We start from the raw sequence: 121896 nt of genomic DNA on the forward strand, positions 1-121896 counted from the left end.
GTCTCCCTGAGGAGTGGCCTGAGCGGGCCTCCCATCCGCAGCTCGGGTGTTGGGCTGTGGAACTTCTGGCCCCTACCAGCTTCTGGTGGCTCAGACTCAGCCCAGGGGACCCCTCCCGAGTCCAGCTGCATGCCCTCTGGCCTCCGTTCCCACCCCACCGCCGGGGAGGACTTGCCCCATCCTGGATGCAGCCCATCCTCACTTGCCACTCCTGAGCTGGAGCTTGGCCCGAGCACCGCCCGGGCCAGGCAGCAAAGGCACCGGTGAGGACAGGCTGTCCTGGGCTGGCCCTGGCTGGACCGAGGTCAATTGGGGGTTGTAAAGGAGACACGGCCGTGTGGGACATAAACTGGACTTCTTTCCAGAAATAGAGTCGCCAGGTTTATTGAGTGTAATTCTGAGGAAGAATTGGGAAAGAAACACCATCTGAGTCACCGTTTAGTGGCCCCAGAAAGGGTGTGGAAGGGCCACTCCCCACCCCTCCTGCAGCAGTCACCCCCCCACCCCACCCCACCCCCCCGCCACCCCCGGCCAGGCCAGCCAGGAGCAAAGGTCACTGTGGAGATGTGGGGCGAGGCGGGGGAGACAATATGGAAATTCAAGTTTTTCCTCCCCAGTTCAAATGTGCTTCCTTGAGCGGCTCCAGCCAAGCCCAGGGTGAATGCTGTCATCCCGAATGGGAGATGCCCAAATAGCCAGGCTGCCGGGAAATACCAGCGGCAGGGTTAGATTTCAGGAATAATATTTTCAAAAATCAATCCCCCCTGCTCCTGCATTTCAGCGTGTGAAAACAAGGGTGTTTTTCTTGGACGCTTGCTCGGGGTCCCCCCGCAGAGCAGCCAGGCTGGGCCCCCTCCCGGCTGGCTCGCCGGGCCGCAGTCGGCCGAAACCGACCGAAGAGCAAGAGGAAGGTGGATGCTTGCTCACCACTTCCCTCACGTGAAAATATTTTCTCAGTAATTCTGCAACTCTGACACCTTATCAAATGCATATCGTCTGCCCACAACCAGCTCACGGCGCAGACTGTGGTGGGGAATTCCTGAGTCTGTGGAGTTTTCCTTTGTGTTGGGGCCAAGGTGTCCTTTATTTAACACACCTTTGGCATTTAAGAAAAGGTACCAGGAAGAATCTGTGGCCTGCTCACACGTGTGCATGTCTGTGAGCCAGCCAGACGGCTCCCCGGCCACACTGCTGCCTGCCCCCTGGGCTCCTGGCTCAGGACACGGATGGGCCTTCGTGCTTGCCTGCAAATGAATATGCTCATCGTTCTGCCTCGGACTTCCCTATTTAGAGATCGGGAGTTACGTACACAGAGAAATAAAAGCAGCCGCTAAGCCCCACTGCGTGCCTGATCTCACTCGATACCCATGGGAACCCCATGCACAGTGAGCCCCATGAGCCCCGTCCACGCCTCCTAATCCCACCATAAAGCGAGGAAGCTGAAGGCTTTGGTGAACCACCACGCATCACGTGGCCCCGGAGCCAGGCCCCCAGAGCCTCCACGGCTGCCCTGGCCGTGGACGTTCTCCCTGAGGGGCAGCAGTGTGGAGGGTGGGCCTGCGCCGGCCCCAGGGCCTGGGGGAATCCTGCCCCTGCTCTGGCCGGCTGTATTGCCTTTGGGGAGTGACTTAATACCTCATCTGTCAGATGGGGTGATGGCACCAACGCCCAGCCCGAGGGCTCCACGTGAGGGTCCAGTGTCTGGGCTCAGTGAGTGAGAGGAGTGGGCGACTGTCCACCCGTGCAGGAGGAAGGGGCTCTCTGCAGGCACCCAAGGCCACTTGTGATGGTCCCAGTGAAGCCACTGCCTGGGCATGGGGCCGGCACAGAGCTTAGCCACAGTGAATGTGCCCCACTGAGCTGGGCTGGCTCGCCTGAAGGAGAGTGACGGTGACAACAGCAGCTGGTCTATGAACTTGCCCAGACGGCCCTGGGCAACAGGCACTCTGCTCACGGGCTGCCTGCCGCCGACTGTGGCAGTCGCCCCTCCCTGGTGCGCACCCACACACCTCGGCCTGAAGCCCCCCGCCGCTCACCTCCCAGCACCGTCGTCCCAGAGTCCACGGTGGGAGAAGCATGAGGGCTGAAGGGGAGGCCTGGCGGTGGGGAGCAGCTGGCCTGGGGTGACCGGGAACCCTGATGAGTCCCTGGCCAGCAGGTTTCAGGAGACATGCCGAGAACCTCGGCTGGACCGCCCCTCAGCCTTGTCCACCTGCGGACAGTGTGGCCGCGGCCGCCCCAGAGTGTGTCTGCACACGTGTGCTCGGGCAAGAGGACGGCTTCACCGGGGGAGACGGCGTCTCCAGCGGGCCGGCCAGGTGACCACCAGACATTTGCTGACCAACACAGCAGTGTTTTCATTGACACCACAAAGCCGCAGAGCGTGGACCTTGTGTCGCGTGCGTGATGGTCGCGGTGCAGGCGGCTAGGGGAGGTTGCACGCGCCCACAGGCTTTCTCGGGGGGGCCCAGCTCTGCCAGCCGTGGGCCTGGCCCCATCAGCTGGCGGAGGCGAGGCTGCCAGCACCGCAGCAGCATCCCGCGCCCGGCCCCATGGCGTCTCCCAGGCAGACACCCTCCACCTGCTGGCAGCACGGGAGACCAAGGGCGGGAAGGCTGTCCTCGACCAGGACCGGACGCCGACAGCAAAGCCGCGTGTGAGCGCGTGTGTCCTGAGACTGCGGATGGTGCTTCCTGTGAGTCCACACCTCTGAGCAGCTTGTGGGGGGCGCCTCCCAGCCATAGTCCACGGGAGCTCTTCTCTAACATGCACGGTGCCCCCCTTTCCTTCCCAGGTTTGCTCGTCTGAGAGGGGGCCGTGCCCAAGGGTGCCCATCACCCCAGGAAGGAGGGTGGCGGTGTGACCTGCACGCGGGGGCATTGAGCAGAGCCGGAGGTGCCCCAGAGGCCAGTACCCCGCCCTGGCAGAATCGTTCTGGGGAGCAGAAGGCACGGGCCCTTAGCCACCAGCCCTACTTCCGCTGGCAGCCGGGCCCATAAACAGGTGGCGCGAGGGCCCTGGGCTCGGGCTGGGTGGGACATGAGCCCAGTTTATGACGCACCACGTTCTTACTTTAACCCCAAGAGCTTGTGCTCTGCCCGACCTGCCACTGGAACCTGCCAGCAGGAAGGGAACTGCCTGTACGTGCGATGGGTGACCTTACAGCCACTCGCCCTGACCCTGCCTCTCAGGGTTGCTGTCTGTGAGCCAGGAGGGAAAAGCCCATGGAGATGGAAAGGCCGGGGCTCCCAGGGTGACCTGAGTGACCAGCCCTTCATCAAGGCTGTGGCCCGGCGTAGCCGTTAGCACAAAGTAGTGAGAACAGAATAACTCGGAACTTTCAGTATAGACCAGCGCTGAGCTGTCACCGCAAAGTCCCCCAAGGGCGCTGCGGACATCGGTGGAACACCAGGGGTCCCGGAGGTGCGGCCCCACCTGGGTGGTGGAGGGGCAGGTCTGTGCCCTCCCCCAGACCCCCTCCTGACCTTGGTGCGCCTCACAATGGGAGAAGGCTCTTATCAGGTGTTTTCCCTCCTTCTTCTCATTCAATCCTTATCAGACAATAGCCTGGTTCTGGCAAGATACCCACGGGCTGCAGAATTACATATTAACTCCTGCTAATTCACGCTGACGGCAGAGGGTGCCTCAGGACAGCGGCTTCCAAGGAGAGGTGGCCCCTGGTCCAGCCTCAGGCGAAAGAGCCTCCCCGAAGGCCCCATCAGAGCCCCCTCCCTGGATGCAGGGAGCTGTCCTGGCCACCCCCGGGCCTCTAGAGTGCGGGGAGGACGCCCGCTCTGAGCCCCCAGGCCTGTCTCTTCTGCCTGGTGGCTGGAGAAGCCGCCCCTGCCTCTCTCTGAGGCTCCCCTGGGCTCTGGCTCCTCCCTCGAGCCCCCGAGCCTTCTTTCCTGCCTCGGGCCCTCCCCTGTCGCCCCCAGGCCAGCTGCAGACCCCCTCCCTCGTGCCTCCTCACGGGGATCTCCAGAGGCCAGGCTCGACCTGCACACCGTCCATTTTCTCCTTGTCCTGAGCGGGCTCAGCCCGGGTTACCTCCCCCTGCCCCTCCCACTGCCTGTCGGGAAGCCAGTCCAGACAGGGCCCATCCACAGTGACCACGACGACGGTGTCCACGAGCGGCTCCGGCAAAGGCCTCAGGCCTGGAGACAGTCTGCCCAGAGGAGGGCTCTGGCCCCCAGCCTGAGAATGTGCCAACCGGCGGCAGGCACGAGTGGACCAGCCCCACCTGGGGGTCTGTCCTGCGGCCCCGGGGGGCGGGGGGGGGGGGGCGGGCCCCCTGGCAGTGGGGTCAGACGAGGAGGCGGGCTCCAGCCAGCCCAGCAGTGGAGGGAGGGCCAGCTGGGGTGGGGACAGTGGGAGCTGGGGGAGCGGAGGCGTGGAGGTGAGGCGTCCCCGCCTGAGAATCAGTGGGTCAGCGAGACCCCAGGGTCTGGGACTGGAGAAGGGGCAGCGGCGGCATCTGGACCAGCCCCGTCACAAGCAGGCCGTCCTCACAAGCAGGGTGAGTGTCAAGGCCAGGCACGGGGCTGCACGGTGCCCTCAATCTGCCCGCCGCGCTGCTGTGCAGGCCGTTTGACCCTCTGTGCCCTCGTCCTTCGGTCTGGCTGCTCTCAGCTCCCCTCCCCCTTAGAGCCGCAGGAGAGGGCGGGGCCGGGAAGGGCCTTGGGGGCGGGGCTTGGGGCGGGGGCCGGGCCGGGGCTGAGCCGAGCTGATACCGGGTCTCCCTGAAGGCCATCCCTCTGGCCTGTAGGCAGACTGAAATTGTGGGTGAGTTGCGGGGAATCATGGTGCGTTGTTACAATTTGACTGCATTGGTGGAGTCGCCGCCACGTCTTATTTGGGGTTCAAGCGAAAAAGCAGTGTGCCGGGCCCATCACACCGCCCTGGCTCCCCACGTCCCAGGAGAGGACCAGGCGCTAGCCCCGTTCCCCTCTTTTGCGTTGCAGGGGGTGCCAGCTGGCCGAGCCCCCTTCTAAGAGGAGGCAGTTGTTAGCTCAGGTGGCGCCTGGGAGCTCCAGATCTGCACACCCACTGTGGCCAGGCCAGGTGCTCAGGCCGTGTCTCCAAGGGAGGTCCCACCTGGCCATGCAGAGGGTAAGGCCGGCACCCACAATTCTGTGGCTTTCTCACCATGACCACGGAAGCTTTTCTTGAAATGCCCAGCACGAGTCTCACCAAGGACAGTTTGGGGCCCTGCCTCTTGGCCCTGCCCACCCGAGAGCAGGCTCCCCCGAGCGCTGCCGCAGGCGCTCTTGGGGGTGGTGGAATGCCCTGCGGGTGGACCGAGGCCAGTGTGGGTTCCAGCCCGGGGTCCCGCTGCAGTTTTGAGCTGCACCACGTCACCCACTTCGTCTTCCCTGGGGAGAATTTCAGCAAGGAAATGAGAAACTTTGCTGGACCCTCAGGCCTAAGGGTGGAGCATCCCCTAGAGCCCTGAAGTCACATTCGTCTCCTCAGACTGAGGCTCCAGGACCCAGAGCAGGAGGAGGGAGCAGCTAAGCCCCAAAGCGCGGCCTGCGATGCCGCTGCAGAGGTGCCTCCGTGGCGGCAGGCGCTGGTTCCAGGCAAGAGCCCCTCGGAGCAGGACCTGTGCCCTGTGGCCCTGGGCTCCAGTCCTGAGACCTGCTTCTACACTCGCCCAGCGACCCACCCTCGGGAAACGGGGCCTGGGGCAGCAGACAATCCAACAGTCATATTTGGCTTCAAAGCACAATTTGTATTCATTCCCTAAGAAATCCCTGCCAGTCACTGATGTGCTCAAGGAAATATTCAGATAGATTCGCTTTTTCCAGCTCGTACTCTGAGGGAGAGTGGCTCCGGGAGGTGGCAGCCTCAGGGGCATTATATCAGCCAGGGTGCAAATGGTGCTGGAAAAACGGATGTCCACAGAGGAGATGAATTGAGACACAGATCTCACACCCTTCACAAAAAGCACCTCAAAATGAATCAGGGATCTAAGTGGAAAACTCAAAACTCTGAAGCTCCCAGAAACAAGATGGGAGAGACCTAGATGACCTCAGGTTTGGAGATGAGTTTTAGATGCAACAGTGAGATATGACCCGTGAAAGAAATAATTGATAAGCTGGCCTTCATTAAAATTAAAAACTGCTGCTGTGCAAAAGATAGTTTCAAGAAAATGAGAAGATAAGCCACAGACTGGAGGAAATGCTTGCAAAAGACACATCTGATAGGGCTTCCCTGGTGGCACAGTGGTTAAGGATCCACCTGCCAATGCAGGGGACACGGGTTCGAGCCCTGGTCCCGGATGATCCCACATGCCACGGAGCCACTAAGCCCTTGCGCCACAACTATGAAGCCTGAGAGCCTGGAGCCCGTGCTTCGCAACAAGAGGAGCCGTTGCAACGAGAAGCCCGGGCACCACAACGAAGAGTGGCCCCCGCTCGCCAAAACTAGAGAAAAGCCTGCGTGCAGCGACGAAGACCCAACGCAGCCAAAAAAAAAAAAAAAAAAAAAAGACACATCTGATAAAGGCCTATTATCCAAATTATACAAAGAGTTCTTAAAAACTCAACATTTAGAAAACAAACAACCCAATTAGAAAATGGGCCAAAGACGTTAATAGACCTCTCACTAAAGAAGAGAAACACACTGCACGTAAGCCTATGTAAAGATGCTCCGCTCATATGTCATCAGGGAAGTGTAAATTAGAACCACGAGAGACCACTACACACCAATCAGAATAGCCACAATCTGGGACACAGGCGATGAGCAACAGGAATTCCCACTCGTTGCTGGTGGCAATGCAAACTGGTGCAGCCACTTTGGAAAACAGTTTGGTGGTTTCTTACAAAACTAAACATTCTCTCAGCATCTGATCCATTATCACGCCACTACTCGGGATTTATCCAGAGGAGTAGCAAACTTATGTCCACACAAAACCCTGCACACAGATGTTTATAGCAGCTGTATCCATCATTGCCAAAACCTGGACGCGACCAAGGTGTCCTTCAGACCCTGGAATATTTTTCAGCTCTTAAAATAAACGAGGCATCAGAGTCATGAAACGCCGTGGAGGAACCCTAGATGCATGTGACTGAGTGAGAGAAGCTGATCTGAAAAGGCTGCATCCTGTAGGATTCCAACTCTAGAACATTCTGGAAAAGGCAAGACTGTGGAGGCGTTAAAAGGATCAGTGGTTGCCAGGGGTTTGGTGGGAGGGCAGAACAGGGGGAGCACAGGCAGGTTTTAGGGCGGGGAAGCTACTCTGTGTGATGCCGTAAAGGCAGACACACGTACTGTACATAGAACGTACAGCACCCAGAGTGAGCCCCAGTGTAAGCTGGACTTCGGGTGAAGACGAGCAGCCGGTGTAGGTTCATCAGTCGGAACGAATGTCCCTTCTGGGGGGGACGTCGATGATGGGGGAGGCTGTGTGGGGGGCAGGGAGCGGGTATGTGGGAACTCTCTGTACCTTCCATTCCGTTTTGCTCTGAACCTAAAACTGCTCTAGGAAAATTAAGTCTTAAAAAGTAGGAAAAGAAAACAGAGTGTGTCTGCACAGGACAGTGCGTTCAGTCAGTTCCCCAGGCTGAGCAGAACGTGGCGATGGCCACAGGCCGTGCGGGGTCGTGACACCTGGCTGGTGACAGCTCCCTGGTCTGGTCCAGGCCCTTGACCTGTAGGAGGTGAGGCCGTCCTTTTAAAAGGTGGGCGGGCCGTCAGCCTCCTGCTGATGCCCCCTGGAGAAATCAAAGCCCGCCTGAGACCTGGCCCCTGCGCCCACACCTCTTCTTGACCTCTCCCCCGCCTCTGGCCTCCCCTCAAAGCCTGTGCTGCCCGGCCCCCTGCAGGCCCGTCCTCACACCGTGCTGAGCAGCACCGCCCCCTCCCCTGACCTCCAGCCTTGAAGACCGCGACCCCCAGCGCACCCCTTCTGATTCTGTATCGTCTGTCCCCCCTGACGCAGAGCTGGGTGCCGGGGTTTCTCTGCCCGAGTCAGTGCTGGTCCCCTGGTGCCCGCGTGTGCAGGATGAACCTGCGAATGAGGGATGAGGGCGGGGGTGGTCGGGAAAGGCCGCGCAGGGAAGACGCAGCCCCAGCCTGCAGCTGCAGCCCCGCCGGCAGCCCCCGTCTGTGCAATCTGTGTGAACAGCGTGTGTCAGAAGCAGGCTCTGAAGCAGAACCAGCAGAGCTGCTTCAGTCAGAAGCAGGTGTCTTTTACCTTAAAGTTGTGAAGAGAGATCATCTAGGGTTGTTTCACGTGTTGTTTACTAGGAAGGCACCGGTGCCCAAGTTCAGCCCGCCCAGGCGGTAATGCCTCTGGGGTTTCTGCACACGCACCCTGGATGGGGCACTGGACGGCAGTGGGGCGGCCGGGGCTTTAGGGAGCCGCAGCTGGACACCCACCGGCTCTGGGTCCCGGGAGGCTTTGCTCCGCAGGCCTCAAGGCCTCCTCTGGGGACACTCCCTGGGGCCACGTCACCACTGGATGAGAGAGCGAGTGTGGTCAGGGCCGCGCTCGTGGGGTGGAGGCTGTTCCCGAGGGCTGGGAGCCGGGCCGCACGCCCACTCGGGGCCCCCCCCCCCCCGGAGTCTCTGCCCTGCCCACGCCCAGCTGTTAGCCTCTCGTGGTGGTTTACGATGCCCTCAGCAGTAAAGGAGAAGGGAGCTCAGAGCAGAGGCCTGCCCCCACCGCCCCGAGGGCTCCCGATAGCGGGTGGGGCTCCTGCCTGGACGCTCGGGCTGAGGATCTGCCAATCGTTTTATGATCAAGTCACCTCTAGCCAAGCTCGCTCCGCCACGCGCAGGCTCGAGGCTCAGCGGCTGCGGCGGGGGGGGCCGGCGCCCGGGACGTCTTCACCCCGTGTGACTTCGATGCTTTATAACTGTGCGAGCAGCGGGAGGGTGGTGACGCCGGCAGCTCAGCCATCAGATACGGGGCTTCCAGGAGGCAGAGGCTGGCACGGCCTTGCCGGCCACGCCCCAAGGGTAAGCCGCTTATCTTAGCTGATGAAGAGCAGGCCTGGCCCTTCCTCGGGAAGGCGTGGCAGCCCCCGGACATGAGCGGGCCTCCTTCCTGCCCCCGGGCCCATGCGGCCCCCGACCGGTTGAAGGCCCGCCTCCCCACCCCCTCAAGGCCATGAGGGCCACCCACCACAGAGCCCAGAGAATCGGCCCTGGACCCCAAGGGGCGCAGGGTGGGGACGTCCCCGCAACCCCACGGTGGATTCCTGGGTTCCCGGCAGGCTCGGCCTCTGTGGCCTCTGGCAGCTTCGGGCAGGTACCGGGCAGGTGCCGGGAAGGCCGTGCAGGAAAGTGACTTTGTCCCTCCAGGTTCGCAGCGGCTGCCACGGGCTTATCGGGAAAGGCGGCCCTGCGGTCCTGCCCGCCACGACGTGACCGTGACCCTGACCCCGGGGAACCCACGCGCGGCTTTTCCACGACGGTGGCTGCCGGACCTCATGGCAGCGCCTGCCCAGGCTGAGACCCTGCCAGTGCCCTGCCCTGGAGCCGGCCTGCAGGTCTCTGGGGGGCCTTGGACCGTCCTCTGCCCTTCACCTCACTGTGGCCTTGCTCTGCGCTGGGGCACCACGTACCTGGTACTGTTAGAAGACAGGTGAGTGGGCCTGGGAGACGGCCCCTCCTGCCAGTAAAGTCCCCAGAGTTACAGGCGTGGACCTCGTGATACCCCATTATTCCTGCGCTAGGCCTGCTGCTAGGGAGCCAAGGCAGGAGCGCTGTCTCCACAGCTCACCCCGGGGGCCTGGAACCTCCAGATGGTCAGAAACGTGGGTCCCCCCCGCTGCTATCTCCTGCCCGCTCACACCCAGCAGGAAGGCACCCAGGACCCCCGGCAGAAGGGAGGCCCAGCCGGGGGCCCAGGAGGCAGAGGGTGTGCTCCGGGGGCTCTGAGGGACCAGGAGCGCCTCGTCAGACCGGGGTCTCCCTCCTGCCACCCTGACCCCGGCAGAGCGGACACCCTCGGGAGGGAGTGGGGTCAGGCCCTGGCCCCCCGCCTCCAGGGCCCGCCAGACCGGGGAGGGGAAGCCCTACCTTCAAGTGCTGTTATCAGCACCCCGGGGCTCAGCCCTCCCAGGCTCACCTCCGGGCCACGGGCACTGTCCAGCCACTTGCACAGCCCGGGGGTGTGGTCAGGGGCCCAGGGTCAAGGCTGTTCAAGCCTGGCACCAGCAAAGGGGGTGAGAGACATGGGCTGTTAGGCAGGCAGCCGGGGAGGGGCTGGCGAGGCAGGTGTGGGGCCGTGTTCCCAGGCACGGGGCAGGCTGGCCCCCGGGACCCGGCGGGGTGTGGCTTGTCTGGGCGGTGCTGCCCGGTGCTGTGCGGGCCTTGCTGACGTCCCTGTCTGCAGGCTGGTCGGCCCAGGGCAGCCAGGCCCACGGAGCAGTACGGTCAGGATGGGTTCCTGCCAGTGGCCTGCCCTGGGGACAGACCACCGTGGGCGGTGCTGCTGGCTCAGGTGAACCCAAGGGGCTCTTTGCTTCGCTCACCTGAGGCCCAGGCGCCAGGTGAGAGCCCCCGGCCCTGCCCACACCTGCACCAGGAGACGAGGCTGCTGGTCCCTCAGCCATTGTGCTGGGGCTGCTGTCCTGCCCCCCAGGAGACCAGAGCCACAGGGACACCCCCCCGCCCCAAATATCACGCTGGGCAGCTGCGAGGGACAAATGAGCCGGTACCTCTGTGGCTGTGCCCTGTGGGTCTCGCCGGCCTCCTGACCTGGTGGCCTTGCCCGTTTCTGCAGGTGCCACCTTCCCAGGGTCCTCTGGCAGCAAGTGCACAGTGAATGAGTGTCCATTCCGTGCCAGCTTGAGTACCGCCCCGGCAGAGTCTTGTCTCTGGACTGGGCAGTTTATAGAGTCCCTTTGTTACCAGAAAGGTGAGGAAACATGTGGGATCTGCACTTGGGGCTGGGTATGGGGGCGTTGGAGGGTCAGTGTTCGCACATGGACACACACTTGGGTCCATAAAATGCATTTCAGTAAGTAGCCTAAACAAGGGACTGATTACATAAATTACAGCGTATTCATCTGATGATGTTAAGCTTCCTTTAAAATTTCAAACAATTTTAATGACATGGGAAAATGTTCACTATGTGATGTTAGGAGAAAAAAAAAATCAGGACCCTCATATGTGCAACGTGATGCTGACAGCAGAGGAGAGAAGGTCACACACACGTGGACGCTGCCTGCACGGCCGTGCGTCGAGGTCCTGACAGGCTCCAGACCACACGACTTGGGAGCGGTTTTGTTTCGTCAATTTATACTTCTCTACAGCTCCCAGATTTTCTACAGTGAACACACATGGCTACAAGCAAATAGAAGAGTTATTTGGACAGTGTCTGCCCAGCATCTGCGCTGCAGACTGAACTGTGGGCACCGGCCAGGCCCGCTCAGAGAGAGCCAGGAATAAGCCGCACGAGGAGGGGCAGCCCCTGGTTCTCTTGTTTCCGGCGTTTCCTCCCCAGTTTGGAGTCTCCTACCAGCCGCCCAGCACGTGTCTACAAGAAGGTCCCGAAAGCAGCGAGGGCCTCGGCAGGCGCCCCGGCCGCCGAATTCGCTGCCCCGTTACCACGGCAGGTTTATGACGAGGGAAATAAACGCGTCTTTACCTTTCAACACATCCCTCCGGTTGTTTATTTAGGGTGCTCACCCCTATCTCCTTCTCAAAGGAATCTTGGGCCACTTGTATAACCATGCTCAACACGGCACAAGCCTCCTGTAAATACGAGCCCCAGAGGGGGTGACACCTGGGGCGGTGCCCTGGCGAGGCGCGCGCGGACTTCCCGCCCAGGGACCTCGCGAGGTTGCTTAACTCTTATGAACCTCCTGCGCGGCGTCCCTCGCATTGCTGTCCTGTGAATAACCTGCGTGAGCACCGAGCCCCAGCAGGCAGGGCAGCTGCCCAGGTGCCCCCGAAGGGCCACGGCTCCCAGCCCCGCAGGGGAAGGTTGGCGGCCCACCTCAAGCAGGGCAGCCAGCTGGGCTGGGCTGCAGGGACGCACCAGGGGCCCAGAGCTGCGGGTCCGAGAGCTCTCCCCATACACCTCTGCCCGGGGCCCCACCAGGGACCCTGCCACACACAGTAAGCCGTGTCCATCCCTCCCCGGGTGCCCACACCCAGCTCCTTTCAGAGAAGAGACCAGCGCGACCACCACAGGGCTAAGTGCTGGGCCCCAGAGCTTCTCTCGAGCACAAACAAAACCCAGACGTGCCTCCATTCTGGACCAAAGCAAGGGCGACACAGCTGTTTCGTGTTCATTGGATATTTACCATTCAAAACATCTGATGTAAAGATAAGACCATAGCCCCAGTATTTGTCGGGGAAGTTAGCCAGAAATGGAAATGAACGGCAGGGAGCTCACTGCCTGCCAGGAAGTCAGTGACTCTGGGGCCTCCGGGTGACCCTGGGATGCACCTTTACTCCCCAAGGTGCCTGGGCCACCAGGGGCTGCGGCCAAGATGTGGGGTCGGGCCGAGGGAAGCATGGACGCTCAGGGGTCTGACCGGTGGAAGCAGGCGGGGGGCCAGCACAGGTTTTGTGTCCAGATCTCGCGGGCCCACTTCCTGGCAGTGCCACGATGACAGTGCACCGCGCCCCGCTGCGCTGGTGGGTGAGGGAATAGGTAAAGACCCTCCGGCGTCTCTACCGTTTCTTACGGAGTCACACTTGTTAATCTGCCCCAAGCTGAGGACGTTGAAACATTAAGTGGCGTGTGGGGGGCTTTGATACTGAAAAAGAAGCTACAGTTACTTATCTGTCTTCATGTGGAGCTTGGGAGGATCTCTTCTCTCCGTGACTGACTGCAGAAGCCAGGGGAGGATTCGGGGTTCTGGAGACCAGTGCTGGCCCGGGAGCCGACTTCCGTGCTCCTGGATCGTCTCCGTGGTGGGGGCCAGCAGGAGGGGGGCAGAGTGCCAGCACGTGCCCAGGCCCCTCCTCCTGAGTCTGCCCCTTCTCCCCAACACCGGGATGGAAGAGCGGCCCCCACGCCACCTTTCAGGGACCCCGAGGGCTCCTGGAGCTCCTGGGAGGGTTCTCGGCTGTGCTCTCTGGATTCTGACCTCCTACCCTTAATTCTGATTAAGTATAAAAACCTTGTGAGAATAAACCAAAGGAGCACGTACATTCCCAAGAAACAGGAAAATGTCAGGACGACACCGTTCCTTCTGTGCGGTGGGTTGAGAAGAGAGAGAAGGAGCGAGCAGCGGGAGGGGACCTCGGGGCTGGCGGCCCCAGCGAGGAGGTGACGGGCCTGCCACCTGCTGGACAGCCACTGCTTCCCGGTGCAGAGGCTGAGGGCAAGGCCACCGGGGCAGCAGCAGTTTTCCAGACGACGCCCAGGGTTACGGCCTGGCTGTGATGCCGGAGCGGCGCCCAGACCAGCACTCAAGCCACACTTGAGGAAAGCCCACTGGGGAAAGGGGTACAGCCTGATGTCTCCATGGTTGTCTCTCCTCTGCCCGGACCCCACCCTGCCTGGACCACCCACCCTGCATGGATCACCCACCCTGCATGGACCACCCACCCTGCCCGGACCACCCACTCTGCACGGGTCACCCACCCTGCCCGGACCACCCACTCTGCCCGGACCACCCACTCTGCACGGGTCACCAACCCTGCCCGGACCACCCACTCTGCACAGACCACCCACCCTGCCCGGACCACCCACTCTGCCCGGACCACCCACTCTGCACAGACCACCCACCCTGCCCGGACCACCCACTCTGCCCGGACCACCCACTCTGCACGGATCACCCACCCTGCCCGGACCACCCACTCTGCCCGGACCACCCACTCTGCCCGGACCACCCACTCTGCACGGATCACCCACCCTGCCCGGACCACCCACTCTGCACGGATCACCCATGCTGCCCGGACCACCCACATTGTCTGGACCACCCACACTGCCTGGACCACCCACACTGTTCAGGGTCCCAGCGTATGTGCCCCTTAGGAAAAGAACAAGGAAGCTGACACAGTGGGGCACACAGTGTAAGCAGTTATATCAGCTCATCTTTATCACAGCCAGTGAGGTAGGAGCTATTACTGCGTTATTTCTGTGATACTGGGATGGCCTTTTATATTCCTGTTACGATTAAGGAGAGACAAGGCACCACTCTCTTGCTGTATGGACACCCCCTCCTCTGCGGCAGAGCTGGACCAGATACTTCTCAGGCAACAAGGTGACCTGCCTCAAGATGAGAATGTCATTTTCCACACTTTTGAGGTTACTTATTAGCTTATAGCGAACTGACTAAATACTTACAAGTTTGCTAGACCAAAGCTAAATAAGAACCATGTTGTCTTCCAGGTGGAGGGAAAATACCATAAGTGAAATAAAACACCTCAAAAGATAGGTTTATCGTTAAGTTAGTTTCAAATTTTAAAACTCCTCTTCAAGAAAATACACCTTAGAAATGAAAAAAAGAAAGAAAGAAAGAAAGAAAAAGCTATTGACTGTGAGAAGATATTTGCAATTCATAGAACAGATATTAGTATCCAGAAAACTAGAATTTCTGGGAATCAGTATGAAAAAGACAAGTAATCCAAATTTTTTGTTTGAAGTAAGAGTCTAATTTTCTTATTTGCATATTCCTGAGCCAATGTAATGTGCTCTTAATAAATGATTTTATTTATTTAAAAAGAAAATTGAATGACGTCTGAAAGGTGGCGGAAGAAAAGAAATCCTGCCAACCTATAATCTTGTACTCACTGAAAGTATCCTCCAAAATGAAGGCAAAATAAAGATATTTTCGGATAAGCAAAAGCATACCTGTGCTACAAACACAAGCAACACAGCAAGGAGAAGCCTTCAGCTGAAGGGGGACAGTCCACACGGCAGCACAGACTGCAGGACACAATGAGGGAAAGCAGATGGGGAGACACGGGGGCGGGATGCCGTGAAGAGCAGCCGCAGCAACTCGTGGGTGTGGAAGTGGCCTCGGCGCTGGTGGCGGGCGGGGGGCGGTGGGGACACCCACGGGCATGTGCAGGACTTGGAGGGACGCTGGCAGATTGCTGGGAGGGTTCATCCAGGGCCCCTCAACCTTAGCATTGTTGGCATTTCACGCCCAAGTCTTCCACGTGGTAAAGCACACATAACACGAAGTGTACCATCTTCACCATGTCTAAGTGCACAGCTCCGTGGCATCAAGTACATTCATGTTGTTGTGCAACCATCCCCACCATCCAACTCCAGAACTTTCTCATCTTCCCAAACTGAAACTCTGTCCCATTAGACACTAACTCCCCCTCGCCCAGTCCCTGGGAACCACCGTCCAGCTTTCTGTTTCTGTGAAGTTGACTGCTCTAGGGACGTCCTGTGAGTGGGATCCCAGGGTATTTGTTTTTTTGTGACTGTCTTCTTTTACGTAACATAAAGTCCTCAAGATTTTATCCATATTTTAGCAGGTGTCAGGAGTTCCTTCCTTTTTACGGCTGAATAATATTCCATTGTGTGAACATGAACATATCACATTTTGCTATCCTTTCATCCACCAATGGACACTTGGGTTGCTTCCACACTTTGGCTACTGTGACTAATACTGCTGTGAACGTGGGTGTACAGATATCTCTTCCAGAGCCTGCTTTCGATTCTTCTGAGTATATACCCAGAAGTGAAATTGCTGGATCATATGGTAATTTTATTTTTAATTTTTTGAGTAGGCTCCCTACTGTTTTCCGTAGAGGCTGCCCCAGTTTACCTTCCCACCAACTGTGCACACGGGTTTCAATTTCTTCACATCCTCGCCAATACTTACTATTTTCTGGCTTTTTTTATTTTGATAGAAACCATCCTAAGGAGTGTGGAGTGGTATGTCACTGTAGTTTTGATTTGCATTTCCCTAATGATTAGTATCTTTTCATGTGCTTATTGGCCATCTGTATATTTTCCTTGAAGAAATGTCTATTCAAGTCCTTTACCCATTTTTGAATTGTTGTTTTGCTGTTGTTGAGTTTCAGGAGTTCTCTATATATTCTGCATATTAAATCCTTATCAGATATATAACTTGCAAATATTTTCTCCCATTCTGTGGTTTGTCTTTTTATTCTGTTGATAGTGTCTTTTTTTTTTTTTTTTTTTTTGCGGTACGCGGGCCTCTCACTGTTGTGGCCTCTCCCATCGCGGAGCACAGGCTCCGGACGCGCAGGCTCAGCAGCCATGGCTCACGGGCCCACCCGCTCCGCGGCATGTGGGATCCTCCCGGACCGGGGCACGAACCCGTGTCCCCTTCATTGGCAGGCGGACTCTCAACCACTGCACCACCAGGGAAGCCCTTGTACATCTTGATGTACAAATTCTTGACGTACAAGAATTTAACATCTTCATGAAGTCCGATTTGTCTATTTTTCTTTTGCTGTCTGTGCCTTTAGTGTCATATCAAAGAACTCACTGCCAAATCCATTGTGAAATTTTGCCCTATGTTTTTTCTAAGGGTCATACTTTTAGGTTTTACATTTAGGTCATGTATCCATTTTGGTTATTTTTGTTTATAAGGTGTGAGGTAAGGGTCCAACTTCAATTGTTGACGTTTGGGGCCAGGTAATTCTTTGCTGATGGGAACAACCTGTGCATTGTAGGATGTTTAGCAATATCCCTGACTTCTCCCTGCTAGATGCAGGAGGTTCTATTCACCGGTGGGACAACCAAAAATATCTCCAGACAATGCAAATGTCTCCCTGGGCAGCAAATCTCATCCCTGGTTGGAAAACGTGACAAGGTGGTCTTTGGGATGGAGATGGAGCTGTGGATGGACCTCCTGGGACAAGCACAGAGCATTAAGATGTTGGGGTCCCTCCTGAATGCCCGCCAGGGGATGCCGACTGCAGAGGGTCCCTCCGTGAGCACGTTGACAAAGGACTGTGGCTCAGTGAGCCCAGGGGCAACGTGGTCAAGGCGGCAGAGATAGAGGCTCTGCAGGGGCTTAGCAACGCCCACATCCCCACACCAAGGCTGGGCATCCAGTCTGCCAACAGCAGAGGCCAGTGTGATACCGTTGCCTGGGGGAGAACAGAACGCTGCCTGGAAACAAGCTGACCCACTGAGAACCCTCCCTTTGTGGACGGGGCTGCACTTTGTCCTCCAAATTAGGAAATAAGGCATGTTCTTGTATCAGAAGACTCAATTTGCAAAATACTTTTATCTGTGGATTCAATATATTCCCAATAAAAATCCCAGTGAGGATTTTGCTGTACTTGACAAACTCATTCCAAACATTACACGGACGTGCGTGAAGCTCTGAATAGCCCAGAACACTCTTCAAGATGAATGAGCAGGTGTTATGGACAGAACTGCGCCCCCGCCGATATCTATGTTGAAGCCCTAACCCTCAATGAGGCTATATTTGGAGATGGGGTCTTTAAGGAAGTCATTAAGGTTAAATGAGGTCATAAGAGTTGCCTCTAATGCAAAGTGACTGTGGTCCTTATAAGAAGAGGACATCAGGACACAGATACACACAGAGGGACGACCATGTGAGGACAGGGGGAGGAGACGGCTGTCTACACACCCAGGAGAGAGGCCTCAGGAGGAACCCATCCTGTGACACCTGGATCTTGGACATACAGCTTCTGGAACTGAGAGACAATGTGTCTGTGTTTAAGTGGCCCACCCTGATCAGACCGTGCGTAGCGGAACAGGCTCTCCTGGGCGTCCCGACTAAGAAACCACAGTGGTTAGGAGAGGCCGGGTCTGGACAGAGCGTGGGAGGGAATAGGGAACCCAGATAGAGTACGATGGTCACTTGACTTGTGACAAAGGTGCTTCACAGGCTCATGGGTAAAGGATGGTCTTTGTGAGTCAAGGCCACTGGGATGAGTAAGTGTCTATTTGGAAGAAAACCTAGGTGTCCTTTTGGAAAGATGGCTTACATAGGACAAAAATACACTAACCATAAAACACAGATAAATCTTTACTTTTTACTTTAATAGAAAACTCCTCTGCACTCAGAAGACGTGGTTTTAAGGGAGGAAAGGTAAGCTGGAGCTGGGGAGCGTCTGTGACGATACGTGGGTTACAAAGCAGCAGTGTCGGGTCACACAGAGTCCTACAAACAAGAAGAAGGAAGGTGGAGCAAAGGCTCAAACAGTACGTCACCGCCGCGGAAATCCAAGCAGCCAATAAGTAAATATACAAAGAGCCTCAGCATCGATCAAGCAAATTCAAACAAAACCCAAACGAGATACCACGGAAAGCCTGAGACGCAACGATCTCGTCAGCCCCGAGCTGCGAGGATTGCGGGCGTGGGACTCTCTGAAGCCCTGGCGGGGCTGGTGGAACGGCTCCGGCGGGCACTCGCCACCCTAGTCAGCGTGTGCATGCGTTTCCCCAGCAGCGCTCTTGTCCCTGTACATCAGGGACAGGCCCGCCCAGACAAGCCCGCCCACTGGGGCAGGCGTGGCTGTGCCCCTCAGATCCACCCCCATGGCTGCAGGGGCCACCTTTGGCTGACAGGGGGGTGCTCCCCAGGGAAGCCTGGGGGGGTGATGTCTTTCTGGCCGTCACCGTGGGTCCGTGCGCAGTTCACCACTGAGGATGTTCCTATGAGAAGCAGCGGCACAGGTGGAAGGGCGTTCGTGTGAGCCCTCCTGAGTCCACGTCGTCCGAATAGCCATGCTTCTGCACAGACACACGGATGCTTCAGTCCTGCAAAGTCTGCCACCCTTGCAGGCGCGCCCACAAGCTCAGGGATTCCTGGATTGTCCCCCCACGCAGCCCCGTCACCAAGGTCAAGAGGAAGGCTGGCCTGGGCTGAGCCTGCTCCCACCTCCATCTCCTGGGGGTGAAGAGGCCACCACGTCCCTTCCCCACCACAGAGCCTCGGGACCAACCCCACCCCGTCCCTTCTCTCCATCGGTGCCCCTCGCGAGAAGCCCCGCCTCCCGGACCAGCCCTCGTTTCACCACTGTATGCCCACGAGGCTCTGCCTGCCCCTAGAATTCTGGACCCCTCCCTAAAAACCCAGGTCATCACCTATGACCATCCGCTGCCAGGCCATGCCCCCTCATTTCCCCAGCTCATTTCATTAGCTCCTGGATCAATGCCACCCTCTCCATTTGCTCCTGCCTGAACCTGTCATTGTGGAAATGCACACTCAGCTCCTTCCCGGACCGCCCCTTCAGGAGTCCTGGCCTCCGCGCCCCTGGCCCCTCACTGCCACGGCCTCACCCCAGGCTTGTCCTCCCAACCCGGACGGCACACCTGCTGCCCCTGCCACCCACCAGCAGAGGCTCCAGGCCAGCGACCCGGGCCTGCACTGCCCCTACCTCGTGCGCCCGGCCCACAGGTGCAGTCAGCCCTCGAATTTCCCTCCACTTCCTCCCATTTCTCTGCATCGTCACCCTGGGGCTCCCCTGGCAACAGCTCCATGCTTAAAGGGATCCTAGGTCTTCCTGCCGCCTGCTTCCTCCCGCCGATAGGAGGGTCCCTAACAGCACATAAACAAGCTGTGTGTCCTCCTGCCTTGGAAGACGAGCCTTCCACCAGAATCCCCTCGGCGCTCTCCCCACCGGCCCTCCAAGACATGCCCGCTGCCCCCAAGCCTCTCCTCCGCCAGCACACGGAGGAGAGGGCTGTCGGTGCCCTGGATGGCTGGCCCTGCCCACCCAGCGTGGCCTCGTCCACGCTCACGGTTGCTCGGGTGCTGTCACCCTGACTATCACTTCCCTCCTGAACTACAGGCCGATGGCCAGCGCCATCTCGGGCTGGTCCACTCCTTAGACACCTGCCTAGACACCTGCCTCCTGGCCCAGACTCAGGCAGCACCTCGTGGACCCGCCTGGACTCTGGCCACGCTGTCCCTCCCCATTTCCTACCTTGGAGGGACGCGGCCCCAGCGCCCTGCAGCTGGGGGCAAGACCTTGGTTGTTTAGTCCCTTCCCGGCCTCGGGTCATTCTGCAGGTAGATGTGGGCCCCTCGCCAGGCCCTTCCAGGCTCTCTCTGGGATCCCGGGGGCGGCTCCCTTCTGCCACAGCAGCAGAGGGACGTAGGTGCACATGTGTTTTTGCCCGGGGAAATTTCTAGGGCCAGGAAACTGGCTGTCCCGAGGGAGCCCTGCATTTTGTAGGTGTCTCTTCAATTAGCAAAGTCTTACCATCCTTTCCTCGCTGGCCTGTGCGCCCGTGGGACATGGCTACCTGAGGGTCAGCACGTCTACCAGCAGGAAGGACATGTGGTCATCGGCGGCTGGCAGGCTGGCAGGGACCCTCAGCCATGCACAGACACGCTGCTCACGCTCGTGGGTGGTCACCCCACGCAGACAACGGCGCCGAGGGGAGTATTGTGGCCAAGTCAACCCTCCTCGCAAAGAGGTCATTGGACTCAGACATAATAGAATACACTGTCTTGTCTTGACTGATCACATGCTGGATGTCAGTTTTTAATTTAATTTGATGCCATAGCCCTAAAGTTCAGCTTATCCTCAGAGCTGAATGATTCTGCACACTCTTACCAAGCGGCTAAGCGCTTATAAGGAATAAACACTCACAAATCCCGACTCCGCCAGTTTAAGTCTGTGAATGTATGGGGTGGTTGGCGTTCATCCTTTCATGCTCAGTATGAGAACTGCTAAGTGAACGTGCTAGGAGGAGAGCCTGGCCCACGAGGGAGCAGGACCCTGTGCGTGCTGAGCGCACACAGGAGGCCGGCCCCGGCCTCACCGCTTCCTGGGGCTCTGCGGCTGTCGCATCAGCCAGGATGGTGCCCGTGTGCTCCATGAGTCATGTCCCCTCAAAGGGGCCCCCAAAGGCCCATCAGCCTCTCTGGCTCAGCCCCCTACGACTCTGGGCAGGTGCAGGACTAGGACCCCAGGCAGGGTGGCCGAGGGGCCTTGGGGGTCCACGTGCTGTTCCGGAAGGGAGTACTGACCCGAGATCGCCACAGGGCACGAGGAGTCCTGAACCAGAGCCAGAACCCACACACACACTCGAGAGGCTTGCCCCGCGGACAGGAGTGGACCCGACCCGACGCCCGTGCTTACCCAGGACGGACGACAGGGCCACGAGTGCCCACAGGCTGAGCAGGAAGGGGGCCCGCACGGAGAGCCACCGCAGGCTGGCCACCGGGATCCCGCCGCTGCTGTTCCGGGGGGTGACGTGCGGCTGCGGGTGCATGGTGTCCAACAGCTAGGCCAGCGGCTCCAGGGCACGCACGCCAGGGCCCTGCGCCCACACGCTGCACGTGGGGCCCCCGCACGCGCCTCGCCAGGCTCGGGGCGTCCGCTGTGAGTCCATCTCCTTCCCTGTCCCGAGTTCTGGCCAGTGGGCCGTCCTAGGACTGGCTCTCTCCCCGCAGGAGTTCAAAGCCTTTGCAGGGAGCGTTGCCCACTTCCCTGTGCTGGGAGATAAGGGGCCGGCCCAACCCCTCATGAGATTAGTCTACCTGTCACGTCAAAGAGAAGCAGATGAAGAAAGGGGGTTTAATTGGTGCTTTATCAGGTGCTCCAGTCTTTGCCTGGAATACTACCCGGGACGGGGGAACCACAGAAAGGGATCACACCCAGTAACACTTCCCCAGGTCCCGCGCCGGGCAGTGCGGTTCCCACCGTGGGGTCTGCAGCCAGCATGTGCTTCACAAAGCCCCTCCCACCTCCTTGGGGCTCGCCAGGCTTCAGGGCGGCCCCAGGGCCTTTTCTTCTGCCAAGCCCCCTTCCTCCAAGTCAGGCTCAGGCTCCTGGGTCCCCCATCTCAGCTGGATCCCTGGCTGCTTCTCCTGCCACTTCCCTGTGCCCGGGTAACCTTGCCCATGGCAGGTGAGGACCCCCGACCAGAGGCCGGGGAGGCCGCATGGTCAGGCCCAAGCACACCAGGCAGATGGGGGTGGGGACAAAGGTCTGGCCTGGAATGTTGTGTTGGAACCCAAGTGGCTGGGGGGACCCACACACGTGAGAGGAAGAGGCTGTCCCGGGGGGGTGAGAGGGAGATGTGTTCCCTGAAGGGTGGATCAAACACATAAGCACATTGAGGACAATGGGACCTGAGTTTCTTACTGTCAGCAAAGGGAGTCACAAATTTCAAGAGAGAAAATGACTGTAAACTCTGACTTGCACTGTAATTGACGGCATCTGTGTGAACTTACCATTTTCCAAATATACAGGTGGATATGGACATAATCACAGATGCAAGAAACCACGTGCTCCCCACTTTGGACCAGGGATGGCTGGGGATCAACCCAACAGCCGCCAGCACACCCGCGCCCAGACCTGGGCTTCTAAATACCACCCTTTACCCAAAGGACCCGGGATCCACCTCGGTGGGTGAGCAGTTCCAGGGCCGGGGCAAGGGAAGCACAGGTGAGCCAGAAATCTTGTGTCAGAAAGTGAGTTGTTCACGGAAAGGCGGGGCAGGAACACTGGAGCGCCACGAACAGGCTGCCGCTGGCTGAGTCTGGGGCGATCTGGCCACGAAACTAAAGAAGGACAGTAATGAGCTATAACCCACCGAATGCGACTGGAATACATGAGTCCAGACTTACATCAATAAAGACACAGTGAATTTGAGGAGGAATATGGGATATTTACCGCCTCAGACTACACTGGGGGGAAAAGCAACTTTATAGTGAAGACGCCTGAAAACACTGCCTTAGTTAAAGGTCAAAGTGAACAGGGGAGCCTCTCAGCTGAGGGGCAGGTGGGAGTCCTGCCAGGTGGCAGAGCGCCGTGGGGACAGCATCGCCCCACGTCTGGGATGTTCCTGCCACAGCCCTGTAACCTGCCTGTGGTCGCAAGGAAAATCTGGCAGACCCACACTGAGGGGCTTTCTGCAAAATGAATGAACCGTAACCGTCAAGGGTGACGGCTAAAACAATGCTCGATTTTGGGTTGGAGTCTCTGCTAAAGGATGCTGGGGGACAGTTCGAGAAACTTCATGGAATCTGAGGGCTGGAGGGTGGTCGCAATTCGAGTTAGCGTCCTGTCTCGGAGGTATAGGGGGATGAAGAGACATCTCGTTTGCAATTTACTCTCAAATGGTCAGGAAAAATTTCTACAAATAAAGTTTATATAAAAAATACACATTTATTGATAACTTCTGCTTCAATTACAATGTAGAAAGTCACAAGAGACTGTCTAGATTCACCCAACAATCATACAAGCTGGTTAAGCTATAAATTTATAGTTTAGAAAACCCATTAAAAGGCTGAGGATACAAGGAAACCTAAAAGAATTAAGCCTCAGGAAGTGGGGAGCCCCTCTTGGGAATGCAGGGGGTGGAGGAGGCTTCCACTTTAGTCAGGGACAGTGGACTTACAGGGCCCGTATGCCTGTGGAAATGACAGAAAAATGGTCAAAAATCTAAAACTCTTGTAAATGGGACCCCAACCCAGGAGAGGAGAGGCAATGGGACAGAAGCAATACTTGAAAAGTTAGGTGCCAAGAATTTCCCCAAATTGATCAGCAACGTCAAGACCACAGTCATGAATCTCAGTGACACCCAAGCAGAACACATCCGTAAAGACCCACACAGCTCCGCACGTCACAGCCAGCTCCTGCGAACCAACGTCAAGAGAGCATCTAAAAGCAACCAAAGGAGAAAGACATCACCCCGAGGGATCAGCAGTTAGCATGTTAGCTCTCATAGCAGCAGAAACAGCGCAGTCAGAAGACGGTGAAGCACATCACCCCTGAGCTGACCAAAAAAACCAAACAAACAACCACAAGCAAAGGAGTAATCCCTGCATGCCTGGAATTTCACGCAAAGCAAAACTATCCCGCAAACATGGAGGGTAAATAAAAATGTCAGACCTTGGAATGAATTTACTGTTAACAAAACTCATGTGATGAAATAATGAAGTTTTTCAGGTTGGGAGAAAAAGGCCCCAGATTGGAAACGGAGAAGAGCGAGGAGGAGTAGCTGCACGAGAAGGGTAATCATGCAGGTAAATACAGGTGCGATGCCCTCATGCAACATCTGTGTGACACCGAGATGAACGGTGAGGAGGCCAGATGGGCAGGAACATCTGACGTGTTTGACTTGTTCAGACACCACGTGCAGCAGTAACACAAAGGGCACAGTCTCCAGGAGGAGCCTTAAGGAGCCAGAGCTACAAAGGAATCTGTGAACAAATGAAAAGGCATAGAATTCTTGGACTGAAAGATGTGATACCACGAAGAGAAAGACTGTAGGTAAGTAAATCCATAGACTTAATGTGATCCCAATGAAAATATTGAAAGAATACTTTTAACTATACTGACTCTTTTTAAAGTGTAAATAAACCAAGTAAAGGATTCTCTTTTTTTTATCCCTCCCCCTGCTTACCCTTTGGTAACCGCAAATTTGTTTTCTGTGTGAGTCTGCTTCTGTTCTGTAAATAAGTTCGTTTGTGTCATTTTTATAGGTTCCACGTATAAGTGATATCATACCATATTTCTCTTTCTCTGACTTACTTCACTCAGTATGACAGTCTCTAAGTCCATCCATGTTGCTGCAAATGGCATCGTTTCATTCTTTTTCATGGCTGAGTAATATTCCATTGTGTATATGTGCCACATCTCCTTTATCCATTCCTCTGTGGATGGACATTTAGGTGGCTTCCGTGTCCTGACTGCTGTAAATAATGCTGCTATCAACACTGGGGTGGATGTATCTTTTCGAACTATGGTTTTCTCCAGCTATATGTCCAGGAGTGGGATTGCAAGGTCATATGGTAGCTCTGTTTTCACTTTTTTTTTTTTTACAATCTAAACACTTTATCAACAGCGGGTCACCCTCATGGGCCAAGTGGTCACGAGACGTCCAGGACCCAGTCCCAAGTTCAGCACAGCCTCCGAGCCTCTTGCTGTGACTCCAGTGGGGCTGAGCACGTCACCCTTGCGCACGGGGCCTTTCGCATCTCGGATGATGGAGGGCTCGTGTAGCCCATGAATTCTATGCGCACCTGCGTGCACTGTCCCTGCGAACTGGTCCCGCCCAGCACCTTGGTGACCCTGGCTGGCAAGCCTGATGGGCTGCACACGGCTCGTGCCCGTGATGGCAGCATGGTGGCGGTTGGGCAGAGAGCCTGTTTTTACTTTTTAAAGGAACCTCCAAGTTGTTCTCCACGGTGGCTGCACCCACTTCCATTCCCGCCAACGGTGTAGGAGGGTTCCCTTTTCTGCACACTCTCTCCAGCATTTATTGTTTGTAGACATTTTTTAATGCTTTTTTTTAATTTGTGAATTTTATTTACTTTTTAATACATCATGTTCTTATTAGTTATCTATTTTATACATATTAGTGTGTATATGTCAATCCCAATCTCCCAATTCATCCCACCACCACCAGCCACTTTCCCCCCTTAGTGTCCATATGTTTGTTCTATTTGTAGACTTTTTGATGATGGCCATTCTGACGAGTGTGAGGTGATACCTCATTGTAGTTTTGATTTGTATTTCTCTAATAATTAGTGATGTTGAGCATCTTTTCGTGTGCCTGTTGGCCATCTGTATATCTTCTTTGGAGAAAAGTCTATTTAGGTCTTCTGCCCAGTGTTCTATTGGGCTGTTTGTTTTTTTGTTGTCGAATTGTATGAACTGTTTGTATATTTGGAAATTAAGCCCTTGCCGGTCACATTGTTTGCAAATATTTTCTCCCATTCTGTAGTTTGTTTTTATGTTTTGTTTATGGTTTCCTTTGCTGTGCAAAAGCTTGTAAGTTTGATTAGGTCCCATTTGTTTATTTTTGCTTTTATTTTTTTTGCCTTGGGAGACTGACCTAAGAAAGCAGTGGTGTGATTTACGTCAGAGAATGCTTTGCCTATGTTCTCTTCTAGGAGTTTTATGGTGTCATGTCTTATGTTTAAGTCTCTAAGCCATTTTAAGTTTATTTTTGTGTGTGGTGTGAGGATGTGTTCTAATTTCATTGATTTACATGCAGCTGTCCAACTTTCCCAACACGACTTGCTGAAGAGACTGTCTGTTCTTCATTGTATATTCTTGCCTCTGTTGTCAAAGATTAATTGACCATAGGTGTGTGAGTTTATTTCTGGGCTCTCTATTTTGCTCCATTGATCCATGTATCTGTTTTTGAGCCAATACCACACTGTTTTGATTACTGTAGCTTTGTAGTATTGTCTGAAGTCTGGGAGGGTTATGCCTCCCGCTTTGTTCTTTTTCCTCAAGATTGCTTTGGCAATTCTGAGTATTTTATGGTTCCTTATAAATTTTAGGATTATTTGTTCTAGTTCTGTGAAAAATGTCATGCGTGATTTGATAAGGATTGCATTCAATCTGTAGATTGATTGGGTAGTGTGAATAAAGGATTTTCTGGCTAAACAGATAATAGCCAGGAAAATTCTGGGAAGGGAACAGCCATGAGGTGGAGCTAGCCCTATCATACTATGACGTGTTAAAAACCTTGGATAATCAAGACAAGTTCTAAGGCATGAATACATCAATCTGTGGAGGAGTTAAAATCTGGCAGAAGATGCCCAAATGTGGAGAAAAAGAATGTTGCAGCATGGACGGCTCTGGAAGCACAGGGGCCAAGCCAGTGACTGATTACTTCCGGGGGGGAAAACTAGGTGTCTAGGGGACCCGCTCATCATGTAAACTCCTTTTGTCCCCTTTGAATTTCCTACCGTATACATGTGCTTTCTGTTTAAATAAATAAATAAAACATGATTTCAAAAATTAATGTAAGTGCCAGTTGCCTCTCTCCCTGTGTGTGAGTTGGCCTGAGAGGCATGGAGAGGGAGCAGGCCCAGATCTCTGGGGTGCCGCTGACCAGCAGAACTGGCCAGGGGCTCCCCGTCCCTCACCTGATTCCACGACCCCCCCAGCCACACGTGTTAAGAGGAGATGGTTCACGGGGCACAGTAGGTGCGTCCGGCCAGCTCTTCAGTGCGATCCTCCACAAATCAGGGCTCCACGTTCATCACACTGCACTTTCCTCTGAACTAAGCAGGTTGCCCTAACAAACGTGAGTCATTATTTTGCTACATAACTTCTTTCTCTTGTTTTTTCTTTTTGACCACATCATGCGGCATGCGGGATCTTAGCTCCCTGACCAGGGATAGAACCAGCGCCCTGCAGTGGAAGTGTGGAGTCCTAACCACTGGACTGCCAGGAGGTCCCAATTATTCTGTGACAAAATTTCTTTTCTGTTTGCTTTTTGTTTTTTGAAAAACAGCTTTACTGGGGTATAATTCACATACCATGTAATTAATCTGTTTAGAGTGTGTGTTTCAAAGGCTTATAGTGTATTCCCGGTTGTGCATCCGTCACCACGATCAATTTTAGAACCTTCTTAATCCCGCAAAGAAACCCTGCTCTCCTAGTCATCACCATGCAGCGCCCTCCCCCCAGCCCCTGGAATCACCAATCTACTTCCTGTCTCTATGTTTTTGCCCATTTGGGGCATTTCATGAAGAGAAATCATAGCTACGTGGCCTCGTGCCTGGTTCTCTCACCTAGCACGATGTTTCCCGGGTTCACCCAAGCTGTAGTGGGTGTCAGTGCTTCATTTATTTTTGTTGCCAAATAACATTCCATTGTGTGGATGGACACATTTTATGTATCCATTTACCAGTCTATGGTCATTTGGGTTGTTTCTATGCTTTGGCTATTGTAAGAAATATTGCCTGAATAGCCATGTTTTCGTGGGTATATACTTAGGAGGGGAATAGTAAGGACATGTCTCCTCCTCTTCAGTTCTTTAGAAAAGTGTGAGAAGGATTGGCCTTAGTACTTTAAATATTTGGTAGAATTCACTGAGGTCAGCCGCTGGGTCCAGGGCTTTACTTTGTCAAGAAATTTTTGATTTACGGATTCAATCTCCTTCTTAGTATTCGTTCTATTCAGATTTTCTGTTTCTTTGTGGTTTAGGTTTTGTGTTTCTAGGAATCTGCACTTCATCTGGGTTATCCAGTTTGCTGGTGTACAGTTGTTCATGGTACTCTTACAATTCTTTTTATTTCTGTAGAATTGGTAGTAATGTCCCCACTTTAATTTCTGATTTTAGTATTTGAATCTTCTTTTTTTCTTAGTTCATCTAGCTATGACTTGTCAATTATCTTTGCTTTTGTTGATTTTCTGTTTTGTTTTTCTATTCGATAATCTGTTTATCTCTGTTCTAATCTTTATTATTTCCTTCCTCTGGTAGCTTTGGGTTTAGCTTGTTTTTTCCTAGTCCCTTAAATTGTAAAGTTAGGTTGTTGATTTGAAACCTTTCTTCTTCTTCTTCTTCTTTTTTTAATTTTTTTGCTGTGAGGCACATCTTGGAGGATCTCAGTTCCCCACCCAGGGATCGAACCCATGCCCCCTGCATTGGACGTGCAGAGTCCAAACCATTGGCCCACCAGGGAAGTCCTTCTTTCTTCTGTTTTAACATAAGCGTTTATAGCTGTACTTCCCCCTTAGCACCGTGTCAACTAAAGAAAAAAAAATATTCATAACTTAAAAGGTGAGAGTTGGGCTTCCCTGGTGGCACAGTGGTTGGGAGTCCGCCTGCCGATGCAGGGGACACGGGTTCGTGCCCCGGTCCGGGAGGATCCCACGTGCTGCGGAGCGGCTGGGCCCGTGAGCCATGGCTGCTGAGCCTGCGCGTCCGGAGCCTGTGCTCCGCAACGGGAGAGGCCACGGCAGTGAGAGGCCCGCGTACCGCAAAAAAAAAAACAAAAAAAAAAACGGTGAGAGTTATGTTTTACTGAGTGGACATACTGAAGCCTGGGATGCAGAATCTCAAGTAACCGTAAGAAAACTGCTCCGAGGAGGCAAAGCGGGGAGCCAGGATATACTGGAATTTTGCAAGGATAAAATAGGACAGGTAGTAGGAACAAAAGATTACTGTTAATAAAGAAGACTAGGGACTTCCCTGGTGGTCCAGTGGTTAAGGCTCCTCACTTCCACTGCAGGGGACGCGGGTTCGATCCCTGGTGGGAACTAAGATCCCGCATGCTGCGCGATATCTTGAGTTAAGGAATTTCGCACTTTTCTGTGTATGGGAAGATGCAAGAGTCTGGGCTCACTGAGGTCATTCCTTTGATATACACCTCAGCTATCTGGGGCCAGTATCCTGTTTTCACATCCTGAGTTTCCACAGGGCTTACCCTTGGGAGTGGCTGCAGTCTGACGGCTGCTAGATGGCAGGCATTCTTTGTTTCCTCCCTGAGTTCCCTCAGGGCTCACCCGCTCACGTTGCGTGGCTGCAGTCACTGATGACTGTGATATCCTTTGTTTACTGATATGGCAGGAAATATTCCATTTTTCAACCACTTTGCATCCTGTAAGTTCTGGTATGTTGTGTTTTCATTTTCACTCGTCTCTAAGTATTTTCTAATTGCTCTTGAAATTTCTTCTTTAACCCTTTGATTAAGAGTGTGCTGCTTAATTTCCACAAATTAGTGAATGTTTCATCAGTTACAGATTTCTAACTTTATCCACTGCAGTCAGAGAAGATACTTTTTATGATTTATTGAGATTTAATTCATGGCCTAACGTATAGTCTGTCCTGGAAAACGTCCCATGTGCACTTAAGAGGACTGACTGTGTGTGCTGTTGTGTTGGGTGAAGTGTTCTGTATACGTCTGTTAGATCTAGTTAGTTTGTCGTGAGGTTCAAGTCCCATTTCCCTACTGATCTTCTGCCTGGTTGTTGTGTTCATTATTGTGAGCGGCATATTGAAGTCTCCAGCCATTATTGTAGAACGGTCTGTTTTTGCAGTTCTGTCAATTTTTGCTTCATATATTTTGATGGTCTATCATTAGGTGTGTAAAAGTTTGTATTTGTATCTTCTAACTGGGTTGAACCTCTTATTAATATAAAATTCCTTCTCTGTCACTTATAACCGTTTTGATTTCAAGTTTGTTTTGTCTGATGTTAGTACGGCCACCCCCGCTCTCTTTTGGTTATGGTTTACATGGAATAACTTTTCCCATCCTTTCACATTCAATCTATTTGTGTCTTTGGATCCAAAGTGAGTCTTTTGTAGGCAGCATATCATTGAATCATGAGTTTTTATCCATTCTGCTCATCTCTGCTTTTTGATTGGAGAGTTTAATCCATTTACATTTAAAGTAATTAGTGATAAGGAGGGACTTACTCTGTCATTACGCTATCTGTTTTCTATATGCCTTATAGACTTTAGTCCATCATTTCCTGTCTTCTTTTGTGTTTAGTTGATTTTTTGTAGTGTAACTTTTACATTTCTTTCTCATTTCCTTGTGTGTATATTCTATAGCTATGAAGGAGGGAAAGCACTGGCCCTTTAAATCCCCTGGAAGTCCCTCCAGTCAGAGAGAGCGGGGCTGCCACACTGGCACCCCCTCTGTCTGCAACTCTGTTTTCAGGAGCAGGAGGTGGCGATGAGCACAAGTCCCTGATGTCTGGGGTCAGGGTCCTTCTCCCACATGCTCTGCATGCAATGTGTGGCTTCTTCAGGAGGCTGGGGGGTGGGCCAGTGAGATATCATCCAGATGGGGTACAGAGTCCTGGGGTTTCCTCCTCCACCGTCTCCGAGAATCCTCTCTCAACCATTAAAAGAAACATTTCCTCCTGCCGTATCATTTCCTTCATCCTGGAGGCTTGTGGTATTAACCATTCCCAGGTGAGCAGTTGTCCCAGTTTGATTGGGACATGGTGGCCAGAAATATTAGGTTGGCTGTACGTTAGACCTGGGTTTGGGGTCTTATGAACAGGTAGGCATGCCCCTAACAAATGGATCCCTTTGCACGCAGCATTGGACAAGGGACACCAAAGCCTGGGGTCTGTGGGCTTGCAGGGCTGGGAGCTGGGAGACCTCCATGATGTGGCCTTGTGGGTCCAGGGAGGCACTCCTCTCCTTGGCTCTGAGGTTCCTCCAATAGCACCCTCACCACATATGCCTCAAAGGGAAGCAAGAAGAGACCTGCGCTTGAATGTCCCAAATGAAGAAAGAGAGCTCTGTCACAGGTTCCTAAGGAGGATGCTGAGAGTGGCCAGAGCACCCCCTCCTTCTGGGACAGACGCCCAGGTGTTCCCACCAAGCTTGGCTCCAGACTGTGGGACTCTCCCCTGTGCCGATCCCCAGCACCACCTCACCCAGGACCTTGAACATCTCGCCTTTGGCAGTGGCAGGAGGATGGGCTCGACATTGTCTTGGAAGAAAGGAAGGGACCGTGAGACCTTTGTTGTCTCTCTCGGTGTTTTGTCTTACTGAAAGGACTCAAAAATAGATCTAATGTAAGTTGGAATGTCATCCGAAATCGTCATGTCCTAAAATGTGCGATCTGTGTATAAGTCTTAGAGTTTCCCAGAACTAAGCACCAAGTATACACTTCCTCAGGAAGGAGTGGGATGAAGAAAGGGAAGGGAAAGACATTGGTAAATCCTATTAGTAAATGTAAACAGTATCAATTACTTTAGAAAGAAAACTTTGCATTGAATAAAAGCAATGTGGGGAGCTAAGCTTCGTAAGTGGCAGGGTAGCATGATCAGAGTAACTCTCCCCCAGATAATAACTATGCACTCTGGAAAAAATATGAAACACTAGTCGGAGACACTGGAGGACAACTTAGACACAGACCATCCTTGGAAGAAGGCGCTGCAACAGGTGAGATTCACACGTGTACAGCTTTCGGCTAAGGACACACTTGGCTATGTGGTGTGGGGCTGCTGTAACCCAAGAGAAAGCTACAGCCTTGCTGGATGGAAGAGCCAGATGCCGGGAAATGAAGGCTAAAGTCGCAAAAAGGAGGGAGCTCAAATCTGTGTGCAAATTCCATCCAAATCCTCAGCTGGCCCCTGGCTGCTTTTGCGGGGAAGATGCCAAGGGTCCCGTGAAGAAAGGCAACAGCTGGAAGAACTGAGCAGGGGCGCTGCCACTCACGGAAGGGGGACAGAGCTGCTGTTTGAGTTCAGTCAGGCAAGCGACCCGCTAGGACAACAGTGAACACTCGTCAGATGAAGATCACAAAATTCAGAGTTGTTACAACGTACCGGCACAATGCCAGGTGTACAAGAGTTTACAATAAAAGTTACTAGACATGCAAAGAAAGAGGAAATGTGAACTGTCACTACAAGAAGAAGTAGTTAATAGAAACCTACCTGGTAGGCAGGTAATGACAAATGGTGAAATTAGAAGATAAGAACTTTAATACGTTCAGGGAATTCAAGGAAAATATAATCATAATGAATAAACAGGGAGTCTCAGCAGAGAAATGGAAGTGATTTTTTAGAAGAACTAAATGGAAATTCTGGAACTTAATACTACTATAGATCATATGCTAGGTCATAAAATAAGTCTCAATTATTTCCAATATGTGAAAACTTAGAGAGTTAAATTAGAGATCAATAATGATTGCACACAAATATTTGTAAATTAAAGAACACACTTTAAAATAACTCATGGGTCAAAAAAATCACCAGGGAAATTAGAAAATATTTGAGACTGAGTGATAATGAGTATATAACATATCAAATCTGTAAAGTGAGCGAAAGATGAGCTTAAAGAGAAAATTATAACCTTAAATGCTCACATTAGGGAAAAGATTTTTTTTCAAAGAAAGATCTAAGAATTCACCTTAGGAAGTTCAAAAAAGATGAGTAAATGAAATCCAAAATAAGTAGAAGGAAGAAAATGATGGTTAAAGGAAAAAATGATCATAAATTACCAAGATCAGGAATATAAGAGAGGATATCACTACAAATTCCATGGGTTTCAATAGGACAACATCAGAGCATTATGAACAATATTATACTGATACATTTGACAATTTATATAATACATAAATTCTGTTAAAGACACAACTTACCAAGATTGACAGCAAATGAGACAATCAGAACGGCCCTATTTCCTGGGCAAAAACTTTAATGAACTGAATACTATTACAGAGAGCACATTATTTATTCAAGAAATGGAATTTGTTATCAAAAACCTTTTCACAATGAAAACGCCTGGGCCGGATGGCTTCAAATGAATTCTATGAAATAGCTAATGAAGGTATAACGGCAGTATTCCATAAACTATTCCCAAACCAGGGAGAAGAGGACGCTTCCCGACCTGACTCGTGAGACTAGCTAAGCTGTGATGTCCAGACCAGGTAAAGACAGTATAACATATGACAGTTACAGACGAACAGCTTCATGAAAAGAGACGCTAAAAAGGTAAACAAAATACTGGCCAGTGGATCCAGCAATATATGAGAAAGGTTATACATCATGACAAAGTAGGGCTTTTCCAGGAATGAATGTGAGACTAGGTTAGGATTTGAAAATCAGATCAATGGAATTCTCCATATTGAAAAAATAAAGGAGAAACCCATATAAACATCATAGTAGAAGCAGAAAGGGCGTTTACCAAAATTCAAAAACCATACAAGATAAAAGCTCGCAGGAAGCAAAGGCATCAGCGTAAGACCTACAACCAACATCGTACTTAGTGGCAAAATATTGAACGCTTCTCTGAGACCAGGGACCAGGGAAGGAAACCTGCTCTAACCATGTCCATTTCACACTTCACTGCAGGTCTCAGAGCAGTAAAGTAAGAAATAGAAGGAATAAAGATTGGCCAGGAAAAAGTAACACTACCTCCAACTATTCGCTGATGATGCAACTATTAACATGGAAAATGTTAAGGAATCTTCACAACAATTACTAGAATGAATAAGAGCTTAGCTGTGTCTCAGAATTCAAGATCAGTTATGTATCTATATAGTAGCAAATAAGCTGAAAACAAAAATATTGACTTATCCCGTTTTTAATAGCATCAAAACTCTAAAATACTTAGGACTAAATTTAAGAAAAGGCATACAGGGCGTCTCGATCAGAGGCATGGGAAATCGCCTTCACAGATTGGAACATTCATTAGTGATGAGCTGTCAATTCTACCCAGGTTGACTGTAGGCTCCCGGCGATCCCAGCTGTTAAGCCCAGAGGGTCTGACGAATCTGGGGTGGAGGAAGGACAGAGACGGGCTGGGTGGGAGGGAGCCCTGATTCAAAAATCAGCCCTTCAATAGCAATGGCTCCGGGGCCCCTGGTGGCTCAGCCTGGGACGCAGGGAGCAGCGGCATCCTCACGCTTAGGTAAGGAAACTGAGGCAGAGAGAGGCTGCTGGATCCGGCCAGAGTCACACAGCTGGACAGAGGCTGTGCTGGGACTCAAGCTCTTATCCCTCGTGCTCAACTGTCGTCCACCGTCACACTTTTATTTCCTTATCGCCATCTCGTTCCTCAGTGGAATTAAGGAGGCCTAAAATATTATCAGTACTTGTAGACAACTATTTGGGAATATCCGTCTGAATCCTCAGGCTCGAGAAAGATGGGCTGACCCTGGCCTGTGCCCTCGTCCTAAGGCACTGGGGTCGGGGGAGTTGGATGGGGTGTCTGAGAGGTGGGCTCCCTGAGGGCCATGGCCTGGGGCACTCGTCGCCTCTCTCCGAGGATGTGGGTTTTGGGGACGTCACGGTGCTGGCTGTGATGAGGACGTGTGACCCGCGGCCTCTGAGGCTGTCCTGCCCTCAGACTCCACACTGGATGGTGCGGTGTGTGCGCGGCCCAGTGGGGGCGCTCGCTTCCTTTCGCGGGATGAGGACCTTGGAAGAAGGTCCGGGGCCGCCGAGAGGGCCAGCCAGCCGGGGGTTTCTCTGCCGGGCATGAGAGCAACACAGAGGTAATGGAGTACGTGGGCAAGCACCGCATCCTTCTGTCCTAATCCTTAAATGTGTGGGCAGATTCCTCCTCTGACAAGCTCTGCCTTGTTTTGAATTTCGCCCAGTCTCTGTATATGTGTGTTTTAAAGATTTCTTTACATCTGCTCTGCCCTACTCGGGCATTCACATGACACCAGGGCATAAGGTGTTCCCTTCTCTGCTCTTAATTCTTCAATATCTGCTGATACTTAGTATTTCCAATTCCTGAGCCTTCACACGGGTATTATGCTCCTGTTGGCTACAGAACTAAAAGGCAGGAAGAGAATAAACAAAGCAATGGCTGCTCCAGTGGCCCTCACCCTCAGGGTTCCTGATGGCGTGGCTGCCCTGTGCCCCGGCCACCTGGGCAGGTGTGGAAGGTGTCACACCTGCAGGTCTTTTGAAACCACACTGCAGGAGCTGGGTGGAGGGTAGATGGGTGGGGTCCGAGGAAAACCAAATGTGCACCATTTATAACTGTACTTTATTTTATTTTTTTACATCTTTATTGGAGTATAATTGCTTTACAGTGGTGTGTTAGTTTCTGCTTTATAACAAAGTGAATCAGTTATACATATACATACGTTCCCATATCTCTTCCCTCTTGTGTCTCCCTCCCTCCCACCCTCCCTATCCCACCCCTCCAGGCTGTCACAAAGCACCGAGCTGATCTTCCTGTGCTATGCGGCTGCTTCCCACTAGCTATCTACCTTACGTTTGGTAGTGTATATATGTCCATGCCTCTCTCTTGCTTTGTCAAGCTTACCCTTCCCCCTCCCCATATCCTCAAGTCCGTTCTCCAGTAGGTCTGTGTCTTTATTCCTGTCTTACCCCTAGGTTCTTCATGATATTTTTTCCCTTAAATTCCATATATATGTGTTAGCATACGGTATCTGTCTTTCTCCTTCTGACTTACTTCACTCTGTAAGACAGACTCTAGGTCCATCCACCTCATTACAAATATCTCAATTTCGTTTCTTTTTATGGCTGAGTAATATTCCATTGTATATATGTGCCACATCTTCTTTATCCATTCATCCGATGATGGGCACTTAGGTTGTTTCCATCTCTGGGCTATCGTAAATAGTGCTGCAGTGAACATTTTGGTACATGACTCTTTTTGAATTATGGTTTTCTCAGGGTATATGCCCAGTGGTGGGATTGCTGGGTCATATGGTAGTTCTTATAACTGTACTTTTAAAGCAGATTTACAGCCTAAAGCCACGGTGTGAATTAGTGACGTGTGTTTCCTCTTGGAATGGCATGTCTGTTTTTAAGGTGGTTTCTCAAGTTGTGGACAGAACTCATTTTGACTTTTTGTTGTTGAAGCCACAGATGGAATCGTAGGACAGAACTCTGCTGTTTTCAACTTGTACAGAAAGCAAGCTGAGCCACTAGTCAGCACATCTCCAGCAGATGCTCTAGAGAAGCTGTGATGGCTTCCTGCTCCAGCTCTGGGGCAGCTTCAATTCATTCACACACGGCTGGATCCAGGTGTCTAAGTGATAAGTTCACAAGTCTGCCCCAGTCCATCTCTTAGCCATTTTCCTCTCTGTTGTCGAGTTCTCACGATGCGGTGTTCTCACAGAGAGGTGGGCCCTCCCAAGTAGTGGCAAATCGATCCCAGCTCCAAAATCTGGTACAAACACTGCCTCTTTCCTAAGAGTCAGCAGGTCTTGATTCAGACTCTCACTCAGCCAGCTTGAGGTGGGCGCCCACCCCGGTGCCCTTGGAAACACGTGGACAGAGCGGGGCAGAGGCAGCTCCAGAGGAAACTCAAGGTTCGGAAGTCAGAGAAGGGAAGCCGATGCCGCCGCGGCAGAGGACGCATGTGTCCGGCGATGGGTGAGGCTGGGGTGAGGAGAGGTGTGCTCCAGCGTGGCACAGGGACAGGGCTGCGCCTTCCGAGGCAGGAGGGGGTGGGGCGGGTCCGGAGTATGAAATGGGAGAGGAGGGGCGCCTGGCCGAGGGTGGGGGGGGGCTGGGGGGGCGCTGGGGCCTCCTCTGCGGGCAGGAGATGGGAACCCTTGCGGGTTTCACACAGGGCGTGGCCACTCTACGTGTCAGGGAGGTCGCTCTGGCTGCGGGGTTTGTAACGTCAGGGCTGGTCCAGGGAGTGGCACCCGTGAGCCCTTGATGGCTGGATGGTTAGACAGAAGGATGGGTGGGTGGTGGACAGACGAGGGGGGTGGACAAGAGAAGTCCAGAGGCTCAAGGGAAAGGGTGTGGGCTTTGGGGACAAACAGCTTTGGGCTTGAATCCTGGCTCTGCCTCTTCCTAGCTGTGAGCCCTCGGCAGGCCCAAACGCTGTCGCGGCTCCCTCATCTGTAAAATGGGGATAGTCGGGCCACACGGGGTCCCCACGCGGGGGGCGAGGGCGGGGGCACCGTGGTTCCGTGACTGAGCGGGACCCGCTGGGGCTGGCTCGCTCCGACGCCCTGGAACGGCGTCGACCAACTCCCAATTCAAATCCGTCCTGCAGAGCTCCGAGCGCTCTCATCAGGAAAAGAACAGGTGGGGAATAGCGGTCTGTGTACCATGCGGCCTTTTGCCTAAAGTGGGGGAGGGTGATGAATGACGAGCTCATACATTTGCATACATTTGCATAAACAAACTTTGGAAGGACACACCGGAAAGTGACAGGCAGGCTGCTGGCTGAACACCTGTTTAGCCTTCTAGGTGAGATCCCAGGCCCCGCGCCTCGGCCTCCAGGGCAGGATGGCTGCAAAGCGGGACAGCAGCGTAGACGTGGAGTCAGGCCCCACGAGGGGCCCCATAACACTAGCAGGGCTGCTTCTCTCTAGGGCCCCCAGCCCGAGACGCTCCGTTTCACGTGTGCCTCCAAATGTCCTCCCTTGGTACCATTTCTGCCCTGGGGGCCTGGCTGGCTCCTGCTCCCCCTTAGCGGCTCTCAGGTGGCCCAGGGCCCTTCCAGTCCCCCCACCCCGGCCTCAGCCCGTCCCCTCGCCAGGTGGAGAGCCCCCAGCTTCACACGACGGGCAGCTCATGCCTCATACAGGCGGACCTTGCTTTATTGCAATCCATTTCATTGCACTTCACAGACACTGCGTTTTTTACAGATTGAAGGTTTGTGACAACCCTCTATTGAACAAGTCTATCAGCATCATTTTTCCAATAGCATTTGCTCGCTTACTGTCTCTGTTACATTTTGGTAATTCTCAAAATATTTTAAATCCTTCACCAGCAAAAAGATTATGAGCCACTGAAGGCTCAGAAGATGGTTAGTGTGTTTTAGCAATAAACTACTTCTAGTTAAGGCATATACATTCTTTTTTTAGACATAAAGCTATCGCACGCTTAGCAGACTGCAGTACGATGTGAACATAACTTTCACATGCACTTTCGTATGAGAAACCAAAACGTTTGTGTGACGCTCTTTACCGTGAAGCTTGCTTTATTGCAGTGGTCTGGAACCGAACCCACAGTACCTCCGAGGTCGCCTGTGCTTTGAAAGAAGTGGAAGCGTTATCTCACAGCTGTCAGGCTGATTCTGACCTCACTTAACCCCAGGACTGTGGAGAGCGAGGTTAAACGTTACATGAACATTATATGTTCAGGTAATTCGCCCGAGATCAGGTTGGGTGCGCATCGAGTTCAAGGCTTGGTGTTGGGTGTTTCCCGCTCTACCTTCTAATGCCTCCTAATGGCCATCATCGTTTTTGTCAACTTTGAGAAATTATTTCTTTCTTATAGAAGTAATAACCCAAACATTCTTCAGACATACCATCAAACAGAAAATCTGTCACAGATACCACAGTGTATTTCCTAGGATGTGAAGATGAAGAGATAACAAAGACAGATTCTCCTGCACCTGCTTAATCATTGAGGTGGTGAAGGTGACAGGTGTTCCATGAAGTGTTTGGTGGGAGAATAGTGTTTATTTAAATTAATTAAGTTAGTGCTGGGAAGCACTCAGAGAGAAATGACACACTCCCCATAGGGGAACGTTAATTCAAACGGTTGGGGTTTCTCATCAGACATCGTGGAGACCAGAAGATGTTGAAGAACATGTTTAAAGTGCCAAACCCTAGACATAGAAAACAAGCTTATGGTCACCAAAGGGGAAGGCGGGAGGGGTAAATTAGGAGTTTGGGATTAACATATACACACTACTATACATAAAATAGATAATCACCAAGGACCTACTGTATAGCACAGGGAACTATACTCAATATTTTGTAATAATCTATAAGGGAAAATAATCTGAAAAAGAATGTGTGTGTGTGTGGTGTGTGTGTAACTGAATCACTTTGCTGTACACCTGAAACTAACACGACATTGTAAATCAGCTCTACTTAAAAAAAACCACTTTATTTACAAAAAAAAGCCAAACCTGAAAGGTCATCACGTCAGAGCTGTGTGTCCCACAAAAGCATCATCAAAATGAGGGAAGTGAAGACATTCTCTGGTGAAGGAGCACCAAGACAGCCTGTGGCCAGCACACCTGCTCTGACAGGTATACCAAGGAATCCTTCAGGCAGAGGGCATGTCCCTGGAGGGAAACTCGAGCTAAAGGAAGGGAAGGAGGAAGGGAGGGAGAGAGGGAGGAAGGGAGGAGGGCGGGCAGGCGAAGCGGCTGGTTCCTCCTCGTCACTCCTGTGGATGTTCCTAGCCCTGAAGTCAATTTGTCTAACGCTGATAAGGCCCTTGGAGGATTTTTATTTAATCGATGTTTGTCTGATATAACTTCTTCCATTCCTGTATTTATAACGTACCTACACCATTATATTTTAAACTGTAGACAGCTTGTAGCTGTGTCTTTAAAATATGTATGACGGTTGAAAGCAGCAATTATAACATGAAGTGGTAGAATTTCGGTTAGGGTTAGTGTTAGTGTTAGTGTATGGGTTAGGGTTAGGGTTAGGGGTTAGGGGTTAGGGTTAGGGTTAGGGTTAGGGTTAGGGTTAGGGGTTAGGGGTTAGGGTTAGGGTTAGGGTTAAGGTTAGGGTCAGGGGTTAGGGTTAGGGTTAAGGTTAGGGTAAGGGTACGGGTTAGGGTACGGGTTAGGGTACAGGTTAGGGATTAAGTGGATATGGGTGTAATACACGTGACAACCACAACATAAAAGGTAGAGAGGCGATAAGCTTTTCACATCCCACTTTAAATGGTAAAATGTTAATTCCACTAGATTGATAAGTAGAGGGAGAAGTTAATGTGGATACAGTAACCCCGAGAGTTACCCCTGAAGAAATTACACAAATAGATTTAGTTAAACCAGCAGGTAAATTAAAATGAAATATTAGAAATTATTCCAATAATCCAAAAGAAGACAGGAAACAGGGGAGAAGAAGAGGAGACAAATAGGGATCATGTAATAGAATGGTGGCTCTAAATTCAAACGTGTCAACGATGAAAATAAAGGCAAATGTTCTAAGAATCCAATGAAGACAGTAACGGTCAGCCTGGATAAAAGCAACAAGATCTCTCTACACGCCGTCTACAGAAACCTGCTGCCGATATAAAGATACAGAGACTCTGAAAGTAAAAGGATAGAAAAAGACACCAAGCAAACACCAATTTAAAAAAATGAAGTTACAAAATAAACCTTAGAATAAAGAAATTACTGGAAATAAAGAGGAATATTATGTAATGACAGAACAATCCAGTCACCAAGACATAATAATCCTAAATGCATGTGCATCTGACAGCAGAGCTTCAAAATACAAGACCTTATAGACTTGAAAGGGAATAGACGACCCCATCATCGTAGCTGGACACCACCCCCTCCCGTCTCAGCCAGCCTGCCGCTGTCACAGCACCACGGCCTGGGCGGCTTGAACTACATTTATCTTCCCACACCCTGGAGGCCGGGGGTCCAGGATCAAGGTGCTGGAAGGGCTGGTTACAGTGAGAGTTCTCTCCTTGGCTTATAGACAGCCACCTTCTTGCTGTGTCCCCACATGACCTTCCTCTGTGCTTGTGTGGAGAGAGAGACAGAGAGACAGAGAGAGAGAGAGATCTGCTGTCTTTCTCTTCTGTCCTGTGGGCTTAGGGCCCCATCTTTATGACCTCATTTAACTTTAATTACTTCTTAGAGATCCTCTCTCCAAATACAGTCACATTGGCGGTTAGGGCTTCAAAATATAAATTTTGGGGAAATACAATTCAGTCTGTAACAACTCCTCTCTCAGTAATTGACAAAAACGGTGGCAGAAAATTAGCAAGGCTATAGAAGAACTGACCAAGACCATGAACCAACTGGATCTCATTGACATTTATAGACTAATCAAACCACATCAAAATACACATGCTTTTCAAGCACCAGTGGAACATTCACCAAGATAGACATATCTTGGGTCATAAAACACACCTTAATAAACTTAAAATGAAGAAAAAATCCACAATAGAATTAAACTAGAAACCAATAACAGAAAAATATCTGGAAGATTCCCCAAATATGTGGAAAGTAAACAACACACTTCTGGATAATCCATGTGTCAAGGAGGATATCTCAGCAAAATTGGAAATTATTGGAACCGAGTGAAAATAAAGATGTAACATATCAAAACTGAAGAGTGTTTAGAGGGAAATTCATAGAATTAACTGCTTATATTAGAAGCATTTAACTAGAAAGAATAAAGAAATATTTGAAACAGAAAAAAATTAGAAATGAACAATGTAAGCTTCCGCCTTAAGAAATTAGAAAATGAAGACCAAGTTGAACTGAAAGCAAGCGGAAGGAAAGAAATAATAAAGATAAGAGGAACCAATGAAATGAAAAACACAAAGACAATAAAGAAAAAAAATCAATGAAACTAAAAGCCGGTTCTTTGAAAAGATCAATAAAACTGACAAACCTTTAACCAGACCGATGAGAGAGGGAGAGAGGAGACATAAATTAAGTGAAAGAGGAGGTGCCCTGTCGACTCCACAGACATTACAGGATTGTAGGGACCATCATGAACTGCTCCAGCACATACACTCGACAACTTAGATGCAGTGGACCAATTATTTGAAACACAAATTACCAAAACTCATCCAAGAAGAACTAAATAGCCCAAATAATCCTTTTTGTATTAAAGTAATTGAATTCACAGTGAAAAAACCAAAAATGAAAATTCCAGATACAGACAGTTCCTTTAGTGAATTTTATGAATATTTAAAGAAGAAATACAACCAACTCTATACAACCTCCTCCAGAAGACAGAAGAAAAAAAAACCCACTTCCCGTCTGATGTTCTGAGGCCAGCATCATCCTGATAGCAAAATCAAGTAAATGACAGTAGAAAAATAAAACTGCATGGAAATATACCTCATAAGCCTAGATGCAAAAATACCCAACAATATATTAGCAAATCGAACTAAACAACGTGTAAAAATGATAATGCATTGTGACCAAGTGGGATGTAAGAGTCGATAAATGCTTGAAATTCAACCAGTACAATCTACCATGTTAACAGACGAAGAAGAAAAACTACATGATCATTTCAAATTATGCAGAAAAAGACAACATTTAAGATCCATCCATGACGAAAGCTCTCAGCAAACTGGGACTAGAAGGGAGCTTCCTTAATGTACACCTGACATCACACTTGATGGCAAGAAAACTGAATGCTTTCTCCCCAAAATCCGGATTCCGGATTAAGGAAAGGATGGCTTCTCTCACCACTCCTTTCAACAACATAGTAGACGTCCTAGTGCAAAAGAAGGCATAAAGACTTACAGGTTGGAAAGGAAGGAATAAACCGTATCTATTTGTAGATGTTATAATTGTTTATATAAAAAATCAACGAATTTACAAAACAAAACACCTAGGGCTAACAAATTCGGCAATGTCACAGGCTACAAGCTCAACACACAAAAATCAATCACATTTTTATACCCTAACAACAGACACATGGAGACCAAAATTTACACCTCAGTGCCATTCATAATTGTTCCAAAGAAAATAAAATACACATACGCTTAATAAAGCATGACAGGGTCCGTATGATGAAAATTACAATATGCTGATGAAAGAAATCAAAGAAGACATAATGTGTTCATGGACTGGAAGACTCAACAGAGTAAAAAGGTCAGCTCTCCCCAGATTGATCTATGTGTTTAATGCAATTCCAATAGAAATATCAACAAGATTTTTCTCGATAAAGAGAAGCATGTTCTAACGTTTATATGGAAAGGCAAAGGACTAGATTAGCCAAATCAGTCTTGAAAAAGAAGAGCACGGTTGGAGGATTTATGTTACCTGATTTAAGACTCACCGTAAAGGTGCTGTGACAAAGACAGTGAGTGTGGTACTGGCAAAAAGATAGACCCGAATCAATGGGGAAAAACAGAGCATCCAGAAATAGACCCACACAAATATGGTCAATTGATTTTTATAATGGATGCAAAGGTAATTCAACAGAGAAAGGGTTGTCTTTTCAGCAAACGATGTTGAAACAATTGGGCATCCATATGCAAAATGTAAGGCTATAAAACTTTTAGAAGGAAACATAGGAGAAAATGTTTTTGACTTTGGGTTAGAATATGAATTCATAGCTCTAACACCCAAAGCACACATTATAAAAGAGAAAAATGGATAAATTAGACTTCATGAAAACCAAAACCTTTGCTTTGCAAAATGCACTGTTAAGAGAACGAAAAGACAAGCTACAGACTAAGAGAAAATGTTCGTGAGGCACTTATCCGACAAAGCACTTGTATCTAGACTGTATAAAGAGCTCTCAGACAAACCAGTTAATAAAGGCAAAAGATTTGAAGAGACATTTCACCAATGAACTGTAGATGGCAGTGTAGAACACAGAAAGATGCTCAACGTCGCCAGTCACGAGGGACGCGCAAACGAAGGCCACAGTGTGATACTGCTGTGAGGTTACTAGCGCAGCACAACAGGAAAAAGGGAAGAAAAACCAAACACGCGACAGCATCAAGTGCTGGTGAGGACGCAGAGCAACTGGAGCGCCCCTGCGCTGCTGGCGGGAGAGTGTGTGGTATAGGCACTCCAGAAAATGGCATTTTAAATCGGTTTCTTTTAAAGTTCACCATTCTTTTACCATATGAGTCAGCCATCTATCCCTAGACATTTACCCTGGAGAAATGAAAACCTGTTTCATAGAAGAATCCATACCTGACTCTTTATAGTAGCTTTTTATCCGTAATCACCAAAAACTGGAAACAACTTCGTATCTCTCAGCAGGTGAATGGACGCCCACGGATGGAATACCACTCAGCAATTAAAAGGAAAAAACTACTGATACATATGACAACTTGGGTGACTCCAAAGACATCCTGCTGGCCAAAGACACCAGTCTCAAAAGGTAAATTTATATGACCTTCTGCAAAAGACACAACTTTAGAGATGGGGAAACGGAAAGGAGTTTGGGGTAGAGGAGGGGTTTGACTACAAAAGGGAAGCCCAAAGGAAGTTTTTGGGGTGCTGGAGCTGTGTTGTGTCCTCATCAAGGTGCCATTATAAGAAAAACGTAGACTTTACGGTGTGCAAGTAAGTTAATTCATTAACCATATTAAAATGAAAAGGAAAGAGTGTTAAGTTTCACAAGTTTAAGAAACACTGTTGGGACTTCCCTGGTTGCGCAGTGGTTAAGAATCCGCCTGCCAGTGCAGGGGACACGGGTTCGAGCCCTGGTCTGGGAAGATCCCACATGCCTCGGAGCAACTAAGCCCGTGAGCCACAACTGCTGAGCCTGCGCTCTAGAGCCTGCGAGCCACAACTACTGAATCCCGTGTGCCTAGAGCCTGTGCTCTGCAACAAGAGAAGCCACCGCAATGAGAAGCCCACGCACCACAACGAAGACCCGACGCAGCCAAAGAAAAATAAATAAAATAAATAAATTTGTTAAAAAAAAAAGAAATATTGTCAGTATTGGCACTAACTGTTCAGCCTCCATTTCCAAATCCTTATTCTGGATCCTGCTTTTAATTCATTGGTTTAAGTTCTGCGTTCAGATTCTGGATTCCAAGTTCTGTGCCTAGAATCTTGATTCCAAATTCTAAATCTTAATTCTGATTTGGATCACCAGCCTGATATGGGTATCCCCCCCCACCCCCCCCGCCACACACACACCGGTCTTTTTGGTTGTCTGAGGCCAGCTCTCCAGTACAGAGACCAGCGAACCTACTCAAGGGCGGCACCAAGCCCAGTGCCTATTTTCATGAGACCCCCAGTAAGAATGGTTTTTATATTTTAGATGGTCACATAAGAACCCACACAATAGGCTCAATTTGCCTCTTGGTCCTCAGAGTCCAGAATATTTACCATCTATCCCCGTAGGAGAATGGTTGCTGAGCACGGCTGCAGCGGACTCCTCAGCATGGGCTCCTGACACCAACAGCATGCCCTGAGGGCTGGGGGTCACACTGCTAGTCTTCGGCCCTCCTGTTAACCCTTGAGGTCAGTCTGGCTGGATTGAAGTCCGGGCCTCTATTCTCTTTCCTTGATTATCTGGTAGAAAGATGACACTGATTTTCTTCCCTTTACCAGTGACTTGGTCCTTTTGTCTTGATAACCAAGTAATGTCCCTTCTGCTGCAAAGTGCACTAATTCCATTGATGGCTGCCTCAGGGCTGGTCACTCTGGGCCGTTTTTCCAGTGCTCGGTGAACTCTTTCAATTCATGTTTTCAAGTGACTTTTCTTCTTCCTGGAAGTCTTCTTTGTGCTATGGTTCTCGTCTGTGGCCTCGATTCCTTCCTCAGGGGCGTGTGTCCCTGGGTCTCTGCTCATTTTCTCTGCAGTTCTTTCCTCTTCAATCCTTTCCTCCTCTTCCTGCAACTCTTAGTTTAAAAAACATTCTTCATTTCTTTCATTTCTCTTAAGGCAATATCCGTTGTGATTTTTCACAGTTGTGTTGCTTCTGGTTTAGTCTTCTTTAAATTTTAAAAATATTTAAAACTCTTTCCTGAGTTTGGTCATCTGTTTTCAAATATTCACTTTCTCCAATCACTTTACTTCTGAGTTGTCCTAATTCTAAATTATGTTGTTCTTTCATGGTTTCTATCACTTTCTTTCTTTCTTTTTTTAAAAAAGTAAGTCTATTTATTTTTGGCTGCGTTGGGTCTTTGTTGCTGCACGTGGCTTTCTCTAGTTGCCGCGAGCGGGGGCTACTCTTTGTTGCGGTGCGTGGGCTTCTCATTGCGGTGGCTTCTCTTGTTGTGGAGCACGGGCTCTAGGCATGTGGGCTTCAGTAGTTGTGGCTCACGGGTTCTAGAGTGCAGTGTCAGTCGTTGTGGCGCACGGGCTTAGTTGCTCCGAGGCATGTGGGATCTTCCCGGACCAGGGCCCGAACCTGTGTCCCCTGCATTGGCAGGCGGATTCTTAACTACTGCGCCACCAGGAAAGCCCTATAATTTTGTTTTCTTTAGCTCCTTTTGAACGTTACGTTATGGTCTTCATCTGCTTTCTACTATGTCCTTCTGATGTGTTTGCTGAATTTAATGACACACAACTTTTCGTGTGGGTTAGAAATTATCCCATAAACCAGTTCCATGTTCACTTCAAGAATTAGAAAATGAACCACTTAAAGAATCCAGTTAATATTCACCAAAAATAATTAATCAACTTATCAACGCCTAAACAACAAAATCGAAAACTACTAAAAATTGAAAGATATCTGTTTACATATTTCAACTACTTGTCTATTCTGCTTCTTTGGATTCCTACTCCCAACTTAATTATTTATTCTTCCAATACCTATAGATATTTCTGCTCAAGGGTATGAAACCAGCCATTTGACTACTTAAATAACTGATCTGACGTTTATTTTAAAAAACTAAATGAAATACGTGTTTGTGTAACACTTGCCCTTTGGCTTTGTGCCCTGTGGGTCTGTCCAAACATGGGTAAAGACCAAAGGCACCAGAAGGTTAAGTGGGGCAGTGGAGGGTCAAGGAGGGTCAGCAGAAAAGTCACTCGGGCGAGGAGAAGCAAATGGTGGAGGGGGAAACAAGTACTGATTTGGCTTTGTGGCTTCGACAGGGGCTGGCGCCGGTGGTGCAGTGCAGCCCTGGGGCGGACGAGGTGCCCCCGCCTGTGCCGGCCACAGTGACGTCGCCCGGCTCCTCTCTGCCCCACACCTTCCCGTGGGGCCCACGGTGTGGACAGCTAACCTCAGCTCATCAGCTCTTTGCTCAAACGCCCACAGTGAAAGTAGGGACCTGCCCAGCGCCGCGTCCTGTCCTGCCCCCTCAGTGGTTTCCGTGGCGCTTCTCATCCTTCTGACAGTTTCTCTGCAGGGCGTGGCATGCTGTGCACCCCGCCTGGGGCTCCGAGCAGAGGGTATGTCAGCAAATTAAAAGCCCATTTCCGACCCTCTGCAAAATTGGTGAGGATTCAGGTGTGTATCTGCGGGGTGCGGCCGGACCCCACTCGCGGGCCAGGTGGAGGTGCCTCCCAGGGACTTCAAAGGTCCGGGAGGACAGGGGCTGCAAACAGGTGAGTCAACCCGTTGTGTACGCCCTCAAAAATCAACTGGGTCCAGAGTTAAACTATTTATTTAATGAGCCAAAGTATGTGGCGAATTGGTTTTTGAAAGGATATTGCTTCCTGCTTCTTGAGACTGAAAAGAGGCCTTTGAACGAAATCGGTACCAGAGACTGAGTTCTGAAAATGGTTACCTGAGGTTAAATAAGTACAGAAAACAGCACATAATCCACGGGAGACCACTCAGCCTTTTCCTCGGGGTCCCGAGGAAGGTGGCACTTCAGGAGATACGATTCCAGCAGGGGACCCGGCCCCAGGGAGCGTGCTCCTGGGCCCCTCTGCAGCAGGCCAGCGATGAAGTGAGCTTCCCCTCCATTCCGGTGTCCCAGGGTCCAGGGTCTCTTGGGAGTTGGTCTCCCTCCGTGTGAGGAGCTGAGGTCGGGAACCAAGCGCGTGAGAAGCGGTGCCCCTCACCCCGTGGTGGTCGCTGGCCCAGAAAACGCCCCACGAAGACTCCGTGGCTGACGAAGTCCCCTCTCGCCGGCAGGCAGAGCGGGCACAGGGCCTGCCTGGGGCCTCCCGGTTACTCCAGGAGCCCCTGAGATGTGAGAGGACTCAGGACCCTGTGGAGCCTCTTCTCAGCGGCTCACGTGCAGGTTCGCCACGACCACGCAGACAGGCACCTGTGTCACAGGCCCACTCTCCCTCCGCAGGGTCTTGGGGAGGGTCCTTCCTGCCTCTTCCAGGTGCTGGGGGCTCCAGGCGTCCCTGGGCTCGTGGCCTCATCATGCCAACCTCTGCCTCGTGGGGTCCCGAGCGTGTGTAGCGTGTGTCTTCTTTTCCATCTCTCGTGATTGCGTTAGGGCCCATCCAGATAACCCAGGATAAAATCCTCCCAACATCCTTAACTTAATCTCACCTTTTGCCACATAAGGTAGCGTTCAGCGGTCCCAGGGGTCTTGCATGGACTCTCTGGGGGGAAGGGCGCATTTTTCAGTTTCACAAAAATTTTCCCAAAATAGCCTTTCGAGTACACACTACCCAGTAAACTGTAAGCTTCCTGAAGGCAAAGATTTCCTTCCACTTTGTTTTTCTGATACTACCTGGGTTTAGTCTGCGCTCTGGGGGTCGCATCCCTATTTATTTCAACTGTTGATCATTACAAATGACAAAGGGCAGGAGGGTGGCTTCAGATTTCTCACTCACTTTGTAGTTGGGAAACCAGTTAGTTAAGTTTCGAGTTTTGTTTGTACTTCGCCCTGATCTGCTCCATCATCTACACGAAGCACCTGGACTCAGCCAGGCTGGACCCCCACTCGGAGCCACACTTGGACCCCTGGGCAGAGGGAGTGACAGGTCTGCCCCGTCCGGCTCCTCCTCTCTGACTGAGCCTGGGGCCACGTGGGGGCCTCTCACTCCCCACTCTTCTGCTCGAAACACACGGCTCCACGCCCCCTCCCCTTCTTCCTCTGGGACCATGTCTTGTCTCTCCCGAGTGGAAAGGGAGTCTTCCTTTGGCACAGTCGCCGCTACACTTCTGCCTTACGGCCCATGTCCTACGAACATCCTTGACTGGTCCAGTCTATGCCACACACTTTTCATCTGCTACCTCAGCAGACCCCAGGATCGGGTGGGAATGCATTCAGCTGCAGCAATGGTCACTCTCACTAGTCTCTTCTCACTGAGCCAGGAGGCTGGAGGTTCAGGGACTGGCACTGGTTTGGAGCCCAGGTTGGGCACCTCTGCGATGCCGGTGTCTTACCCCCTCATTGTCCCAGGATGGTTGCTGCAGCTCCAGCCATCACAACTGTGTCAAGGCAAGAAGAAGGGGGGCCTGGCATGTGTCACCTACACTTATCTCTTTTCCCAGAATATCAAAACTTTACCCCCAAATGCCACTGTAGCCTCATGCTTACTTCTTATCAGCCAGAAGTGGCCAACCGTAGCTGTAAGAGATGTAAGAGGTTCTCCACCCCCTCCATTGGAACTAGACAAGGTTGAAGAGGGCTGGGAACCACCCATCCCCTCGAGAGCCCTGTTATTTTTTTTCTAGAGATGAGAAGACTCGGTTCGGAGAGCAGCTTGCCCCGGACACAAGAGCCAGGGAGCCTGCCCACGGCCCCTCAGAGTGATCACGGGTGGGCTGGCCCCCCTCACGACAGGCCCCGCATCCAGCTGCACTGTTCAACCTGAGTGCCTGGGTCTCAGTCCCACCTGCTGCCCTCCATGCTGCCCACCATAAAGCGGATGTAACCAATGACCCTCAAAAGCATGGCAGTGCCTGGCCTCTTGCCGTGTGCCTGCCAGCCTCTGCCGGGTGAGGGCTCCGAGTCCAACAGGAACCGGTGTAGCGGCAGCAGGCAGGGCGATACTGGGATCTACAGGGTCAGTGCAGGCGAGCTCTCGGGAAGCAGTTAGGGCGGCTGAAATAGGCTGGCGGGGAAGGACCAGGGTGGGGAGCAGGCCTCCGAGGTCTGGTTACCCTGGCCATAATCCGCCTGGTCCAAAGGGCCCCTGAGCCCTGCACTCACTAGAGCCTCAGAGGTGGGGAGAAGGCCGCAGGTGCCCAGACCTGACGGAGGGGGCCTCGTCCTCAGGAGGGCTGGGGACCCTGGGATCACGGCTGAGGTGTGCCCCTCATCCCTGTATCTCCCCCCGTCGGTGAGCAGTTGTGCGAGGGGCAGGGTGTGTGCACAGGGGCAGCTCCCACCTGGAAGGCGCTAGGTGCACCCAGCACCACCTGTGCTGCTTCTCCGGGGTAGGTGCCTGAGGGGCTGTCCAGATGGAGCCGCAGCCTGCCTGTGAGTGGCTGCGGCTCGCCCCATGCCGCTGCAGTGCAGAAAGTCAGGCCCGGTTGTCCTGCCTCCCTACTTTCAGAATGAGCGGAAGTTTCCATTTTCCTGAGAAGTCTCAGCTTTCTAGGGTCAGCAATTGCAGGGAGAGCTGGCCTCTGCTTCCTCCTCCCAGCTGAAGCCCCGCTGGGCACGGAGGCGGCTCACGAGCTCTGGGGATGGCCCAGGCCAGCAGGACGGGAGACCCTTCGGGCTACGGGCTCCGCAGGCAGGGCATGGAAACAGGAGTCTTCGCTGGATGCAGCTGGGAAGGATCCTGCCTCTTGGGAAGTGAGCTGCGTGGCCGAGTGTCCAGGACAGAGATTTGGCTGCCAGCCAGCCAAGCTGAGCCCAGCCCACCTTGGGGACTCCAGCCGGGTGTCCTTACGTCAGGCCCGCCCCAGCTGGGTTTTACTTGCATCTTAACTGATAGCTCAGCTAGATGCAAGTGTTTTCACTCGCAGGTGAACACAAACCCCGTCCTCTGTGTTCAGATGAGCTAGTCACGACGGTAGGATGTTTACATGAGCCCCCACCCCCTCTCGCCCCTGCTTGCCTTCCAACAGCCGCAGGAAGGTCCTCACACTCCGTCTCACGTCACACTTTGGATAGAGGTTAGTCGGCAAAATGATGCATTGACAAGTCACACATGTCGGTACTGATCTTGTGTAGAAAAGCAGCCGGGAAAAGGCTCTTTCGTTCAACATTTATGAACGAATAAGCATCGGAACCAGCGAGCAGCTGTCCTTGATCAGATGCTTCTCACTTGGTCCAGGGTGGAGGCTGAGGCCGCAGAGCACCGGCTTCTGGGCAGTGCCTCGCGTGGGACCAGGGTGGGTTCCTGCCATCCGGCCGGGGAATGGTCGTCCGAGTTGGAGCTCGATCGTCGGAGGTTTGTGAGGATGTGTGAGTGTCAGGGTGTGTGAGTGTGAACGGGGATGCGTGTGAGTTCAGTCGTGTCTGGAGCCGTGGTTGTGTGGGTTCAGGCTCCCAGAGGCTCCCTGCCTCCTGTTTGGAGGGCCCGGTGCAGAAGCAACCCAGGGCTGGGCTCGGGTCTGACACTGATTCTCAGTCCGGTCGCACCCAGCTGGTTGATGTTTCCTCGTGGGTGAAGTGACCGTGCTGGCGTTCACCCCAGGGTGGAGAGGTGGTGACACCAGAGCTCACGCAGTTCCCGGAGTGCGTGGCCAGCGCCACAGCCACTCTAGTTCTGGGGCCTGGACAGCTCTGCTCTCCGGGGGGAAGGTGGGAGATTGCCCCTTCTCCTCCCGCCCCCACCCCCTCCCAGCCGAGGCCAGTCAAAGAGTAAGGGAAGTCCAAGATGCTCCAGGCCGCCAGCCCCTGGAGGACCCCTCTGGCTGCCCAGTCCGCGGGACCGGCGTGGGCCTGTCCTTGGGTCTCCATCTCTGTCACCAGCCTTCACCCTGGGATGGACTGCCCGACTCTGGCTCAAGGCTGAGGGGCCTGGAAGCCTCCCTGGAATGTTCTAGAAAGCTGTAGAGGACTTGAGACTGGGTGCCCGGCCTGAAGTGACCTGCAGCAGGAGGAAGCAGCGATGTTTGGCGTGTGGGCTGTGCCCTTGCTGACAAGCCGTTTTTCTCGGGGGCCGGGGGGGGGGGGAGGACAGCGACAGAAGCCTTTTGTTTGCTTCCGTTTACTTCTGAGAGCGGGATATTTGCTTAGTTTCTAGCCTCCTGGCTGCACCAGCTCCACTCAGGGGGCACCTGGTTGGTGACCACATGCCAGGCCTCGGGTGTGCCCGAGTCCCTCCACGGTCTTGTAGGAAGTGAGATGATGGCAATATGTGGCCTGGAACTGTGGGCAGTCACTTGGCAATCCGGACTCAAGATATCGCTGAGTGTTTGCCGGCCTCCGTAAATGGCAAAGCCCCACGGGTCTGGTGCAGCAGGCTTGAAGCCCCGCCCTGCTCAGGAGAGAGTCAGGCACCCTGATGCCCCCCCCCACCCCAGCCCCTGCGCATACCCCGTACCTCTCCCCTACACCCCTGTCTTCGCCCCTGCCCTACACCCTCTGCCATACTTCCCTTGTCTACACCACTGCCCCTCACCCCTGAGTGTCTATACCCGCCCTTCACCCCTGGCCCTACAAGCCCACCTACACCCCCCTACGCCACCACCCAGGCTGTGACATGCCAGGGGATGTTGCCACAGGCCAGTCAAATCTGGGGTGAGAGGCAGTAGGGGCACCCTCTGGGGTGACCCGGGAGGGAGGGGGCACCCCCAGGGCTCGCGCTGGCTGGGGCAGATCCAGACTGTAAGGGAAGTCTTCCCTAAAGGTGCTCCACAAAGGGCCCAGTAAGCCGGACACGCCGTGAACCCCTCGGTCAGCTGATGAGTCTCAAGGCCAGACCCCAGATTTTATTACCTAGAAACTGAGGATGGGGGCAGAGCAGGACCCGCTGCCGCTGAGTCACCTGACCGTGGCGGGAGAGCACTGCGACCCCACGTGAGGAGCCCTCGCGCAGAACCTGGGGCGCCCGCAGCCCAGGACGCAGGCGAATCTGGGGGTGGGTAGGGTCCCCAGGTGGGGCAGGTGCCCAGGTGATGCGAGGTCTCCAAGTGCGTCGAGTTCCCAGGTAAGCCCTGGGGCGGCACCGACTTCCCCTAACGTTTCCTCCCGGCAGCTTCGTCCACTTGCTCACACCCCCCACCCCGCAGAGGTCCTTGGCCACGCCCCTCCCCGCCCCCTCGGCCTCGATCCGCCCCCTGGCCCCGCCCCCCGGTCCCACCCTGGATCCTGGCCCCGCGCCTCGGCCGTCGGCGGCCACAGCACGCAGGCGCGGACAGGTGTGCGCCGTTTGAAAGAATGGCGCCGGCGGGGCGGCTGGTTCTGTGTGAAGAGAAGATCTGGGGGAAGACCGGGCTGGCGCCTCACCGCGGCCTGGGTGCGCGGCGGGCGGCGGGCGGCGGGCGGCGGACGGGTGGGCGGCGCTGGCCGGGGGCGCGAGCTTCCCGCCGAGGTGTCGGCGGACCGGTCGGGCCAGAGGTGCCGAAACGCGACCGCGGTTCCCGAACGGTCGCAGGCCTGGGGGGGCGAGGGTGAGGGGTGGGCTGCGGGGCAGGCCGGGAGCGGGTGGGGAGCCCGGAGCAGCGGGGGGGTGTGAGGGGCAGGCCTGGGGGGCCCGAAGTGGGGGAGGGTGGGGGAGGGGCAGGGGTTCCGCGCTGAGTCCCCGGAGAGGTGGGGGCCAAGCTCGCCCTCGCAGACCGCCCGCGGGGAGCTCTTCCGAGCCGGGTTTGCTGAGCCCTTGCGCCAGTGCTTTTCGCCTTGACCGATAAGGTCACTTGGGCTTTCTTTCCCCGTTAATAAGGTGCGTTAGGCTGATTTTCTGAAAAAGCTTGGCGCGCCTTCGTGTCTGGAGGAGGAGCGTGCCCTCCTTTAGTAGGACTCCAGGGTGTCCCGGCCCCTGCTCCTCCTGTGCTGAGCACCTGTGGGCCCATGTCCTGAGGGATACGGCTCGCTAGTTTTCTGTTTTCCTGTTTTTGTCTAGTTTTGTCGTCCACGTAATGCCCAACTCATGAAATAGTTGGTAAATTGCCCCTTCTTCTGTTTTCCAGAAGAGATTGTGTGAAATTGGTGCCGCTTCTTCTTTGTTTGATGGAGTTTTCCAGTGACCTTATGGGCCTGGAAATTTCTGTATTTGAAGCTTTTAAATGACAAATTCAGTTTCTCGAGTCATTATAGAACTGTTTGTATCGTCACCTTCATCTTAGGTGAGTTATAGTTGTCTGGGGTTTTGCGAAACTGGTTCATTTCATCTAAGTTGTTAAATTTATGTGTGTAGAGTTTGTGGTATTTCCTTATTAGCCTGTTAATGTCTCTGGGGTCTGTAGTGATACCCTTCTTCCGGTCCATGTTATTGGTCATCTCTGTCTTCTCTCTCTTGGTCTTTCTGGAGGTTTATGGATTTCATTAATCTTTTCAATGAGCCAACTTTGTTTTTTCTCCATTGGTTTTCTGGTTTCAAATTTCATTGATTCCGTATAATTTTCTTCTTTCTGCTGCTTTGCATTTATTTTGCTCTTCTTTTTCTTGATTCTTGAGATGAAAGTTTAGATTTCTGATTTGAGAGCTTTTTTAATATAATATAAACATTTTAGTGCTATAAGTGTCCCTCTAAGCACAACTTTAGCTGAATCCACAAGTTTTGTTATGTTGTATTTTCATTTAGTTCACTGTGTTTGTGTATTTCCCTTGACTTCCTCTTTGACCTATGGATTGTTCAGAAGTGTGTTCTTTTCATTTTTGTGTGATTGGAGGTTTTCCTAGTTTGTTTGGTATTTTTTTCTTTTTGTTATTGATTCTGGTGTGATTCCATTATGGTCAGAAAACATACTCTGTATGATCTTAATTGTTTTAAATTTGAAGTTTGTTTTATGGCCCAAGATCTGGTCTATAATGTTCCAAGTGCACTTGGAAAGAATGTGTACTGTGTCATTGACTGGAGTGTTATGTAAATGTCAATTTGATCTTGTTGACTTGTGACGTTGTTCAGTTCTTTTGTATCCTTGCTGATTTTCTGTCTAGTGATTCTCTTAATTACCAGAAGAGGGGTATTGAGACCCCTGACTCTAATTGTGGATGTATCTGTTTCTCTTTTCACTTAAAGATCCTAAATATGTATGCACCAAAGCTGTGCTATTTGGTGCATACATACTTACAATTTTTATGTCTTCTTGTTGGGGTGACCCTTGTAGCATATGTAGTATTATTCCTCCTTATCCCTGATAATTTTCTACAGTGAGGTATCCACTTTATCTGATATTAGTGTAGCCACTCCAGCTTTCTTTGGTTTGGTGTTTGCAGGGTATGTCTTTACCCATCTATGTGCTATTTCACCTTTAAACCTACCTATATCATAATATTTGAAATGAGTTTCTTGTAGACAGTGTATACTGTATATCATTTTTAATCTACAGTGCCAATCCCTATCTTTTATAGTGTATTTAGACCATTTACATTTAATGTGTTAATACAGCAGAGCTTAAGTGAGACATTTATTTTTTTTTCTGTTTGTTCCCTTTGTTTTTCTTCTTTTGTTTCCAATTTCCTGCCTTCCTGTGGTTTACTTGAGTATTTTTAGTATTCCATTTTGATTTACCTCTTATATTTCTGAGCATATCTCTTTGTATAGCTTTTTTAGTGGTTGCTCTACAAATTACAGTATACAGTATGTGATTTAGCACAGTCTACTTGTGTGAACGGTTTATCACGTCAGGTCAATATAGAAATTTTACCACCATTTAGGTTTCATTATCTTCCCACTTTATAATTTAGTTGTCTAGACATTTCCCCTGCATGCCTGAGAACCACAGTAATGATATGACGTTTTCTTTTTATAGTCAGCCAACAGTTTAAATAGCTTAGGAGGAAACACTGACCCACATGTTTACCTGTTTCATTATTCCTTCTTCATTCCTGATGTCCCAGGTTTCCTTCTTTTACCTTTCCTTAATGTTTGAAGATCTTTCTTTAGCAGTTATCTTAGGGAGGTGTGCTGGTGACAGACTCTCTTAGTGTTTCTTCATTTGAGAATATCTATATTTCACCTTTAGTCCTGAAGGCTGTTTTTGGTGGATATAGATTTCTGAGTTTAAAGTTCTTTTCTTTCAGCAATGGAAAAATGTGAGAGCACTTCCTTTGTTTCAGCACCATGGTTTCTGAGGAGTAACGCCCTGCCATGGGAGTTGTTTCTCCTTCTGGGTAATGCCTCTCTCTCTGTTGCTCTCAAGATTCTTTCATTGTCTTTAGTGTTCAGAAGGTTGATTCTGATGTGTCAGTTTTTGCCTTTATTCTGTTTGGGGTTTTCTCAACTTCTTGAATGTGTAGGTTTATGTGTTTTGCCAAATTTGGGAAGTTTTCAGCCATTATTTCTTTAACTTAAAATTTTTTATTTTTAGCCATACTGTTTTTCTTTTCTTCTTTAAACTCTGATTGGATCTCCACTGGGACCCCAATGACATGAATGTTAGATTGCTTTTTCTTCTTCCACAGGCCCCTGAGGCTCTGTTCATTTTTTTAAAGTCTGTTTTCTTTCTGGTGGTCAGATAGGACAATTTTGTTCAGTTTGCCTTTGCATTTTCTCTCTCTGAATTTTTTCCTCTGTCACCTCCATTCTGTTATTGAGCTGCTCCCGTGGTTTTTTGTTTGTTGCTTTCAGTTATTATATTTTTCATTTCTGAAATTTGTTTGTTTCTTCTTTACATCTTCTGTTTCTTTGCCAAGAACCGCTGTTTTCTTCATTCATGTTCATAATTGCTCATTGAAGTATCTGTATATCAGTTGCTTTAAAATCCTTGTTAGATAATTCTAATTTCTGTCATCTCATTATTGGTATCTATTGATTGTTTTCTCTCATTCAGATTGAGATTATCCTAGTTCGTGATCATTTTTGATTGGTCATTTTGATTGGGACTCTGCTTCCTATTTAAATCTTGTTACTCAGTACTGGCACTGCCTGGGTGCTGCCTTGTTGCTGAGGTGGTGGCCAGGCCCCTGTCACACACGTAGCATCTGCAGATGCCTCCTTACAGCCAGTCCAGGGCAGTAGTCATGTCCACTCACACTGCCCTGGTGCTGGCCACCGTGCGAGGCCAGGTATACGAGGTACATTTTTTTTTTCCTTGGCGTTGGGCTGGAGTGGGGCTGAGGTTGTCAGGAGTCTGTCCTGCAAGGCCACCCCTCCTGGTCCTTTGACCACGGACAGCAGGCTTACCCGTATCTTTTGGTAGGTGTCCTTGGGTGTTTCTGGGTGGCCAGCTTCTCTTGCACTCAGATCGGGATGCACAGGAGACAGAACAAAACCAACCCTCAGTGCTCGACCATTTTCTTCAGGTCCCTAGACAGTCCCCACGCTTCAGAGTCGCCACGCTTCAGAGTTGCTTCCCGTGTTCTTGTCCAGGGTTTTTAGGTCTAATAAATGGGGAGGAATAGGGTGAAATATGTCTCCTCTGTCTTGTCTGGAACTGGAAGCCCAAAAACCAGTTTCATATGTAATCAAGATGTGTTTTAAAACAAAAGTTCCTGGGAAGATACTGGTGTATCCAGACACAGTGTCTTTTTCATTACAGAAGCTTACTTTTGTAGTGATGTTTGTCTAACAGCTGCTTACCGGGTGTGCCACGTAGAGGTGTTCGGTGCACCTCGTGTGCAGCTGGCCCTCACCTGTAACAGCACGGGTGGTCAGGTCAGCTACCGAGTGGGTTTCAGATTGCGATCCCTGCACAGAGGCCCACAGGCAATGGGGCTGAGCAGTCAGGTGTGGAAGTGGGAACCCCCTTAGGAGGGTTTCCTGGTGAGAGGGTTTTGGAGGGAGAATAAATTATTGCAGTAATTTATTTTCAATAAAATAATAAACTTAAAATCTCTTAATTTTCTATTCTTAGCTGAACTTCGGTCATTATCTATTCCTGGAACTTACCAAGAAAAGATTACTCACCTAGGAAATTCTTTGATGAATTTAACAGGTCTAAATTCTCTAGAATTCTCACGAAACTCCTTGGTTAGTCTAGAGGTAAGTTTTAGGTTTGTTTCTAGAAAGAAAATGTATTGCTGTCACTAGCAGCGGGTAGTCCATTTACGGTAAATGCGGCAGTCTGCTTTCTGACTCTGCTTCTAGTACTTGTGAGCCATACACTTCACGGTGACTGTAAGTCTTGCGCTGATTTTCTTGTGTTTGCTGTGAGCGGGATTTCTTATGCATCACGTTATGTCTTCGAACTACTTTAACGAGAAGTCATAGCTCTCTGATGAAGATGGTTGTATCTGTAAGGGAAATAAGATAAGGCCCGAAAGAGGAATGTGTGCACGCCAGTCACCCTTCGTCCTTTATCAGCTGGCGTTCTCGTCATCCACACAGCAGGCGTCGGCTGTCCTCTCCCCGCGGTCGGCACGCGCGGCCGTCTCACCGTGGGGGCGCAGGACTCCCAGCTGAGCAATACCTTGCCCCCTTGCTCTCCCGGTGATGCTGCGTGTGCGTTTCGAGCGCGTCTGTGAGGTTGGGGGCTGGTTCGTGTTAATGGCTGTCTTGCCGTGTTTGTCCTGGCAGGGCACGGAGTACCTGGCGGCGCTGCAGCGTCTCAGCGTCTACCACATCCGCATCTCCTCGCTGGCGGAGGTCTTCCGGCTCCACTGCTTAACGGAGCTCGCGGAAGTGGACTTCCGGCGGCACCCTGTGGTGGAGAGCAAGGCTGACTACCGCCTCTTCGTGGTGCGCATGCTCCCGCGGCTGCGGCCGCTGGGTAGGCCGGCCGCACTCCGGGCCTCGCTTGGTGCTGCCCGATGGGTGTCTCGTGTTCTTGGGGTGATGGCGCTGTTGACCCTTCGGGAAAGGGAAGCTGATTTCCTCCTCTCACAGGAGAGCTGCCTGGAGGGTGGCAGGGAGCCCCTTCCTTGCGGCCATAGATGGCTGCTGGGCCACGGGCACAGGCATGGGCTGGCTCTGCTTTCTGGCTGTTCCTGGTGCCCTGTTTCCTGGCATGGTCTCCTGGGCATCGTCTCAGGCTCAGCTGGACACCTGCGTTCAACCTGGTTTTACGTCCACCTGGGAGGACACGGGCGAGAAGTTCATCGTGCCACGCCCTCCCCGGGTGACAGGCACGAGAGTGTGAGGTCCTGTTGGCAGGTGCAGTCACCACCTTGGCTCAGTGGCCCGTAGCCTTAAAAGAACCGGATCTCTCAGGCTCGCAGGCCGAGCGACCAGGGTGCCCACCAGCCGTGCCCAGTCAGGAGGGTTGTGCTTGGGGAAGCCACAGCGTCTTCCCACCCACTGTCCCTGCTCTCAGGAGCCACTTTGCTGTGAGCAGTGTGGCCAGGGCACTGCTAATGCCGCCCCCATGTCGCGCTTCCCGGGGAGAGAGCTGGAGCGTGAGCCCGAGGGCATGCTGGCGTGGAAACCCTGGGGAAGGAGGGGCTTAGAGTCTCAGACCTGGGTCCTCCTGTGTGAAGTGCTGATTAGTGGTGCAGCGGTGTCTGATTGGAGGAGGGTGGTCCTTCTGTGCCCCCAGTGATCATGGCGTGTTCTCCGTCCTGAGGGCCCTTGACTGCCTGGGGAGGCTGGGGGGCTTTCAGGGCGTCTCCACCTCCCAGGCACTGAGCTACCCAAACCAAAATGAGACCCACATCATGGCAGCATCTGTCAGGTAAATGCTGGGCTCCGTGGTGGGCAGGCCATGGCTCTTGTCCTTTCAGGGTCTACCAGGGCCTGTAGACACCCCACCGGCGGCACCTTTCAGCCGCACACAGCTTGTCTCATGAACACCCCAGCTGCGCGCGTGCGCTGGCTTACCTCCTGGACCCCGGTCCTGGCGGGCCGCGAGCTCTGGGGAGCCTGGCCGCACCCTTAGGCTGTGCCTGCCTGGGCCTAGGGGCACTGACCCTCAGAGGCATGCTGTTTAATTTCAAACCTACTTAGAATTTCAGCATTTAATGTTAATTTTTAGATATTTGGGAGGATTAAGTGCTTGTGTTCTAACTTTTATTTGAGTATTATGTGTCCTGTGAACAATTGAATTTGACTCTTTTTCAGAAGCGTGACAATCCTTATGGAAAGTTCTTGCAGTCTTCAGTCTTAAATCGTTTGTTTCCGTTTGTGATGAAAGTTGTAAATTCAGTCTTAGCCTGCTCGTGTAGAGAAGGGGTTGTGAGAGCCTTCCCACACGTGAAAGGTGCTTTCAGACGTGAGGCGGGAGCACAACTGGGGCCAGTCAGTGCGGGAGTGGGGGACGCTCGGAGGCCCTCTCTCCCAGCAGGGTGCCGCCGGAGTGATCTGGGGCGCCCTGGGCCGGGGTCTGGGAGAGTGCCGCAGTGAGGAGAGCATGCGGTCTGGGGGGCAAGGTGGGTTTGCATCTGATTTTAGTCATATTGAGTTTGAATTTAGAGTGGAACCGTCCAGAGAAGGATGCTCAGAGTAAGGGACGTGGACCTGACGCGGAAGCGGAGTTCAGGCTGGGCAAGTAGAGTCACGTGTTGTCGGCACGCCGGCAGCGTCCAGGCCCGAGACGGGAGGCCCCAGGCTGGTGTGTGGTGGATGGCGTCCCTGAGAGGACAGAGGGGCTGCTGTGCGGCGGCCACACCTGTGGAAGTGGGTACTGGGCACCTCCTTGTTCCCTCGTTGCTCACTGAGCTGGTGCACCTCCCGGGGTGCCGTGGGCTCAGTGCTCCCTAGGAGCTCTGTGGCAGCCATCCCGAGGGCCGCCCCCCTCGGGTGCTTCCGAGGAGGTGCAGTTGTGGACGAGTGGGGTCTTCTTGGGCCCAGGGCACACGCGGGGACGGTTTAAACTTGGCTCTGTCTCCTGTTCTGGTCCCAAGGATCTGAGGATGTAAACCCTGGGCGCCAACACATGGCCAGGGCGTCTTCTCTCCAGTGTGTTCAGGCTCCTCGCCCGTGGACACTTGCTAGGGGTGTCAGTGTGGTTGGGAACCTCGCCCAGCACCCAGGATGTGCGTTAAGAGGAGATGAGAAGGACGAGACTGCGTGAGAACTTGCGTGTGTGTTTCCTTTCCTGCCTCCGGGGCATCTGAGGTGCAAGCCTGGTGCGAGCTGCCGGCCCTCTGGGAATCAGTGCTCAGCATTGCTGGGAAACCAGATGTAGCCCCCGGAGCCCAGCCTTGCTTTCCTGGGTCTGCCCAGTGATCTGGGGGATGCCGTGGTGGGGTCAGCCCTAAGGGGAGGGAAGGTCCCCAGAACAAGGGATGGCAGTCCTGGTCACACGCACGCCATGTGTGGCTGGCTGGGCGAGGGAGCACCTTTAGTCCTGAGGGGAGGCCGGCAGGCACACCGCGGGGTTTGGTTTTGGGCCCTGCCACCTGCCTCGTGGCCTGCTAGTTCCTCTGCGGCATCTCCTCCCTAGATGACCGCCCTGTGAGGGAGAGTGAGCGGAGAGCATCCCGGCTGCATTTGGCTTCGGAGGAATCGCTGGACTCAAAGCAGAGCTTCCCAGCCGTTTTCAGAGTCGAAAGGTATGAACAGGAGTGGTATTAACTAAAGTGCTGATTGCCACCTAGAGGACAGACATCCAGGGGAGCGTGGGGAGAAACGCTGGATACCAGCTGGGGATCAAGGAGACTGTGGGACAGCCTCTCTTCCTGTCGTCCACATTTTCTATATGGTATTTTTAAAAATATTTAAAATGGTTATTAAAGTGATGGATGTAAAATACGTGGCACAAAAGACCTGCGGTGAGAGGCAGCAGTCCTTTCTCTCTACTCCTGGCCCGCTCCTCAGAGGCAGCCTCTTTCCCTTCTGTAATTGTTTCTGCTTCCAGGTTCTGTTTCAGTTACTTTCTGATCTCTGAACAACGCAGATCTTGGCTATTTCTGGATGTGAGCACTTTGAGCAGATCTGACAGCTGCCGGAGCCTCCTCTCCCCACCCTGGTGGTGTTAGTGCTTGGCTCTGCTCCTTCCCGCGTTCTCTTTCAGTGCTCTGTGACCAGGGCTCCCGCTCTGCTTTGGCTGGGCTGTGGGAGCCTGTGCCCGGCTTCTCACCACCTCCCAGCTCCTGCCGTCTGCATCTTTATGTCTAACTTTAGATTGTCAGGGTGGGTAGTGTTCAAATGTGCTCTGAAAGCATACAGTCTTCATGTGTGTGGTTGATTCTAAAGGGTAGAAGTCAGTCAGTGGTGTTTACCTTGCTTGTGATGTACGAGGATTATATACTCCTTCTTGTACACCATTTTGATTTGTTTGAGGCTTTTAATAGTTTTCTTTCTCTTGCATTGTATGCCTTAGCTCATCTGTAAATTTCTCTAATGTAGAGGTCGGCCGACTTTATTTGTAAAGGGCTGGGGAGAATATTTTCAGCTCTGTGGACCATATGATCTGTGCTTCAGTTTCTAAACCCTGCCTTTGTAGTATGAAAGCAGCTATAGGTGATACATAAACTAATGATTGTGTTCCAATAAAACTTTATTTACAAACACAGGCAGTGGGTCAGATTTGACCTGTGGGCCATACTTGGCCAACTTCTGTTCTAAGATCAGTTTCGAGTATCTCGAATCTCCTCTTTCCTCAGATGCCTCCCTTGGAGCTCCCCTCCCCTCACTTCCCTATTTCAGATCAGACTACTTGCTGGGTAGACAGCTGCACGTGGTACCCTGCGGAATGGTCTGTGTATCGTGTACTCCAGATTCGTATGCTGAAATCCTAACCCCCAGCATGATGGGTTTAGGAGATAGGGCCCACGAGAGGTGATTAGGTCCTGAAGGTGGAGCCCTCATGAATGGAATTGGTGTTCTCTTATGAAGGAGACCCCACAGAGCTTTCTAGCCCCGTCCACATTTGCCTGAGTTTTGTGAGTCACGTGGTGTCAGTCCTCTGACTTTGGCCTCCTTTAATATTGAGTTGCCAGTTCTGGGTCTTTTTCCTTTCCGTATAAATTTTAGAATTAGTTTGTCAATATCCACAAACTACCTTGCTGGGATTTTGATTGGGATCGCATTGAATTACAGATTGAGTTGGGAAGAAACTGACATCTTGACACTATTGAGTCTTATCCATGAACGTGGAATATCTCTCCATTTATTCAGTTCTTCTTTGATTTCATTTATCAGAGGTTGGTGGTTTTCCTGATATAGATGTACATATTTTGTTAGATTTATACCTTAGCATGTTGTTCTTTTGAGGCTAGTTTAGGTTTTTTAATTTCAAATTCCAGTTGTTCATTGCAGGTATTTGACTTGTGTACAGCTGATGGTGACAAAGTACCACGAACAGGGTGGCTTAAAATAACAGAAACTTACAGTCTTACAGTTCTTAGGCTACAAGTCTGAAATCAAGGTGTTGGCAGGGTTGCTTCCTTCTGGAGGCTCTGGGAGAGAATCCATTCTATGACTCCAGCTCCGGGTACTTTGCTGGCAATCGTCAGTGTTCCTTGGCTTGTAGATGCCTCCCTCCAATCCTTTTCTTCCTATGGCTGTCTTCTCTCTGTGACTTTTCACAGAACTCCACATTGTGCTTGCCTGTCCTGTGTCCAAATTTCCCCTTTTTATGAGGACACCAGTCGTATTGGTTAGGGCTCCCCATAATTTCCTCATTTTAACTCGATTACCTCTGTAAAGACCCTATTTCCAAATAAGGTCGCATTCTGAAGTATGAGGTGTTGGGACTTTGGCATCTCTTTTTTAGGGGACACAATGTGACCCGTACATCTTGAATTTTACAATCTTGCTATAGTCACTTATTAGTTCCTGGAGTTTTTGTTTGTTTTTTGGTCGATTCTTTGAGATTTTCTACATAGATGGTTGGTATGTCATCTGTGAACAAAGATAGTTTTATATCTTCCTTCCCAATCTGTATACCTTTTATTTCCTTTTCTTGTCTTATTGTGTTAGCTTGGACTTCCGGTACAATGTTAAAAGGCCGTGGGTAGAGGGGACATCCTTGCCTTGTTCCTGATCTCAGCAGGATAGCAGCTGGTTTCTCACCACCAGGTGTGCTGTTAGCTGTGGGCTTTCATAGGTGTTCTTTATCAGGTCGAGGAGGTTCCCTTTGATTCCTAGTTTACTGACCACTTTTATCATGAATGGGTATTGGATTTTGTCAAATGCTTTTTCTGCATCTATTGATATGGTCATAATGACTTTTCTTCTTGAGCCCGTTGATGTGATGGATTACATTGATTTTTTTCAAGTATTGAACCAGCTATGCATACCTGGAGTAAATCCCACTTGGCTGTGGTGTGGACTCAATTTGCTGATACTTTGTTGGGGATTTTTGCATTCGTGTTCATGGGAGATAACTGGTCTATAGTTTCCTTGTATTGTCTTTGCTGGTTCTGGTATTAAGATAATGCTGTCCTCATAGAATGAGTTAGGGTGTATTCCCTCTGTTTCTGCTTCTGTCTTATGGAAAAGATTGTAGAGAATTGGTATAATTTCTTCCTTAAATTCACCAATGAACCCATCTGGACCTGGTGTTTTAGGAGGCTATCAATTATTGATTCAAGTCTGTAATAAATACCAGTCTGTTCAGATTATCCATTTTTCCTGGTGTCGGTTTTGGTAGATTGTGTCTTTCCAGGAACCATTCCATTTCATCTAGGTTATCACATTTGTGGGCATAGAGTGTCATAGTGTTCCTCTGTTATCTTCTTGTTGTCCATGGAACAGTTCCTGCTGTGCTCCTTCTTTTAATTCTGATATTAGTAATTTGCGTCATTTTTTCCTTAGGTAACCTGGTGGCATAGAGGTTTTTCCATTTTGTTGATCTTTTTAAAGAACTAGCTTTTGGATTGGTTGATTTTTATTTTTTCCCGTTTTCAGTTTCATTGATTTTTGCCCTAATTTTTATTATTTCTTGTCTTCCTCCTGCTTTGGATTTAATTTGTTATTTTCTTAGTTTCCTAAGCTAGAAGCTTAGATTATTGATTTCGGAGCTTACTTCGTTCTAATATATACATTCAGTGTTACAGATTTCCTTCTACGCGTTGCTTTCACTGCATCCCACAAATTTTGATAAGATGTATTTTCTTTTTAATTTAGTTCAAAATATTTTTATTTTGGAATATTGTAGTTCAAAGTACTCCTGAGATTTCTTTGACTTGTGTTATTTGGAAACACGTTGTTTAATCTCCAAGTTCTTTGAGATTTCCCAGTTATCTGTCTGTTATTTATTTTATTACTAGTTTAATTCCGCTGTGTCCTGAGAACAAATATCATAGGATTTGTTTTCTTTTAAGTATGTAAAAGTGTGTTTTAGGGCCCAGAACGACTCTGTCTTGGTGAATGTTCCGTGTGAGCTTGGGGGGAATGTGTATCCTGTTGTTTGGATGAGGTGGATGTCACTGCATCCAGGTGATGCGTGCTGCTGAGTTCAGCTGTGTCCTTAGTGAGTTTCTGACTGCTGGACCTACCCCTTTCTGAAGGAGAGGTGTTGAAGTGGATCCATCCATTTCTCCTTGAGTTCTGTCAGTTTTTGCACCACATAGTCTGATGCTGTCTTATTAGGCGCAGACACGTCAGGGGCTGTTATGTCTTCTTGGAGAACCGGCCAGTTGTCCTCACGTCATGCCCCTCTTTATCCCAGATCACTCTCCCTGCTCCGAGGTCAGCTCTGTCTGAAAGTAGTGTAGCTACTTCTGCTTTCTTTTGATTGGTGTCAGCATGGTCTGTTTTTCTCTATCCATTTACTTTTAATCTATGTGTCTTTATATTTAAAGTGGGTTTCTTTAGGTAACATGTAGTTGGGCCTTTTATTTTGATCCACGCTGACAATCTCTGCCTTTCACTTGGTACATTTAGACCATGGATGTTTAAAGTGGTATTGATACAGTTGGATTAATAGCTGCATGTTTGCTGTTTCTACTTGTTGCCCTTCTTCTGATCGCTTCCTTCCTTTTGTGATTTTAAATGATCACTTTATGATTCCATTTCTTTCCTTGGCATGTCAGTTGTGCTTTCACTTTTAGTGGCTGCTCTGCAGTGCACAGGAGAGGCAGACCTCGCTTTTTGTGCTTTGCTTTATTGTGCTTTGCGGATATCCTGTTTTTACAGGCTGCGGGTTGTGGCAGCCCCGTGTCAGGCAAATCTCTTGGTGCTGTTCTTCCAGTGGTATTCGCTCACTTCATGTCTCTGTGTCGCATTTTGGTAATTCCTGCAATATTTCACGCTTTTTCATCTTTTTATATTGTGGTGATCTGTGATCAGTGATCTCTGATGTTGCTGGTATGACTTGCTGCAGGCTCAGATGATGGTGAGCATTTTTTAGCAATAAAATATTTTTAAATTAAGGTATGTACATCGTTTGTTAACATAATGCTATTGCTCACTTAATAGACTACAGTACAGTGGAAACATAACTTTTAGATGCACTGGGAAACCAAGAAAATGGTGTGACTTGTTTTATTGCAATATTTGCTTTATTGTGGTGGTCTAGAGCCGAACCCTCAATATCTCCAGGGTCTGCCTATGTACATTGACAAGTACTCCAAGACCACTTTCAGACACTATACCACTTCACAGGTCGTGAAAGTACCTTATAATAACAAAATATTCCTAATTCCTCCCTCCTGTCCCTTGTATCATTGCTGTCATTCATTTCATTTATACCCAAACTATAACCCTGCGTGTAATACCTGAGCATAACGTATTGAGTACATTGTTGCTATTATCTCAAACAAACTGTTGCCTGTTAGATTGTAAGAAAAATAGAAGTTTTTATTCTGCCTTCACTTATTCCTTCTCTGATTTGAGTTTCTGACCTGTGTCATTCTCTTTCTCTCTAAAGAACTTCTTTTAATGTTTCTTACCAGGCAGGTCTACTGGCAACAAATTCCCTCAGTTTTTATTTATCTGAGAAAGTCTTTATTTCTCCTTCACTTTTTTTTTTTTTTTTTTTTTTGCGGTACGCAGGCCTCTCAGTGTTGTGGCCTCTCCCGTTGCGGAGCACAGGCTCCGGACGTGCAGGCTCAGTGGCCATGGCTCACGGTCCCAGCTGCTCCGCGGCATGTGGGATCTTCCCGGACCGGGGCACGAACCCGCGTCCCCTGCATCGGCAGGCGGACTCTCAAGCACTGCGCCACCAGGGAAGCCCTCTCCTTCACTTTTGAAGGATAATTTTGCAGGATACAGAAGTCTAGGTTGGTAGTTTTTTTGTCTCCATACTGAGTCTTTCACTATTTTTGCTTGCATGGTTTTTCCCTCTGGCCTATTTCAAGATTTTTTTCTTTGTCTTAGGTTTTCTCCAGTAGAATATATTCCTCGCTGTAATTTTTTTGGCATTTACTCTGCCACTGTTCTCTGAGCTTCCTGGTTCTGTGATTTGGTGTCTGACATTAATTTAAGGAAATTTTAAGTCACCTTCAAATATTTTTTGGTTCCCCTCTCCTCCCCCTGGTATTCTCAGATGTGTGTGTTACACCTTTTGTAGTTGTCCCACGATTCTTGGGTATTCTGTTCTGGTTTTTTTTCAGTCTTCTTTAATCTTCGCTTTTCAGTTCTGGAGGTTTCTATTGAGATCCTTTCCTCAGCCATGCCCAGTCTAGAGCTCATCAGAGCTGTTCTTTTCTGTTACAGTGCTTTTGACTCTAACGCTTCTGTTTGCTTCTTTCTTAGAATTTCCATCTCTCTGTTTACATTCCCATCCGTTCTTTCATGTTGTCTCTTTTTTCCATTCGATCTTTTAGCATTGTTACTCATAGTTGTTTTAAATCGGAGTCTGATTTCATCCGGCATTTCTGCCATATCTGAGTCTAGCTCTGATGCTTCTCTTTTTCAATGTTGTTTTGGCTATTTGGAGTCCCTTGAGATTCCAGGCGCGTTTTAGGATGGGTTTTTCTGTTTCTGCAAAAGACGTCATTGGGATTTTGATAGCATTGCACTGATTCTGTAGATTGCTTTGGGCAGTATTGACATTTTAACAGTGTTAAGTCTTCCGATCAGTGAACGTGGGGTGTGTTTCCATTTATTTATCTCATCTTTAATTTCTTTCAGCAGTGCTTCGCAGTTTACCTGTCCTTGATTATCCGAAGACTAAGCTACCACAGAGTTTAGGTGATCTGGTGCAATGTCCTATTATCCAGAGGTGACAGTGGATACCCAGAGAGGCTGCATGTGTCCGCTGTCAGGTTTCTGTGGTCAGACCCCGAAGGAGAACCAAGTCTCCTTCTTTCTGCAGGGATCTGGAACACTTTCAGTATGAGAAAATAAGGAATATCATTCACTGATCTCTCAAAGTATGATAAGGTATCATAAACTCAATATTCATAGTATGTGATTGAGTTCTATTTTGAAGAGTGATTTCTTAAGCTGCCTTTGTTGGAAATGAGGTGTGTACCTCTGTATGGAGGGACGTCCTATTCTAAAACCTCACATTTCAGTTGGTAGGGAAATGTTTTCACTTAATGTGAAAATAGAAAGTCGGAACACCACATCCTTGAACTTGCTTTTTTGTTGGTTTGTTTTTTGTTTTTTGGCCGCGCTACATGGCATGGGGGAATCTAGTTCCCTGACCAGGGATCGAACCCTCGCCCCTGCATTGGGAGCAGGGAGTCTTCGCCACTGATCCCCAGGGGAGTCCTCCTTGAACTTTCTTGGTCGCACGTATGGCACTGTGGACGTGCTAGGGGAGCCCAGCACAGGGGAGCTTCTTGGGACGTCTGTCCTTGAATGAATCCTGGGGTGGTGACCCGCTGTCCTGGCTGAGCCGCTCCAGCTTCACTGTGGTAGAGACACCAGCTCCCCCTCGGAGACCTTGTGCTCGCGGTATAGGCGTCTCCCTCGCGGGGTCTGTGCGGCTGGAGGGCTCTGTGAGCTGCAGCACAGCACTGGGTTTGCTTTTCTTTGCAGACTGCAGCACTCCGGAGCCAAGTGAGCTGCCCCCTCGGCCAAGAAGTGCTTGTCATGGACGCGGATGATGAGGCGGCCCTGAACCTCATTGCCGAGTGTGGGTGGGGCTTGAGCAGCCCTCCTGGGAGCACGAGTTCCAGCCAGCAGGAGCAAGAGGCCAGCTTCCAGCGCTCCAAGGTAGGCTGCTGCTCCAGGGAGAGGGCCAGCGCTTGCAGCCTTTCTGGGAGGTTGATGCCTTCTTAGAGAACTTACCTTTAAATGCAGAATCTTCATGAAATCTTGTGCACTTGTAAATATCAGTAATTTGGATCATGGAATTACAAAAGGAGAAGTCAGTGTATTTGAGGTGGATGTAGTCATGTTGCAGGGCTGTTTATACAGGTCCCTCCTCAGATCAGTTACAGGGATAGGGAAGAAGTGAGATGTCTAAGCAGACAGGGAGGAAGCGTCCTGTGCTGGAGGGAGTGAGTCCCTGCCGGCCACGAGGGGACTCCCGGCTCCAGCTGCACGTTGGTGAGAACGTGCACGTGAACTTCATGCCCTTTGCTGGGGCTCTTCCGCCAGGACGTGTGTGTGAGCTTCAGCTCCATTGCTGCTGCTTCTGAGTTGTGGGTTCCTAAGAGCTTTCCATGAAGACGCGGCGGGCTGGGGCTTCCCTGCTGCAGGACCACCTCTGCCTTGGCGTCCCCGCCAGCTCCTGGGACTGTCAGTCTCTCTAACGCTGGCTCCCGTCCTGGGTGTATGGTGGTATCTCTTGTTGGTTTTAATTAGCATCTCCTGAAAACAAGTCACCACAGCCTCTCCATGGGCTCACGTCTTCCGTGGCGTTTCTCTTCCTGTCTGTTCCCCTCCCCTTTTCTTTTCTTGGTGTTGAGGCATAAGACTTCTTCATGGTGTTTGAACACAAGCCCTTTCTCAGGTATAGAACTGCAAGTTTCTGCCCACCCTGTGGCTTGCCTGTTTTCTAAGCAGTGCTCCCTAGAGCAGTGTTATTTCAGGGAAATTCCGTTCTTCGTGTTTCCCTTCGTGGTCGTGCATTTCGGTGTGCTGCCCCTGCTTGTGGAGGGTTCCTCCCACGGGCTGGTCCACGTGCTGGGGGTCAGTGCTTAGGTCTGAGAGCCGCTCTTTTGAGTGAATTTCGGGGTGTGGCGTGAGATAGTGGGTCAGGCTGCCCGCCTGTCCCCCCACGTATGTCCAGCTGTGCCAGTGCCGTTTGTTGAGAAGACTGTCTTTCTCTTCATTGAATAACCTTGGCGCCCTTGTTAGTTCAGTGGGCCGGAGTCTCTGGGTTCTGTTGACCGTCGTGTCTGTCTTGATTCCTCGGCGAACAGGTTCTCCTGAGTGCGGCTGGGTCACCCGCCCCTGGGGCGCTGTGGGCGGTGACCGCTGCAGGTTCCCAGCAGGGTGGGCTGGTGTGTGTTATCCACTCGGCCTTCTTTTCCCGTTCACCCCACGGAAGGAGTATACTTGACAGATACGGTACACTGTTGGGAGCCTGAAATAGAGCTTTTAAAATGTTTTTTAATGCAGCAGAGTCGCGGCACCTATTGAGTCCTGAGTCAGCACAGCAGCAGCGTGGGGACTCCCTGAGGAAGCGCCCCGAGAAGCGGAGGGGCAGCTCCAGCGGGGCTGGGCGGAGCCGAGGATGCAGGGCTGGTGCGTGGCGAGCCCCCCCCACCCCCGCGGCGCTTTGCCCCTCGTCCAGGCGGCCCCGGCCCCACTGCTTGCCCTCGTTCCTCTTCATTGTGTGTGCGCGCGACTCCCTAAGGTGTCTTAGGAAAGAATCTTCTCTATGAATGGAAGTTGACACTTGTAGAACACCTGTGGTTTAGGTTCCTGGTCTGTGAGTACACACTCTCACTCACACACAGTTTCTTCCGGATACATACATGGGCCCAGTTATGACAGTGGCTACTGTTACAGTTTAAAAAATGAAAGATAAGGGAAATTAAATAAGTTAATTGAGTGTTGTTTGCACGAATATGGAAAAGGCGTCAGAAACGTCCCAGTGTGAGCAAACCTAGCCCCTGCCTGAGGCTCGTGCAGGTGAGCTCGTGGGGACTTTGGTGGGTCGTGATGGTGGCTGCCCAGTGCCCCGTGGCCGCTGCAGAGCAGGCCGTGGCATCGAGGCACCAGCCGCATTTACTCCACGTCCTGAGACCTCATACGTGTGTCCCTACACACGCATCTGCACATGTATGTGTGCGTGGGGATGTGTGGATGCATGTTCGGGTCCCGGATCCTGTCCGGCGCACGTGGCGTATCTTAGCGTCGTGTCTCAGGCGCCTGTGAGCTGGAAGTGTTTCTGCGTCCTCCCATCGTCTACGTCCTGGAGGGTTTTGAAGCATTCAGACTGTGCTTCTGTGGGCCGGCCCCCAGTCCCAGTGTGGCTTGCTCTGCTGGCCCCTGGTGGCCAGGCTCAGCTGTGCTGTGTGGGTGTGGGCTCGTGTGGAGGCCCTGGGCTGGAGGTGGGGGACAGAAGAGCACAGGTTGCAGGTCAAGGTGAGGGAGCGCAGTGCCGCATGGTGGGGGGAGGCCAGGTCCCCGGGCTGGGGGCAGGGGACGGCATGGAGTGGCCGGTGGGCATTTGAGTTGTGGGGGGCGGGCAGTGGGTCCGTCTGAGTGGATACGGCAGACCAGTCCCAGCAAGGGGCAGAGGTGGCCAGCTGGTGCTGGTTGGGTGGACTTGGTGACGTATGCTGATGGACAGGGAACTGCGGGGGAGGGCTGTCCGGGTGGTCTCTGGCTTGGGCCGCCAGATGACAGTGGTGTCCGTCCGCTCAGGTCACGAGCACTTGCTGGGGACGCCCTGGGTATGGCCCTGTTCACGGAGCCCTGAGGGGAGGCCTGGCCAGAGGGCAGCCTTGTGGGGCAGATTTGAGCCTGGGTGCCTGCAGAGTCCACGTGCAGGAGGGTCCAGGGCGGGCAGGCTGAGGGGCCTCAAGAGGAGAGCCTGCCCTGGGAGGAGGGCCCTGGGCTGTGGGGTGCTGGGCCCCGAGGTACCCGGGAAGTGGCTCAGCGGCTGGGGAGGGAGGGTCTTAGATCCGACGCGTCGACAGTGTCTCCAGTAGGAACAAGTTGTTACATCCACTGTAACTTCCAGATCTTAAGTTGTTACCCACTTGACTCATCTTTGTCATGTATAGTTCTGGTGAGAGGACATACGGTAATCAGTCGATTCATTTGTTAAAGTTACTACTTCAGTTCTGTTACTCTTTGGTGGATTTTCCGTATTTGCGTGTGCGCGTGCATCCGTACACAGGCACACACATGCCTGCACACACGCTCACACGCACACACACGCATGCATGTGCACACAGCTGTTTAACTTGCAGTGCCGGCCCCTGAGCCCAGGGCGCCTGGTGGTGAGGGCTCTGCCCCCTTCTCTGTTGCAGACCCCACAGACCCCACCCTGGCTCAGCCCCTCCTTCTCAGAAGACAAGTTTATTGACGCAAAAGGGGTTAAATCCCTTTTGCCTGCTCGGAAAAGCACAGGAAGCGAAGGGTGCGTGGCAGGATGCTCCGGGCCCCTGCAGACCAGGAGTGTCTGAGCTGCTTGGAGGAGGGCCGGAGCTGGGGCCCTGTTCCCGCTCGGCGGCCTGGGGGCCCGAGCAGCAGAGGCCGCACAGCGTGCGTGAGCTGAGCCAGGTGTGGAGGCCATGGGGCCGCCGTCCTCTGTCAGGCCGCGTCTTCCTTCCTCAGCGCTAACACGACCCCGAGGTGAGCGCAGCTCTTAGGTGAACTGCTCCGCGGCGCTGTCACCGCCCCGTTCTCTTAGAAGCGCGCTCCCAGGCTGCTCGCCTCTCCCCGTGGTGCAAAGGGCCTCAAGGTGGAAGTGTCCTCCCGGGGGCGCTGGCTTACGCGGCCTCCTCGTCCCGCCGGCTGGAGCCACCCACGGCGCCCTCGGGAGCGGGGGTCCTGGGCGTGCGTCCTTTGGCTCTCCGAAGACACGTCCTCGTTTGGGAGTGCAGGTTCTCGCCCAGAGTCACCCAGAGCGGTTGTGGACGGTGCTTCGTCGCCCTTGTCACTGGCCCAGCTGGAGATGGAGACATTCTCAAAGTTTGGGGCACGAGTGAAGACCACCCAGCAGACAGTGGGTGGCTTGCCCTCCGGGCTCACGGGGCAGGGGACTTGGCCCTGCGACGTCACTCCCAGGCGGGCGCGGGGGGAGAGCGTCCCAGCGGAGAAGGGGCGCAGGTGCCCTGACAGGGGCTGCGGCCCGGGGAGGCCGGGGGCTGGGGCTGGAAGGGGGCGTCCCACGAGGTTGGTGAGGGGAGCGCCTGGCCCCCTGTGGTTGGTCCTGAGCTGGAGACATAGAATCAGGGACGCTGGGCCCGTTGTAGGTGGTGGGTGGCTTCCAGCCGCAGGCCGCGGGGCCGAGCTCTGCTTTCACAGCTCGTCTGGCCGCTGTCTGTTCGCCTCTTTAGTCTCTCACTGGATTGAGTGAAGGAAGGAAAACGAGGACTTGCTTGAGTTGGGAATGTGCTTGGGCCTTGCCTGTCCCCAGATGGGTGTCACCCCGGGCGGAGCCTCACCTGACGGGCTGGCCCTTGCTGTGGGGTTGGGACTTTGCAGGAGGGGCGCTGCCTGCGGGGCCCCCTCCTCTGAGCACTCTGACCCTGTGGTGAGATTGTCCTCTTGGAGAGGGCACGACCCTTCTGCCGGGTGGAAGGCAGAAGCCTGACCACGCTGGGGACCGCGGCTCCATCACCCACGCCTGCGGCTGAGCGTCCAGGTGCAGCTCCCGGCGGAGGTATGTGTGCTGATGCCCACAGGTGCTCTCTGCCTCGGCTCTTTGGGACCAGCAGCCGGCCTCAGTGTTCCCACGCCAACTGGTCCCCGGAGACGGCCACCCCGCCCTTGGTGTGACCTCGGGCAGAGCAGTGTCCCCTCTGCGGGCATGTGTTTCCCGGTGCTCCTGGGGCTCCCGTGGGTGCTCAGTGATGCCAGGAGTGAAGGGCTGTCCCGGCTCAAGTGGCCCAGGTCGCTCCCACCCTCCCTGCAGGGTCTCGCTGGCTGTTCCAGACGGCCTCGAGGAGGAAAGCCCTTTATCTGTGTAACAGTGGGGAGCGCCGGGCTGTGAAGGGCGGCGGGGCTCATCGCCAGCTCTGGCACTGCTGGCATTTACTCCCCAAATCCCCGGACCCAGGAATTGTTCCCTAGGCGCTCAGAAAGTGGGCAGGAGCCACCCCGCTTTCTGCAGTAATCCCTTAAAATTGGTAAAACAATTTCTAAACGGAAAGAAGAGAGCGTTGCCGTGAATGCCAGTGACTCTGCAGTCCTGGCGTGGTTGGGCCCGGGGTGGAGCCTCGGCAGCCTTGTGCCTGCGCCGTCCCGGCCAGCCCTCCCTCTAGTACCGCGTGGGCTGCGCTGCACTTAGGGCCTCCGGAGCTCCAGTGACCGTTCAGGCCGAGACTATTCTCCTCCCTCCCAGAATCGCTGGGGCTGGTTCAGGAGGGCCCAGGACAGCCGTCCCTGGGCACCGACCGGTCTCCTGACTGTTACACTAGGGTGACAGTTTCGCCGTTCCTCCCGGTGTGAGATGTTGTCCCCCGCCCCACACATGTGGACACACGTGCGGGGCGGGGAGGTGGATCCCATGAGCCACGCTTGCAGGCTTGTGGTGTGTGAACCGCCATCGTGCTTGTAGGCGGTGGGATGGGCATCAGCGTGGCGCGCACGCCTAGTGCTGCATCGTACCCACTGGTTTCAGGCAGGGAAGAAGCCACGCTCGTGGTTTGTTTCCGTGCAGGTGTGTCCCAAGTTGCACTTGGCCGTGCCGCCCGGGAAGAAGGCCACCCTGGAGGTGGCGCTCCTCGACCTGGTGGGCAGGCACTGTAGTGGCTGCAGCCCCCTGCACGGCAGCGAGGTGTTCCTCGGCGAGCTGGCCTAGGGCTCTGCGGGCAGATGCTTGCGCCCCACTGCGGGGCGCTGGTCCCCGTGTCTCACTGGGCCGCCTCACCGGCGTCACTGCCTCACTGTGCTGCGGGGAGCGTCTGATGGTCCCGTTCACAGCGTCTGGGTTCTCGGGAGGCGGCAGACATGGAGGACTCCACGCGGCCTGCGGCTGTCGTTTCCCGCCTGCTGGCGCTCCAGGCTTCCTGGAGGTATGTCATCAGCCAGTGGTGTTGGCATCGCTCTTCCTGGGTGTTGCTTCTCCTTGCTCTGTTTTAATGTGGGGATTTGGAGAGACTGAAATGCTGCTGCTGTCTTCTCCGAATCCTCTGAGCATTTGACTGAATGCAGGGCCCTGGATTTGCTGACCTTTTGGTGGCAATGACTTGAGGCCCAGGAAGATGTGGCCCCTCCCCAGAGGGGACTGGGGTTTTCTTCTGCCTGGTGCCTGGGTACAGGGGCACACAGGGGACCCCACATCCAGAGTTGGGGTGTGAGACGGGGACATGCTGTGTCCCCAGGGCCACGTTCTCTTTCCCCACAGCCTGATTGCAGCCTCACGTGCCCCAGGGGGAGCAGGGACCTGCCAGCTCTCTCCTTCCAGCAGACCCCGATCTGCCTGGATCTCCTAGCTTAGCTGCACCATAGGCTCCCGAGCCTTCCACTCAGTGTCTTGGCCCCTCAGCTTCTCCTTCTGGAATCAGGGCGCCCTGAGAAGCTGGCGCCCCTGGATCCTGACCACATAAACCTACACCCTGTCAGGGCTAGCAGCAGGACTGTCTGCTTTCCCAGTCGTGGAGCAGGGCCAGGCCTGGAACAGCAGTCGGTGCTGTGTGAGAGCGCGTTAAGGCAGACCTCCTAATGGTGGCCTTTCCCTGAGGCCCCTTCTCTAGGTCTCTAAGACTGTTGCTCTTTGCCTGTTGGTCCTCATCCACGGCGGGGGATAAAGAGGCCTGATGAGGTCATTTCAATGGCATACGTGTCCCTTTTCCAGTCTCCATGCCGGCCAGTGTTTTTGAGCCATGTAGCCCGTGTTACTCAAAATGCATGGAACATGTTTTGTTTACACTCATCCTTTCAACATAAATGTTGTAATAATGTTTGATTCTTACTTCTAGCTCAGGCAAGACACATTTTGTCATCTGTCCAAGAGTTTACAGCCACTCAGGACAGTTCAACAACATGTGAGTGAAGAAATTAGCTCCCTGACTATGGAAAATAAGTCTTTGCAGAGTCGCCTTGCTGAGCTACAGCAGCAGTATAGCGTGAAGATGAGTGAGGTGGTGTCGGAACTCAGCGACACTCGGAAGGAGATGGTGAGTTAGTTCCGTTTGTTCACAGATGGAGCAAAATGTAGGTTTTTTTTTTTTTTTTTTTTTTTTTGCGGTACGCGGGCCTCTCACTGTTGTGGCCTCTCCCGTTGCGGAGCACAGGCTGCGGACGCACAGGCTCAGCGGCCATGGCCCATGGGCCCAGCCGCTCTGTGGCATGTGGGATCCTCCCAGACCGGGGCACGAACCCGTGTCCCCTGCATTGGCAGGTGGACTCTAAACCACTGCGCCACCAGGGAAGCCCCAAAATGTAGTTTTGACATCACAGAATGAGAGTAGCTTCTCAACGCTGCTTCCCCTTACAGCTGTCGGGCACAACACCGGGGCCCCTTCCTGCCCTTCGCAGGACGCGAACCCCCTCCCCCACCAGGCTCTCCTCACCCCCAGGGACTCCAGCTGCCCTTCAGGGACGCAGCGTGACTCTGTCACTCCAGGACCCCTCATGACAGTGATTGCAGATGGCAGCATTGCCACTTGTCCCAGCTCTGCCTCTCCTGGGCAGCTGCGTTCTGTTCTGAGAGAGGCCGAGTGGGAGAGAAAAAGAGAGAGTGAGGCGGGGCTGGAGGTGGAGTTTCTGTGGCCCCAGTGTTCCCTGGCCCAGGCTCCCCAGAACACTGGTGAGAGAGGTTCCAGTTACCTGGCTGTCCTGTCTGCACTAGCCCGCTATGAGACCGAGGTGTCCTGTTGGACCTGTGGGAACTCCGCCACCAGGTGGCACTGAAGGGCAGCCAGAGCCGCACAGTGTGGGCCTGGCAGTGGAGCCCACTTCCTGGCTGAGGCTGCCCTTGTCCTTTGTAGCCTCGCCATGAGACCATCACTCATAAATGCCTACACTAAAAAGGAAAAAAGATCTCAAAATCTCAAATAAAGCAGCTAACTTTACAGCCAGAGGAACTAGGAGGAAGAACACACTGAATCCAGAGAAAGCAGAAGGAAGGAAATAATAAAGATCATAGCAGAAAGAAATAAGAGAGCAGAAAAGCAACAGGAAAACAATGAACAAAACGGAGTTGGGTTTTGAAAATATACAAAACCAATAAACTCTTAGCTAGACTAAGAAAGAGAGGAGATTAAAAATCAGAAATGAAAGAGGAGGCATTACAACGGATGCCTCAGAAATAAAGAGTCAAAGAACGGCTATATACAAGCACGTTGGAGAGCCTAGGAGAAATGGGTAAATTCCTAGAGACATACAACCTACCAAGACTGTATCAAGAAGAAACAAAACCTAAGAGACCAATAACAAATGAGATGGAACAGTAATCAACCTCTTAATAAAGGAAAGTCCAGGACCAGATGGCCTCATGGCTGAATTCTATCAAACATTCAAAGCATTAATACTTATCCTTCTTAAACTTTTCCAAAAAAATAGAAGTAGAGGGAATACTTTAAAACTAATTTCATAAGGCCAGCACTGCCCAGATACCAAAGCCAAAGGCACTGCAAGAAAACAAAACTACAGGCTACTCTCTGATGCACATAGATGTAAAAATCCCCAACAGAAGACTGGCGTACCAAATTCAGCAACACACCACCACCAAGAGGGAGTGTCCCCTGGAGTGCAAGGTTGGTTCAACACACACACATTAATACTCTACATTAACTCATGGAGAGAGAAAGACCACACAGTCATCCCAAGTGATGGAGATAGAGCATCTGACAGAGTTCAGCATCCATTCATGATAAGAAAAAAACTCAGCAAAATAGGGGTGAAAGAAAATTTCCTCAACACAATGAAGGCCATCTGTGAGAAGCCCTTGGCTCACCTCACGATCAGTGGGGGAGACCGAATGCTTTTCCTCTGAGACCCAGTATGAGACCAGGGTGTCCAGTCTGCAGCTTCTCTTCCACTGGAAGTACAGCTGACCCTTGAACACGTGGGTTTGAACTACATGGGTTCATTTATACGTGGATTTTTTAAATAGTAAAATACTATAGTACTACACAATTGGAAGTTGGTTGAATCCATGGACACAGAACTGCAGATTTGGAGGGCTGACTATAAATTATATGCAGATCTTCAGCTGCAAGGAGAGTCGGCTCCCCAGCCCCCCGACCCCCCGTCGTTCAGGGATCAACTGTACTAGCAAGAGCAAGCAGGTGAGAAAAAGAAACAAAAGGCATCCAGATTGGAAAGGAAGGAGTAAAGTTACCTCTGTTTGTAGATGATGTGATCATTCATGTAGAAAACATTAAAGACTTCACAAAAGAAAAGCAGAACAAATAAATTCAGTGAAGTTGCGGGATACAAAGTCAGCACAACAAAAATCATTCTTATTTCTTTATACCAATGATTGTTCCCAAGCCATTCCATTTATAGCATCAAAAAGAATAAAATACTTAGGAATAAATTTAACCAAGAAGGCTAAAGATCTTAACACTGAAAACTGTAAAACATTGATAAAAGAAGTTGAAGAAGACAAATGAGCGGAAGGATATCCCATGTTCATGGGTGGAAGGTTGTTAGTGTTAAAATGTCCACACTGCCCAAAGACATTTACAGTCGCAGTGTAAGCCCTATAAAAATTCCAATGGCATTTTTCACAGAAATAGAAAAAACGATTCTAAAATTTGTATAATTATTTTTCTTTTAATTTGTATTCTTCTTTTTGTAGTTCCACAAAAGACCCCAAATCACCAAAGTGATCTTGAGAAAGAACAGAGTTTCAGGCATCACGCTTCCTGATTTAAAATTATATCACAAAGCTATAGTAATCATAACAGTATGGTGCTGGCACAGAAACAGACATGGATTACTGGAACAGAATAGAGAACCCAAAAATAAACCCACACATATATGTCAACTAATTTTTGACAAGGGCACCAAGAATACACCATGGTGAAAGGATGATCTCTTCAGTAAATGGTGTTGGGAAAACTGGATGTTCACAGGCAAAAGAATGAACTTGGACCCTTATCTTACAGCACACACAAAATTCAACTCAGAGTGGATTAAAAATTTAAATATAAGACTTGAAACTAAAACTCCTAGGAGGGGCTTCCCTGGTGATCCAGTGGTTAGGACTCCACGCTTCCACTGCAGGGGGCATGGGTTTGATCCCTGGTAGGGGAACTAAAATCCCACATGCCGCGTAGTGCGGCCAAAAAAAAAAAAACCTAGAAGAAAACAGGGGAAGAAAGCTCCTCGACATGGCCTTGGCAGTGATTTTTTGGATGTAACACCAAAAGCAAAGGCAACAAAAGCAAAAGTAAACTAGTGGGACTACCTCCAACTAAAAGTTTCTGCAGAGCAAAGGAAAGCATCACCAAAATGAAAAGGTAGCCTATGGATTGGGAGAAAATATTTGCAAACCATTTATCCGATGAGGGGTTAATATACAACTCAATAGAAGAAAAAAAGAAACCCAACTAAAAAACGGGCAGAGGACCTAAAAAGAAGACATACAGATGGTCAACAGACATGTGAAAATGATGCTCAGTATTACTAATCATCAGGGAAATGCAAATCAAAACCAGAGTGAGCTGTCGCTTCACACCTGCAGAATGGCTGTCATCAAAAAGACAAGAGATAACAAGTGGAGGATGTGGAGAGAAGGGAACCCTCGTGCACTGTTGGCGGGAATGTACGTTGGTGCAGCCGCTGTGGAGAACAGCATGGAGGGTCCTCAAAAAGCCCACAGTAGAACTAGCATGTGATCCAGCAGTCCCGCTTCTGCGTGTTCATCCAAAGGAAGTGCAGTCAGGATCTGGAGGAGACGCGTGTACTGCCATGTTCGCTGCAGCATTAGTCACAGGAGCCAGCCTAAGCGCCCTCCAGCGGATGAGTGGGGAAGGGAGACGTGGGGTATGTGTACCGCGGGACATCATTCAGCTTTAAAAAGAAGGGAATCCTGCCATAGACCTCGAGGGCGTTACGCTACGTGAGATAAGTCAGACGTGGAAAGAAAATAAACTCCATGATCTCATATATGGAATCTAAGAGTTGAGTTCATAGAGGCAGAGAGCAGAGCGGTGGTCACCGGTGGTGGGGAGGTGGGGGGAGTGGGGAGATGGTGGCCCAGGGCACAGAGTGGCAGCTCTGTAGGTGACTAAGTCTAGGGCTCTAAAGCGTGCCTGGTGGTCACAGTGAATAAGACCACATGGAATCTGGAAATCTGCTGAGAGAGCAGATTTCCCGTGTTCTCATCACCCAGAAAATGGTTACTGTGTGAAGAGAAGATGTGTGTATTACCTCGACTGTGGCCGTCACCATGTACACGCACATCAGACCATCGAAGGGGCACCTTAAACATGATAATTTTTACTTAAAGACCATCGTGCATTCAGCATGGTGAGGTCTTTACCTCACTGATCATTATGGTTCAGTTTAATTGTGTGGAAACTATTTAAGTGTTCTTTCATTTTATTTTTATTTATTTATTTTATAGCCAAAATAAGTAAATTTGACCCATATAGATAATTGTTCTTTTTGGTCAAGCTCGTATGTTGTCGGGGTTGAGTGTGGGGGCCATGGAGTTAGGCTGCCCGGTGTGAATCTGGTGACCCCTGTGCCGTGTGATGGGCCCACGCCTGTGCCCTGGTCCCTCGGGGACTGCTGCAGTGACACCTGTGTGCTCAGTGGTGTCGGCGTTCCCAGCGCGTGGTCCTAGCGGTGTTGCTGTCCCGCGTGGGCGCACCTCCTGGCTGTTCTCTGCATTGCCCTCCACACGCTGCCGCCACCTGGCACCCTGCCTGCCATTGACGGCTGTTAGTGCCCTGAGCGTGGGATGCTTCCTCTCGTGCTTTCCCCCTTGTGCCTGCTCTCTCTCTCGCACTCTGCTTTGACTGACACGAGCATAGCCACCAGCAGATTTCTCCCATTAGTGTTGCTATGGTGTATCTTTCTTTTTCCGTCCTTTTAATTTATTGGTGTGCTTATATTTAAAGTGGGTTCCCTGTAGGCAGCGTACACTTGGGTCTTGCGTTTTTAATCTAACTAACAACCTCTCCCTTTTATTTGCGGTAGACTTTTTAAAAAAATTCAATTGATTTAAACTAAAAAGCAGTAACGGTTCACCCCCTTCTCCCACCCCTAAGCTCTGCCTCTGGCAGGCACCAAGTTCTCTGTATCTGTGGGCTTCACTTCGTTTGTTTTAGATTCCACGTGTGACTGAGATCACGTGGTATCCGTCTTTCTCGTTGTAACATACAGCGCATCTTCTTTATCCATCATCTATTGATGGGCGCGGAGGTCGCTCCACAGCTTGGCTATTGTAAGTAATGCTGCTGTGAGCATGGGGGGGGTGCACATATCTTTTCAAATTAGTGTTTTGTTTGCTTCAGATAAATGCCCCGAAGTGGGATTGCTGGATCTGCTAGCTCTGATTTTAATTTTCTGAGGAACCTCCATACTGTTCTCTGTAGTGGCTGCACCAGTTCACATTCCCACCAACGGCGCACGAGGGTTCCCTTTTCTGCACACCCTTGGCAACACTTGTTATCGCTTGTCCTTTTGCTGAAGCCGTGCTGGCAGGTGTGGTGACACCTCGCTGTGGTTTGATCTGCATTTCCCCGATGACTAGCGATGCTGAGCATCTTTCTATGCGCCTGTTGGCATCTAGATAGCTTCTTTGAAAAAATGTCTGTTCAGGTCCTCTGCCCATGTTTAAATCAGATTGTTTTTTCACTGTTGTGTGAATTCTTTATATATTTTGGATATTAACCCCTTATCAGACAAATGGTTTGCAAATATTTTCTCCCAATCCGTAGGCTGCCTTTTCAGTTTGTTGATGGTTTCCTTTGCTGTGTAGAAGCTTTTTGGCTTCTGTCCCGTGGTTAAGAGGGTGGGCTGTAGGGATGGCAGCAGGTACTGAACCCCCTGTGTTAGGTTGTCTAGTGCTGCGTAACAAGTCACCCCCAGTCACACTTCAGACAGCACACGCTTACCCTGTGTGGTCTCTGTGGTCAGAGCCCAGGGTAGCTGAGCCGTGTGTCTTAGGGCCTCCTGAAGTTGTTGTCAGGCTGTCACTCGGGGCTGGGGTCTCCTCTGAAGGCTTAGCAGGGTGCAGGTCCTCCACGCCCATTCCAGGCAGCCCCGCAAGTCCTCACGACGCGGCAGCTGGTGCGGAGGGTGCCACGTGGTGGCTTCTGTGTGTTGTGTGTGGCGGGGACGGGTCTCCTCCCCGGGCGTGAGCACCCTCTGTGCTCAGTCCCCCCGTTTGTAAAATGGGAGCGGAAGTAGCCACAGGGTTGCTGGGAGACAAGTGTCTGAAGTGTCTGGTGCTTACCATCTTGTCAAGACAGAGATCCTACACACAGCTTCATTTTTAGAGGCATAAGTGAAAAATAGTGAAGTGGTACCGGCATCCTCTGGGTGTCTGCGCGCAAATGGCTCTCGCATCCAGGAAGGGCTGCAGCCCCAGCCTGCGTGGTCACCGGGCAGTGCGTCGTCCCCATGGGCACAGCAGGCCTGTCAACCCGGAAACAGAGGACCGTGGGTTTGGGGGTTTGGGCAGATGAGTAGTGGCACCCCTTCTCCTTACACTGTGCAGTTTGGGACCATTTGGATCCAGACAGACGGGCCCCAGATGCCATCTTTGTAGCGACGCAGCGTCTGCACAGAGTTTGATTCGCCTGTTTGGCACGCGTTGCTCTGTGTCTGCAGGATCACCTGAGGCAGCGTCTGGGCAGAACTCTGGAGGAAAGCAGTAGCTTGAAGTCTCTTCTGTTCAGCGTGAAAAAAGACGTGAGAAACGCCGACGGTCCATCCACGCTGAACTTGCAGATCACTGGTGAGTTCACGGTTTACTTGTACGTGTAAGAGTCAGGATTTCACAGGATTCAGACTCAGCAAGTGCAGCGAAGCGGGGTCGGAGCCCCCAGCCCTGCCAGGGCGGCACGCGTGCCCGGGGCCGTCTCTCTGAGCTGCTGAAAGGCCGCGGGGCCCTCCCCGGGGCGTCCTCCTCCTTGGCTACGGCTCCTTCCAGACCCGGGGCACTTTTGTTTCCCTCTTCACTGTCTTGGATTCTGTTTTGCCAGTTTTGCAAAAGTGCCCTTGGGATTTCGAGGTGGGGTGCAGCCTGCTCTGGGGTAATGTGAGGTGACGTGGGGTCCCACAGGGGCTTCAGCCTGAGTGTCTGCTCCAGTCTGACCTCTCGGGGGTCTGAAACTTCTTCCTAAAAGACCGGGTGGTAAGCATCTCAGGGCGTGAGCACAGTCACAGCCGAGACCCTCCGGGGCCCGCCGCCCGGTAACCGTCCCCGCAGCCCTTCACCCCAGTCCTGTCGGCTGCCGGGGTCTTCTTCCTGAACGCCCAGCTGTCCAGCAGCAGATCAGCCTACGACTTCTGGCTGGCGCCAGGCCCACCTCCACCTGTCTGCCCCACGCCGCACGCACCCCTCAGGGGTGCCCGGAGGGCAGAGTCCCGGGGCTTCATCCCCAACAGCAGGGGCTGGCGCTGGGCCCTGGATGGGTTGATTGCAGGTGGAGAGGGGGCTGCTTTGTTCACCCTGATGACCTTTTCCCGTGTTTCCCAGGTGTGCTTTAAACTCTAGAATCGTTTTAGTTTCCAGAATGTGGGAGTGTTGGGACTTCCCTCGTGGTGCAGTGGTTAAGAATCCGCCTGCCAGTGCAGGGGATACGGGTTCGAGCCCTGGTCCGGGAAGATCCCACATGCCACGGAGCAACTAAGCCCGTGCGCCACAACTACTGAGCCTGTGCTCTAGAGCCCACGAGCCACAGCTACTGAGCCTGCGTGCCTAGAGCCCGTGCTCCGCAACAAGAGAAGCCACCGCAATGAGAAGCCCGCGCGCCGCAACTAGGGAAAGCCCGCGCGCAGCAATGAAGACCGAACGCAGCCAAAACTAAACAAATAAATAAATAAAATTTTTAAAAATGTGGGAGCGCATTTCACTGAATATCGCTACTTCTTTTCCCATCAGGATTTCAGACAAGTGTGAAGCGGCTCTCCGGGGAGATTGTGGAACTAAAGCAGCGTCTGGAGCACTACGACAGGATCCAGGAACTCACCCAGATGCTGCGGGAGAGCCGTAGGTGCCTGCCCGGGGCAGCGGGCCACTGGTCCTGAGCCCACGTGTGTCGCTGGGTTGACTCGGAGCTTGTGTGAGCTTCTGCGTCTTACTGAGCAGCGAGGTCCTTCCTGCTGCAGCTTCCTGGGAGGTGTTAAGGGGGGACGAGGGGCGAGGGAGAGGAGGCGTCGTGTCCTGGAGGCCTGCGCGTGCCCCCTCGGCGTGGTGGTTCTCGGCTGTTCTCACAGAAACAGATTCCACCTTTGCCCCCAGCTCAGATTTTGTGAAGAGACCTGCGTGCTGGCAAGCGGGTGGGGCTGCGGAGGGGAAGCCGCGGCAGTGGGGGGCAGGCCTGAGGGCAGCACTCCCGCCCCACCCTCCCTTTTCCTCTGCTCTCCCCCCGCCCCCTTCTCACTGTCGGACGAGGTCACCACAGCGGCCAGGCTGTGACCTTGTGGGGATTGGAGGCCACAGGCCCCTGGGCCCATCCCAGCACACGCCCCGTGGGGGAGGGCAGGCAGGCCGCAGGCGGGTGGGCTCCGTGGGCTCGGTGTGGGCAAGGCAGGGCCGCAGCGCCTCTCGGAGCAGCAGGTGGTTAGGTGCTGAGCCTCCGCCTGGCCCGTGGCTCTCCCAGTGTCCCGGCAAACGGGGTTTGTCGCTGGCCTGGCCAGCTTTGTGGAGAACGCGGCCCCGCGCTATCTGTGGCTCGCGGCGCCACGGAGGTCCCTCAGTCAGTGCCAACCGGGTGAGCTGGCAGCCTGGAGACGGGGTCGGCAGCGTGCAGCCCCACTTCCCTGCTGAGATTCCTCCAGAGTTAAAAACGGCCACAGCATTAAAGAACCCAGGCCTTTCCCATTGTGCCGTGTCCGTGTCAGAAGTGCAGTTGCCCGCGAATTAGACATGTTTCCATCCTTGGACCTTTTCTAGAACTGGAACATTGTTTTCTTGCCGTGAAGATGGAGCGTTCTTGTCAGAGCGTCGAGGGGCCTCCCCTCCCCACCCCTTCAGCTCCCGCGCCGCGCCAGCGGGGCTCCTGCTGGGCCGGGGCTGGGGAGACACAGCCCCGCCAGGCGAGGGGCAGCAGCAGGGCCGGCGCGAGGGCCCCCCGGGCGGGGACGGGGCCCGGGGCTGAGCGCTGTCCCCTGCCTCGTCTCCAGGTACCTGGTCAGCACCAACGAGCACCTCCTTCGGGAGCTGGGCCAGGTGCGGGCGCAGCACGAGGCCGAGGTGGAGCCGCTGCACTGGAGCCACAGGGAGCTCAAGAAGACCGCGGCCCTGCGCCCCAGCGCCCGCCCGCGTCCGCGCCCTGAGCGCTCCTCTCTGTGGGTGTCTGTCTTCAGGGCCTGTGGTGCAGCCGGGGGGGGTCTGAAGTGTCCTAAAAAGACAGGCTCATCCAAGCCCCTTACATGTCTTGAGACAAACAGGTCAGTAGTTTTTCATCAAATATCTTGAGACAAAGAAAATGCTGTAATTTTCTGCCTAACGTGCAAGAAAGCAGCTCTGTAGGACGGTTAAAGAAAATGATTGATTGTGTGACAAGCAGCCCTTATTTAATAAACTAATACATTGTTCTAAAAAGTGGCTCTTCGATTATAGCTGAGTTTCGCGTTGAGTTCTTTTATGAAATAAGCCGTGCACCACGGTTGATGAGCACGAACTGCAAGATCTGAGACTAAATACAAGTAACACCTAGAGCTGTGAAGAATACTGTTTGTGGCATTAACTTTCCACAGGGGAAATACCGCCCAAGCCCCGCTCTCCTTGGTTTGCAGTTCATTTCTGAAAATTATGTCCTAACAGGGCATAAAATTAGATTTTTAGATTGGAAACGTTGTATCTCAGGTAATACTTGCTTTCTTTCGTGAAGCGAAGTGATTGTTGAGAGTGCCGTGCGGTGGACTTAGGGAGCAGAGCTGCAGGTCGAGAGCAGGGGCTGGCGCGGGCCCTGGGGCTCAGGAGGCGGCCCTCGCCTTCAGGTCGCGTTGCGTTTTCGTAACCACAGGGAAGTCGGTATGGGGGTGCGTGTTTCATCATGAGATTTTTTTTTATTTAAAGATTTTCGCATGAATCCGTTTTCAGCTTGTAGAAGGTTGTCGCCATGCTGTTACTTTATGTTTCTCGTTTGGGTTACGTTGAGCTTTGTATTTTTCATCAAATGTGGGAAGTTTGGGCCACGATTTCCTGTTATTTCTCCCTTGACCCGAGCCGCCTTTCCAATCCCCTCCCCCCGGCACTCCAGTGACGCCACGTCAGCCCCTGGGTCTGGCCCCCCCTTTCCCTAATCTTGGGTCTTTTCCTCCTTAGTGTTCTAGGAGCTTCGGTTGGGTGGTCTCTGTTGTCCCGTCACAGAGTTTACTGCTGTTTCCTCCATGCGCCTGATCTGTTGTTGGGCTTGTAGACTGAATTTTTAATTTTAGAAATTGTATATTCCTTCGTACTAAAATTCCACTTGGTCCTTTTTTATAAAAAGGAAAGAAAATCTTTTTTATAAAGGTTTTATTTCCCATTATGTTCATGTTTCATTTAACTCCTTAACCATATTCTGAGTAGCGTTACTACAGATCATCTGGAACTGTTTGCGAAGTGGTGACACCAGCTAACGCTGCTGCTGGCAGGTACGTGGGGACACCTGCTGGCCCTCGCGCCCCACACTTTCCATCAAGCTTCTAGAAGTCTGCCTCCTAGGGAGTCCTGCACCTGCTGCCCCGTCGGCCAGGGTGAGCACCTGCCTTTCCAAGGTGCCTGGTCCAGGATTTTCCCTGTTTTCCTACCGGATAGTCTGTCTCTTAACTTGTAGGAGTTATTTGTAGTGCTGGATACTAGTACTTTGTGCATTATGTTTGCAAATAGCTTTTTCTTGTCTTTCCACATTTTAATGGTGTGTTTTGATGAAGAGAAAATCTAAAGTTTTTTGTTGCTGTTGATGATGTGGACCATTTTTAACGTCTTTATTGAATTTGTTACAGTATTGCTCCTGGTTTTTTGGCTGTGAGGCATGTGGGATCTTAGCTCCCCGACCAGGGATCAAACCTGCACCCCCTGCTTTGGAAGTCAAAGTCTTAACCGCTGGACTGCCAGGGAAGTCCCAATTTAAACTTTAATAGGATGAAATGTATCAGTCTTTTTCATGATGATTTTCCTGTTTGTGATCATAAAATATTCCATGTATCTTCTGAACGAGCATACAGTTTTGTCTGTTTTGAGTATTAGATACATATTCTACCTGGAATTGACTTCTGTGCGTGTTGTGAGGGTTAAGGACCCAGTTCCGGGGTTTTCACGTGTAGCATCATCCATTCACAAGACTCGGTCACAAATGATTCGTGTGTCTGTTCCCTCCACTGGTGTCCAGTCCGTCCCTGTGCAGCACCACACTCCGTAGGTCAAGACCTCCCACCCCATGTCAGGGTGTTTGGGCTACTTCTGACCCTTTGAATTGCATGAGCTTCAGAACTAGCTGGTTAAGTTGGGATTTTGTCTGGGATTGCATTGGTCGGTTTGGGAAGAGCTGACATAGGTAATATTGGGTCTTACAAGCCATGACTGTAGTATCTGTGTCCACTTATTAGACCTCCTTTAATGTACGTTAATTATAGTTCTGTAATTTTCTCCATGGAGGTCTTATGCATCTTTTGTTATGTTTCTTCCTAGGTTTTCCTTATTTTGTGATGCCACATCTAAAAGATGTGTTTTTGAAATGTGTTTGTTTGTGTTATATGGAAATAGAACTGATTTTTTGTACATTAGTTTTACACCCAGCCGTCTTGTTAGACTCGTAATAATTCGCCTGTAGCTGCCTAGACTTCCCAGCACCGTCACGCCTGCTGTGAGTGATGGCGTTTCTTTCCTCCGTTCCAGTCCTTTGCTCTGGGCTCTGTGTTTTCTTCTCGGTGTTGTTCTGAGTTTTGCTCCTCTGTGCTGGGCGCGTCTAGTGTAATTGTGGACTGTGCGTGCTAGTGGAGTGGGCATCTGTCTGTGGACTGTGCGTGCTGGTGGAGTGGGCATCTGTCTGTGGACTGTGCGTGCTGGTGGAGTGGGCATCTGTCTGTGGACTGTGCGTGCTGGTGGAGTGGGCATCTGTCTGTGGACTGTGCGTGCTAGTGGAGTGGGCATCTGTCCTGCTCTGGCGCTAAATCAAAGGGGGCTTTTACCACTTCACCACTGAACTTGCGCCACTAAACTCGGGTTTCTGGTGGCCTTGCTCCTTCTGTTGTTAATTTGCTAAGAATTTGTCATCATGAGTGGATGAATAAGACACTCTGCTGCCACTACTGAGATGACCATGTGACTTTTCTCCCTTGTCCTATTAATATGGTTATAACTACAGTAACTTTCTGGGAGAAGCACGACTTACTGATGATGGGCTTTCCTTCCATACACGTTGTTGTACGTGGTTTGTGGGTGTTTTGTGTAGGATTTCGTGTTCCAGGTGTGCCACTTAATGTCCCCCTGGGCAGTCAGATTCTCTGGGCCTCAATGTCCTGGCTGGCAGTGCCTGCCTCGCAGGCCATCGTGAGGGCTGAGTGACTTGTGAGTACGGTCCCGGACAGGTCGCACACACGGCCGGCACAGCGTGAGTGTGGCTCTGAGAAGAACGTGGTACGTCCGTGTCCAGGGTGACATTTGTCCTTGCGATGCTGTTCTCGTTGGGGTTTGCGTCATCACCATCCTCTCTTCCCAGCAGAATTTGTATAAGATTGTAACTGTTTCTTCCCTGAATGTTTGAAAATTTTTAATTTATTTTTTAGTTAGTTGATTTACAATGTTATGTTAGTTTTTGCTGTACTGCAAAGTGGTTCAGATAGATACATATATCTGTATATCTATAGATATATCTATATATATGTATACTTTTTCATATTCTTTTCCATTATGGTTTATCACAGGATATTGAGTAGAGTTCCCTGTGCTACACAATAGGACCTTGTTATTTATTTTATATATAGGTAATGTTTATCTGTTAATCCCAAACTCCAAATTTATCCCTCCCCTCTACCTTTCCCCTTTGGTAACCATAAGTTTGTTTTTGGTGTCTGTGAGTCTGTTTCTGTTTTGCAAAGAGGTTCATTTGTATCATTTTTTAAAATCCCACATATAGGTGATACCGTATCTGTCTCTGTCTGACTCCCTCCCCTTAGTGTGACCATCTCTAGCCCATCCCTGCTGCTGCACATGGCACTATTTTAATCTCTTTTATGGCTGAGTAATATTCCATTGTGCATATGGACCACGTCTTCTTTACCCATTTGTTGGACACTTAGGTTGCTTCCATGTCCTGGCTATTGCATATAGTGCTGCAGTGAACATTGGGGTGCATGACTCTTTTTGAATTATGGTTTTCTTAGGGTATATGCCCAGGAGTGGGATTGCTGGGTCATGTGGTAGGTAGTTCTATTTTTAGTTTTTTAAGGAACCTCCATACTATTCTCCATAGTGGCTGTACCAGTTCACATCTTGTGAGGAGATTTTTGACTTGATTCAGTTGAATTATGGTTCGGCAATGCAGCAGAGTGGGTTCTCAGGGGCCGTCCGTGTGCCTCCCCTATAGCTGGTTTGGGGCCATGTGACCAACTCTGCAAGTGAAGGAGGCGTGTCTTCAGGGCCCAGCGGAGAAGAGCTGGTGGCCGCCCGAGTGGCACCCCTCCCCCCGGGCCCCAGCTGGCCTCCGTGTGAGTGAGATGCACACCTTGTTGCCCAGCCCCTGGACTTCCGGCTTCTCCATCGCCATTGGTACTCACCTGGCCAGCGCTGTGCGGGCTTCCCAGTTCTTAAGTTAGTTTTCATAAGTTACGTTATCTCTAGGAATTTGTTCTTATGGCCTAATTTTCAGGTTTTTTGGCATGACACTCAATCTTTTAATGACACTTTAATAGTTTCAGCATTTGAAGTTGTGTCCTTGTGGCAGAGATGTAGGGGCAGGTGTGTCCCTTCACGCAAGACCTTGCTGTTCAGGGGACGGGATGCAGCTGCCGTGGCGTCAGGCTCTGTCCCAACTCCTGAGCTCAGGACCCTCGTCCAGGCAGCCCCAGTCAGTGACCGAGTGACCCCAGCAGGGCCCGGGGATGCCTCCAACAGGCCGCTGACCGGGATCCTGGGCCAGCTTGGCGGTGGTCCGGAGGCCTCCGCTCCTGCGTCCTCCTGTGTGCCTCGGGGGTTGCACCCACCGTGGACTGCTGACCGCCTCCGAGCTGCTGCGCAGCCCCACTCATTCTCCTTGGTCATTCCTCATCCTGGCGGTTGAGCTGTTACCACTTCTGCGTTTCTCTTGCTTTATCGCCTAATGTAATTGATACATTTTAGTTTAAATCTGCCATCTCATTTTGTGCTATTTGTTCTACTTGGATGATCTCTTTTCCTGTCTAGTGTTGCCGTTTTTAGATAATTTTCTGTCATTCACGTTTTCACCTCTACAAGTTTGGAGGCTGTGTGCCCTGCTCCTGGTGTGGCATCACAGCACGTTTGTGTTTATTTGATCAGCACTCCTGACATCATACACGAGCCATGAGCGCGCGACTCCCCGTGCACCCCTTCTGGCTTGCATGTCATGCTTTTCAGGTGCCTTAATGAAATATTTTGTTTAAATGAAACAGTCACTATTTACCTGTAGTTATTTATTGTTTGCCCACTTCTCTCTCACATCTCACTCTCTGTCTCCAATCACTCTCTGCGTTTACAATTTCCTTTCTCACCTGCTGGCACGAGTCTCCCCATCATGGTCTAAAAACGTCCTTATTTTATGTCAGTTTTGATGGCGTCATCCCCGTTTTCAGGGCTGATGTGGGCGTCCGTGATGTGGTTTGTGTCCAGATCCCACTCCCGGCCTCGCACCTGGAGGGCGGCTGGCGCTCCCGTAAGCTGCAGCCTCCCCTGGGTGTGTCCGTGTTACCGTAGTGCCCACGCGGCTGCCCGTGCACACAGCGCATTTAAGGACCACAGACCCACGATTCAACACCTTTATTTGTCACTTTACCAATCTGACACAGTGTTAACAACAGGGAACACACGAGGAGGTTTGCAGACAGACAGGGGCTGTTCCATCACAGGTTTGCAAGCCAGGCCTTGCCCCGCGACTGACAGGTGACACCACGCCTCGGCCCTACAGACGCCCCCAGAGTTCCTGGTGAGTGTGGTTCTGAGTCAGAGCACCCGTGACGTCCACACTGCTTGTCCCATCACACTGCAAAGTGATGCCCTCATCGCTCCCTAACAGTAAGAAAACAGTGCAAAAATAGATCGCATCTATATATACATTTATTTCCCTTTCCTGAAAAAAACTTAGTACAAACTAGTAGCATATGATCCCTTTCAAGTTTGAGTTATGTGCATCTCCTTCGTTGTTTGGCTTGGTTTGGGGAAGAGAGAAAGTTAACGAAAGCATCTCAAAGTGCAGGGCGACCACCTCCCAGGAGTGCCCGGGCCACCACCGGCCACACTCTCCACTCCCACGGACAAAGGCCACACCCGAGCCACGGGATTTCACAGAGGGCTCAGTAGTCAGTCAGCGGAGGGAAGCTACTGAGGGTCCGAGTTCCAAGGACGTTCTAGCCTTGTGGCGACTTCACAGTACAGCTGAATTGTCAACCTGAGTGGACGGAACAGGTGACAGTGGTGTCCCCACCTGCGTGCACTGTGGGACGGGGTGTGCCAGCTCGCGCGGGAACACTCCCAGAGGAGGGAGCCTGCTGGGTCCTCAGGGGTGGGGACAGCAGCAGCAGCCTCCCCTAAAGGTCCAGGCAGTGGCTGTTGCAGGGTTCGTGGGCCGTGGCGTCTGTGACCGATCTCCCTGCCGCCGGCGTAGCCGCAGAAGCAGCCACGGGCGGTGCGCGGTGCGCGGCAGGGCCGTGTGCCCTTGAGGCTTGATCCGCGGCAGCCGGTGGCTGAGCAGGCCCAGGCTTCGGGTGTGTGAGCCTCTGTCCGCTGGGCGCTTCAGAGGGACGCCTCGGCCTGCCCTGAGCTCTCGGCCACTGGGGCGTGGACGTAGCGCAGCTTAGGCAATGCCGCTGGAGCTCCCCGTGCCTCTTCCTGACTGTAACTTTCATTGGCCTCAAACCTTAAGACTGAGGATACTCGAGGTGTAAAAATACTCCAGTATAAATATAGATCTCTTCCTATATTTTAAACGTACGTAATTTGAACTTCAATTCTGGTGAACTGACCACCGCCTAGGTGCTCATCCTACAGCATTAAATAGAAATAAATAAGTACTGTGGCACGATGTCCTCCAACGCTCGCTCTGCTGTCCCGGCGCTCGGCGCTGTCAGCGTGGTGCACCCTGACCATGGGCCCCTGCTTCCTGCTGGGCTTGCTGTGCAGTTTCCTTCGTTCACAGAGAGACACGTAGTTTCTAGTTAACCACAGTTAGTAGAAGCGAATGGGTGTTGCATAGAACATGCAGCGAAGGCGCACACCTGCCTGTTTGTCCACAGCACCCAGAGCCTGAGGGAGGCACGTGTGTCTGTGCAGAGCTTGGAGCCCGAGCGCCGTGCTGTGTTTGGGCTACACACAGATGCCGTGACGGAGCCGACGGGGAGGGGGCCACCGCTTCCTCCTGCCCTGAGCGGGGAGATGTGTTTCCAGGGCTACCCTTTGGGAAGGAGGCCTCAGGCGGGCTGGGGACACCTGAGACCCAGCCAGACGCCTCGGCCTCCGCAGCTCGGGAGCCCGCGAGCGCGGGGCCGGCCACGGGGGCAGCTGTGTGCGCTAGACTTTCCTTAACCCAAGGGGGAGGTGCCGCCGTAGCCATCGGGAAGATGGGTTTCCTGCTGCGGGTAGTGTCGGCCCCGCAGCCCGGCCCCAGGGCGAGGGGGGCAGCATGAGGAAGCGTCCCAGGACGCCACTGGTGTGGTTTCTTCTGCTCAGTCCGCCTCCCGTCTGCTCCTGGGCAGTCTGCTCCTGGGCAGGCCAGCCCCTGACCGGCTGGGAGGGCTGGACCCCAGAGTCCTGCCGCGGGACGGCTGTGCGGGGCGCTGGGCTGTCAGGCAGGCGGAGACCCGCGGCGGCTGGGCAGAGGATGGGTCTGGGGAGGAGTCCTGTCCCGAGTCCACGGAGAGGAACCGGCTGGCACTGGAACACGGGCTTTGCCATCTGTGATCAGCTTAGTGCCCACAAACACTCTGCACGTTCAGAGTTCTCTGCAGACGCGATTCCCCAGGTGACTCTTGCCTCTGGAGGGAGGAGAAGGGCCCGGGGCGGGGCCAGCCTCCTGCCTGCCTTCCCTCAGCCCTCGGGCCTGTTTCCTGGTGGCGGATTGGGGGCCTGGCCGGGCAGCTTCGGATCCCCAAGTTTTAGAAACTTCCTAGACGGCAGCGATTCACATCTTCGCAGTGAGCCCCGGATGCCTGTGCTCCGTCACTTCCTGGGTGATCGCACGGTGAGGTGCCTCAAGACGGAGCTGCCCGCAGAGGCCACCGCCATCCCGGGGGAGCCCCCCGTGCGAGGGGCCGTGTCAGCTGGGAGCGCTGGCCTGAGCCCCTCTGTGTGGGTGGGCAGGTGTCCCAGGTCCAGCTGTGACCAACGTGCCTGCCGTGGCAGTGCTGGCCTTTCTCACGGCCACCTGTGCCGTGGGCCAGGCCGTGTGTCCATGGAGGGGTGCCCCTCACCGGCCTGCTGCGCTGGACACAGGACAGATAGTGGCAGGGCGGTTGGGTTCCCGGGAAGCAATCCCTGGGGGCTGCCATGGGCTTTCCCCGGGACCGAAACCAGGACCACAGGGTCCAGAGGGTTACACGCCGGGCTGTGGCCATGTCCATGCAAAGGGACACACCGCCAAAGGCCCACTGTGACAGCAGGAGCCCCACCCCCACCCCGGCATCTCAGAGAAACCAAACCCCGCAGATGCTACCGGCCTCGGGCCCTCCCCTGGCCTGGTCCTGCCCTGCGGTTTCTGCACTCCTGAGCGGGGAGGACAGGGCAGGCCGCTCACGGAGGCTCCAGAGAGGCCAGAGGAACAAGGAGAGAGCCGTCGCACTACCCGCAGCCTCTAGCCCAGGGCCCCCGGGGTCTTCCCGGGTCGGGGCGGGGACACAGGGGCCGCTGGGAGGGAGTCACAGAGACGGGATATTCTAAGTCTTCCCTGAGCCGTTCTGAGAATAAACATGCATCACTGTTTCCTATTTCTTCTCAGAGAAGTGAAATGAACTGCCCTCAGTTTCCATTTTAAAATCTTGTGACGTCACACTTGGAGTCACTTTGGTCGACAGAGGCTTCTTCCTTTGCACGGCAGCCCTCAGCTCGGCGCCCGCCCTCAACGCAGACCTGGCGGTCGGTTTGTGCGTCTGAGCGCATGTGCGTGCGTGCGTGCGCGGTGTGTGCGCCGTGTGTGTGCGCGCATGCGTGGGTGTGTTTGTGTGCTGGGTGTGCAAGTGTGCACTGCGATGCCCGCCTCCCACACCTCCGTGGTGCTCTCCGGGCCCCACGGTGCCCTGGCTGGGGCTCCCTCTGCTTTATCGGTGCTGCTGGTGGGTGCCTTGGCGCTTGCGGGTCAACACTGCCCCGACAGGGTCTGCCCACCAGCTCCTTTAAAACGCCCCCTTTGCTGCAAACCAGTGGCCAGTGTGGTCTGGCCCCGAGAGACACTTTGGAAAGGGCCATCTGCCCACTTCCTGGCGGGCACGAGGCAGGTGTGTTAGGAAAGGTGAGTCGGGGCCAAAGCTGGGGTGGAGGGGAGTGCGGGCCCGGGTGGGAGGGAGGCAGGCCTGGAGCCTCCGCGGCCGCCCAGCCCCGGGTCCGAGTCCTGCCTGCAAAGCACAGGAATGTAACGAAGTGTGAGGCGGTGGGGGACCGGACGACGGGAGAAGGCCCCGCCGGCTACTTGCCCCCCTGCACCTTCTGGTCGTAGGTGCCGGCGTGCTTGTAGCCCGGCACATAGCCCGACTCGTCCACCAGGTCCACGCGGCCCGCCCTGCCCTTGCCCCTGCCCGACGGGTCGAAGCGCTCCTTGTGGGAGCCCGTGAACTTGGTGGTGTCCGTGAGCCGCGACACGGTGGGCGAGGAGATAGCTTTCTGCAAGAGAGCGGGGAACGAGGTTAGGGAAGCCGCCAGGGCGAGTCCAGCCCAGGGGCCCAGACCGCGGACGGGGGCCGCCGGCGCCCGGGAACCACGCTTCTGCCTCCTTCCCGAGACCCGCCCGCCACACTCACCGTCACCCCCGAGATGATGGGGGCCTTGCCCTCGATGAGCCGGTGCACCTCTCGGACGGCCTCCTCGCTGCTCTTGTCTTTGAATCTCTTCTTGGCCAGCTCCTCCAGTGCCTCCTTGAACTGCTCGAATGAGATGGTCCTGCAGGACTTGCCCCTGCAGGGAGAGGGGGCTCAGGGGGCGCCCACCGGGCCCAGGCACGGGGAGGAGGCGCTGAGCAGTCACTGGGCTGGGACCCGCGCCCCACCCAGGGCCCCGCTGACATCGGGGGGCCCCTCACCCCACCTCTTTGCCACAGCCCAGAGCGAGTCTGCCATTAAAACACAGAACGTGCCCCTGCCCCGCCCTGGTCTGCAGCGTTGCACCCAATAGTCGGTTGCCATCGGCAATGGCAGCAAATATAAATCGTCTTGGAACAAAGTTGAAAGGAAGCACATCCTTTATGAACGACTGACATCAAAACACATCCTGGTCTGGTTCTAAAGCGGGCGAGCGTGTGGCCTCCGTCAGAGGGAAAGTCAGGGTGAAAAGCACGTCAGATCCCATGGCACAGAGGCAGCCGCAGTCCTGGCTGCGGCCACCGGCCTGCGCGGGGTCGCCAGGGGGTGGGGGGCACGGTCCCCACTCGGGGACAGGACTGGGGGCCGCCTCCCTGGGGCACAGCCGGGACCCGGGAGCAGCTCCTCCCCCGGAGGCATCCCACGGCTGCCCGGGACCTGGTAGGTCATTCTCGCAATCTCTTTCTCCTCCCTCCCTCCCTCCCTCCCTGTCTGGCTGCGTTGCTTCACGCGGGCTTTCTCTAGTTGCGGTGGTGAGTGGGGGCTTCTCATTGCAGTGGCCTCCCCCATTGTGGAGCACGGGCTCCAGGCGCGTGGACTCAGTAGTTGTGGCGCACGGGCTCAGCTGCTCCGCGGCATGTGGGATCTTCCCGGACCATGGCTCGAACCCATGTCCCCTGCGTTAGCAGGCGGATTCCCAACCACTGTGCCACCAGGGAAGTCCATTCTCACAATTTCAAAATGGCTCTAGACTGGCTCTTGCTCTCTACGAATTTTAACTGAAAAACACTTCTGCCACTTTGGATCTTCCCCAGCTAATCCATCCGGTGAGGCTGTCAATGTTCTACAGTAAGAGGAGGTGGGGGGAGGTGCCCGGGGACCAACAGAAAGGCTGCCTGCAGAAGCCAAGGGGTCGAGACAGTGCAGCCGACGGCACCCAGGGGACCGGCTGGAGAGGCGAGGGCAGAGTGGGAGGGGGCTGCCCCCACGTCAGCACCGGCCGCAAAGCCACAGGGACGGCCGCAGAGCGGCCACAGGACAGTCAGAAACAGGCCACGTGTGAGGGTTTTTGACAAGGTTGCATAAGCCAATGAGTGCAGGTGGAACTGTCCTTTCAGCGGCCGGAGGCTCTGCACAGAGGAAAGGGCCTGGCCTGTGCCCCACGCCGTCTACGAGGTTAACTCAACTGGCCCACAGTCCTGCATTTCTCATAGACCCCGAACCATCCAACTTCTGGATCAGTATCCCAGTGAAACTCTTCGTGACCCTGGCTTAGGCAAAGATTTTCTCAGGAACGACCCCCCAGAAACAGCCAATAAAAGAAAAACAATGAACTGGACTTGACCAAAAATTTTAAAACCATGCTCTTCAAAAGATACTGTTAAGAGAAGTAAAAGGCAAGTCACAGATGGAGAAATCTGATAAAGGACTTGTATCGGAAATACACAAAGAACTCATACCTCAACAACAAGAAAAAAACCCAATGTAAAAAGTTGGGCAAGGGCTTCCCTGGTGGCGCAGTGGTTGAGAGTCCACCTGCCGATGCAGGGGACACAGGTTCGTGCCCCGGTCCAGGAAGATCCCACATGCCGCGGAGCGGCTGGGCCTGTGAGCCATGGCCGCTGAGCCTGCGCGTCCTGAGCCTGTGCTCGGCAACGGGAGAGGCCACAGCAGTGAGAGGCCCGCGTACTCCAAAAAAAACCACAAAAGTTGGGCAAAATATTTGAACCGGACACTTTGTCAAAGATCTACAAGTGCAAACCAGCCCGTGAAGGACGCTCCACGTCACTGGGCACCGGGGAAATCAGGTTAAACCGGGATGTGGCCCTGCCGCACACCCACTGGGACAGTGGAAGTAAGCCAGATAAAAGGACACCACGGTGTGGAAGGGTGCAGGCGGCAGCATCCCCCAGAGGTGGGCTGCGACCCCTCCTGGGTCTCACTCGCACGTAAACCTGTGCGTGTGTATTGCTCTCCTATTCGTGGGTTCTGTTCAGTCACCAGGACTCCAACAGCCCAGCGGTAAGCGATAAACATGCCTCAGGACGTCCCCTGTGCATGCCGGGACTCACAGGCACTTGACACGTGAGCCTGCGGACACGGGACGTGCTGACCAGCCAGCCCAGGGTCGGGAGACAGCGGAGGGAGGACACAGCCGCAGGGGCCATGGGGAGGACGACCGAGTCGTGCACCAGCGAGGCCACGTGGCGGGTGGTGAGCGGAGCCCGAGAGGCCTGGACGGCTGTCGGGAGGGGCACCTGCGCCGCAGGCCTCATCAGAGCCCCCGTGTCCGGCGGTGGGTTCCACCCCTCAAAGCCTGGCTGCGACGCCACGGCGGCTCTGAGGTCCGTGGGCTGGGCCGGGGGGATCCCTTGGCCCAGCTGTCCCGGGCAGCGTGGTCCTGGCCTTGTCGGGGCGGGGAGCCTGGCATCCCTGCTGGTTGCTGACCCGCGACGGCCGCGGGGCCCCGCTTGTTTGTCCTGGGTTGTCCAAGGCGCTCCTGTCTCTATTCACGGACGCCAGGCCTGACTGCCAGCCTGGTGACCGGCCGCTGGGGCACCAGGCACCACCAGTGTGAGTCACTCGGGCTGGGGGCGGGGGCGTGGCCGACGGGGCCTCCATCAGAGGCCGCATTCACATGGAGTGGGCGTGCGGGCCCAGGGCGCTGACCTGCCTGCTCCACCTGGCGGGGCCGGGTGTCCCCGCGTGTCCCCACCGTGACCGCCAGGCAGGGTCTCAGAGCCCGGGCTGGGCTGGCAGGGAGCTTTCCCCAGGGGGCCCCGTGGCCCCCGCTGGAAGCAGTCCCTGGGGAGTTCTCGAATGACACTGCCAGCCTCTTCCCTGGAGACACGTGATCACTTTACACGGCTCCCCACACACAGGGAGCCTGTTCTCCAGAGCGCACAGAACTGGAGGGGGTCCCCCTACCAGACCCCCCCTCCTCCTGGCTCAGCGCTGGGGCCAACCAGTGCCCTGCTCAGAAGGCTGTTGTTCTGCTAGAAAGCTGGCCCAGCAGTAATGGGGTCACTGGTCACACACGAGGCCCCGTGGCTTGTGCTTCCCAGGCCCTGTGTCCCCAGACCTCCAGGCCCAACACAGGGCAGGCAGAGGGCTGAGCCCGGCCACTCCCGAAGTTCACCAGGGGCACTCGATGCCAGGGATCTGGGCGGGGTGGGGGGTAGGGTGGGCAGCGCAGCCCTCCGAGGACAGAGGTCTGTGTCTCCAGGGCCAGCGTCATGAAGGCAGCTGGACTTTGGCTAACATGTCCTAGGACGGAGCAAGGGGCCCCCTCTGGACCACAGATAACATGCCACTTGGGGGCTGGAGAAAGCTGACTCCCAGGCTCCCCTGAGCAGCAGAAGCTGGGACCTGGGTGACCTGTCCAGAGAGCAGGAAGTGGGATCTGGAGGGGGAGACTCAGGCACCAACGAGGGTCAGAGGAGGGAGCCTCTGGGATATTCCCATCAGACCCTGGGCCAGCGAGGCTGTGCGGGTTGCCACGGGAGCGCTGTCTGGAGGACCTGGATGCCGTGTGAGGATGCAGTGTGCTGTGGCAGCTGCCCACACGTCTGGTACCAGGCCTTGGGAGCGGGCAGACGCCAGCCCCCTGCTCCTGGGCCCCAGGGACCACGCTGCTGGCAACCTGGAAGGAGGCTGCTGACACCCATGTCTGGAGGCCTCCAGGCCGGCCGCCTGAAGGGCAGCTGTGACCCCAACAGTCAGCTACTCCCCAAGCAGGAAAGAGCGTCCTAAGTTCCTCCTGACTTCGCGAGGGCCTAACGCAGGCTGGAGGCTCAGGGATGGGTTCTGGGGACAGATGCACTTGAGGTCATTGAAACCACTTCTGGGTGTTTGGGGAAGGTCATCAAAAGGCCTGTGTGCACTGGCGTCCGACACCGATATCAGCGGTTTGAGGAGCCAGCATGGGCGGAATTGCCCGATTCCTGCCCCCCAAGCCTTGGCCCTCTGTAGACACGCCAGGCAGGCCCCAAGGAGGCCAGGGCAGAAGCCACTGGATGCCCTGCACAGCTTCGGGCGGCCAGGAGAGGCCCCCACGGAGGACACTGTGAGACCCCCAACGCCACAGCTGGAAGCACGTGCTGGGACCAGGGCCCCGAATGCCGCAGCCTCACCCACCAGGCTGCGGGGAGGGGCAGGGCAGGGGCGGGCGTCAGGCCCTGAGCGGGCGCTGGGCCCCGCTGGCGTGCCCGGGACCGCACAGCGCACCCGGCTCTGCCCGCCGCTCCCGAGGCATCCCGCCCGGCCTGGGTCTCTGCACCGATGCGCCGAGCTCTGCGCTTCAGAAGGTTTCCTCCGCAGCCCGTGCGGCAAGAATGGGCCGCGTCCCCGCCCCGGCGTGCGTGCTCCTAGCCTGCAGCCCAGACAGGGCTCCAGAGTCACGGGAAACGCCACCATTGGCCAGGAAGCCGGCGAGTGGGGGCCAGGAAGGCCAGCAGAGCCCCCCTCCGCCTCTGGCCTTCCCGCCTGGGCACACACGCAGGGGACCCTGCAGCCCACAGACCCCCGGCGGGACTTATGGGAACGGGGTCCTGAGTTAATTCCTCCCGCCCTGGGGCCGGGGGCAGCCCTGGTCCCGGAGACAGCAGTCTTCAATCAAGGCCTGGGGAAGAGCTGCGAGAAGCCTGTTTAAAACTTAACACATAGTAACACGCAAACAAACAAGCGCTCCCATGACGACGGGCCTAAACAGAGGCTGCAGATACCGCGCTGGCGGCAGGGCTGCGGCGCCATGGCAACCGCCCCAAACAGAAACAGCCGTCGCCGTCGGCGACCCGTGCGCTTCCGCGCCCACGGCTCCCGGAGCTGAGGCGCTTCTGCCGCGGCTGCCACCTGCAGCGGCCGCGGTCCCACGGCCCGCGCGCCCCACGCTCCTCAGACCCGGTCCCCCAGCGGTGGCTCCCAGCCTGTCCTGCAGGACCCCACGACCCGACTCAGGGCACCACCCCCCCAGGCCCCTCCAGGGAGCACTGTCTCCCTCTCCGTTCCCAAGGGAAAGGTCCCCCGCTGCACAGCTGGGAGGTCCGGGGGACCCTCCCCCAGAACAGGCTCTCCCAAGTGGGACACAGGTCACAGGGACCCCACAGGGAGTTCAGGTCCAGGAGGGCAGAGGGGGAGTAGCCACAGGCTGGTCTTCACTCTGTCTTGACCACGACCCCTGGCCGGGCCGGGGCCGCAGCCGCCCACTTTCCGCGCCGGCCCGCGCCCAGCGAGCCGAGGCAGAGACCCTGGGGCCCAGAGCAGCCGGGCCCTGAGGTGGGGCCCCCGTAGTGCCTGGGCGCCAGGGGCCAAGCCTCCTCCCTGAGTGTCTGAGCAGCGTCCTGCCCTCCAGAGCGGGACCGGGACCAGACGGGGCTCCCTCTCCCGGGGCGCAGGAGGGCCCGTGTGCCTCCACGCACGGGGTCTCCAGGGCCTGTCCAGGGCGTCTGTCCTCCGGGTGAGCCGCGACCAGCAGAGTGGAGCCCTGAGTTCTACCTGTGTGTGCATGCACGTGCACGTGTGTGCGAGTCTGCGTGATGCCTCGGGGACGCTGTTGCTGTCCTCAAGGTGTGGTCACAGGGTGTGAAGGGCAGGAGAAGGGGGAGGGGGCGCGTCGATGCCCGGACCACACGCCCGAGCCCGTGTGCACACGCGTGCAGACACACACGGACAAGCACACGGTGCCCACCGTTCGTCACCCCCGCTCTTCACACGCGAACGTCCCCCAGAGCTGAGGGGAGCGGCGCCACAGACGCCCACCTCCCGGCCCGTGCCCTGCCCCCAGCAGCCCCCCACGGGCCGGGCCCTGCCACCTGAGACCCCTCAGGCTGCGGCAGCGTCCCTGACCTGGGCTCCCGGCCCCACTGGGGCGTGTTCTGGTTCAAACTCCCGGGCATCTTCTTCCGGGCGGGGACGGCGTCCTGAAGCGTCGCCTCCTGGCCGCCCGAGAGAACGCGGGGCCCCACTCCCACCCCCCTGGTCCCAGGCGCACACGTACTTGATCTTGCTGAAGACGATGTCCACGTCGGTGATGGTCACGTTCCTGCCGTCGATCACCTGGCAGTCCCTGCACAGCTTGGACCAGTTCTTGCCATGCATCTCCTTCCCGGTGGCCCTGGTGTCCCCGTGCACCGCAAACCTCCGGAAGGCCTCCTCCAGGGCGCTGAGCTCTGGGCCCGCGGCGGCTGCCCCCTCACTGGCACCCTCCGACTCCAGTGACAGCCTCTTGGCTGCCTTGTCCTTCGCGGGGTCCCCTGGGGACTTGGGGGGCGTCTTGTTGGCGGGCTTGGGGGGCTTGGGCCTGCTGTCAGCCATGCTACTGGGAGGAAGCAGCGAGAGGTCACCTGCTTTTGCGGGCGGCTGCCCAAGGCCCCCGCTGCCCGCGGACAGGGGCTGTGGCCTGCCAGGGACAAAGCGTCCATCTGCTGCAGGACACGGCGAGGCCCCTCCAGCCCCGGCGCCCTGGCCGCCAAGTCCCCGACAGTCAAAGCCTCCAGCACAGGGAGGCATGAGCCAGCCTCCTGGGGGCTCCCCGAGTGACACATTCCCGGGCATCGGTGGGGTGACACCATCCTCGGGGAAGGGATCCAGAACGGTCACACTGCTGCGCCCACCTCAGGGCCCGGCCTGCTGACCAGGGTGCCCCCCACCCAGGGGGCCGAACAGACGTCTAGTAGGAGAGGGAAGCCCCAGGCGAGAGCAGGGGTCTGCAGAGACTCCGAGGGCCGGGGGGCTGCGGCCCGGGCCCAGGGTAGGGGGGCTCATGGTGGGGGGGTGGCTGATGGCGTCAGGAGCCCAGTGAATGCCCAAAGCTGGGCCCGGGTCCCCACGGGGCTGAGAAGACCCCTCCACCTCCAGCAGCTCTGGGGAGCCGGGAGCTGAGCACCAACACCCACCCCCAGAGTCATGGCTAGTGGTCAGCGGGGGGAAGTGGGCAACCTGGCATTGTGGGGGTCCCGAGCAGGGCCCTGCTGAACTCAGGACCTACAAGTTCCCCAAACAGAAAAGGCAGTGCAGCTCAAGAGGCTCAGTGGCTGGTGAGGACGGTCCAGGACCCCGGGGCTCAGGGCAGGGGGACACGACTGGGGATGTGGTGATGAGCTCCAGGAGCCAGCTCTCCATCCTGGGCTCCACGTTTGTAGCTTAATAAAGTAACTTGAAAATTACTTTAACAAAAACAACAGGAGTGAGACCCTACACGCAGATGGGAAGCTCTCCAAGGTGACTTCCTGTTGTGGGGAGAAGCAGGACGGTGGGGGGAGCAGCCGATGTTGGAGCCATCGAGGACGAACAGTACCCACATGTGGGCCTGCACCTCGTGACCAGGCGTCGCTGTGGCTGGCTGTGGACGCGGCAAGCCGGAGGCCCCGCGGGATCCGGCCCTGCTCCCTCCACGTGACGCTTGTCAGCAGCTGGTCCCCGGGGTGGGACCTGGGCCAGGGGTAGGAGGAACAGGTGGGTGGGCAGGTGAGGTGGAGGAACTGTGCGAGTGTCACCTGGCCAGGCCCTGCTGAGGCACGGCTGACCCCGCGGGCTCCGGAGTTGGGAACTGATGAGGGATTCACGGCGGGTGTGGGGATGGACTGCATTACCGATTTGCATTTTCAAATGAGGGTTTGGAGAGAGCAGGGCAGCTGCAAGGTGGGCTCACAGACCAGAGTGGAAGGAGATGCAGGACGGGCGGACCTGGGGATGCCTGCCCCAGAGTGTCCACCAGGCTCCAGGGACCATCCCACCACGGGGGCCCAGCTATCTTCAGACACCACGTGATCCCCTGGCCCACCAGCCCCTCACAGGCTGTCCGCACCCCAAAAAGGCGCCACGAGGCCTGTGTCTCCAGAATGATTCTCCCTGGCAAGGCCCTTAAGACGCGACTGTCTGAAGAAAAGCCTATAGAAAAGGTGACCCAGGACAGACCCTATCTGCCACAGTCACAGCTTCTGCGTGCCATCAGCACACAGTGTCCCCAGCCAGGAGAGCTGGGAATCCATGTTAGCAATGTGCCTGCAACAGGGCCAGGTGTGCCTGTGAGCTGGGCCAGGTGTGCCTGTGAGCTGGGCCGGGTGTGTCTGCGAGCTGGGCCAGGTGTGCCTGCGAGCTGGGCCGGGTGTGTCTGCGAGCTGGGCCAGGTGTGCCTGTGAGCTGGGCCGGGTGTGCCTGTGAGCTGGGCCGGGTGTGCCTGCAACAGGGCCAGGTGTGCCTGTGAGCTGGGCCAGGTGTGCCTGTGAGCAGGGCCAGGTGTGCATGTGAGATGGGCCCGGTGTGCCTGTGAGCTGGGCCGGGTGTGCCTGTGAGCTGGGCCAGGTGTGCCTGTGAGCTGGGCCGGGTGTGTCTGCGAGCTGGGCCAGGTGTGCCTGCGAGCTGGGCCAGGTGTGCCTGTGAGCTGGGCCAGGTGTGCCTGTGAGCTGGGCCGGGTGTGCCTGTGAGCTGGGCCGGGTGTGCCTGCAACAGGGCCAGGTGTGCCTGTGAGCTGGGTCAGGTGTGCCTGTGAGCAGGGCCAGGTATGCATGTGAGATGGGCCGGGTGTGCCTGTGAGCAGGGCCAGGTGTGCATGTGAGATGGGCCGGGTGTGCCTGTGAGCTGGGCCGGGTGTGCCTGTGAGCAGGGCCAGGTGTGCCTGCAACAGGGCCAGGTGTGCCTGTGAGCTGGGCCAGGTGTGCCTGTGAGCTGGGCCGGGTGTGTCTGCGAGCTGGGCCAGGTGTGCCTGTGAGCTGGGCCGGGTGTGCCTGTGAGCTGGGCCGGGTGTGCCTGTGAGCTGGGTCGGGTGTGCATGTGAGCAGGGCGAGGTGTGCATGTGAGCTGAGCCAGGCGTGCATGTGTGCTGGGCCGGGTGTGCCTGTGAGATGGGCCCGGTGTGCCTGTGAGATGGCCCGGGTGTGCCTGTGAGCAGGGCCAGGTGTGCCTGCAACAGGGCCAGGTGTGCCTGTGAGCTGGGCCGGGTGTGCCTGTGAGCTGGGCCGGGTGTGCCTGTGAGCTGGGCCAGGTGTGCCTGTGAGATGGGCCAGGTGTGCCTGTGAGATGGCCTGGGTGTGCCTGTGAACTGGGCCAGGTGTGCCCGTGAGCTGGGCCGGGTGTGCCCGTGAGCTGGGCCGGGTGTGCCTGTGAGCTGGGCCGGGTGTATCTGTGAGCTGGGCCGGGTGTATCTGTGAGCTGGGCCGGGTGTGCCTGTGAGCTGGGCCGGGTGTGCCTGTGAGCTGGGCCGGGTGTATCTGTGAGCTGGGCCGGGTGTGTCTGTGAGCTGGGCCGGGTGTGCCTGTGAGCTGGGCCGGGTGTATCTGTGAGCTGGGCCGGGTGTGCCCGTGAGCTGGGCCGGGTGTGCCCGTGAGCTGGGCCGGGTGTGCCTGTGAGCTGGCCCGGGTGTGCCTGTGAGCTGGGCCGGGTGTATCTGTGAGCTGGGCCGGGTGTGCCTGTGAGCTGGGCCGGGTGTGTCTGTGAGATGGGCCAGGTGGGTCTGTGAGCTGGGCCAGGTGTGCCTGTGAGCTGGGCCGGGTGTGCCTGTGAGCTGGGCCGGGTGGGTCTGTGAGCTGGGCCAGGTGTGCCTGTGAGCTGGGCCGGGTGTGCCTGTGAGATGGGCCGGGTGTGCCTGTGAGATGGCCCGGGTGTGTCTGTGAGCTGGGCCAGGTGTGCATGTGAGCTGGGCCAGGTGTGCCCGTGAGATGGCCAGGTGTGTCTGTGAGCTGGGCCAGGTGTGCCTGTGAGATGGCACGGGTGTGTCTGTGAGCTGGGCCAGGTGTGCATGTGAGCTGGGCCAGGTGTGCCCGTGAGATGGCCAGGTGTGTCTGTGAGCTGGGCCGGGTGTGCCTGTGAGATGGGCCCGGTGTGCCTGTGAGATGGGCCCGGTGTATCTGTGAGCTGGGCCGGGAGTATCTGTGAGCTGGGCCAGGTGTGCCTGTGAGCTGGGCCAGGTGTGCCTGTGAGCTGGGCCGGGTGTGCCTGTGAGCTAGGCCGGGTGTGCCTGTGAGCTGGGCCGGGTGTGCCTGTGAGCTGGGCCGGGTGTGCCTGTGAGATGGGCCCGGTGTATCTGTGAGCTGGGCTGGGAGTATCTGTGAGCTGGGCCAGGTGTGCATGTGAGCTGGGCCAGGTGTGCCCGTGAGATGGCCGGGTGTGCCTGTGAGATGGGCCCGGTGTATCTGTGAGCTGGGCCGGGAGTATCTGTGAGATGGGCCTGGGTGTGCCTGTGTGCTGGGCCAGGTGTGTCTGTGAGATGGCCAGGTGTGTCTGTGAGCTGGGCCGGGTGTGCCTGTGAGATGGGCCAGGTGTGCATGTGAGCTGGGCCAGGTGTGCCCGTGAGATGGCCAGGTGTGCCTGTGAGCTGGGCCGGGTGTGCCTGTGAGATGGGCCCGGTGTATCTGTGAGCTGGGCCGGGAGTATCTGTGAGATGGGCCTGGGTGTGCCTGTGTGCTGGGCCAGGTGTGTCTGTGAGCTGGGCCGAGTGTGCCTGTGAGATGGCCTGGGTGTGCCTGTGAGCTGGGCCAGGTGTGCCTGTGAGCTGGGCCGGGTGGGTCTGTGAGCTGGGCCGGGTGTGCCTGTGAGCTGGGCCAGGTGTGCCTGTGAGCTGGGCCGGGTGTGCCTGTGAGCTGGGCCGGGTGTGCCTATGAGCTGGGCCAGGTGTGCCTGTGTGCTGGGCCAGGTGTGCCTGTGTGCTGGGCCTGGGTGTGCCTGTGAGCTGGGCCAGGTGTGCCTGTGAGCTGGGCTGGGTGTGTCTGTGAGCTGGGCCGGGTGTGCCTGTGAGCTGGGCCAGGTGTGCCTGTGAGATGGTCCGGGTGTGCCTGTGAGATGGCCCGGGTGTGCCTGTGAGCTGAGCCAGGTGTGCCTGTGAGCTGGGCCGGGTGTGCCTGTAAGCTGGGCCGGGTGTGCCTGTGAGATGGCCAGGTGTGCCTGTGAGCTGGGCCAGGTGTGCCTGTGAGATGGCCCGGGTGTGCCTGTGAGCTGGGCCAGGTGTGCCTGTGAGATGGCCAGGTGTGCCTGTGAGATGGCCAGGTGTGCCTGTGAGCTGGGCCAGGTGTGCCTGTGAGATGGCCAGGTGTGTCTGTGAGCTGGGCCGGGTGTGCATGTGAGCAGGGCGAGGTGTGCATGTGAGCTGAGCCAGGTGTGCATGTGGGCAGGGCCAGGTGTGTATCTGTGCTGAGCCAGGTGTGCATGTGAGCTGGCCCACGTGTGCATGTGAGCTGGGCCAGGTGTAAATGTAAGCTGGGCCCGGTGTTGTTTTAAAGGCAACAGCAACTCTGCCTCTCCTGGTTCCCCTTCCTTGAGCAGAACACAGGTCTGCACTGAGACTAGAGGTGGAGTGTGTGTTCCTGCTTCCGTAGGTGTGAACGCACCTCCAACCCCTGCTCCCCCAAACCAGCTCTCAGCCCCTCGTTCCCAATGCCCCTCCTCATACTGCCCATAATCTACACCCTACCTGCAGACACTTCCTGCGATCGGACCAGGCCTCAAGCATCTTGCCCCTTGGGACCCAGGTGCCTTCCAGCCCCCGGGGCCCCTTCCACCTCCTGGGTCCTCTGGGCCCGAAGCCCCGGGCGGGTGTTGAGTGCACCAGGATGGCCAAGGCTCGCTGGAGGGCGGCCTGGGGTGGGGGCTCGGGGGTGGCGTGCTTCTGGGGGGCAGGATGTGGGCCACAGGATGCGCATGTCGGGGAGCTGGGACCCGCACAGGGGACTCCCCACCTCCCAGGCCCTGAGGGGACGCTGCTCAGGCCTCAGGCCCCGTCCTGCCGGCCTCCTTGACGCCAAACCTCCCGGAACTCAGAACCCTGCTCCACCTCACGCCGAGCGAGCTGGGCCGGCGGCACGGGGGAAACGCGGGACACGGCCCGGCCACGGCGCCCGGACCCCACCACGGGCTCTGCCGGGTCACCGGGCATCGCACCCCAAGTCTGGGACCTCCCCGCAACACAGCCGCCCCACTGGCGAGCCCCCTACTTGAAGGGTCGGGGAGCCAGGGGGTCCAGAGGCCTCAGCGCGCTGTGGCTGCCGGGGCGCCCTGGGGGTGTCGCTGATGATGCGCTAGAGCTCGACTGGGGTTCTTGTCACCGACCTCGTCCTAGAGGCTGCTCAGGACCAGGAGACCGGCCCGCAGGTGGGAAACGGCTCCCGGGACAGCGGACGCCGCAAGGAATCTTCTGGAGCCGCGAGCCGCGGTGGGAGCCCTGGGCTCTCGAGCTCCTCAGGCGTCCCTGGCCCTCGGCCCCGTCGGCCCGCCCCACGTGCCGCCCTCCTGCGCTCTCAGGGCCGGCGTGATGCCAGCGCCCTCCAGATGTCTACACCAAGCTGGGCCCAGGGGCGGCACCCTCCACCAGGGCCGAGAGCCCAAGTCCCTGAGCCGTGGCTGCGCCCGCTGATGTGATACCGAGGCCTGGGGTCCAGCTGAGACCCTGCTTCCGCGCAAGAACCACACGGGCCCTGGAAATGCCAGGTTCCCGAGCATCTGACAAACTAGCCCTCCTTGGACCTCGACGGAGCGCCTGACGCTGACCGGGCTGACAGTCTGCTGAGCGCACCTGACCTCGGCTGTGCAGGGGCCTGGCCACAGAACGCCGCTCGCCTGATGCCGCCGGACGCGCGGAGGCAGCCCAGAGGCTCTGCGCCAAGTGCGGGAAGGAGAGGAGGAGAGAGTGCAGGGGAAGCAGGTGCCTCCCAGGGCAGCCCAGCCCCTTCGGACGGCTCAGCCCACCAGGCCCGGTCCCAGGACTGATGCGGACGGAAGGGGCGAGGGCATAACTGCAGCAGCCCCCAGCTAAGTCCCAGGCACAGCTGCTCCGGGGCCGCACAGGAGGCCAGGGCGCCTGGTCAGCCGGTCCCGGGGAGAACCTCCTTGACCCCTGCCGGGTGGGCGCGCTGTACCCGCGCAACCAAGATGAGGTGGGCGGGTGAGGGTTAGGACAGAAGATGCAAAAGACCAAGCGGCCAGAAGCCGGGGGGGGATGGATGCCGTCGCCTCCCCCTCCTCCCCTCCGTCCACCAGGGCTCAGGCCCCCAGGTCGGGGTCCAGCTTCGCCCTCGGTGCAGCCCCTGGAAGAGGCACAGCCTCCGAGTGAAGAGCGCGAGCGGGAACAGAGGCGTCGGGCCTGCACACCCCTGGGCCGCCGGCCCGCAGCTCTGCCTCTTTATTCCAGAGTCCCTTCGAACACAACACAGCCCTTTGGCAACTGTTCACATTTTAATCATAATACGGCCACCGCTCCTCGGCTGCCCAGCACTCGATGTGAATGACCACTCGTCCCAGGCAGCGGGAGCCTCCCAGGCGGGCACAAAGCGGTCTCTGAGTGCCTGCCCCGCAGAGCAGACGGCCCAGGAGTCTCAGGCGTGGATGCAGCCCTGCCGCCTCGGCGCTGCCTTTCACGGTCCCTGCAGGGGCCCCGACAGGACGGGACGAGCGGCCACACCGTCCAAGCAGGATGCCACTCAGGTCCCGGGTCACACGCTTCAGGCCGTAGGCCCGGAAAGGCCCGCGGGGTTGGGACCTCCTGCACTGAGGCTAGGCCATCCCTCGGGGCAGCCTGGGAACCACAGTCACAGCCACACTGTCCCCTGCGCCCAAGTCAAACGCGGTTTCTCTGGGACGAGAGGGAAGAAGGTGGGTAGCTGAGCGGGTGCCTTCCTGGGGGCCGTGGCCATCCTGTGTCCCGCACCGTCCTGCAGTGAGATCACCGTGGGAGCCGCACCCTCGGGCCTGGGGGCTCCTGCTGGTCGGGCTGGCGGGGGAGGGGACGGGGATGGGGGGAGTAAGGGGCCAGGACAGGTTTGCCACCCCAGCCCCTCAGAAGAACCGATGCGGACAGCAGGAACTTCTCTGGGTCACCACGAAGCTGGGGCTTCTCGGGGGACTCACTCCGTTGGGACCCTTGGCCTCCCAGGAACCATATCATGGGCCCCCCGGTCCCCCGGTCCCAGGGCCGGTCTCTACTGTTGGTCAGAATGTTTCTCACAAAATCCAAGAACACGGCATCTGCAGCCAACCTGGGGTCAGGCGGGCCCTGTGCAGGGCACGTGTAGTGGGTGAATGGTGGCCCCGAGCCAGGTGTGTCCACGTCCTCGCAAGGTGGAGGAACTTGTTTGGAAGAAGGGTCTCTGCAGACACCATCAAACTAAGGATCTCGAGATGGGTCCACTCTGGACCAGGGTGGCCCTAAGTCCATTGACAGGTGTCCTTACAAGGGAAGGAAGAGGAGACACACAGACACAGAGAAGCCACGTGAAGACGGAGGCCAAGACGGGAGGGACGTCGCCACAAGCCCAGGGATGCCCGGAGCCCCGGGAGCTGGAAGAGGCAGGAGGGACCCTCCCTGGTGCCTCTGGAGGGAGCGCGGCCCCGCGACACCTCAATCTCGGACTGGGAGTCTGGACTCAGAACTGGAAGAGGACACATTTCTGTAGTTTTCATTGAAAAGTCTGTGGTCCTTTGTCACAGCAGCCCCAGGACCCGCACACAGCAGGGACACCAGAAGGGGGTCCCTGCCCCGGAGAAAAACGCCTGCAAAGGCCCAGAGGCGCGAAGCCTGGGCGGCGGCACAGAACCCAGAGGCGAGAGCGGGCAGAGGGCCCTCCCCTTAGACAGGGTCTGGCCTCGAGCTGGCGTGCACGTGAGACCCTCAACAGGAAGTCTGTTAGCTCCAGGAACGTGGAGCTGCCCGCGGATGGCCTGGCCTCTCCCCGACGGCAGGCGCCCTGCGGTCACCACGTGCCCGCACGGCAGGTCCTGGCGCCAGGCCTCTCAGGAGCCCACAGCGTGGAGGGCAGGCCGGGGCCCGGGGAAGCCAACCGCAGGGCCAGGAAGAGCAGAGGGGCCTGCGGGGAAGGGCCGCTGCCTGGGTCTGACGGCTGGCAGGTGGGGGACAGCGTCGCCTGCGGGCCGCGAAGCCTCTCCTACCCCCAAGCAGCCGAAGAGGACAGCAGCCGGCACAGGTGTGAGGCGCAAAGCCAGAGGCAGCCCGAGGGTCTCCGAAGTGGTCTGCAGCCCAGCCCTCACTCCCCGCCCCCGCCAGACAGCTGGGAGGCTTCCCACCAACCACGGGGACTGAAAAGCCCCAGGCCCCCCACCCAGGAGGGCAGGGTACCCTGAACAGACCAGCCCTGCCCTGGGGGTGGACGGACGGGCGCCCGGGAGTCAGGGGCGGTCAGGCCGGCTCCTCTCAAGCCCCAGCGTGGATGCGGGGATCTGGATCGCTGGTGCCCCAAACACCGGCAGGACACACACAAGCACTCCTGAGGAGGAGACGGCCACTGGAGACGCAAAAACACAATACACACATGATAAAAAAAAACACCAGGCCCAAGAGGGGGAACAAGTGCCAAGAACTTGCAGAAACAACAGGAAGCAGAAACGACGAGAGGTTCCAGTTACTGGAGCTCGATCAGACATTGAGCCCAAAGTAACTACGTGCACCGTGTGCAAAGAAGAAGTGGGCAGTGCGCGCCGTGTGCAAAGAAGAAAAGGACAAGATGAGGAATTCCCGCAAAGAACGGGAGCTGTAAGGATGCAGGAGGCAGATCTGAAAAAAGAACACCTTAGAAATTCTAGCCCTAGAAAGCACAGTAACTAGAATTCAGAACTCAGTGGAGGGGTTTCACAGCAGAGCAGATGAAAGAACTCGTGGATCAGAAGTACCCAAAAGAAAACAGCCAGACGTGGTGGAAATGTGTGTGTGCGCACAGGTACATACCTATGTGCGTGTGCACGGTGTACACACAGGAAAATCGTATGTGGGTACACCATCACATGTGAGGTAAGCTGACATCTAAGAAGTTAGGAAAAAACCTCAGCAAATCAGGGACAAAGGCGTTAGAAACAATGAAGATAAGAGTAAAAATTAATAAAAAAGAAAACGAATCTATAATACAGAGGACCAACGACATCGAAAGTTAATGCCTTGCAAACACTGATAAAATTGATAAATACTGGGGACGTTAATCAAGTAAAAAAAAGGGAAAGTCAAAAGTATCCAATATCAGAATGGAAAATGAGGACATCCCTACAAGCTCCACAGATATTAAGGGATTAAAATATAATAAGAGAATATTATAAACAATTTTAGACCAACATGTTTGATAATTTAAATGAAACAAATTCCTAAAAAGAAAACAAAAGCCATTTTACCAAACAGTAACAAGAAGAAATATGTTCTTATCATTGCTCTTGTATTTATTACTGATTCTTATAATTATTGAGGGTTTGAATTCTTATTTAAAACCCTTCTCACAAAGAAAACCCCAGGCCTGGATGACTTCACCAGCAGATTCTTCCTTACATTGAAAGAAGAAACAGTGTCAGTCTTACACGAATTCTTCCAGAGAAGAGTAAAGATGAAACACACCACCCCGACTCATTCTGGCTAAAATAATCCTGGTACCAAAACCTGACAAGGGCGTTACGAGAAAAGAAAAATCTATGCCAATCTCACTTACAAACAGATACAAAAACCCTAAACAACATATCAACAAACTGAATCCAGTAATAGATAAAAAGGATCAATACCTTATAATCAGGTTTGGTTTACGCCAGGAGTGCAAGGTTCGTTTAACAGTAACTTAATAGAATTCATCACATAACACAATACAAAGCGAAAATCATATTATCCGCTTAATAAATGCAGCCAAAGCATCTGATGGATTTCAGCATTTATTCACCGTAAAAATTCTTAGCAAGTTAGAAAAGGAAATAAATGCCTTAATTTGATAATGGGCACCTACGGAAAGCTACAGAGTCATCACACTTTGAATATTGAAAAGTTTTCTTTTCAAACTGGAGTAAGAGAGAGACGCTTGCCTGCTATCACCACTTCTACTCACTGCGTCAGTGTGGTAAGATAAGGAAAGGAAATAAATACGATATAAACATAGGAAGGAAGAAACAAACTGGCATTATTTGCATTGCTATGACTGCGTACATACGAAATCCAAAGGGATCCCAGGAAAACTATTAGAATCAACACGAGTTTAGCAAGGGTTCTGGATACGTGGTCAACATGCAAAAATGTAGCAGCAAAACCAGACGATAAAAGGTATTTAGAAATATACCATTTAAAAAAAAGTGAGGAAGTATGAATTACCTAGGAATAAATTTAACAAAAGATGTGCAAGACCGTTGACACAGAGACCATGAAGCGTTATTCAAAGAACAGTGATATTATGAACATGGATTAAGTCTGAAATACAAAGATGTCCATTACCCCTAAATTCATGCACAGTTTTAATTTAATCCAAATAAAAATTCTAACACTGTTCATGTCTGGGTAGCGAGACAAGCTGAATGTAAAATACACACGAAAAGGCGAAGAACCATGAATTAACCAGCGATCTTGAAGGGAGAACAGGTGGAGGATTTGCCCAGCGGTTTCGAGACTCGATGGAAAGTTCTGGAAAGGAAGCCAGTGTGGCGTGTGGTCCTGGTACAAGGACAGAAAATAAACCACCGGGCAGAAGAGAGCCTCCAGTCCACCCGCACAGGTGCAGAGACAGTGTGGACAACATAGGTGGTCCTGCAGCAAAAGCGGGGAAGAAAACCTTTTCAACAAAAGAAGACGGGCTGACTGAACAGACACACGGAGAAAAATGGAAATTAATTCAGGTACAGATTGAAGCAGGAATGGCAAAATCATGAAGCCTCAGGAAGGGGATGCTTGAGAGCATCTGCTGTCCTGGGTGGGAAAGACTCTCTACACAGGACACAAAACCCACTACCCCTAAAGGAAAAGACTCTTAAATGGTACCAGATTAAAACTCAGAACTTCCATTCATCAGAAGATACAGCACTAAGGAGTGAAAAGACAGCTGTGGGCAGAGAAGGTGTCTCTTACATTGCCGTCTCCAGAGTCTAGAAGGAGCCCTGCGGATCCACCAGAAAGAGACAGCTCTAGAGAAACGGGCGAGGGACTCGAGCAGGCCCGGCACATCCAGACACCCAGTCAGCGGCGGGGACGCCCGGCTTCGTTACCTTGGCCTGAAACGCAGGCGCTGGCACGCACCCTCCAGACGGCCACCCGCCAGGAGGCCACTGCGCCCTGCCCGCTGCCGGCGGCTGTGGAGCGCGGCCGCCAAGGGGCTTCAACTCCGGGGAGCCGCCGGTCCCATCGGCTAAGACGGGGCGCCGAGGGCCCAGCAGAAACATTCGCGCGTGTTCTCCGAGGAACACGCAGGGGGGCTCCAGGCAGCCACGCCAGAGGATGGAAATAACCCCAAGGCCCGTGGCCCACACAAGGGATCAGCGGACGGTGACGGGTTCACGGAACGGAGCGTGCGCCGGCTCCACGCGGTACTGCCCGAAACGCGCCAGCATGGCGGAGCACGTGCTCTGAGGTAGGAAGACTAAACACCAAACCGGAGGCGGGGGGAACAGGGTCAGGTAGGAAACCACAGCAAAAGCAGAGCCCCTCCCCAGGAACGGGCGGGGGGGGGGGGGCAGCCACAACCCCTGGCAGGAGGAAGAAGGCTCGGCCTCGGGACCTCCGGAGGCCTGGGGGCCGAGCAGCCAGCAGGGCCAGGGTGGGGGAGGCGAGGCCCAGATGAGCTGCGGCAACCGCCTTCCCAGGCTCCGAGGCCCACGGCCCCCCGCACCCAGAGGCAGTGGGAGTGTGAGGCCTGAACGAGGCCCCCGGAGGATGCTGGCTTTTGTGACATTCCCGCTGGAGCGAGAGCTTCCTGGGGCTGCCCTGGCCGGGCTCACCTGGCACCTGGTGCCTGTTGAACAAATGGGTGCAACAGGGTTACAGGATGAGACCTTGGGAATGTGGCCCAAAGAGGGGAGACGGTGCTGGGACAACTGGACACGGCACATGCTGGGGACACAGGGGGACACTGTGCTGTGGGACACAAGGCGATGGGCAGGAAAGGGGTCCAGGTGTTCTTAACTTTTAGGCTTGAGAAAAGGTAAGGACCAGTCCTTCCTTTTCACAAATCTGATTAAGAAAAGGAAAAGTGGGCACGAACGTGCTCTTCGGAGGGTGAGCTCACGCTCCCCCTGCTAATGGGGGGGTCGCAGGACACACTTGGGCTTGGTCCCGAAGTCAGAACACCATCATTTCCTCACACCCCGTGAAAGACTTTCTACATTTCTTCACCAAAGAAGGTCCTACCTTTGGACATTTAGACATTACATTACAATTGAGCTTCACTGCATGTCACTGCACGTCCCGTACAGTTAAAGGGGAAATCTGCAAGCTCAAAACAGCCTTGCTTCCCTGTCAGCAAACGAGATTTGGAGACAGCGTGCCCGTCCCTGTGGGGAGCTGCCCCTCCCCCATGTGCCCTTCTCGGGGGGCTGCAGATCACAGAAGCCGCACCCTCCCCTGTCACCCCAGCAGGGCCAATCAAAGCCGTTTCCAGGAGCTGCCATGTGGATGCGGCTGAGGACGCTCCCCCTCCGAAGAGGCTCTGCTGAGCTGGGGCTCGTGGTGGGTCGCTGTGGGCTCTGGGGGTGCCGGCTTTGGGGACTCCATGGGTTGTGACACCGTGGTTACCTCCCCACCCAGAGAGGAGGCTGGTCTCCCCAGGAGGGGCTGAAGAGTGCGGCGAGCCCACACGGGGCACTGGAGACCACGTCTGAGCCCCAGATGCCGCTGGGCCCCCCCCAGGCAGCTCCCCACCTTCCTGCCCAGGAAACACCTGCTGCTGAAGCAGTAGGAGTTGGGCGCGTGTCAATTCTCCTGCCTAATCCCAGCATCTGTCTGGTCCAGGGTTTTGGGCTCAGGTGGCCTCTGCACGGTGCCCAGCACCCACGGTCTGGGGTGGTTTCCAGATGGTGCCAGGCTGGGCCCAGAACATGGACCTCCTGACCCAGGGAGGCCCTGATACTTCAAGGTGCAGTGGGGGCTGTGCCTCATGGCCCCAGTAGCCCCAGATGGCGTCTCCCGTACGTGCTCCTCTGGCCTCACAGCAACATCACCAGCTATAAATAGCCCTGGCGCTAAGCCAGCAGGCCTCTCCCTGAGGAAGCTTCTAATTCTCAGCCTCTTCTGCAGGGAGCGGCTCCACTGCCCACCAGGGAGGGAAGCCACGAGGACGCGGCCCCGGAGGACAGTTCGGCTGCTCAAAGGTTTTCTCTTAATCCTCAACCAGTGACGAGCGATTTTAATTTTCTTTACGAAATTCTCCTGTGATTTGCACATTTCCCAAAATGAGCATCTATAACCTTGTATATCCTTAAGACAGCTTATTTATTGCAGCTTCAAAGGGTTCACGAAGATCTCAGCCAAACAACGCCGAGGAGATAAGAATTCGGCCAACACAGCTTCCTCTAACCTCCACCACTTCGTCATTCCAAAAAGATGGAGAAGAATTTTTTAATGTAGTACATACATTAGGGCGCCTTTCTGAGTCACAGATCCTTCCGGAAGGCGTGGAGGCCCTTTCCCCAGGAAAACGCACGAACCCTTGCGTGGCACACATTCTGCAGATGCCCCCAGGAAATTCACCAGCACCCCCTTCCCCCATCGCCCATCACTGAGCCCTGGGATTCCAACCATGTGGTGGGAACAGGGGCTGGTGCCAGAGGAGGCATCATGGAGTCCAGTTTAAGGCACTCGCAAGGCGCCTGTCCCAAGGCCCCGCCCCTCCCCCCTTTCCTGCCCGCTCCAAGCTCTCCCTCCCCAGCCCCATCGCTCCATCCCGGATGTGGTCCTAGTGCACTTGGAGCTCGGGTCAGGGTTTACTGATCACCTCCTAGGCGGCAGGGGCTGGCCCAGGCCCTGGGGAGGCCACCCCCAGCACACCCTCCCTGAGAGACTGGCCACAGGGAGTCCTGGGAGGTGGTGGTGGGGGCCATGGGAGCTAGGTCTTTTATCGTTTATAAACGTCAGATGAATTAGCCAGTAAATACACAGACGGATGACAGCATAGCCAGCTTAGCCTAAAAAGTGTCCCATCATCAGAGAGCACAAAACGCCTATCAACACAGCAGTCACAGAGAAGGTTTTCTTCCCACCTCATTTCAAGGCTTCATTTACATAACTGAAACCGCAGAATAAAGGGCTTCTCTGGATCCTCCTTCAAGGGCGGGGCACTGGTCCCCAGGGGCGTGTGGAAAAAATACACTGGCAGCCAACCTCTTTATCTTGATTGCCGGGTTATGTGCCCACATGCGATAAGAAAACAGAACACCCCTCCGGGGATGCTTCTGGATTTGCAAAGTGTAGGCCTGACCCTCTCACCTGCACCGATATGGCGACGTTAATGCCGGACCGAGAGGGGCGGCCGAGTTCTCGCCAGAGGATCACGTACATTCTCGGCCCGTGGACACAAACGGCCCTTTCTGTGGCCCTGGGTCTCCTAAAATTCGTGCTGTATGACAGTGGCTTCATTTCAAACCCTCTAAGCCCTAATGTCCCGCCGTCTCGCTGGCAGCCGCCACCCCAGGCCTGGGCGTGTGAACGGTGTTTATGTAGCAGGACACGGAGAGGGAAGGGGCTGCAAGGGGCTTCCACTGTCGCGTTACGCACCGACGCGAAGAAAGGCCAAAGCGCCTCATTTAGGGCCCAATTATAAACCTGTCCTTTTCATCTCCGGTCGCTCCAGCCCGCGCCCCCGCGTCCCCAAACCCGCGCCCGGACGCAACCACGGGGGCCCGAGCGCCGCGCGGATAGCCGGCAGCTCCGGGGCGCGGGGCGCACGGACGCACTGGGCCTCGGGGAAGGGGCGCGGGCGGGCGCCGGGAATGGGTAGCGCGCCCCGGCCTGCGGGCGCAGGTGGCAGGAGGAGCAGGGAGGCCTGCGCGCCGCGCCCCGGGACGGAGCCCCGCGGCCCCTTACCTCGGAGATGCGGCGACTGCAGCGGCGGCGCCTCCGCGACTCGCGCGCGAGCGACCCGGTACCCTGCCTGCGCTCGCGCCGCAGCTCCCAGCCCGCCGGCTCCGCCCCCGGCCTCAGACCCGCCCCCAGACCCGCCGGCGCGCCCCCTGGCTCCCAGTTTCCGCGCCCGGTCCGCCCCACGCCCTGCCCTCCCCGCGCTCCCATTGGAGAACCCGGCCCAGGACCCGCCCCCAAGCCCCCACTGGCCCCCTCTCGGACCCGCCCCCCCAGGCCCGCCCCGCACTCTCTTGGCGGCTCCGCCCCGCCCCCTCCCTCCCGGGCTGCCTGGCGCACTGAGGCCGTCAGAGCGCGGACCCTGCCTTACAAGGCGGGTCGGCGCTGGCCCCAGGGCCACACGGCTCCGCGGGGCGGGGTGTCGCCCGTGCGGTCCCACCTGGCCCTCCGGGACCCCGGACGCGGGTCGACGGATGGGCGCGAGGACGGGCCTCCCGGCTGGGGCGGCCGGGCGCTGGCCTCTCTGCGGAGACGCTCGGGCCAACGCTGGGGTCCGGGGTGGCCGGGCTCGGGCCCCACGGAGGGGAGCAGGGTGGGGCGGGGAGTGGGGCCGCCCCGCGAGAGTTTGGGGGACAGTGGGAGGGTGAGGCGAGCGCCTGGCTTGGGTGGGTCAGAGGCGGGGAGGCGGGTCCGTGCCGGGCCCTGGGCGCGGTGCGCAGCTGGGACGCCTTCCCGGGGGCAAGCGGCGGCGCCCCAACCCGGGCCCCCACTCCAGCTGGAGGCGGGCCATCTTCCTGCGTCCGACCGGGGCCTCCGCGGGTTACCTGGGTGAAAGCAGCAGACCTCAGAGCCTCTTCCAGGGTCTCTTCCTCTCTCTTCTCGGTACACCTGCTGCCTCCTCTCCACCAGGCAGGCTCTGCGACAGGAGGGGTGGGTTCGGAGACAGGGCGCGTCCCCGCCTTCACCAGGAGGTTGCTCAGCCGAAGGTTCTGGGGCCGGGGTGACAGGGAGGTTCTAGTACTGAGACTTGGGGTGCAGGGGCCTCCCTCTCTATCCTCCAGGACCCCCTCCAGTGGAGTGAGCCGCCCCAAGCTGTCCAGATGCCCGGGCTCCGGGGGGAAGTGTGGCCTCTAGCGTCACTGTAGTACCTGGAGCTGGCCAAGGAGCCCACCGCAGGCCCTGTCCTCCCCTCTTGGCTGCAAAGTCCCCCACCCTGAGCCTTATACATACACACGTCCGTGGCCCATCTGGCCACAGACCTCACTCCTCCCCCCCCACCCCAGGCTCTGTCCTCCGTCCTGGCTGCAGAGACCCCACACCTGACCCCAGGCTCTGCCCAGCTCTCAGGTCTCTTCTGAATCGGAATTGCGGGGAGCAGCTTCCAACTTCACCTGGGATTCCGGCCGGGCCAGGCAGCAGAGGAAGCCGGGGTGCTGAGCCAGAGAAGGGGTGACAGGTGCTGCTGTCCAACAGATCGCCCGCCCCTGGGAGAGAGGATGCGGTTTTCTCGACCCTTCGGGAACGAGGGACAGGCAGGCTGAGCCCGCCCGTCCCCACCGTGGTCCTGGGCTGAGGTGCCTTCCTCTCAACCCCTCTGGTTTCTGCTCCTGCTGAAAACCGGCCGAACATGGGCTTCTATTTCTCGTTTCTCTGAAAACTTTCACGCTCTGGACACCAGATAAGTCCAGAATCTTAGAGTCGGAAGAACAGGGAAAGCAGGACAGGGTGCCCCCGAGGCGCCCCCCGTGGCCTGCGGTCCTGATCTCTAGGTTGAAGCTGGGCTGCACCTTCTCTGTCCCCCACAGCCCCGAGCACCGCTGAAGTTACTGTTAACGGTGCAAATGAAAGAGCGAAAAGCGCTCCTCATTATCACGTTCCCAGCGTCACATCAGCCGAAAGGCGAGCATTCAGTCCACTTTTCAAAACCCGTGCGAGGGCTGTGGCATAAATGTGTGGGTTTGCCGGTGGCGGAGCTGCTCTGGGAGGCGAGCGCCAGACTCCGGGGGCAGAGATGTGTGAGGGACAGTCATCGCAGAGGCGGGCCTGGGGGACGGGGCGGGCGCCCAGCACTGCCGCCCCCACGAAGGGGTGGCTAGAGCCATGGCCCACGTAGGCACGCCCCACGGCGCGGGCGGCCAGAAGTCAGCCAGCGGGGTTGCCGGCGGTACCATTCCTGGAGGCTACCACTGGTCGTCTGTGAATGAGATTGTGTTTTGAGTTCACAGCATAGAGTCAGTCCTGGCCACACTCAAAAGATGGCCTGAAATAGTGACATGGGCTCTTACCAAGCTGGGGGAGTCCCCTTCGCGATAGGATGGGACGGCAGGTTCCATCCTGGTGTGGGAGTCGGAGGAGCCTTCTTCCAGCGCTGGCTGCTGGACCAGCGCACCCTTTGTGGGGGATGACGCTGCCCCTGGCCCTTGGTCCACTGACGGGACCTGGACGACCTCCGTCTACACTCCAGTTATCGAAACCCAACTCGGGTTGGCACATGCACGTCTGCACGGTGGCCACACGGAGGCTGCCCGTGAGCGGGATCGTCTGTACTTGTAAGACACTGTGCTGGTTTTTCAGGGCCACAGGGCAAAGGACCGCATGCTGGCGGCTTAACCCACAGAAGCCTTCACAGTCCAAAGTCAAGGTGTCGGCAGCCGTGCTCCCTGCAGGGGCTTGGGGACCCTCCCTGCCTCTCCAGCTTCGGGGCCCTCCAGGCATCCCTGGGCTTGTGGCCCCATCACCCTGACCTCGGCCTGTGTCTTCACGTGGCCTCCTCCCCCGTGTCTGTTTCCTCCCTGTGTCTCCTAAGGACAATCTCGTGGATTTAGGGCCCACGAGGGTAATCCGAGGTGCCCTCCTGTAGAGGCCCCTAGTTGTATCTACAGAGACCACCTTCTGTGCTCCCCCCAGGACGGTGCTCAGCTCACTGGCCTGGCTTCCTGGCGCGTTCTCTTTCCCATGCCTCGTCCACCCTAGCTCCCACTGGCTACCTCAGGCTCTGGTCCCTGGACCCCCGCCCCGAGGACCACCCAGACGGGAGGCAGAGGGCGTCTGTGGGCGGGAAGGGGCTGGAGCCCCAGGCTATACCTAACTCCACATACTAGACACGAGAGCTTTCCTTATTTTACAGCCCGAAGTCCATCCTCAGCCATGCAGTGCCCCCCACGTGGGGAGCTGCTCGTGGGCCACGGGCACGTGCAGGCTCTCACCAGGCGGCAGGGCGACACCGGCGGGCACAAGGCGGCCCGTCCATCTCACCGGGGGACAGAGCTGTGGCGACTCCCGCTGCACGCTGCTCAACCAGGGAAGAGTCGCCCCTCGTTGGAGCCTAGACCCAATGGAGCCAAAATACCCGGGCAGCCAAGGAAGGAGGGACGACCTCCAGCCAGCTCTGCCCGGGGTGGGGCGCCTCAGCCCGCTGGGGACCGCTCTGTCCGCTCGCTGCTGGTCGGTGCCCAGCAGGGCCCCCTCCTCGGGGTGAGGTGCATGGGGTGGACGGACAGACGGCTCCTGGGGAGGAATGTCCTCACCACCGCCCAGCACGGTGACCGTGGACGCCCAGTGCCCGCTCTGTGGCCCACGCTGGCCCTGCCCTGCCGCGCATCCCGCCTGGAGTGGATGTCCGATCGGGGCCGCCGACGTCAGGTGCGGGATCCAGTCTAAATGAAAACGTGGGGCCCTCGTTCCAGATTGTGAAGAACCTCTCAGTGCTGGCGGCCGAGCCCTGGACCAGCACGGGATCCTCCTGGGGGTCCTAGGCGTGCACAGCCCTGATCGCTCTCCCGATTTTCAGGCGATGCCCCTGGGACTCAGAGAAGCTGACCCGGGACACACAGCAGGCTTGGGGCAGGGCTGGCGCCCACCACCAGCACGTGCTTGATACTCACCTTGGAAACCTGCTTTTGTGGCTCATAGACTTACCCTTGCTGTCATAAACCTGGGCATTTAAGAAAGCCGTATGAATTTCTGATGGTTTAAGGTGATTCCCTAATTGTTATTCTAATAAGACTTTCAGGACCTGGGGTCTGTTATTAACATTGCTTCTAAGACAGTCTCGAGAGGCATCAGCTCACCAGCTCGGGGTGGAGGCCTGGTGCTTCCCCTTGGCTCTGGGGACCCCTCCTGCCCACGCATCCTTCCCCACCTCTGGTCATGCCAAACCTGCGGTGCTAACCCTGGCAACATGGAGCGTGGGCTCTGAGCACAGCGACGGACTCTGAGTTCTTCCCCGGGGCTGTTGGTCATGGGTGCTGTGATCACAGTGGCCGAGGTGGTGCCCCTGTGTCCATCCGAGGCAGCCAACCTTGACTTTTCCTTTTTCCCAACGTTGCACGAGGCTGAGGGCATATGGTGCTGGCACAGGCGTGCACACGGTTTCCTGAATGTACCATCAAGTTCGTTTAACGCCTGTGCACTCCGGGCGTGAGGGCCAGAGGACGGTAGGACAGTCGGACACCCCAAAGTCACGGCAGACAGCGTTATAAACTGCAGGGCTTGAGGTGGGTGTGTGAACAAGGCGGCTTTCTGTGGTCCCTTCAAGAGGACGTGGACGTGCATCCACGTCGTAGAGGTTATAAAAATAGAAACAGTTTAACAGAAATCAAAGCCATTTTGATAAGCTTGTTCTTCCAGCGTCTGTGGAAATCCACCATAAGACGTCCACTGCAGGGGAGTTCCTGGCTCTGCCTGACACCGCGTCTCGTCGTCTGGAAAGGATCCCGGGACAGAGGCACCACGCCTCCCCGGAAACCACGCCGGGGTCAGCTGCCCCGTGGGAGCAGCATCTGCCCTTCAGCCCAGTGCTAGCCTTTCCCACTTATTTAAACTAATAATCTGTTCTTCTGTGCTGCCTTCTTAGCACGTGGAAATCTCAGCACGATTCCTAACCTGTTAAGGTAGTAGCCACCGGGTCAGCTACCCTCTCCCTGCGTTCTCTGAACACACGCCCTTGAGCAGCGCCGGCCCCATTTCCTGCTGTTCAGGGGGCGCGTCACTGCTGGGCGTTAGGGTCTGCGACCCCTCGGCCCTGGCGCGTCTTCACCAGTGACGACAGCAGCTGTCTGAGCCTGTGTGGGTTCAGTCGGCTCTGCCCCCGTGACTGCATTTCCTGAGTGTGCAGAGGAAAATGGGTGTGTGCAGCAGTAACCAATATGCAACAGATTATCACTGAACACACTTCTGCTTCCAGGCAAGATGGAGTAACAGGAACTAGATTTACCTTCTCACATGAAACACCCCCAAACTGGATGAAATACATGAAGCAATGGTTTGCAAGGCACTGGACAGCAGGTGACAAAGGACAGTGACCCCGAGTGACAGGAGCCCCAGCTGACGTCCTACATAGCGTCCAGGTGCAGGGAGAGGACCCAGGTGGAGCCGGCAGCCTCCCCAGGTGAGGGGACAAAGCAGAGAGACTGGGGGGTCCAAAGTGGACAGAGTAGCACAGAGAGAGCT

At 54.4% G+C, this 121896-nt stretch overlaps 2 protein-coding genes across 2 annotated transcripts; one reads left to right on the forward strand and one right to left on the reverse strand.

The window, feature by feature from the left end:
* The first annotated feature begins 52609 nt into the window (after nucleotides 1–52609).
* On the forward strand, nucleotides 52610–84839 carry CEP72 (centrosomal protein 72). Its single transcript, XM_079917324.1, is given in 13 exon segments — nucleotides 52610–52709; nucleotides 57208–57335; nucleotides 57870–58062; nucleotides 60673–60781; nucleotides 64846–64865; nucleotides 68132–68152; nucleotides 68155–68282; nucleotides 73858–73984; nucleotides 75119–75183; nucleotides 75185–75316; nucleotides 81936–82062; nucleotides 83212–83323; nucleotides 84456–84839. Coding segments are annotated over 13 exon segments (1536 nt in total). The 5' UTR covers nucleotides 52610–52630; the 3' UTR covers nucleotides 84751–84839.
* Nucleotides 84840–90242: 5403 nt separating this feature from the next.
* On the reverse strand, nucleotides 90243–116558 carry TPPP (tubulin polymerization promoting protein). The gene is made up of 4 exons (XM_079918217.1): nucleotides 116452–116558; nucleotides 100708–101025; nucleotides 94437–94590; nucleotides 90243–94299 (listed from the first exon to the last, which is right to left on the reverse strand). Exons 2-4 carry the CDS (start codon nucleotides 101022–101024, stop codon nucleotides 94105–94107), a joined length of 666 nt encoding a protein of 221 aa, XP_079774343.1. The 5' UTR covers nucleotide 101025; nucleotides 116452–116558; the 3' UTR covers nucleotides 90243–94104.
* Between the last annotated feature and the right edge of the window lie 5338 nt (nucleotides 116559–121896).

Source organism: Stenella coeruleoalba, assembly GCF_951394435.1.
Source record: "Stenella coeruleoalba genome assembly, chromosome: 3".
Taxonomy (NCBI): domain Eukaryota; kingdom Metazoa; phylum Chordata; class Mammalia; order Artiodactyla; family Delphinidae; genus Stenella; species Stenella coeruleoalba.

What these genes read in the sequence shown, in the direction of transcription:
- TPPP (XM_079918217.1), bottom strand. Translation starts at nt 101,024, where the DNA reads ATGGCTGACAGCAGGCCCAAGCCCCCCAAGCCCGCCAACAAGACGCCC. An exon ending in ATCGTCTTCAGCAAGATCAA is followed by an intron (nt 94,591 to 100,707) that starts GTACGTGTGCGC and finishes CTCTCCCTGCAG; the next exon opens with GGGCAAGTCCTGCAGGACCA. An exon ending in CCATCATCTCGGGGGTGACG is followed by an intron (nt 94,300 to 94,436) that starts GTGAGTGTGGCG and finishes GCTCTCTTGCAG; the next exon opens with AAAGCTATCTCCTCGCCCAC.